The sequence below is a fragment of the Henckelia pumila genome, chromosome 4 (genome assembly GCF_033568475.1).
Source record: "Henckelia pumila isolate YLH828 chromosome 4, ASM3356847v2, whole genome shotgun sequence".
In the NCBI taxonomy this organism is placed as follows: domain Eukaryota; kingdom Viridiplantae; phylum Streptophyta; class Magnoliopsida; order Lamiales; family Gesneriaceae; genus Henckelia; species Henckelia pumila.
The window spans coordinates 196,737,338-196,876,580 of record NC_133123.1 but is presented as its reverse complement, the minus strand read 5'-3'; the positions used below and the strand labels follow the sequence as shown (position 1 = coordinate 196,876,580).

The following is a 139,243-nucleotide window of genomic DNA, read 5'->3' as shown; positions in this document are numbered from 1 at the left end:
CAACCAATAAGAGCAGTTACCATCTGGAAGATCCGTGCATTTTGTCAAACCCCTGGAGGGCAGATCAAATGTGCTGGCGAAGAACTTCTGATTGAAGGAGTAGACCTCTGTCTTGATCAAGCATTTGATAGTCCCATGCTCGATTTGAGCGGTTGCGAAGAACTCCTTCAAAACAGGCAAATCGCAGATGGCGCTGCATTCCAGAAATTTCTTCAGTCCAGAGGCTTCAAGCATGGTGAAGACCTCAGTTATTCCTGCGTTGTTTGCCTTAACAACGGAATCAAAGTTGATGGCGAGGCAAGTCTTCTGGATCGACATGATATCTGTAGATAAGAACTCGAGCAAAGAGTAAGCAAAAGCTTGAGAGTAATTTGATGGAGCGTTTAATACAATATGAAAGTTTTTAGCAAAGGTGAAAGATTGATATACGAGTGTAAAGAAGTATATATAGGAACCTATGGGCCATAGGGTGATGTCATGAAAAGTATTTTTGAAATTCAAAAAGTTTTGAAGAGCATAATCACGGCGCCCAATTAATGTCATTTGGTTCAAAGCACCAAGCTGCTAGTACGAAGCCTGTCAGAGACTAGTTAAAGGCGGATGATATGCCAATATTAATGGCAACGTAACAGCTAATCTATTAATGTCATATTGACAATCATTCCCCCTAAACACATGCATACTAACTTAAATCTACTAAGCCAAGAATATTTCGAAAATATGAAAACTTAGCGTCCGTAGAGGCTTTGTGAATATGTCTGCTGCTTGCTGATCGGTAGAGATGTATTCCAGCCTGATTTCCTTCTTTAAGACATGATCTCGGATAAAGTGATGCCTGACATCAATGTGCTTTGTCCGAGAGTGCATCACTGGATTGTGAGTGATGGCTATGGCACTTGTATTGTCACAGTAGATTGGAGCTTCACTCGACCGAATCCCATAATCATTAAGCTGCTGTTGAATCCAGAGTATTTGAGCACAACAGCTGCCAGCAGCAAGGTATTCTGCTTCGGCGGTCGAGGTAGCAATTGATGTCTGCTTCTTACTTGACCACGAAATTAGTCTATCTCCAAGGAATTGACATGTGCCACTTGTACTTTTGCGATCAATTCTACAACCTGCATAATCTGCATCTGAATAGCCAATACGATTAAGATTTGAATCTTTGGGATACCAAAGACCCACATTAGTAGTTCCTTTAATATATTTAAGTATTCGTTTGGTAGCAATGAAATGAGATTGCTTAGGTGCGGCTTGAAATCTAGCACATAAACAAACTGAATACATGATATCCGGTCGACTGGCAGTCAAATAGAGCAGTGAACCAATAAGGCCTCGATACATGGTTACCTCGACCGGAATTCCCCCTTCATCTTTATCAAGCTTAATTGATGTACTCATGGGGGTAGATACAGTTGAGCATTGTTCCATTCCAAACTTCTTTACCAATTCCTTGGCATACTTGGACTGATTGATGAATATTCCAGTTTCAAGTTGCTTTACTTGAAGTCCAAGAAAGAAGTTTAGCTCGCCCATCATGCTCATTTCAAACTTCTCCTTCATCAGTTTAGAGAACTTTGAGCACAACTTGGGGTTAGTTGACCCAAATATAATGTCATCAACATAAATTTGTACTAGTAACACATGATCACCTTTTACAAATTTAAACAGGGTCTTATCGACCGTTCCAATTTGGAAATCATGTTCCAGTAAAAATTTTAGCAAAGTGTCATACCAAGCACGCGGTGCTTGTTTTAATCCATAGAGAGCTTTGTCAAGTTTATAGATATATTGAGGATGAGTAGGATTGACAAAACCTGGTGGTTGTTCAACGTACACCTCTTCTTGAAGTAGACCATTGAGGAATGCAGACTTCACATCCATTTGATAAACTTTAAAATTCTTGAAGGCTGCATAAGCAAGAAAGATGCGGATTGCTTCTAGTCTTGCAACTGGCGCGAAGGATTCCTCAAAGTCTATGCCTTCTTCTTGTCTGAATCCTTGAGCAACAAGTCGAGCTTTGTTACGCACAACAGTGCCATGTTCATCGAGCTTGTTACGAAACACCCATCTAGTTCCAATCACATTTTGATTTTTCGGTCGAGGAACTAGATGCCAAACATTGTTGCGGGTGAATTGATTCAACTCTTCTTGCATAGCTTCAATCCAGCTGGCATCTGATAGAGCTTCATCTATTTTCTTGGGCTCTACCTGAGATATGAAAGCGGCATGCAAGAATTCATTAATCATTTGACCACGTGTTTTTCGAGGAGCAGAAGGGTCACCTATGACCAACCCAGGTGGATGATCTTTGTTCCACCTAAAATAATTCCCTAAAGGGTTGTCATCAATTGGTTGATGAACGTCCTCGTTTACTGGATCATCATTGGCTGGAGGATTGTTATCAACCGGTGGATCCACTTCTGGCCTTGTTTGATCACACCCGGTAGAGGGAACTGGATCATCCTTCTTTGGAGGATATAGATCACTGTCACTCTCTTCCTGTAGATTTGTGTTTTCCAGTCTGTGACTCAGATCATTTATGCTCCCTTGAGTTTGTTCTGTACATAGAGTAGATTCATCAAAAACAACATGAATGGTTTCCTCGACCGTTAGTGATCTTTGATTGAACACTCGATAAGCTCTGCTAACGGCTGAGTAACCAATAAAAGTTCCTTCGTCTGCTTTGGCATCGAAGGCTGTCAAATGGTTTTTGCCATTGTTGTGGATAAAGCATTTGCACCCAAAAATTTTGAAATAAGAAATATCAGGTTTTGTGCCATTCCAGATCTCATATGGAGTTTTGTTAAATCGTTTATTAATCATAGATCTGTTTTGAGTATAGCAAGCTGTGTTAACTGCTTCTGCCCAAAGTCTTTGAGAAACATTTGAATCAGCAATCATAGTTCTGGCTGCTTCTTTTAAAGTACGGTTCCTTCTTTCAGCCACCCCATTTTGCTGTGGGGATCTAGCAGCTGACAACTCATGCTTGATTCCCTGATCATCTAGATAAGTCATAAGAGTGGTGTTTAAAAATTCAGTCCCTCTATCACTCCTGATTCTATCTATCACAGTAGATTGTTCATTTTGCAAGCGTTTAAAAAGCTTAATCAGGTGAGGTGCAGTTTGATCTTTTGAAGAGAGAAAGATGACCCAAGTAAATCGAGAAAAGTCATCTATAACAACAAGAGCATATCTCATTCCCCCTATGCTTCTTACTGGTATAGGACCAAATAGGTCCATGTGAAGTAAGTCTAAACATTTGGAAGAAGACATACACCCTTTATTTTTAAAAGTTGCTCTCACCTGCTTTCCTAGTTGACAAGCAGGACAAACTTTGTCTTTTATAAAATCTCCTTCGGGCAGACCAGAAACCAAATCATGCTTCCTCAGGTTAAAAATGGACTTAAAATTTAGATGATTTAATCGCTTATGCCACAACCAATGTTTATCATGATGAGCAGTAAGACAAGTAGGTGAAGAAATATGTGAGCAAGACCAGTTTACCTTGTAGGTGTTTAGGTCTCGTACACCGGTCATAAGAGTCTCACCTTTGTCATTTTTTATGAGGCAAGTGTGTTTGTGAAACTCGACCGAATGATCATTGTCACATAGTTGACTAATACTTATCAAATTATAGCATAGTTTGTCAACAAGTAACACATCTTTAATAATGATGTTACCATGGATGATCTTACCCTTACCCACGGTTTTACCTTTGGAGTTGTCTCCAAAACTGATCTTTGGTCCTTTGCACAACACCACTTCTGTTAGAAGTTCTGGATTCCCTGTCATGTGTCGTGAGCAACCGCTATCTAAATACCAGGTAGTGTCCTTGATAGAAGTGGTTTTCTCGCCCGTTTGGACTTTTAGTACCTGCAAAGAGTGAAGAACTTTTGGTACCCATATCTAGTAGGGTCCAGGTCGGATTAGCCCTTTCGGGACCCACACCTGGAACACCCTTACAGGTTTGCCCGTGTGTGTGTCCAGAAATCTGTGCGGTCGATAGGCAGTAAATGTGTGTTCTTGTGAGGTTGCTGTGTGCTGCTTGCCTTTTTTATTTTCATCAGTTAGCCTGTACCTCTTTTGAACTGGCCTGCAATTAAAGTACTGGTAAGGCTTCTCCTTTGACCATCTTTTCTTAGAGTAGTTAGACTCATTCCATGGCCTTTTGAAATTAGATTGGTTTCCCTTTCTTCTTTCATTAGGTTTTGGTTTGATCCAAGTTCCTCTTTGATTAGAGGTCTGGGGATCCACATATCCCAGCCCTCTATGCTTAGAGCTTCGTTCGTTCGATACTTTCTGATTTTTGTCAAAGCTGCACTTATCGTGTTCATATATCGTGCTGGACCTGACAAATCTTATTTTGTTAAGATTGCCTTTGTCCAGGCTTGACTGAATACAGGATTCCATAGACTGTTCATTTGTTCCAAACCCTAGACCGGTTTTATCATGTACCGGTCTTTGGATTTCTTGAATCTTGTCAATGGTTACCGAAGATTTATTCCAAGCCTTAATGGTTTCAAGTAGTTTTTTATTCTCAATCAAGGTAGCTTGGAATACTCTTTTCAAGGTGTCGTTCTCAGTAGCCAGCAGACTTAGCTTGACCTTAAGACCATCAAGCTCTTTTTGCTGCATGCAGCTTGATTTGCTTGACTTATCTTTTAGGTCAGCTCTTTCTGCCTTTACTTCCTCGAACTCCTTGGATAATGCTTTGTATTCATTAGCCATTTCGTGTAAAGCAGTAACTAAATCACTGTGAGTAAATTCAGGTGAGCCAAAGTCAAATACCTCCTCAGCTTCTTCTTCGATGTCGGCCATAAGGCATTCCACTTTTTCATCATCGCTGTCATCTGAAGAGCTTCCGGTATTGGAGTTGTCAGAGTCAGACTCAGCCCACTTGTTTTTGCTTTCGTCTGCTACTAGAACCCTTTGGTCTCTTCTTTTTCTAAACGTCCTTTTATCCTCCTTACCCCTTCTTCTTTCGGAGAATTGCTTCTGATCATTGTTCTTAGGCTTGGTGCAGTCTGCAATGAAGTGGTCTGGCTTTCCACAGTTAAAACAAGTAGGACCATCGTTTGTATGGTCCGATTTATGATAATTTTTAAATTTAGAATTGTTTTTACGCATAAATTTACCAAATTTCTTGACAAAGAGTGTCATGGCTTCATTGCTGATTTGCTCAGCTGATCTCTTTGGAGCTTCCTCGACCGGTGGACATATCACGGTTGAGGTTAAGGCCTTGGTTGGTTGAGAAGTAGATGGTTCATCTTCTGTTCTCATGTTGAGCTCGAACTCATAGGCTTTGAGATCTGCAAAGAGATCATGCAGTTCAACCTTGCTCAAGTCTTTTGACTCTCTCATGGCCACTGTCTTGATCTCCCATTCTTTGGGCAGAGCTCTCATAACCTTCACAGCAATTTCACGGTTAGTATAAGTTTTACCTAAAGCAATAAGATCACAGATGATACTACTGAACCGTTCATCAAATTCAGCCATGGTTTCCCCTGGCTTCATTTTGGCGTTGTCATATTTTTGAATGGCCAGAGTGAGCTTGTTTTCCTTTGTCTGGTCATTCCCTTCACACAGCTGAGTGAGCTTCTCCCAAATCTCCTTTGCTGTGGAACATGACTTGATTTTGCTGAACATATTCTTGTCCAGTGTTTTGTATAGGATGTCCCGGGCCACATTGTCAAGATTGGCCTTCTTTTTGTCCTCAGTGGTCCACTCAGCTCTTGGTTTCTCAATCATTTGTCCTGCACCATCGGCTAGAGCTGGGTTGACCTTCATAATTTTGATAGGACCGTCTGTTATGACATATAGCATGTCATCATCATGTGCTGCAAGATGTGCCTGCATGCGAATTTTCCAATCATCATACTCTTCTTTAGAGAACATAGGAATTCTGTTGAAAGAAGTCATGATTTGAAAACTTCAGATCAGCAGTTGAGAAAGGAACCCGCTCTGATACCACTTGTTGGGATCGGTTCAGAGGGTAGAGGGGGGGTGAATACACTCTGAAACTTTTCTTCTTCTTCTTTAAAATGATCAAGTGAGGTTTAGTTCACTTAATCAGTTTTCTCAACTTCTAAAACGTTTTGAACAACTTAAATAGTGCGGAAATAGTTCAGAGGTTTTAGTGATGCAAAGTTTATAATGCAATGTATGAGCAGGATGTAAGATAAATGGCAGTAAATGCTAAAGCACGATTTTATGGAAGTTCGAAGGCTTAATCCTTCTACGTCTCCCCTTCTTCCACTTAGGAAGGAATTCACTAGAAGACTTTGGTTATTACAACGTCTTGTAATACACCCACTTCAGACTTAGGACTTATCCAATGCCTAATCCGAAACTCCTAGATTTACACAGATAAGATTCTCAGTTCTTATCAGACTGGTGGAAGCTTTCAGAGCAGCTTCAAGTCTCTTCAACACTGAGTATAGTTGAGTTGAGCTTCTCAGACTGCAGAGCGGTCGAGAGGCTTGAAAACCCTAGGATGATCCTTGACGATCAGATATGTGAACTGTAGGCGAGGGTTTATTTGAGCAGCAGATGAATGATCTTGTAAGTGTGCTCAGGTATATCAGATGAGGACTTCTGATATTAGTCAAGTGATTGAAATTTTTCTGAGTTGCTTGTCTCTCTTCGTTGTCTCGTATCACTTGTTGTTGTTCACGTTGTATCTCTTTTCTTTTTGAGCAATCTTCCCTTTATATAGGTCAATCATCAACGTCTTTATTTTGAACGTTCTGATGCTGCATTGAATGCACATTTAATGCTCATAAATGCATTGATGATTCTGCATGAGGATCGTACACTGCAGACAACTTCCAGGGTCCAAAACTGGAATAAACGGTCGAATGCTTTATCTGCAGTCATTCTGTGTTTTTGCCATTTTGGTACAACCTGTTGTCTTGATTTGCAGGAGTCAACAAATCTTCTGAAACGCCGGTTCTGCTTTTAATAAAAGATCCTGCAAAGAACATCTTGTCACAGGTACTTGTCTCGAGATATCTAGATAGGCAGTTGGCATTCTACCGGTAGAGATATTTGTCCTCTGCTGGTTTGAATAACCAGTCGATAAGCTTGTGACTTCAACCGGTCGAGAGATAAAGGCGGTTGACAAGCTTCCGGTAGATAGATTTATCCTCTGCTGGTTTTGATAGCCAGTCGATAGGCTTGTGACTTCAGCCGGTCGAGAGCAAAGGCGGTTGACAAGCTTCCGGTAGAAGTTGTAGTAGATTCCTGAAATACAATGGTTGGCAGCACATTCCTATACAATGAGTTGTTGTTTGTTATCACCAAAATATCGGATTCAACAACAGCCACTAAAATATAAGTGAATCCAAAAGATAATGGAAATGGACCCATAAAATCTATTTTCCAACTATCAAATATTTCAATAATAATGATTGGATTTAAAGGCATCATGTTTCATTTTGAAATTGAACCCATTTTCTGACAATTTTCACATGATTTGCAAAATGAATGCGTATCTTTGAATAAAAAAAGGCCAATAAAATCCACATTGAAAGATTTTTGCACCTGTTTTCTTTGACAAAAAATGACCTCCACATGCCTCAGAATGACACTACTTACCTCATTTTCGGGTATGCATCGTCGAAAAATTTGATCAGGACAATAATTGAATAAATAAGGATCATCCCAATAAAATATTTTTACCTCTTTCAAGAACTTATTTTTATATTGTGAACTCCAATGAGAAGGAATTTTATTTGTCACAAGAAAATTTACAATATTAGCAAACCAAGACATAGTAATAACATAAAATAGTTGATCATCCGGAAAATTTTCATGTATTGGTATTTCGTTTTGAGATGATTCAGAAATTATTCTTGATAAATGATCGACTACTAAATTTTATTTTTATTTTTTTATCTTTTATTACAAGATCAAATTCTTGTAACAACAAAATCCATCTTATTAATCTCGGCTTAGCATCTTGTTTATTTGATAAATATTTTATGGCAGAATGATCAGTATAAACAATAGTAGTAGAACCAATTAAATAGGATCGAAATTTATCTAATGCAAACACTACTGAAAGTAAATTTTTTTTCAGTTGTTGAATAATTGATTTGGGCACTATTTAAGGTTCTACTTGAATTGTAGATCACATAAGGTTTACCTTATTTTCTTTGTCCTAACACGGCTCCTACAACATAATCACTTGCATCACACATTAATTCAAATGGTAAAGACCAATCAAGAGGTTGTAAAATATGTGATGTAGTTAAAAGATTAATTATCTTTTTAAAAGCAGTTTCACATTCTTGAGTCCATTCAAATTGTGCATCTTTTGCTAAAAGATTTGTAATTGGTTTTGATATTATGCTAAAAATTTTTATAAATCTTCTATAAAATCCCGCATGACCCAAAAATGATCGAATTTCTTTTATCGTGTTTGATGATGGTAAATTAGCATTAACATCAACCTTAGCTCTATCAACTTCAATTTCTTTTTTCAGATATTACATGCCCTAAGACAATTCTAGATTTAACCATGTAGTGACATTTTTCCCATTTTAAAACAAGATTTTTTTTTTCACATCTTTTTAAAACTTCTTCCAAATTTTTAAGACAGTTTTCAAATGATTTTCCAAAAACAGTTATATCATCCATAAAAATTTCCATAAATTCTTCAATCATGTCACTAAAAATACTTCGCATGCATCTATGAAAAGTAGCCGGAGCATTACATAAACCAAATGACATTATTTTAAATGCAAAAGTTCCAAAAGGACAATTGAAAGTAGTTTTTTCTTGATCTTCTAATGATATTGGTATTTGATAATACCCCGAATACCCATCAAGAAAATAATAAAAAGGATTACCTGCCACTTTCTCTAAAATTTGATCTAAAAATGGTAACGGAAAGTGATCTTTTCTATTTGCATCATTTAATTTTCTATAATCAATGCACATACGCCAACTAAATGGTATGCTAGCTTGTAATAATTCTCCCTTTTCATTTTTTATAACAGTGATGCCTGATTTTTTTGGTACTACTTGTGTTGGACTTACCCATTTACTATCCGAGATTGGATAAATATTTCCGGCATTTAATAGTTTTAAAGCTTCATTTTTAACAACTTCTTTCATGTGTGGATATAATTTTCTTTGAGGTTGTTGATATGTTTTAGCATTTTCTTCCAAGTGAATTCTATGTGTGCAGATTAAAGGATATATACATTTTATATCTTGAAAAGTTCATCCAATTGCATTTTTGTGTTTTTTAAATAATATTATTAAATCTTCTTCTTGTTTTGGTAAGAGGGTAGAAGATATTACAATAGGATATGTTTGATTTTCACCAAGAAAAGCATATTTTAGTTCTATTGATAAATGTTTTAATTCAAGTTTTGGATGATCATCTTCTTTTACTTCTTCAAGTTCATTAATTTCTTCAAATAACTTTGATTCAAAAATATTTTCCGAATCAAAATTTTCCACTAAACAAACATCATATTGTTGATTTAAGTTTTCTTGTTGTATACTTTCTTCCACGATTGTTTCTATTGCATTATCATTTTCATCTTCATTAATACTTGGTTGTTTACTTAAATTGAACAAATTAAGTTCTAAAGTCATATTTCCAAACGAAAAATTCATTATTCCATTTTGAAAATTAATTAAAGCATTTTAAGTTTCTAGAAATGGACGTCCTAATATTACTGGAATTTCATTATGTACTTCTATTGGTTGTGTATCCAAGACAATAACATCCACAGGATATATGAATTTATCGACTTGAAATAACACATCTTCTACAATACTTTTAGGTATTTTGATTGACCTATCGGCTAGTAAAAGAGTAACAGATGTAGGTTTTAAATCGCCCAACTTAAGTTTTTCATAAACTGAATAAGGAAGTTTTTTTTCCCAATAAGACATGAAATTGTTGGACAACCAGGATCTTTATATTTCAAAGTAGAATTATTTTGAATGGTAGAACTTACTTGTTCAGTTAAGAATGCTTTTTTCTTTACATGCAATTGTCTTTTCACAGTACATAAATATTTTAAAAATTTTGCATAAGAAGGCACTTGTTTAATAGCATCTAATAATGGAATATTTATTTTTACTTGTTTAAAAACTTCATAAATATCAAAATCATTTTTTTTATTATTTACAAATGCATGAGAAAAAGGAAGAGGTTTATTTGGATCACTTATTATTTCAAATAATTTATCATTAAATTTTTTATTCTTAGGACTCAATGTATCATATTTGTCGAAAGTATCAGGATTTGAATCCTTAATCTTTGAGCTTAATTGATCTTTGTTTTCATCACTATATGGATCATTAACTATTTTACCAAGAGTAATAACAGATTTTACTTGATCAAATTTATCTTGATTTTGATTTTTAGGATTAGGCTGTGGCTGAGATGGAAATTTTCCTTTTTCATGAATATTAAGTGCAAATGAAAATTTTGCTAGAGTTTTTTTCAAATCATTCATAGATTGAATGTTTTTAATATTGATAAACTCTTGCTTTTGAATGTATGCATGAATTTCATCTTCAAAATGTTTTCTTGGAGGTGGGATATAAGGAGCATAACCTTGGTGATTTTGGTTATTTTGAAAATGTTGTTGTGAAGGTTGTGCATTATTATCGTTCCTCCAAATAAAATTAGGATGATTTCTCCAACCAAGATTATTTGTTTGTGAAAAAGGATCTAATGTTGGTTTTTTAAAATTGTTAACATAATTGGCTTGTTCATGGAGACATTCTCTAAATGAAGGCAAAGTTGGACAACTTTTTGTAAGATGATCATGTGTGTCACATATATGACAAACAGTTTCTTGAACACTTTTTAATTGATCACTCTTTTTCATCTCTAATGACTCGATTTTTCTTGCTAAAGATGCAAGTTTAGCTTGAATATCTACATCATCTTTAAGATGATAAATACCAACCCCATTTGTTGAATTATTGGTTTTACTTGGTGGTTCAATTGAGCTTATATTATCCCAATTTTGAACATTTTCTGCTAATGAATCCAAATATTCCATAGCTTCATTTGGATTTTTATCTTCAAAAGTTCCATTACACATGAATTCTATCATTTGCCTATCTTTAGATATTAAACCATCATAAAAGTGAGAAACTATCCTCCATATTTCAAAACCATGATGTGGGCATGTATTAAGTAACTCTTTATATCTATCCCAAATTGATAAAATGTTTCCCCTTGTTTTTGAGAAAAAGTTGTAATTTGTCTTTTAAAAGAGTTTGTTCTATGGGAAGGGAAAAACTTTTTAAGAAATTTTTGTAGCATTTCTTCCCATGATCTTATTGAACTTGATTTCAAATTTTGCAACCATGTTTTAGCTTTATCTTTTAAAGAAAAAGGGAAAAGCTTTAAGCGAACAATATCTATGCTACAATTTTGATCATTATAAGTGTTGTAAACCTCCTCAAATTCCCTTAAATGCAAATATGAATTTTCGGAATCTAAGCCATGAAAATTTGGTAAAAGTTGAATGATTTGAGGTTTAAAATTGAAATTAGATGCATCAGGAGGAAAAACTAAACAAGATGGTGTACTAGTTCTTATTGGATTCATATGGTGCCTAAGTGTTCTTGGTTGTTCATGTTCTTGATTATTATTATTATTATTATAATCTTGATTATTAGAATTATCCTCCATGTTTAAAATATTTTCAGATACTCGAACAATTCTACCACTTTTTTCACAACTCCAAACAATCATACAATAAAAACAACATAATATTTACATAAATAACATAATGAACAAAACTTAAACTTAAATTATACCTCCCCGGCAACGGCGCCAAAAACTTGCTACAACTTAAATTTTAATTCACCCAAGTGTAGGTTGTCTGCAAGTAATATACTCGTACGAGATCGATCCACAGAGAGGATGTTGTAAGTTTAAATTTAGCAATGATATATTATAGATGGAAATATTATTATAAAATTTCAAATACACAAATTATAAAATTGTCAAGACTTCAAAGGTTCATTGTTGGTTTATTTAAGATTTCTTAACAAAAATAAATAAAAGAAACTAAAATAAGAATAAACATAAAAGAACAATTAAATATTTAAACAATTATATCATAATATAGTTCCCAGTATATTAATATCAGATTAACCGATATTTAATACATGGAACCCATAATATATATATAGATGTATAAATATAAACATAAAAGAACAATTAAATATTTAAACAAGTATATCATATAATATAGTTCCCACTATATTAATATCAGATTAACCGATATTTAATACATGATACCCACAATATATATATATATATACCTATATAAAAGTGTGAATAAAAAGTCAAAGTTTTACAATTGTGAAATAACAACTTTGTCCTTTTATTTATACTATAAGCAAAATCATATAAAAATATATAGGGTTAAAAAAGTAAAAAAAACATTTTAGTTAGGACATAAATGTAAATCAATATTTATATTATATATAAAATTGATTATTTTGATAAGGTCAAAATTGACAAAGTGTGTCCATATTAGATAAGGATTCAGTTTTTAAAAAAATTAAAATATCAAAATACTTTATTTTCTATTTTCTTTATGATAAGGTCAAAATTCAAAGTGTGTGCATATTAGATAAAGATTCAGTTTTCAAAAAAATTGAAATACCAAAATATTTTATTTTCTATTTTCTTGTAGATAAAGTGAATATTTTTTCTACAAATATTTTTTAAAAAATTCCACAAAAATCTTAATTAAATACTAAAAGATTGAAACACCAGATATTTGATTTTTATTTGTTTGTAGACTGGATAAACATATTGTTTTAAAAAAATCTTATATATTTTAATTTGTGTAAGGACCTATTGAGATAAATAATTATATCATGAGTTCATATTTAAATATTAAAAAATATTAGATTTTTAAAATTATTAATATATATATGTTAATTAAATTACACACTCGTGTTGAAATAAATCAATTCAAGTAGACTCAAATTTTAATCTAAAATAATAAATAAAAAACACACCAACATAAAAACAACATTTTAGTTAAGGCATAAACGTAAATAAATATTTATATTATATGTAAAATTGATTATTATGATAAGGTCAAAATTGACAAAGTGTGTCCATATTAGATAAGGATTTAGTTTTTAAAAAAATTAAAATACCAAAATACTTTATTTTTTATTTTCTTTATGATAATGTCAAAATTCAAAGTGTGTGCATATTAGATAGAGATTCAGTTTTCAAAAAAATTGAAATACCAAAATACTTTATTTTTTATTTTCTTGTAGATAAAATGAATATATTTTTCCACAAATATTTTTAAAAAAATTCCACAAAAATATTAATTAAATACTAAAAGATTGAAACACCAGATATTTGATTTTTATTTGTTTGTAGACTGGATAAACATATATTTTTTAAAAATTTTATATATTTTAATTTTTGTAAGGACCTATTGAGATAAATAATTATATCATGAGTTCATATTTAAATATAAAAAAATATTATATTTTTAAAGTTATATATATATATATATGTTAATTAAATTACACAATCATGTTGAAAAAAAATCAATTCAAATAGACTCAAGTTTTAATCTAAAATAATAAATAAAAAACACACCAACACACACATATCATATATATATATATATATATATATATATATATATATATATATATATAAGTTGAAATTAAAAAAAAAGTTAACTAATTTTCCTCCTCATAAAAACTAAAACCATTAAAAAAAATTATGAGATAGTCTTGCAATTAATGAAAGAATATTAAATATACCAAAATAAATAAGAATATACTTTTACTCTCAAAATAAAAAAAATTGAAATAAAAGATGAAATGTAAACGTTTTAATTAATGACATTTAAAATTCAATCAAAAATTTCAGCAACGAAAATATTAAAAACAAAAGGAGATAATTAGATTCTGAAAAACAATAAATTAAAAAGAAAAGAGGATGTCCAACAATTACATCAATAATTAACGATATTGACATACAAGTAATAGAAGACGATAACGATAACAAAATGTAAATGATTGATGGAGAAAGACGTCATCACAAAAATTCTATTAAGATGATGTGTATATTGATTCTTTCATGGAGATAAAAAACGGATGGTAAATGGAAAAAAGAAAGTGAGAGAAAAAAATTCAAAATATGAAAGAAAAAAATAATTGCGCAATAATTTAAATTAAAGTTTAGAATGCATTATTTATATTACATTTGTTTTCCATAAATAAATAGTCACAAAATAAATAATCAACACATAAGGTAAGAAATTACAAAATAAATATTTAATTTAATTAACTTATCTCACTTATTAACAAATACAAAATAAATAATATTGCTTGAAAACATACATACATGAGTTAAAAAATAAGACAAATTCATGATAAAAAAAAACAGATTCATAATTGCTCAAGAATAATCAAGAAAATAATAAAAAAACTAGCTGTAATAATTGCATAGGTTTCAATATCAACATCGTGACAAGGTAAAACTACATTAAATACTATATTTATAAGCTTATTTGAGTTATCGATAATGTCTTATTCTAAACTGTTAATGTAGATATAAAATATTGATGACCATAAATGATGAAAATATTGAAACTCGGGGGTTACATTGTTCGAAAATATTGTAAATTTTTTTATTAGTTGCAATGTTAAATATTATATTGATTGCATAACTAAACATGTAATAGTTTTTCTTTCAAATAATATATATTATCAATTATTATAAAATATACTTTATTTAAAGAACGAAAACACTTCAATAAAAGGATGATAATGGACCGGGTCTAAACCTAGCCTTGTATTAAACCTGCTCCGGAGAGACAAGTTTAGACTCGCCCAAACGTGTTCACAAATAGGTCCGAGTGGGTCTTCGCGTTTGGCCAGACCCACCATAGAAATAACTATTAATAAAGATGATAAAAATATTGATTTTTTCATAGACAAAAAAAATAGTGCATGATAAATAGAAAAATAATCGTGAAATAGATAAAAAAAAATTCAACATATAGAGGAAAAAATATTTATTAATAATTTAAATTACGGTTTAGAATGCATTATTATTATTATTATTATTATTATTATTATTATTATTATTATTATTATTATTATTATTATTATTATTATTTGTTAGGATCGGTTCAGAGGGTAGAGGGGGGGGGGGGTGAATACACTCTGAAACTTATTTTCTTTCTTTTCAAAATGATCAAGTGAAGTTTAGTTCACTTAATCTGTTTTCTCAACTTCTAAAACGGTTTGAACAACTTAAATAGTTCGGAAATAGTTCAGAGGTTTTAGTGATGCAAAGGCAAGTTATAACACGATGTATGAGCAATATATAAGATAAATATGCAGTAAAGACTAAGACACGATTTATGGAAGTTCGAAGGCTTAATCCTTCTACGTCTCCCCTTCTTCCACTTAGGAAGGAATTCACTAGAAGACTTTGGTTATTACAACGTCTTGCAATACACCAACTTCAGACTTAGGACTTATCCAATGCCTAATCCGAAACTCCTAGATTTACACAGATAAGATTCTCAGTTCTTATCAGACTGGTGGAAGCTTTCAGAGTAGCTTCAAGTCTCTTCAATAATGAATACAGTCCGGTTGAGCTTCTCAAACTGCAGAGCGGTCGAGAGGCTTGGAAACCCTAGGATGATCCTTGAAGATCAGATATGTAAACTGTAGGCGAGGGTTTATTTGAGCAGCAAGTGAATGATCTTGTAAGTGTGCTCAAGTATTGCTTCAGTATATCAGATGAGGACTTCTGATAGTATTCAAGTGATTGAGTTGATTGAGATTTTTCGTGTTGCTTGTCTTTTTGTCACTTCTTGAGCAATCTTCCTTTTATATAGGTCAATCATCAACGTCTTTATTTTGAACGTTCTGATGCTGCATTGAATGCACATTTAATGCTTCATAAATGCATTGATGATTCTGCATGAAGATCGTACACTTCTTTAAATGCAGACAACTTCCAGGGTCCAAAACTGGTATAAACGGTCGAATGCTTTATCTGTAGCCATTCTGCGTTTTTGCCATTTTAGTGCAACCTGTTGTCTTGATGCGAGAGTCAACAGATCTTCTGATACGCCGGTTCTTCTTTTGATAAAAGATCTTGCAATGAACGTCTTGTCTCAAGTATTTGTCTTGAGATATCTTGATAAGCAGTTGGCATTCTACCGGTAGATAGATTTATCCTCTGCTGGTTTGAATAACCAGTCGATAGGCTTGTGACTGCAACCGGTCGAGAGACAAAGGCGGTTGACAAGCTTCCGGTAGATAACTTGAAGGGTTTAGACGGTTGCGGTAGGAGTTGTAGTAGATTCCTGAAATACAAAAGATTGGCAGCACATTCCTATAAAATGAGTTGTTGTTTGTTATCACCAAAATGTCGGATTCAACATTATTATTATTATTATTATTATTATTATTATTATTATTATTATTATTATTATTATTATTATTATTATTATTATTATTATTATTATTATTACTGCGTAAATCAGTACTCGTAAAACAAGTAACTAACACATAAATTAAAACATTAAGAAATAAATATTTTATTTAATTTGATTAACATATCTCTATTATTAGCAAATACATAATAAATCATATCAATTCAAATCATACATACATAAGAAAGAAAATAAAACAAATGCATGGTATTAAACATATCATACTTGCTCAATATTAATCAACCAAGTGATGGGAACTCGAGTTAATAATTGATTCTTTCACAGAGAAATAAAAAACATATGGTAAATGAAAAAAAAAAGTGAGAGAGAAAATTCAAAATATAAAAGGAAAAAATAATTGCGCAATAATTTAAATTAAGGTTTAGAATGCATTATCCATATTACATTTGTTTTTCATAAATCAATAGTCACAAAATAAATAATCAACATAAAAGATAAGAAATTACAAAATAAATATTTAATTTAATTAACTTATCTCACTTATTAACAAATATAGAATAAACAATATTGCTTGAAACCATACATACATGAGTTAGAAAATAGGACGAATTCAAGATATGAAACAAACTATAATTGCTCAAGATTAATCAAGAAAACAATAAAAAACACTAACTGTAATAATTGCATATGTTTCAATATCAACATTGTGACAAAATAAAACTACATTAAATACTATATTTATAAGCTTACATGAGTTATTGATAATGTCTTATTATAAACTGTTAATATAGATATAAAATATTAATGATCATAATGATAAAAATATAGAAACTCGGGGGGTTATATTGTTCAAAAATATTGCAAAATTTTTTATTAGTTGCAATGTTAAATATTATATTGATTCCATAACTAAACATGTAATAGTTTTTCTTTCAAATAGTATATATATTACCAATTATTAGAAATATATTTTATTTAAATAACGACAACACTTCAATAAAATGATGATAATGGACCGGATCTAAACTTAGCTTTGTATTAAACCCGCCCCGAAGAGACGAGTTTAGACTCGCCCAAAAGTGTTCACAAACAGATCCGGATGGGTCTTCGTGTTTGGTTAGACCCACCATATAAATTGCTATTAATAAAGATGATAAGATTAATATTGACTTTTTCATATAAAAAAAATAATGCATGATAAATGGGTAAAAAATCGTGAAAGAGATAAAAATTCAACATATAGAGGAAAAAATATTTATTAATAATTTAAATTAAGGTTTAGAATCCATTACATATTATTATTATTATTATTATTATTATTATTATTATTATTATTATTATTATTATTATTATTATTATTATTATTATTATATAAACATAAATCAATACTCGTAAAACAAGTAATTAACACATAAATTAGAACATTACAAAATGAATATTTTATTTAATTTGATTAACATATCTCACTTATTAGCAAATACATAATAAATCATATCGATTCTGAGCATACATAAATAAGAAAGAAAATAAAACAAATACATGGTACCAAACATGTCATATTTGCTCAATATTAATCAACGAAATGATGGAAACTCGAGTTAATAATTGCATAAAAATAAATATCAATATTGTGCCAAAATAAAACTATATTAAACATTATATCTTTAGGCTAACATGAGTTATTGATAATATATTATTTTAAACTGTTAATCTATATAGCTATAAAATAACGAATATATTATTTTAAACTGTTAATACATTATGAGTTTGATTCTCATTGATTACAAGGAGTGCAATGAAGATTTTTGAGTGCAATAATTATCCTTGATGGGTAAAACAATCGAACCATGACGCTTGGCTGCTGTGTGGTTTAAAAGATTTGAGTTGCACTATTACTGCCAGTTATAGTTTTTGGTAAAGCAGCAAGCGCTCGGTCCTGTATATTGTTATAAATTATTAATAAAGGATTTTTTATTTATATGACAACACCACTTCAATATATTACAAGATTTTAGAGATATTAAATAAAAAAATATTCATTTATTCTCAAAATGGATAAGACGGTTGAAATATAAGACGAAATGTTAACATTTTTAATTAAAAGCATTCAAAATTCGAGCAAAAATTTAGCAACAAAAATTATTGCAATTGTAGATTTCGAACAACTTAGCATGAAATTAAAAATAGAAAAATCATCCAATAACACATTGATTATTAACGATATTGACTTACAAGTAATAGAAGATAATAACACAAGATTGGAGGTTGGAGACAATGAAATTATTTATACTCTGGCAAAGAATTATTTCAGCATGATCCAATAAAAGAATCACAGAATAAAGATAGAGAAAACATCACAAGAGTTATTATCGAAGAATATGAGAAAATTATTTTTTTAAGAATAAATAATGGATGACAAAAAAAAAATGAAAGAAGAAAAAATGGTTATGTGAAAAAAGAAAAAACGCTGTAATTTAATTTAAAGTTTAGAATGAATTATCTGTATTATTATTATTTTTTCAAAATCAGTAGTGGTAAAATAATTTTTCAACACTATGTATTTTTTGTTATATTTTTTTCTTAATTTATTAATTAAATATTTCATGACATCAAATTATATATTTTTCTCAATGTCTAATTTATACAAAATTATAGTATTTGTTACAACTATTATTTGCAATAACGTCTATAAATTCAATTAGATTTGTAACATATAAAATCTTTAAACAAAGATTATTCACACTCATTTTATATCATATTACATTGAATTTATTATTTACTAAAATATCATGAAGATTATTAACTAATGCATGTTTATATCTTCTCATCTCAACTCATTTATTTAACAATATTCATCGATAATAAAAAGTGTTTGTGACGCTTAGAATTTTCATAATTTGAGTTTTATGCCTAAACCTTTTTTAATATTTTTAATTTTTAATTTTCCATGTTTAATTGCTTAAATCAGTTTTAAATTTTATATTATTTAATTATTTTAAATTTTCAGGGGCAATCGCTTTTAAATCTAATTTTTCCCGCGCTCTTGAGATAATTCTTTTGAATTTCTGCGAGAATTAGTATTTTAAATTTCGGGCTATCGAATTCGATCTTTTATTTATTTGGAAATCTTGGTGTGTTTGTTGTTGCGAATTAATTTAGAAATGCGAGTTATCTCTTTAGTTTAGCACTTTAAATTTTAATTGACATATTCACCTAGGGTTGCACTTTAAATTTTAATTGACATATTCACCTAGGGTTGGATATAACCCTAGCTTTTAAAATTACACACACAAACACCTTAACTCACGCACACCTCCTCACACACTCACACCAGCCGACTCCCCTGTTCCCTTAGCGTGGGATCGATCCCTTCGATTCTTCACCAGGAGTTTTGGAAGCATTATTTTTCCTCCACAAAATCATTCCTGAGCAAGCTAGAATGGTGGTTTGAGCTCGGGATCAGTGATTCTCTTCCGTTTTCTCCCTCGCCTCACTCACGCCTCAGCTCCATTTTTTGCTCGGGATTTTCGATTTCTTGTTTAATCTAGCTAGGCAAGATTGTGGATTCGTTTCTTGCATTCTATATATGTTTATTATGCGTAACTTTTGTTGCACTCTTTTTTTGAATGTATAGGAATTAAGTGTGCCCTGTTCTTCCCTTGTTTCCCCTCGGCTGGATATTTTTTTATGTGTAATTTTGCTTACTCTGAAAATTTTGATTCCAGTTAGTATATTTATGCCCTCATGAGTTAGATGCTTTAGTTTGAACCTTGAATGCCATTGTCTATATGTTGGTGTTCTCGAAAATCATTTTCAGAAATGTTGGCAGCATGTTCGATTTTCTGTTGTGGTTATTGATGGTGTTTGATTGGCGTGGCGAGGTAGGGGCTACCACGGGTGATATGTAGTTCACGTGGTAGCAATAGAATGAGTTGGATGCGTTTTGAGACTTGGGTAGAGGGTGTTCGAACTTTTGGCAGAAACTAAGCCCTGTTTCTTGGCCGCTGGTTCGATCTTTAGCATGAGTTGTGGTTGGTTTTGATGGGGTGATGGTGTAGGGGCTACCATGGGTGATACGTAGTTCACGTGTTAGCAATAGGGTGATTCGAATATGTCTTGAGATTGGGCTAGAGGCTGTTCGATTTTCTGGACAGCAACAAAAGGTTGATTTTGGTTGGCCGGAAACGGGCATTAGCGAGGGATAGGGCGTTTGTTTCAGGGTTCTGGATGAGCTTAAGGGTTGGAATCGACGCTAGGATAGTGGCTTGAGGATCGGAGGGGTAGTTTTGTAGGTTTTTGGTTGGTTTGAGGAAGGGTGTGGAGCAAGATTTTGTAGGCGAATGCTGCTGTCCAGCTCCCTTGCGAGTACCAAGTAGGGTAAGGGCTATTTACGGTGAAGGCTCGGGGCTGGTGGATACCTTATAGTGTTAGGAAATTGAGGCTTCGAGAGGAATTTGAATTGGTGGAGTTTTCCCTAAGCTTTAGGCCTTGAGTCTTAGGAAGAGCATAATTTTAAGGCAAAAGCTTGTTGTTCGGGTTTGAACATTTTAACTAGTGTTGGGTTTAAGTCAAGGGGTTAGGGAAAGTATTGTCTCAATTGGATTCCTCTCTTGGTCAAGCCCTTAGTGAGTCATAAGAGGGTATAGTGTACAGCTCCGTTCACCTAAGTTCTTTATTCATGGTTTAGATTTCCGCATTGGTACACCCCTGTATCGCCATTCCAGTTAATCACCATCGAGTCTCTTGCATGTAAATTGAGTAAACAGATTTCTTCTGAGTTCATTACTTACACATGTGCTTGCTAAGTCCTATATCCAATAAAGAAAGAAAAATTACTTTTCGAACGAGGTGAACTGATTGTGACTATAGAAATGACGTGTTTGTGTGGGGTTGGTAGACGTTCTGATCTACCTTACCAATGGACGTGTATGTGTGGGGTTAAGAGACGTCTTGCCCTACCTTACCAAATATAGAAGTGTAAGCGTGGGGTTGAGAGAAATCTTGGTCTCCCTTACCAATCACAGGGCAAGACGAGTTTAGAAGACATCCTGACTTCCTTGCGGCATAGTGCACTGTAGCCATGATCATGATCGAAACCACAGGGTCACAACTCAAGGATCTAAGTTCGCTATTTATATGTTTATTTTCAGAACCATGTTATGCAATTTATTAAGTTATTTGACTTAGCCTTGCACTTGTCATATTCCTGTACTCGCATCTTTTACATGTTCATTACTTTTAAGTTCAGGGGCACTATTGGTAATTTTATTACGCACTATTTTGAATCCTGTGTGTGCTTGTAGTTATATAGTACTCGTTATCCCCCCGATCTTGCTGGGTCTTTTAGACTCACCCCACTTCTTTCTTCCTTTCAGGTGAGGACGAGTATCAGTGGACTGAGGGGCACGATCCCATGGGTGAGGTTCCCGGGGGCGCAGGCCTGTGACCTTGGCTCCATTTATTTTCCGCTGTGTCCTTTCAGTCCTAGAGTCTGTAATAAATATACATTTCGTACTTTATCATTTACTTGGTAGCAGGATGTGTTTCCCTGCTTAGGAACATTTGGTTTGCTTTACTTTTCGGTTGGTTGCCCGGTGTGGCACCTTACTATCATGTTACTAGTTTTGATACTTGTTAAATGTTGGGAGTCGTTATTTAAGATATTTTGAAATGCTGTCTGTGTTGTTGGTTTGTTCCAAAAACAAACGGGTCATGCCGAAATTTTTAGAAAAAAATTTAATTATTTTGAAAATCCGAGTATTACTTTCTTCTATTTATTCGAGTACTAGAAGCTATTCGTTTCAGTTGGTATCAGAGCCTCGGTCTTGGTTGGGTCTGTGCCTACTACCGGTTGCCGAAACTCAAAGGGATCTCGCCTCAAAGTCTGTAAGATTTAATTACAATGAGTTTTATTTGTTTAAGATCATTTCCGCGTATCCTTCTAATTTTTGAGCTTGTAAAAGTTTAAAGAAAAATCTTTTTTTTTTTCTAAGGCTTGAAACTTGATTGTGGTGAAATTTGAGCGTGGTTGCCACTTTATGCCTCTGATTGGAGACGACGAGGCGGAGAAGCTCCAGCACTTCATTGTGGGGCTACGACCCACTATCCGACGAGATGTACTCATGGTGGAGCCAGCTGACTATGCTTCAGCGCTCAGATGAGCTTTGAGGTCTGAGCAGACATTGAGGGACATAAGTGCTGAGGCGCAGAGTAAGAGGCCACTCCCATCTCATGGCCCGCAGCAGCAGCATGGGAAGAGGCCATTCACTAGGCTGCAGCGTCAGCAGGGGCACTTTAGGCCCCAGGGACATCATGTTCAGTGATCCCGGGGTCAGCCAACACCCAGACCCGCTCCTCCCAAGACTGGGGAGAAGCCATTTTGCCCGAAGTGCAAACATGCACATTATGGGAGGTGTTTATTGTGAAAATTCCTCGCAAGCGTACGAGTGTCAAGTTTAATATAGTGAATAATTCAGATATCGATCCCACAGGGAGTAAAATGAAAATATTTAGTACTTTTAATTAGAATAGTCTAAACTTTGAGAATTTTGCAATAAAATAAATAATCAGATGATTTTAGATAGCACGCACACAACTTTCAGGAATAATCAATCAGAGAAAAATGGTCTAGAGGTATAGATTTCACCTGGTTTCAACAACAATCAATCCTAATTAATTAATATTCATGAATTCCAATCGATTAATAGCCAAGAACACTTATGTATATTATTTCCCTCTCCCAAGCAACAAATAATGTTTATCAACTACAAGTAAATTCCAATATCCTTATTAAAAATTTATCGCAGTGATCTATCACAAAACAATGTTCTTTTTAAAAGCTCTGTTAAAATCATACACTCTTCCGAGCTGTATAAATAATTAACAGTGTAGTTCTAATGTCCTATTAAAAATCCTCTCTCCCGAGCAATGATTTCAAATAAATATTACAAATCAATTATTGATCAGATAATTGAAAAGACAATCAATTCTAGAAAAAACAATTAATTTAGAAGAAACACAATTCAATAAAATCAAACATTCATGAAAGCGTCTACACCAGGTTCCATCCGACCTCTAGACTCTAAAAAATTAGTTCATAAAAAAATTCTGAATAAAACAATTCATATTCAAAAATCCAAACATATTCAGAATAAAATAAAAGTAATAAATCAAATCCGTCGTCGACGCCGTGTCCGGACTATCGAACTCCGTCTTTGTTCTTCAAGTTAAGCTCCAGAAAATCACAAAAGTTCACGATCTCAATCTCTGATATTCTAATGTGTGTGTGGCGGCTCTCTCCCCTTTCTCAAGTCTGACAAAAATCCTTTTATAGCGTGCACAAAAGCCCACAAAATCAAGCCCATAAAAATTTCCCGATATAATAAAATTTCCAAATCACAGCAGCGGGGCGGGCGCTCCAAGTGAAGGCGCGGTCGCGCCTTAATTTCGCAGATTCCAATTCTCCAATCTTCAACACTCTGCGCGTTAGCTCTTGAAGAAGCGCTAACAAGGAGCGCTAATCTTTCTTCAGGCCCATTAAAGAAAAGCCCATTAACTTTCTTTCTCCTTGTCTGATCGTTTCTTTTCCTTTTTCTTCTCTTCTCTTTATTTTCACTTATTCTTTTCTTTTTCCTTTCTCTTCTAAATTCTTCTTTTATTCTCTTTTCCAAATAAATTCAATAAATCACTGTAAACACAAAAACAACAAAATACCCACATAAATCTGCTCAAAACAAATATTTAACAATTAAAATCATATATAAATTAAGTGTATAAAATATACTTATCAAATACCCTCAAACATAGACTTTTGCTAGTCCCGAGCAAAACTATTCAAAACCAAATTACTTCAAAAACTACTACTACCCAACAACCAACAAAAATAGCCAAGAAATAATATGGAACAATGGCCTCATCAATGATTTCAAAAATATCAAATCCAATCATGTCACACCTACTAACACTTGAAAGTTTTAGCCAATCACAAAATAATAACCGCATAAACTCACAATCTCTGCAACTCATATTCAAAACACCATTCTCCAAGTTCAATTCAAACATTCATAGATCATGAGGACTTTTTCAAGAAGGCATAGGATCAAATAAAGGATATACAATCAAAAATACTCACAAATAGGTAAATGCAAAGAATAATAATGTGCGTGTTTCGATCAAAATTCATAATCATTAAAAGCATCAATCAACAGTCCATAGGCTAAATTCTCGCAACTCTTCTCCACTAGTATATTGGGCAACTGAGACTCGGTCAATAGGACTTATTCAGCTTATAATGTAAGGCCTGGCTCATGGCTACAAACGAAGGATAAGAATTCAAAAATAAGGAGTAATTTATAATTTTATCAAACTCTAATTACGACTCCTTTTTCATTCACAATTTCACACGTTTTCTCTTCAATTCACTTCATTAATTTTTTCTCAACTTCATCTTCTTTCACAACTCTTTTCAACTTTCATCATTTTTTTTCTACTATCTTTTTCATTTTTTTCTTTTCAATTCATCCACCACACCATTCCATTTTTCACAAATAAAACTAGGAGCATACAACATTTTAGCATTCAAATTACTCCCTTAAAGGTAGGAATTAGTGTTTAGGCTAATTAGGTAGTCAATGTAGGACCTTGAAAAAATGACGAATGGGGGTTTAATCACACGTTTACACGCATGCCATTCAATTTTCAATAAAGCTCAAACAAGGTACTAGGGATACATATAAAATAGGTAGCTTGAAAGGCTCAAACGAATTCAGAAAAATTGTCTAAATAATTCCTAATCTCAGTTTTGCCCGTATTTCGCCTCGAAGAGTGTCCGAACTAGTTCTCGACAAGTCTCAATCCACAATTAAATCACACAAATTCAATCATTGCAGAAAAGAATAATCATCAGCAGTTAACGATGATTTTCACAAAAATTTCAGATTTTCTCGTACCTCAATGTACTAATATACGTGTAGGCTCAAATAGGCAACTAAGGATAAATTGATTCAATAGAATTCAAGGCCCAAAAAATCCAAACAATGCCTCAATCATATCTATGTTTGTATGTTTCAAAAATCATATTCAAGTATTAATCACAGAGTATATAGAAAATTGTTCATTCAATTGGTTCCATTTTTTCAAAAATATTTGTCACATAGGCAGACAATCATGGATTTCAGTTATAGCACAAAACAAAAATTTTTCAGCCATGCATCCAATTCTTTCTCGACTTCTTTTCAACTCAACTCAACACTACTAAACTCAACAAAAATTTTATCTATGAAGCACACTATAAAACTCAACTAATCAACTAAATCACAAAATGATTAATCCCCCCAAACTTAATATAATCATTGTCCCTAATGATTAAAAACAATAAAAGAACAAGGACTCATACCTTCGACATCGAGCATCAGGACTCGACGTCATCATCATCATCTCCATGGAAAAAAGGTGCAGTATCAACAATATCATCAGAAGACCACTGCGGAGGAGGTGGATAAGGCACAACAGTGGGAGGATAATTCTGAGCGAGAGCGGCAGTGAAGTTATGCATGTATGTCATATGTGCTCGCATCATCTTCCACTGCTTCTTCATCTGAGTAAGCACGGACGTAGAATCATCACGAGTAGAATACTTAGTGGCCGGATGCGTCGGTAGTGACATAGGTCCTTCAAAATGGGAAGGTGCTGGCTCAAAGTGTGGTAGTGGCTCAGAGGGCTCCGGTGGTTTAGCTGCCTGTTCAGAAGTACTAGCTGCTTTCATCTTCTTATCTCGTTTCAAAGCACCAGTAATTTTTATAGGACCCCGTATCTGAAGAATCTGCTCAGTATCATCCCACACAACACCGGCACTCTGACAAAGCTCAGTAATCAAAGAAGAATGGGGTAAACTGATAGTCGAAGATCCCCTAGCAGAAGCAATGATAGACTCTTGAATTACCCTCCCAGCATTAACAGATTTTCCGGTCACAATGCAGTAGACAAGAGTGGCCTTAGCCTTTGTCACATTTTATTTATGCCAGATGGCAACATCCTGGCAGCTACAAACTCATGCCAGTTATTCGCTTCTCGTCGCAGAAAAATAGATGAAAATGTAAAAGGCTCGTGTCTTGCATTTTTCTTCCATTCCGCTCCCTCATGACATAAAGTCTGAAGTACTAGATCATCGGGAAATGGCACATTTTTGAATACCTGATACTCATCATCTTCAATGTTTGGCATGTCATAAAGATCATTAATTGTGCGACTGTCAAACGCGACCAATTTACCTCTAACTCTAACCTTGAAATTCACATCTTTTACCATTAGATTGGCGCAAAACTCGCAAACCAAAGATATAACGACCTCTGACGGACTCTTAACAAAAGTTTCCCATCCTCTTCTTCTTGCTTCAATTAGTGCAAGAGCATCAAGCTCTCTCTGACTCATTCCCCATTCTTTCTGCATTCCTTTCTCCGTCTAATCAACATAATTGGATTCGGCTGTAGCATTCCAAACCGATGGTGATCATATGGGGCAGCAGATGAAGTAGATAGTGCTCCCTTGCCCTTAGTTTTAGGCGGCATTGTAACTCAACAATTCAGAACAAATAAATAGCAATAGCCGATTGACTTAGCAAAGTCTCAAACACACGACACATCACATTCAAGCACAACCATTTTCCGGACAATTCATCAAACACTTGGCGTGCACTACTTCAATGCTATTCAATCACACATGCATTACCGTTCTCAATCCCACCAAAATCACAGAAATCAACTTCCTCAAATCACATAATGAGCATGGCTGAAATATAAGAGAGGATTTGAAATTTTTACCGATCAAATAAGAAATCTTCGTAGACCCTCCGCAAAGCTCCTGTTTCCGCGTGTGAACGAAGGAGAAACAATGATGAAATCTGAGATGTTCTACTTGTGATCAAGATAAAATCCCAAATATGTTAGTAATTTTGTGAACTTTAGGATTTTAGAGATGAAGTTGCTCGATTGAGTGTGAGAGATTTATAGAGTGAGGCGACGAGTTTGTGATGGGATTTGTAAAGCTTGGAAACAGATATAACACATGGTTTGGGACGCGCGATTGCGCTAAACGAAGCGCATATGGTTCTTTTGTTCGCGCCAAACAAATGCGCGATTGCGCTAAATAAGGCGCAGAAGGGAATCATTGTTTGCGCTAGTGAAGCGCGGATAGCATGCGCGATTGCGCTAGGAGTGAGCGCACTTGGGAAGCTCTTTGGCGCAAGAGTAGGCGCAGATGAGTGGCGCGATTGCGCTGGTTTGAGCGCAGATGGGGATTTGTTTGCGCTAGGATTGCATTAGTGATCCGAAGTGTGAGCGCGGGCGCTTAATAGGAGTGGCACGGGCATGCCTTTAGTTCTCTACTCAACCCAAAATTTCTCCCAGACAAAGGGCGGGCGCTCAATTGATGGGGCGGGCGCCCCTTATGCTCGAATTTGAGATTTTTTTTGAAGCCTGAAAATTTTGAAAATTAACAAGAATTAGGATTTAAAAAAAAACAAAAATTAACTAAAAAATGAAAATAAAAGTAATTAAAACTAAAATAAAAGAAAAAGCTTGGGTTGCCTCCCAAGTAGCGCTTGGTTTAAAGTCGTCAGCCTGACTTTCACCGGTGTTAGATCTTCTCTTTTTCCTTCACACGCCAAATAAATTCCACGATCCGCCGTTTAAGTTTTGCTCTCTTTTTCGTAGCCTTCATTGGTGGTAAATTTGACTTTTTCTTCTTTGACGATTCAACCGCAATATTAGCTCTTTGACAGCCCTCTAGCTTCACAACCGGCTCAATCAAGCACAGTTCTTTGAAGGGTGGATTAGGTGCTTTCGTAAATAGATTGAAAATTACGCGTTCGCATTCTACACCCATCGACAATTCACCCTTCTTCACTTCAATTCTTGCATCCGCAGTGGCCAAAAATGGTCTCCCAAAAATCAGTGGAGCACCATGATCTGCTTCAATATCCAAGATCACAAAATTCGCTGGAAAGATAAATTTATCCACCTTGACTAGAACATCTTCAACAATTCCTTGGGGATATGTAATGCTCCGATCCGCCAATTGCAATGAAATCTTAGTCGCTTTCATGTCTCCCAACTCCAAGGCCTTGTAAATAGACAACGACATTAAATTAATACTGGCCCCTAAATCACAAAGTGCATTATTATAATAAGAACCACCAATAGAACAAGGAATAGTAAAACTCCCTGGATCCTTAAGCTTTTGTGGCATCTTCTTTTGAAGCACCGCACTGCACTCTTCTGTTAAATTCACCATCTCGTTCTCTAGCAACCTCCTTTTCTTGGACATCATCTCCTTGATAAATTTTGCGTAGTTCGGCATTTGTTCCAAAGCTTCAGCAAAGGGGATGTTGATGTGAATTTTCTTGAAAATCTCCAAGAATTTGGAGAACTGCTCATCCAACACCTTCTTCTTGAACCTTTGCGGGTAGGGAAGTGGAGGCTTGTACATCGGTTTCGGCTCAGTTTTAAGCTCTTTCTCTTCGAGTTCCTTTTCTTTCTCGACATCAGCTGCATGTTCCTGGACTCCAACATCTTGTCCACTCCTCAACTCTATGGCCTTACACTGTTCTATGGGATTCACCTCAGTATTGCTAGGAAACTGGCCTCTGTTATTATCCTTCAGTGCATTCGTCAATTGCCCTATGCTAGTCTCCATGGATTGCAACACAGCACCCATGTTGACCATGTGCGTCTCCAAGCTGTCAAGGCGAGACTCAGTTCTTGCCATCCTCTTACCTGATTCCTGCACAAAAGTACTAACCACATCCTCCAAAGACAACTTACCATCACCCTTATTAGTATTGTTAACATATGAAAAATTTCATTATTCCTCAAACTAGGGTGATAAGCATTAGGAATAGGATTACCTCTGTAAGCTCCATAACCTCGGTAGCCATTAGGATTAATATAATTAACTTCCTCTGGGTTATGTGATCCTTCAACTCCAATGGAATCTGCAACAGTGATCTTATTCAAAGAAGCTACCTGTGTAGTCAGTGCAGATAATTGGGCCGTGATAGATGTGAGAGGATCTACTGCATACACTCCAGCAGGCTTCTTGACTCCTACACGCTCAGATGGCCATTGAAAACTGTTTATCGTCATCTGTTCCAGCATATCATAGGCTTGAGCGGGGTCCTTTGCAAAAATAGTTCCTCCAGAAGCAGAATCCACGTTCATCCTCGTAGGCGCATTCAGTCCGTTGTAAAACCACTCGATCTGTTCCCAATTCTGCAAAATTTTGGTTAGGACAATGTCTAAGTAGTTCTTTGTACCTTTCCCACGCCTCGTAAAGCTGTTCAGAATCCATCTGCCTGAAAGTGCTGATCTCAATCTTCAACTGGGTGGACTTGGCAGGTGGAAAATATTTAGCAAGAAATTTTTCTGCCATCCCCTCCCAAGTAGTGATGCTTCCAAGCGGCAGTAATTGCAACCAACTTCTGGCTTGATCCCTGAGAGAAAACGGAAACAAGAGTAAATGAATAATATCCTCAGGAACACCGTTAAATTTTACCGTATCAGTAATTTCTAAAAAGGTCCAGAGATGCAAGTGAGGATCAGCTGTGGCACTCCCATTAAATTGGTTCGATTGAACCATGTTGATCAAGGCCGGCTTTAGCTCAAAATTGTTGGCATTGATTGTTCTCGAGCTATTCCAGAGTAGTGAGCCTGGATCGTCGGCCTGAAGTGATCTCTGATAGGCACCAGGGGAGCTTGATTCACATTCTCTTCAGCCATGTTATTAATTTCTTCTTTTCTCGCTCTTCTCAAAGCACGTGCAGTTCGTTTGATCTCCGGATCAAAAAGTAGAGAATTCGCACTTTGAGATCGTCGCATAAACTGCAATTATAATTAAGAAGAATTTAATTAGTAACTTCAAAATAAAATAAAAAAACTCTAAATTAAAATCTAGACTAATTGGTAACAAGACTAAAAAAAATAATCAAAATTACTCCCCGGCAACGGCGCCGGTCTCATCAAAGATCCAAACACGTACTGAGGAAATACCACATCATCCGGGAGATCGTGGAAAGAGGAGACATCACTGTCGAGAGAGTGGCCTTTGCAGACAATATCGCTGATCCACTTACTAAGCCCTTGCTAGGACCATTATTTGACAAACATCGCGAAGCAATGGGACTGCGTAGTATGACTAGTTGGCTTTAGGGCAAGTGGGAGATTGAAAGAGTGGGTGCCCAGTGAGCCAACTTGTGGCTAAGAGCTTTTATGACTCTATGTATAAACAATCTTTTGTTTAATATAATTTACACTTTTATAATGGCATTTACTTTATCTTTTATCATATTATTATGTTGTGACATACTGTAAGATGTTTAGATGAAGACCTTGAATATACTATAGTGTATGTAAGATGTGGTGGCACATGGGGATGGCTATCATGAAACACATCTTATAGTCACTGTATATTCTAAACAGCTCCTAGTCGATTGAGCCGTCCGTTAATAAGGATAAGGATCACTCGAGATTGAGACTAGCATTTGCGATGCCGAGTACCACGTTTCATTGGTATGGAACATAGAGATGTTCAAAGCATGCAAATGGATATTCATACGATGAATGATCGAACTACCCTATCCGAACTTTCCAAGTGGTTATCACTTATCGAGTGGATAAAGTCCGCGGTTTTGGTTGTACACCATTAGTCCTTAATACTTGAAACATCATTGAGACTCTATATGCTAGTACTGTATTTGACTCGTTTACCGACTCTATTGGGGTCATCAGGTGTCGGGATTGGGTACAGTTACGACACATATAGGAGTCGATGCTTTGTTGTCAAGGATTCACCACATACTTTCTAGTGTGGATATCCTATGCAATCTGAGGAGATATTAGTGTGACGAATCTCTGGCCAGAGTACATGATGTGTTTTAAGAAATGGTTTCTTAGTAGCACATGCGATGTCACTATTTGATCTTCAAGATGCATTGCATAGTTATCGAATCTCGAACGACTCTCGATTTACCAATGGTTGTTGATTCGATCGGGATATATGGATGAAGTGACCGTACTGTATGCTAACCAAAATCTATTGGTTCTTGCAGGCACTATCAGTGATACCTAGGGAATCATGGGGCGATGTTGCTAGGCGCTCTTACCATGATTCGATGGGCAAGTCGGAAATTGTTGTTCCGAGTCATAAGGAGTTGTGAGCCCACGGCTAGCTGTATCCCTGAACCATTGAGGGTCACACAAGTAATGGATTTTTAATCCCCGTTGAGATAATTAAATTTAAAAAGTTAAATTTAGTGAATAAAGAAGTGGAACTTCTTATATCAGAGTAGAAGAGTAAGATTTCCTAAAATGACATAGGGATGGGCATTTTTGGAAATCACTGAATTCGGATTCAGAAAATTTATCTTGACTTTAAAAGATGCAGAAATGGTTTCTGTGCACTGGTGAAATTGGTTTATCAATCTGAGTCACGATGAATTTTATATTAATTTCTGAACATGCGGGCTTTGCTTGTCAGGCTTGAACTTATGACTAATGGGCCCTAAGCTGTTAGCAGCCCACATTATAAATAAGTTATTGCAGTACAGAAATTACACAACAGAGGTCATAATTTTCGAACACTAGGGTTTTGAGACCTAGAGTGGCCGCCCCCCTCTCTGTGTTTTCTCTCTGAAATCCAGTCTGTGAATTTCGAATTCGCTGTCTGGTTTAACGGATCAAATTCGTTAATTCTCTTCGTAGAAACTTCTGATAGATTTTCTAGTGCAATCTATCAGAGGGATTCGAATTCTGTTCGTGGACCTGATTGAAGAATTGTTCGTTCATCAGTTCCAGGGATATACAACAAGAGCAGAGTTATCTGTTGGTGTCCATAATCTTGTTTCGAGATTCAAGGTAAAAATTTAATTGTTATTTAATTTTTACACGCACAATTTAATCGTAAAGTTTTGATACCTATGATATGGAATCGTTCCATATAAAATTTTAAAACTTCCGCTGCACCGGGTATCAATTCTGATTGATCTGAACACCGTGTTCCAACACTATTACCAACTCTTTCAGTCCAATCCGCGGATAGAAAAGATGCAATAGACTTAATCACATGACATGAACGTGCGATCTGGGTGACGCAGGCCGCTTTAGTGGGTCCCAGCGTGCCCTACGGGAAAAACGCCCCGAAAGACCATCTCCGGGTTATACTTTGAGCGTCTCCGTCTCTTAGACCGAGATACTTGCTGTAGGTATAAAGAGGAGCTTCGTGTGAATAGGCTGAAGCTCCCGTAACTCTTAGCCGATCGAAAGTTATTTCCGTTTGAAACTGCAGCTCCTGTTCCTCTGATCCGCAATTCGAGAGACAAAACAATAAAAATTCAATCACTATTTGGTGCGATCATACCAGCACTAATGCACCGGATCCCATTAGAACTCCGAAGTTAAGCGTGTTTGGACGAGAGCAGTACTAGGATGGGTGACCCCCTGGGAAGTCCTCGTGTTTCACCCCTTTTTCATTAATTTCTTTTTTTTTTTTACTCGTACTTCTTGTTTTTCCGATTCCTCGCCGTCCTATTTTCGACTCTTTCAGTCTAATCCGCGGATAGAAAAGATGCAATAGACTTAATCACACGACGTGAACGTGCGATCTGGGTGACGCAGGACGCTTCAGTGGGTCCCAGCGCATCCTACGGGAAAAATGCCCCAAAAGACCATCTTCGGGTTGTAATTTGAGCGTCTCCGTCTCTTAGACCGAGATACTTGCTGTAGGTATCGAGAGGAGCTTCGTGTGAACAGGCTGAAGCTCCCGTAACTCTTAGCCGATCGAAAGTTATGTTCGTTTGAAACTGCAGCTCCTGTTCCTCCGATCCGCAATTCGAGAGACAAAACAATAAAAATTCATTCAATATTGGGTGCGATCATACCAGCACTAATGCACCGGATCCCATCAGAACTCCGAAGTTATGCGTGCTTGGGCAAGAGCAGTACTAGGATGGGTGATCCCCTGGGAAGTCCTCGTGTTGCACCCCTTTTTTAATTAGTTTTTTTTTCTTACTCGTACATCTTGTTCTTCCGATTCCTCTCCGTCCTATTTCCGACTCTTTCAGTCCAATCCACGGATAGAAAAGATGCAATAGACTGAATCACACGACGTGAACGTGCGATCTGGGTGACGCGGGCCACTTCAGTGGGTCCCAGCACGTCCTACAAGAAAAATGCCCCCAAAGACCATCTTCGGGTTTGAATTTGAGCTTCTCCGTATCTTAGACCGAGATACGCGCTGTAAGTATCGAGAAGAGCTTCGCGTGAGCAGGCTGAAGCTCCCGTAACTCTCAGCAGATCGAAAGTTATGTCCGTTTGAAACTGCAGCTCCTGTTCCTCCGATCCGCAATTCGAGAGACAAAAAAATAAAGAATTCATTCATTGTTGGGTGCGATCATACCAGTACTAATGCACCGTATCCCATCAGAACTCCGAAGTTAAGCGTGCTTGGGCGAGAGCAGTACTAGGATGGGTGACCCCCTGAGAAGTCCTCGTGTTGCACCCTTTTTTCATTAATTTCTTTTTTTCTTACTTGTACTTCTTATTTTTCCGATTCCTCGCCGTACTATTACCGATTTTTTTAGTCCAATCCGCGGATAGAAAAGATGCAATAGACTTAATCACACGACGTGAACGTGCGATCTGGGTGACGCAGGATGCTTCAGTGGGTCCCAGCGCGCCCTACGAGAAAAACGCCCCGAAAGACCATCTCCGGGTTGTAATTTGAGCGTCTCCGTCTATTAGAACGAGATACTTGCTGTAGGTATCAAGAGGAGGTTTGTGTGAACAGGCTGAAGCTCCCGTAACTTTTAGCCGATCGAAAGTTATGTCCGTTTAAAACTGCAGCTCCTGTTCCTCCGATCCGCAATTCGAGAGACAAAAAAATAAAGAATTCATTCACTGTTGGGTGCGATCATACCAGCACTAATGCACCGGATCCCATCAGAACTTCAAAGTTAAGCGTGCTTGTGCGAGAGCAGTATTAGGATGGGTGACCCCCTGGGAATTCCTCGTGTTGCACCCCTTTTTCATTAATTTCTTTTTTTCTTACTCGTACTTCTAATTCTTCCGATTCCTCTCCGTCCTATTTCGGACTCTTTCAGTCCAATCCGCGGATAGAAAAGATGCAATAGACTGAATCATACGATGTGAACGTGCGATCTGGGTGACGCGGGCCGCTTCGGTGGGTCCCAGCGCGACATACGGGAAAAATGCCCCGAAATACCATCTCAGTTTTGGAATTTGAGCGTCTCCGTCTATTTAACCTAGATACGCACTATAGGTATCGAGTGGAGCTTTGCGTGAGCAGGCTGAAGCTCCAGTAACTCTCAGCCGATCTAAAGTTATGTCCGTTTGAAACTGCAGCTCCTGTTCATCCGATCCGCAATTCGAGAGACAAAAAAATAAAGAATTCATTCACTATTGGGTGCGATCATACCAGAACTAATGCACCGGATCCTATCAGAACTCCGAAGTTATGCGTGCTTGGGCAAGAGCAGTACTAGGATGGGTGACCCCCTGAGAAGTCCTCGTGTTGCACCCCTTTTTTAATTAGTTTTTCTTTTCTTACTCGTACATCTTGTTCTTCCGATTCCTCTCCGTCCTATTTCCGACTCTTACAGTCCAATCCACGGATAGAAAAGATGCAATAGACTGAATCACACGACGTGAACGTGCGATCTGGGTGACGCGGGCCACTTCGGTGGGTCCCAGCACGTCCTACGAGAAAAATGCCCCCAAAGACCATCTTCGGTTTTGAATTTGAGCTTCTCCGTCTCTTAGACCGAGATACGCGCTGTAAGTATCGAGAAGAGCTTCGCGTGAGCAGGCTGAAGCTCCCGTAACTCTCAGCAGATCAAAAGTTATGTCCGTTTGAAACTGCAGCTCCTGTTCCTCCGATCCGCAATTCGAGAGACAAAAAAATAAAGAATTCATTCACTGTTGGGTGCGATCATACCAGTACTAATGCACCGGATCCCATCAGAACTCCGAAGTTAAGCGTGCTTGGGCGAGAGCAGTACTAGGATGGGTGACCCCCTGGGAAGTCCTCGTGTTGCACCCCTTTTTCATTAATTTCTTTTTTTTTTACTTGTACTTCTTATTTTTCCGATTCCTCGCCGTACTATTACCGACTTTTTTAGTCCAATCCGCGGATAGAAAAGATGCAATAGACTTAATCACACGACGTGAACGTGCGATCTGGGTGACGCAGGACGCTTCAGTGGGTCCCAGCGCGCCCTATGGGAAAAACGCCCCGAAAAACCATCTCCGGTTTGTAATTTGAGCGTCTCCGTCTCTTAGAACGAGATACTTGCTGTAGGTATCAAGAGGAGGTTCGTGTGAACAGGCTGAAGCTCCCGTAACTTTTAGCCGATCGAAAGTTATGTCCGTTTAAAACTGCAGCTCCTGTTCCTCCGATCCGCAATTCGAGAGACAAAAAAATAAAGAATTCATTCACTGTTGGGTGTGATCATACCAGCACTAATGCACCGGATCCCATCAGAACTTCGAAGTTAAGCGTGCTTGGGCGAGAGCAGTACTAGGATGGGTGACCCCCTGGGAAGTCCTCGTGTCGCACCCCTTTTTCATTAATTTCTTTTTTTCGTACTCGTACTTCTTGTTTTTCCGATTCCTTGCCGTCCTATTTCCGACTTTTTCAGTCCAATCCGCGGATAGAAAAGATGCAATAGACTTAATGACACGACGTGAACGTGCGATCTGGGTGACGCAGGAAGCTTCAGTGGGTTCCAGCGCGCCCAACGGGAAAAACACCCCGAAAGACCATCTCCGGGTTGTAATTTGAGCGTCTCCATCTCTTAGACCGAGATACTTGGTGTAGGTATCGAGAGGAGCTTCGTGTGAACAGGCTGAAGCTCCCGTAACTCTTAGCCGATCGAAAGTTATGTCCGTTTTGGAATTTGAGAGTCTCCGTCTCTTTAACCTAGATACGCACTATAGGTATCGAGTGGAGCTTCGCGTGAGCAGGCTGAAGCTTCAGTAACTCTCAGCCGATCGAAAGTTATGTCTGTTTGAAACTCTAGCTCCTGTTCCTCCGATCCGCAATTCGAGAGACAAAACAATAAAAATTCATTCACTGTTGGGTTCGATCATAACAGCACTTATGCACCGCATCCTATCAGAACTCCGAAGTTAAGCATGCTTGGCCGAGAGCAATACTAGGATGGGTGACCCCCTGGGAAGTCCTCGTGTTGCACCCCTTTTTCATTAATTTCTTATTTTCTTACTCGTACTTCTTATATTTCCGATTTCCCGCCGTCCTATTACCGACTCTTTCAGTCAAATCCGCGGATAGAAAAGATGCAATAGACTTAATCACACGACGTGAACGTGCGATCTGGGTGACGCAGGCCGCTTCAAGGGGTCCCAGCACGCCCTACGGGAAAAACGACCCGAAATACCATTTTCGGGTTGTAATTTGAGCGTCTCCGTCTCTTAGACCGAGATACTTGCTGTAGGTATAAAGAGGAGCTTCGTGTGAACAGGCTGAAGCACCCGTAACTCTTAGCCGATCGAAAGTTATGTCCGTTTGAAACTGCAGCTCCGGATCCTCCGATCCGCAATTCGAGAAACAAAAAAATAAAGAATTCATTCATTGTTGGGTGCGATCATACCAGCACTAATGCACCGGATCCCATCAGAACTCCGAAGTGAAGCGTGCTTGGGCGAGAGCAGTACTAGGATGGGTGACCCCCTGGGAAGTCCTTGTGTTGCACCCTTTTTCATTAATTTCTTTTTTTCTTACTCGTACTTCTTGTTTTTCCAATTCCTCGCCGTCCTATTACCGACTCTTTCAGTCCAATTCGCGGATAGAAAAGATGCAATAGACTTAATCACACTACGTGAACGTGCGATCTAGGTGACGCAGGCCGCTTAAGTGGGTCCCAGCATGCCCTACGGGAAAAACGCCCCGAAAGACCATATCCGGGTTGTAATTTGAGCGTCTCCGTCTCTTAGACCGAGATACTTGCTGTAGGTATCGAGAGGAGCTTCGTGTGAACAGGCTGAAGCTCCCGTAACTCTTAGCCGATCGAAAGTTATGTCCGTTTGAAACTGCAGCTCCTGTTCCTTCTATCCGCAATTCGAGAGACAAAACAATAAAAATTCATTCACTATTGGGTGCGATCATACCAGCACTAATGCACCGGATCCCATCAAAACTCCGAAGTTAAGCGTGCTTGGGCGAGAGCAGTACTAGGATGGGTGATCCCCTGGGAAGTCCTCGTGTTGCACCCCTTTTTCATTAATTTCTTTTTTTCTTACTCGTACTTCTTGTTTTTCCGATTTCTCGCCGTCCTATTTCCGACTCTTTCAGTCCAATCCGCGGATAGAAAAGATGCAATAGACTTAATCACACGAAGTGAACGTGCGATCTGGGTGACGCAGGACGCTTCAGTGGGTCCCAGTGCGTCCTACGGGAAAAACGCCCCGAAAGACCATCTTCGGGTTGTAATTTGAGCGTCTCCGTCTCTTTGACCGAGATACTTGCTGTAGGTATCGAAAGGAGCTTCGTGTGAACAGGCTGAAGCTCCCGTAACTCTTAGCCGATCGAAAGTTATGTCCGTTTGAAACTGCAAACTCCTGTTCCTCCGATCCGCAATTCAAGAGACAAAACAATAAAAATTCATTCACTATTGGGTGCGATCATACCAGCACTAATGCACCGGATCCCATCAGAACTCCGAAGTTAAGCGTGCTTGGGCGAAAAAAGTACTAGAATGGGTGACCCCCTGGGAAGTCCTCGTGTTGCACCCCTTTTTCATTAATTTCTTTTTTTCTTACTCGTACTTCTAATTCTTCCGATTCCTCTCCGTCCTATTTCCGACTCTTTCAGTCCAATCCGCGGATAGAAAATATGCAATAGACTGAATCATACGATGTGAACGTGCGATCTGGGTGACGCGGGCCGCTTCGGTGGGTCCCAGTGCAACATACGGGAAAAATGCCCCGAAAGACCATCTCCGTTTTGGAATTTGAGCGTCTCCGTCTCTTTAACCTAGATACACACTATAGGTATCGAGTGGAGCTTCGCGTGAGCAGGCTGAAGCTCCAGTAACTCTCAGCCGATCGAAGTTTTGTCCGTTTGAAACTGCAGCTCCTGTTCCTCCGATCCGCAATTCGAGAGACAAAAAAATAAAGAATTCATTCACTATTGGGTGCGATCATACCAGCACTAAAGATCCGGATCCCATCAGAACTTCAAAGTTATGCGTGCTTGGGCAAGAGCAGTACAAGGATGGGTGACCCCCTGGGAAGTCCTCGTGTTGCACCTCTTTTTTAATTCGTTTCTTTTTTTCTTACTCGTACATCTTGTTCTTCCGATTCCTCTCCGTCCTATTTTCGACTCTTTCAGTCCAATCCATGGATTGAAAAGATGCAATAGACTGAATCACACGACGTGAACGTGCGATCTGGGTGACGCGGGCCACTTCGGTGGGTCCTAGCACGTCCTACGAGAAAAAGGCCTTCAAAGACCATCTTCGGGTTTGAATTTGAGCTTCTCCGTCTCTTAAACCGAGATACGCGCTGTAGGTATCGAGAAGAGCTTCGCGTGAGCAGGCTGAAGCTCCCGTAACTCTCAGCAGATCGAAAGTTATGTCCGTTTGAAACTGCAGCTCCTGTTCCTCCGATCCGAAATTCAAGAGACAAAAAAATAAAGAATTCATTCACTATTGGGTGCGATCATACCAGCACTAATGCACCGGATCCTATCAGAACTCCGAAGTTATGCGTGCTTGGGCAAGAGCAGTACTAGGATGGGTGATCCCCTGGGAAGTCCTCGTGTTGCACCCCTTTTTCATTAATTTATTTTTTTCTTACTCGTACTTCTTGTTTTTCCGATTTCTCGCCGTCCTATTTCCGACTCTTTCAGTCCAATCCGCGGATAGAAAAGATGCAATAGACTTAATCACACGACGTGAACGTGCGATTTGGGTGACGCAGGACGCTTCAGTGGGTCCCAGTGCGTCCTACGGGAAAAACGCCCCGAAAGACCATCTTCGGGTTGTAATTTGAGCGTCTCCATCTCTTTGACCGAGATACTTGCTGTAGGTATCGAGAGGAGCTACGTGTGAACAGGCTGAAGCTCCCGTAACTCTTAGCCGATCGAAAGTTATGTCCGTTTGAAACTGCAAACTCCTGTTCCTCCGATCCGCAATTCAAGAGACAAAACAATAAAAATTCATTCACTATTGGGTGCGATCATACCAGCACTAATGCACCGGATCCCATCAGAACTCCGAAGTTAAGCGTGCTTGGGCGAAAACAGTACTAGGATGGGTGACTCCCTGGGAAGTCCTCGTGTTGCACCCCTTTTTCATTAATTTCTTTTTTTCTTACTCGTACTTCTAATTCTTCCGATTCCTCTCCGTCCTATTTCCGACTCTTTCAGTACAATCCGCGGATAGAAAATATGCAATAGATTGAATCATACGATGTGAACGTGCGATCTGGGTGACGCGGGCCGCTTCGGTGGGTCCCAGTGCAACATACGGGAAAAATGCCCCGAAAGACCATCTCCGTTTTGGAATTTGAGCGTCTCCGTCTCTTTAACCTAGATACACACTAAAGGTATCGAGTGGAGCTTCGCGTGAGCAGGCTGAAGCTCCAGTAACTCTCAGCCGATCGAAAGTTTTGTCCGTTTGAAACTGCAGCTCCTGTTCCTCCGATCCGCAATTTGAGAGACAAAAAAATAAAGAATTCATTCACTATTGGGTGCGATCATACCAGCACTAATGCACCGGATCCCATCAGAACTCCGAAGTTATGCGTGCTTGGGCAAGAGCAGTACAAGGATGGGTGACCCCCTGAGAAGTCCTCGTGTTGCACCTCTTTTTTAATTAGTTTCTTTTTTTCTTACTCGTACATCTTGTTCTTCCGATTCCTCTCCATCCTATTTTCGACTCTTTCAGTCCAATCCATGGATTGAAAAGATGCAATAGACTGAATCACACGACGTGAACGTGCGATCTGGGTGACGCGGGCCACTTCGGTGGGTCCTAGCACGTCCTACGAGAAAAATGCCTTCAAAGACCATCTTCGGGTTTGAATTTGAGCTTTTCCGTCTCTTAAACCGAGATACGCGCTGTAGGTATCGAGAAGAGCTTCGCGTGAGCAGGCTGAAGCTCCCGTAACTCTCAGCAGATTGAAAGTTATGTCCGTTTGAAACTGCAGCTCCTGTTCCTCCGATCCGCAATTCGAGAGACAAAAAAATAAAGAATTCATTCACTGTTGGGAGCGATCATACGAGTACTAATGCACCGGATCCCATCAGAACTCCGAAGTTAAGCGTGCTTGGGCGAGAGCAGTACTAGGATGGGTGACCTCCTTGGAAGTCCTCTTGTTGCACCCCTTTTTCATTAATTTCTTTTTTTCTTACTCGTACTTCTTATTTTTCCGATTCCTCGCCGTCCTATTACCGACTTTTTCAGTCCAAGCCGCGGATAGAAAAGATGCAATTGACTTAATCACACGACGTGAACGTGCGATCTGGGTGACACAGGCCGCTTCAGTGGGTCCCAGCGCGCCCTACGGGAAAAACGCCCCGAAAGACCATCTTCGGGTTGTAATTTGAGCGTCCCCGTGTCTTAGACCGAGATACTTGGTGTAGGTATCGAGAGGAGCTTCGTGTGAACAGGCTGAAGCTCCCGTAACTCTTAGCCGATCGAAAGTTTTGTCCGTTTGAAACTGCAGCTCCTGTTCCTCCGATACGCAATTCGAGAGACAAAACAATAAAAATTCATGGACTGTTGGGTGCGATCATAACAGCACTAATTCACCGCATCCCATCAGGACTCCGAAATTAAGCGTGCTTGAGCGAGAGCAGTACTAGGATGGGTGACCCCCTGGGAAGTCCTCGTGTTGCACCCCTTTTTTATTAATTTCTTTTTTTCTTACTCGTACTTCTTATTTTTCTGATTCCCCGCCGTCCTATTACCGACTCTTTCAGTCCAATCCGCGGATAGAAAAGATGCAATAGACTTAATCACACGACGTGAACGTGCGATCTGGGTGACGCAGGCCGCTTCAGTGGATCCCAGCATGCCCTACGGGAAAAAGCCCCGAAAGACCATCTCCGGGTTGTAATTTGAGCGTCTCCGTCTCTTAGACCCAGATACTTGCTGTAGGTATAAAGAGGAGCTTCGTGTGAACAGGTTGAAGCTCCCGTAACTCTTAGCCGATCGAAAGTTATGTCCATTTGAAATTGCAGCTCCGGATCCTCCGATCCGCAATTCGAGAGACAAAAAAATAAAGAATTCATTCACAGTTGGGTGCGATCATACCAGCACTAATTCACCGGATCCCATCAGAACTCCGAAGTTAAGCGTGCTTGGGCGAGAGCAGTACTAGGATCGGTGACCCCCTGGGAAGTCCTTGTATTGCACCCCTTTTTCATTAATTTCTTTTTTTCTTACTCGTACTTCTTGTTTTTCCGATTCCTCGCCGTCCTATTACCGACTCTTTCAGTCCAATCTGCGGATAGAAAAGATGCAATAGACTTAATCACACGACGTGAACGTGCGATCTGGGTGACGCAGGCCGCTTCATAGGGCCCAGCACGCCCTACGGGAAAAATGCCCCGAAAGACCCTATCCGGGTTGTAATTTGAGCGTCTCCATCTCTTAGACCGAGATACTTGCTGTAGGTATCGAGAGGAGCTTCGTGTGAACAGGCTGAAGCTCCCGTAACTCTTAGCCGATCGAAAGTTATGTCCGTTTGAAACTGCAGCTCCTGTTCCTCCGATCCGCAATTCGAGAGACAAAACAATAAAAATTCATTCACTATTGGGTGCGATCATACCAGCACTAATGCACCGGATCTCATCAGAACTTCGAATTTAAGCGTGCTCGGGCGAGAGCAGTACTAGGATAGGTGACCCCCTGGGAAGTCCTCGTGTTGCACCCCTTTTTCATTAATTTCTTTTTTTTATACTCGTACTTCTTGTTTTTCCGATTCCTCTCCGTCCTATTTCCGACTCTTTCAGTCCAATCCGTGGATAGAAAAGATGCAATAGACTTAATCACACGACGTGAACGTGCGATCTGGGTGACCCAGGATGCTTCAGTGGGTCCCAGCGCGTCCTACGGGAAAAACGCCCCGAAAGACCATCTTCGGGTTGTAATTTGAGCGTCTCCATCTCTTAGACCGAGATACTTGCTGTAGGTATCGAGAGGAGCTTCGTGTGAACAGGCTGAAGCTCCCGTAACTCTTAGCCGATCGAAAGTTATGTTCGTTTGAAACTGCAGCTCCTGTTCCTCCGATCCGCAATTTGAGAGACAAAACAATAAAAATTCATTTCCTATTGGGTGCGATCATACCAGCACTAATGCACAGGATCCCATCAGAACTCCGAAGTTAAGCGTGCTTGGGCGAGAGCAGTACTCGGGTTGTAATTTGAGCGTCTCCGTCTCTTAGACCGAGATACTTGTTGTTGGTATCGAGAGGAGCTTCGTGTGAACAGGCTGAAGCTCCCGTAACTCTTAGCCGATCGAAAGTTATGTCCGTTTGAAACTGCAGCTCCTGTTCCTCCGATCCGCAATTCGAGAGACAAAACAATAAAAATTCATTCACTATTGGGTGCGATCATACCAGCACTAATGCATCGGATCCCATCAAAACTCCGAAGTTAAGCGTGCGTGGGCGAGAGCAGTACCCCTGGGAAGTCCTCGTGTTGCACCCCTTTTTCATTAATTTCTTTTTTTCTTACTCGTACTTCTAATTCTTCCGATTCCTCTCCGTCCTATTTCCGACTCTTTCAGTCCAATCCGCGGATAGAAAAGATGCAATAAACTGAATCATACGATGTGAACGTGCGATCTGGGTGACGCGGGCCGCTTCAGTGGGTCCCAGCGCGACATACGGGAAAAATGCCCCGAAAGACCATCTCCGTTTTGGAATTTGAGCGTCTCCGTCTCTTTAACCTAGATACGCACTATAGGTATCGAGTGGAGCTTCGCGTGAGCAGGCTGAAGCTCCAGTAACTCTCAGCCGATCGAAAGTTATGTCCGTTTGAAACTGCAGCTCCTGTTCCTCCGATCCGCAATTCGAGAGACAAAAAAATAAAGAATTCATTCACTATTGGGTGCGTTATACCAGCACTAATGCACCGGATCCTATCAGAACTCCGAAGTTATGCGTGCTTGGGCAAGAACAGTACTAGGATGGGTGACCCCCTGGGAAGTCCTCGTGTTGCACCCCTTTTTTAATTAGTTTCTTTTTTTCTTACTCGTACATCTTGTTCTTCCGATTCCTCTCCGTCCTATTTCCGACTCTTTCAGTCCAATCCACGGATAGAAAAGATGCAATAGGCTGAATCACACAACGTGAACGTGCGATCTGGGTGACGCGGGCCACTTCGGTGGGTCCCAGCACATCCTACGAGAAAAATGCCCCCAAAGACCATATTCGGGTTTGAATTTGAGCTTCTCCGTCTCTTTGACCGAGATACGCGCTGTAGGTATCGAAAAGAGCTTCGCGTGAGCAGGCTGAAGCTCCCGTAACTCTCAGCAGATCGAAAGTTATGTCCGTTTGAAACTGCAGCTCCTGTTCCTCCGATCCGCAATTCGAGAGACAAAAAAATAAAGAATTCATTCACTGTTGGGTGCGATCATACCAGTACTAATGCACCGGATCCCATCAGAACTCCGAAGTTAAGCGTGCTTGGGCGAGAGCAGTATTAGGATGGGTGACCTCCTGGGAAGTCCTCGTGTTGCACCCCTTTTTCATTAATTTCTTTTTTTCTTACTCGTACTTCTTATTTTTCCGATTCCTCGCCGTCCTATTACCGACTTTTTCAGTACAATCCGCGGATAGAAAAGATGCAATAGACTTAATCACACGACGTGAACGTGCGATCTGGGTGACACAGGCCGCTTCAGTGGGTCCTAGCGCGCCCTACGGGAAAAACGCCCCGAAAGACCATCTCCGGGTTGTAATTTGAGCGTCCCCGTCTCATTGACAGAGATGCTTGCTGTAGGTATCAAGAGGAGCTTCGTGTGAACAGGCTGAAGCTCCCGTAACTTTTAGCCGATCAAAAGTTATGTCCGTTTGAAACTGCAGCTCCTGTTCCTCCGATCCGCAATTCGAGAGACAAAAAAATAAAGAATTCATTCACTGTTGGGTGCGATCATACCAGCACTAATGCACTGGATCCCATCAGAACTCAGAAGTTAAGCGTGCTTGGGCGAGAGCAGTACTAGGATGGGTGACCCCCTGGTAAGTCCTCGTGTTGCACCCATTTTTCATTAATTTCTTTTTTTCTTACTCGTACTTCTTGTTTTTCCGATTCCTCGCCGTCCTATTTCCGACTTTTTCAGTCCAATCCGCGGATAGAAAAGATGCAATAGACTTAATCACACGACGTGAACGTGCGATCTGGGTGACGCAGGATGCTTCAGTGGGTCCCAGCGCGCCCTACGGGAAAAACGCCCCGAAAGACCATCTCCGGGTTGTAATTTGAGCGTCTCCGTCTCTTAGACCAAGATACTTGGTGTAGGTATCGAGAGGAGCTTCGTGTGAACAGGCTGATGCTCCCGTAACTCTTAGCCGATCGAAATTATGTCCGTTTGAAACTGCAGCTCCTGTTCCTCCGATCCGCAATTCGAGAGACAAAAAAATAAAAATTCATTCACTGTTGGGTTCGATCATAACAGCACTAATGCACCGCATCCCATCAAAACTCCGAAATTAAGCGTGCTTGGGCGAGAGCAGTACTAGGATGGGTGACCCCCTAGGAAGTTCTCGTGTTGCACCCCTTTTTCATTAATTTCTTTTTTTCTTACTCGTACTTCTTATTTTTCCGATTCCTCGCCGTCCTATTTCCGACTCTTTCAGTCCAATCCGTGGATAGAAAAGATGCAATAGACTTAATCACACGACGTGAACATGCGATCTGGGTGACGCAGGACGCTTCAGTGGGTCCCAGCGCGTCCTACGGCAAAAATGCCCCGAAAGACCATCTTCGGGTTGTAATTTGAGCGTCTCCGTCTCTTAGACCGAGATACTTGTTGTAGGTATCGAGAGGAGCTTCGTGTGAACAGGCTGAAGCTCCCGTAACTCTTAGCCAATCGAAAGTTATGTCCGTTTGAAACTGCAGCTCCTGTTCCTCCGATCCGCAATTCGAGAGACAAAACAATAAAAATTCATTCACTATTGGGTGCGATCATACCAGCACTAATGCATCGGATCCCATCAGAACTCCGAAGTTAAGTGTGCTTGGGCGAGAGCAGTACTAGGATGGGTGACCCTCTGAGAAGTCCTCGTGTTGCACCCCTTTTTCATTAATTTCTTTTTTTCTTACTCGTACTTCTAATTCTTCCGATTCCTCTTCGTCCTATTTTCGACTCTTTTAGTCCAATCCGCGGATAGAAAAGATGCAATAGACTGAATCATATGATGTGAACGTGCGATCTGGGTGACGTGGGCTGCTTCGGTGGGTCCCAGCGCGACATACGGGAAAAATGCCCCGAAATACCATCTCCGTTTTGGAATTTGAGCATCTCCGTCTCTTTAACCTAGATACGCACTATAGGTATCGAGTGGAGCTTTGCGTGAGCAGGCTGAAGCTTCAGTAACTCTCAGCCGATCGAAAGTTATGTCCGTTTGAAACTGCAGCTCCTGTTCCTCCGATCCGCAATTCGAGAGACAAAAAAATAAAGAATTCATTCACTATTGGGTGCGATCATACCAGCACTAATGCAGCGGATCCCATCAGAACTCCGAATTTATGCGTGCTTGGGCAAGAGCAGTACTAGGATGGGTGACCCCCTGGGAAGTCCTCGTGTTGCACCCCTTTTTTAATTAGTTTCTTTTTTTCTTACTCGTACATCTTGTTCTTCCGATTCCTCTCCGTCCTATTTCCGACTCTTTCAGTCCAATCCACGGATAGAAAAGATGCAATAGACTGAATCACACGACGTGAACGTGCGATCTGGGTGACGCGGGCCACTTCAGTGGATCCCAGCACGTCCTACAAGAAAAATGCCCCCAAAGACCATCTTCGGGTTTGAATTTGAGCTTCTCCGTATCTTAGACCGAGATACGCGCTGTAGGTATCGAGAAGAGCTTCGCATGAGCAGGCTGAAGCTCCCGTAACTCTCAGCAGATCGAAATTTATGTCCGTTTGAAACTGCAGCTCCTGTTCCTCCGATCCGCAATTCGAGAGACAAAAAAATAAAGAATTCATTCACTGTTGGGTGCTATCATACCAGTACTAATGCACCGAATCCCATCAAAACACCGAAGTTATCGTGCTTGGGCGAGAGCAGTACTAGGATGGGTGACCCCCTGGGAAGTCCTCGTGTTGCACCCCTTTTTCATTAATTTCTTTTTTTCTTACTCGTACTTCTTGTTTTTCCGATTCCTCGCCGTCGTATTTCCGACTCTTTCAGTCCAATCCGCGGATAGAAAAGATGCAATAGACTTAATCACACGACGTGAACGTGCGATCTGGGTGACGCAGGATGCTTCAGTGGGTCCCAGCGCGCCCTACGTGAAAAACTCCCCGAAAGACTATCTCCGGGTTGTAATTTGAGCGTCTCCGTCTCATAGACCGAGATACTTGCTGTAGGTATCGAGAGGAGCTTCGTGTAAACAGGCTGAAGCTCCCGTAACTCTTAGCCGATCGAAAGTTATGTCCGTTTGAAACTGCAGCTCCTGTTCCTCCGATCCGCAATTCGAGAGACAAAACAATAAAAATTCATTCACTATTGGGTGCGATCATACCAGCACTAATGCACCGGATCCCATCTTAACTCCGAAGTTAAGCGTGCTTGGGTGAGAGCAGTACTAGGATGGGTGACCCCCTGGGAAGTCCTCGTGTTGCACCCCTTTTTCATTAATTTCTTTTTTTCTTACTCGTACTTCTAATTCTTCCGATTCCTCTCCATCCTATTTTCGACTCTTTCAGTCCAATCCGCGGATAGAAAAGATGCAATAGACTGAATTATACGATGTGAACGTGCGATCTGGGTGACGTGGGCCGCTTCGGTGGGTCCCAGCGTGACATACGGGAAAAATGCCCCAAAAGACCATCTCCGTTTTGGAATTTGAGCGTCTCCATCTCTTTAACCTAGATACGCACTATAGGTATCGAGTGGAGCTTTGCGTGAGCAGGCTGAAGCTCCAGTAACTCTCAGCCGATCGAAAGTTATGTCAGTTTGGAACTGCAGCTCCTGTTCCTTCGATCCGCAATTCGAGAGACAAAAAATAAATAATTCATTCAATATTGGGTGCGTTCATACCAGCACTAATGCACCGTATCCCATCAGAACTCCGAAGTTATGCGTGCTTGGGCAACAGCAGTACTAGGATAGGTGACCCCTTGAGAAGTCCTCGTGTTGCACCCCTTTTTTAATTAATTTCTTTTTTTCTTACTCGTACATCTTGTTCTTCCGATTCCTCTCCGTCCTATTTCCGACTCTTTCAGTCCAATCCACGGATAGAAAAGATGCAATAGACTGAATCACACGACGTGAACGTGCGATCTGAGTGACGCGGGCCACTTTGGTGGGTCCCAGCGCATCCTATGGGAAAAATGCCCCCAAAGACCATCTTCGGGTTTGAATTTGAGCTTTTCCGTCTCTTAGACCGAGATACGCACTGTAGGTATCGAGAAGAGCTGCGCGTGAGCAGGTTGAAGCTCCCGTAACTCTCAGCAGATCAAAAGTTATGTCCGTTGGAAAATGCAGCTCCTGTTCCTCCGATCCGCAATTCGAGAGACAAAAAAATAAAGAATTCATTCACTGTTGGGTGCGATCATACCAGTACTAATGCACCGGATCGCATCAGAACTCCAAAGTTAAGCGTGCTTGGGAGAGAGCAGTACGAGGATGGGTGACCCCCTGGGAAGTTCTCGTGTTGCACCCCTTTTTCATTAATTTCTTTTTTTCTTACTCGTACTTCTTATTTTTCCGATTACTCGCCGTCCTATTACTGACTCTTTCAGTCCAATACGCGGATAGAAAAGATGCAATAGACTTATTCACACGACGTGAACGTGCGATCTGGGTGACGCAGGCCGCTTCAGTGGGTCCCAGTGCGCCCTACGGGAAAAACGCCCCGAAAGACCATCTCCGGGTTGTAATTTGAGCTTCTCCGTCTCTTAGACCGAGATACTTGCAGTAGGTATCAAGAGGAGTTTCGTGTGAACAGGCTGAAGCTCCCGTAACTCTTAGCCGATCGAAAGTTATGTCCGTTTGAAACTGCAGCTCCTGTTCCTCCGATCCGCAATTCGAGAGACAAAAAAATAAAGAATTCATTCACTGTTGTGTGCGATCATACCAGCACTAATGCACCGGATCCCATCAGAACTCCGAAGCTAAGCGTGCTTGGGCGAGAGCAGTACTAGGATGGGTGACCCCCTTGGAAGTCCTCGTGTTGCACCCCTTTTTCATTAATTTATTTTTTTCTTACTCGTACTTCTTATTTTTCCGATTCCTCGTCGTCCTATTTCCGAATCTTTCAGTCCAATCCACGGATAGAAAAGATGCAATAGACTTAATCACACGACGTGAACGTGCGATCTGGGTGATGCAGGATGCTTCAGTGAGTCCCAGCGTGCCCTACGGAAAAACGCCCCGAAAGACCATCTTCGGGTTGTAATTTGAGCATCTCCGTCTCTTAGACCGAGATACTTGCTGTAGGTATCTAGAGGAGCTTCGTGTGAACAGGCTGAAGCTCCCGTAACTCTTAGCCGATCGAAAGTTATGTCCGTTTGAAACTGCAGCTCCTGTTCCTCCGATCCGCAATTCGAGAGACAAAACAATAAAAATTCATTCACTATTGGATGCGATCTTACCAGCACTAATGCACCGGATCCCATTTGAACTCCGAAGTTAAGAGTGCTTGGTCGAGAGCAGTACTAGGATGGGTGACCCCCTGGGAAGTCCTCGTGTTGCACCCCTTTTTTATTAATTTCTTTTTTTCTTACTCGTACTTCTAATTCTTTCGATTCCTCTCCGTCCTATTTCCGACTCTTTCAGTCCAATCCGCGGATAGAAAAGATACAATAGACTGAATCATACGATGTGAACGTGCGATCTGGGTGACGCGGGCCGCTTTGGTGGGTCCCAGCACGACATGCGGGAAAAATGCCCCAAAAGACAATCTCCGTTTTGGAATTTGAGCGTCTCCGTCTCTTTAACCTAGATACGCACTATGAAAGAGTGGGTGCCCGGTGAGCCAACTTGTGGCTATGGGCTTTTATGACTCTATGTATAAACAATCTTTTGTTTAATATAATTTACACTTTTATAATGGCATTTACTTTATCTTTTATCATATTATTATGTTGTGACATACTATAAGATGTTTAGATGAAGACCTTGAATATACTATAGTGTATGTAAGATTTGGTGGCACATGGGGATGGCTATCATGAAACACATCTTATAGTCACTGTATATTCTTAACAGTTCCTAGTCGATTGAGCCGTCCGTTAATAAGGATAAGGATCGCTCGAGATTGAGACTAACATTTACGATGCCGAGTACCACGTTTCATTGGTATGGAACATAGAGATGTTCAAAGCATGCAAATGGATATTCATACGATGAATGATCGAACTACCCTATCCGGACTTTCCAAGTGGTTATCACTTATCGAGTGGATAAAGTCCGCGGTTTTGGGGTTACACCATTAGTCCTTACTACTTGAAACATCATTGAGACTCTATATGCTAGTACTGTACTTTGACTCGTTTACCGACTCTATTGGGGTCATCAGGTATCGGGATTGGGTACAGTTACGACACATATAGGAGTCAATGCTTTGTTGTCAAGGATTCACCACATACTTGCTAGTGTGGATATCATATGCAATCTGAGGAGATATTAGTGTGAGGAATCTCTGGCCAGAGTACATGATGTGTTTTTAAGAAATGGTTTCTTAGTAGCACATGCGATGTCACTATTTGATCTTCAAGATGCATTGCATAGTTATCGAATCTCGAACGACTCTCGATTTACCAATGGTTGTTGATTCGATCGGGATATATGGATGAAGGGACCGTATTGTACGCTAACCAAAATCTATTGGTTCTTGCAGGCACTATCAGTGATACCTAGGAAATCATGGGGCGATGTTGCTAGGCGCTCTTACCATGATTCGATGGGCAAGTCGGAAATTGTTGTTTCGAGTCACAAGGAGTTGTGAGCCCACGGCTAGCTGTATCCCTGAACCATTGAGGGTCACACAAGTAATGGATTTCTAATTCCCGTTGAAATAGTTAAATTTAAAGAGTTAAATTTAATGAACAAAGAAGTAGGACTTCTTATATCAGAGTAGAAGAGTAAGATTTCCTAAAATGACATAGGGATGGACATTTTTGGAAATCACTAAATTCGGATTCAGAAAATTTATCTTGACTTTAAAAGATGCAGAAATGGTTTCTGTGCACATTGGTGAAATTGGTTTATCAATCTGAGTCACGATGAATTTTATATTAATTTCTGAATATGCAGGCTTTGCTTGTCAGGCATTAACTTATGACTAATGGGCCCTAAGCTGTTATCAGCCCATATTATAAATAAGTTATTGCAGTGCAGAAATTAGACACAAGTCTCATAATTTTCGAACACTAGGGTTTTGAGACCTAGAGTGGCCGCCCCCCTCTCTGTGTTTTTCTCTCTGAAATCCAGTCTGTGAATTTCGAATTTGCAGTCTGGTTTAACGGATCAAATTCGTTAATTCTCTTCGTAGAAACTTCTGATAGATTTTCTAGTGCAATCTATCAGAGGGATTCGAATTCTGTTCGTGGACCTGATTGAAGAATTGTTCGTCCATCAGTTCCTGGGATATACAACAAGAGCAGAGTTATCTGTTGGTGTCCATAATCTCGTTTCGAGATTCAAGGTAAAAATTTAATTGTTATTTAATTTTTACACGCACAATTTAATCGTAAAGTTTTGATACCCATGATATGGAATCGTTCCATATAAAATTTTAAAACTTCCGCTGCACCGGGTATCAATTCTGATTGATCTGAACACCGTTTTCCAACATTGGTATCAGAGCCAGGTTGCTCAGATCAAGCGATTAAATTAATCGATTGTAAAAAATTTTTAAGCCTTGGTTTTTTGAAACAAAAGGATTTTAAAAATTTAAAATTAATGGGCAAACCCGGGGCAGCGAACGTCGCTGCCCAAGGGCAGCAATTGGATCGCTGCCCAGGGCAGCGACGAGCTGCTCGGACCGAGCCCCTTTTGGGGCGCGGGCTGCCCGGGATCGTCCCGGGCGGCCCGGGAAAATTAATTTTTATTTTTAATTAAAATTTTAATATGTTAAAATTCTATTTTTGGTCCGATCGAAAATTGTTTTTGATTGGTCCACGAGGCGTCGAATCGAATTGTTCGAGTCCGAAAATTTTAAAATTGATTTTTGGATAAATTTGAATTTTTGGAAAATTTATAGATTTTATCCGTTAAATCAGATTTTATGAAATTGATTATTTTTGGTACAATTGATGATAAGATATGATCTTATGAAAATATTGAGTAAAATATGATTTTATGTATAAAATTGGATTTTATATGTAAAATATGATTTTATTTGATAAAAAGGTAAAATATGATTTTGTATGTAAAATAAGATTTTATATATGGAATATGATTTTATCCTTTTTAATTTAATTGCCATTGCATGTTATCCAATAAATTAATTTTGAATTAAATATTATTGGATAAGGATGATCGATTGCCATGACCAATATTATAGGTGTATGTTAGGTTGTTTACATTTGACTTTATTATTCATTGTTGGGTTTTATTAATGGGCCTGGTTTATGGCCCAAATTTGATTTTATCATTTGAAATAAAAGTGGGCCTGGTTTATGGCCCGTTCCCACCCCTACAATGTATTCCTTTATTTGTCATAGTAATTTATTGTAAATTCACTAGAAATAGTGGGAGTTTTTGAAGATGGAGGTGGGACCAGCAAGCAATGATAAAGACTGAAGAAATGTAAATTGGAAGCACAATGTAATAGGATTGCATTGCATACTTGCATATCACCTAGGATTAGACTTAGACTCGTGATTGGCAACCACGGGTCGATTAGTAATGGAATCGATCATCCTAAAATATAATATATGATATTATCGTTGTATGCATGTTTAGACTAAATTGTATGAATCCCGCAAGCATACAAATTTTAAATGATGAGACAAATTTTCAAAAATTAAAAATCCCTCATTTTAAATATGATTTAAAATTTATATCAAGATTAATAAAAGGGAATTTAAATATTGTTTAAATTTTCCTACCTTCCATCAACGATCAATGTATGAGATGCTACCCACGGATATGGTCCGGCTCATATTATTGGGGGGGCCCGTTCGTCGGAAAGCTGTACATTGGATCGACAAATGTTGTAAGTTGGGTGGAACTCCCATGGGATCGGCTCATATTATTGGGGGATCCACATGGTGACCGTCCATCACAACTTAATATTGATGGGTCATCTTGACATGTCACAATAAACGGCGTCATATTATTGGGCCCTTATTGGACATGAGGTAAATACATGGGGGTTACTTTGGAAGTAATTGGGCTCTACCTTTTGAAAATTATGGTTGGCTGATATTATTCGGGACTATGCTTTGTCAATCGGACTCCATGTTCCCACTAAATAAAATGTTTCTCGTTTTCACTAGAGGGTAGTGAAATCGTCAAAATAGTGGGAGTGTGATTCATAAAATAAAATTCGCCATATTTTATGTCTTAGTAAATTATTAAACAAATCATCGATTATTGTCTGTTTCATCTCAGTATTTCATTACAATGAATTCGTAATCCACATGTTTCAATTCTCGAACAAAAAAAACTTTTTGGAGCAATCAATACAGGATGGTTCCATAAGTTAAGATTGTCCTGAGTTCGGAAAAGATTTTCTAAGTGTTAGAAAAGGCTTCTCCGAAAATAGCCTCGGCTGATGTAACTGCCGAAAGGTTGGCCGAACTAGAGAAATGGTTGGACCATGATCTCAAGGCCAAATGTTACATGCAAAATTCGACAAGTCTAAACAAGTTTGCCATTACTGCAAGAAACCCGGTCATTGGAAACGTAAATGCAAGGAATACCTCGAGCAGTTGAGAACTGCAAAGGGTATGTTTTACATTGAAATAAATGTTTTACTTAATACTACTTCTTGGGTATTGGATACCAGATATAGATCTCATATTTGCAATGAGTTGCAAATGATGACAAGAAGTCGTAAGCTAAGGATGGGTGAGACCCAGCTAAGGCTCGGGAATGGTTCTAGAGTCGAAGCCAAAGCTATAGGAGACATTTATTTAATTTTGCAAAACAATTTTAAGTTATTTTTTAGAGATGTTTTGTATGTTCCGGATTTGGTCAAAAACATTATTTCTATTTCTATGCTTGATAGAGATGGTTATTCTTGCAATTTTGTGAATGGGATTTGCAATATTTACAAGAATGAATGTTTGATTGGAAATGGACAACTTGAAAACAATCTATATAACTTAAAATGAAAAGACGTTTCAATGAATTATGTCGATAAACCGGTAACAACAAATAAAAAGAAAAACGATAGTCAAAACCCGGTAAATCTTTGGCATGCTAGGATAGGTCATATTTCCTCAAGGAGGATGAACAAGCTAGTGGGAGAGGGCATGTTTGATATGTCTGATATTAACTCTCTACCTACTTGTGAATCCTGCCTGAAAGGAAAAATGACTAAATCTCCATTCAAGGGGAAACTTGAGCGTAGTAAAAATCTGTTGGATTTGATCCATACAGATGTTTGTGGTCCATTTAGAATTGGTACTCAATTTGGCCACACCTACTTCATTACCTTTACTGATGATTATTCAAGGTATGGGTATTTATATTTAATGAAATATAAGTCTGAAGCATTTGAAAAGTTCAAAGAATTCAAGGATGAAGTAGAAAACAAACTAGGTAAGAGGATTAAAGCACTTCGATCGGATCGAGGTGGAGAATACTTGAGTACCGAGTTTTTGAGCTATCTAAAAGAGAATGGGATTCTCTCTCAGTGGACTCCTCCTATGACACCTCAGCTTAATGGTGTTTCGGAGCGTCGCAATCGAACTTTGTTGGACATGATTCGATCTATGATGAGCTTCACTGAGCTCCCATCTTCGTTTTGGGGCTATGCTCTTGAAACGGCGGTATTGTTGTTGAACAACGTTCACACTAAAGCAGTGAACAAAACACCATACGAGTTATGGAATGGCAAAGCTCCTAAGTATTCGTACTTGAAGATTTGGGGATGTCCTGCTTACGTGAAGCAGACAGTGGGAGATAAGTTGGATAGTCGATCCACCTTATGTTATTTTTTAGGGTATCCGAAGAATTCAATCGGATATTATTTCTATCATCCTACTGAAACAAAAGTGTTTGTTTCAAGGAATGCCACCTTCTTGGAGAAGGAGTTCTTATTGGATAAGAAAGGCAAGATGATGGAACTCGAAGAAATTCGAGAAGAACCCGAGATACAAAATAATGATCCTACACCTCAGGAACCATTGATTGACACGCCTATTACTAGAATATCCGAGAGGACGTCTAGGCCTCCTATTAGATATGGTTTTCTTCTTGAAGGGGATCAAAGTGAACCCGACATTGGATGTGATCCAAGAAACTTCAAGGAAGCAATTTCTGATGCAGATTCGAATTTATGGCTTGAAGCTATGCAGTCGGAAATAGATTCGATGCATACAAACCAAGTTTGGACTTTAGTAGATCCTCCCGATGGAATTGTTCCAATAGGGTGTAAATGGATCAATAAGAGAAAACTTGGGCCTGATGAAAAGGTACTGACCTACAAGGCACGATTGGTGGCAAAAGGTTATACTCAAAGACAAGGAGTTGACTATGATGAAACTTTTTCACCAGTCGCAATGTTCAAGTCCATAAGAATTCTTATTGCTATAGCAGCATGGTATGACTATGAGATATGGCAAATGGATGTGAAGACTGCATTTCTTAATGGAAACATTAAGGAATAAATCTATATGATGCAGCCCGAGGGATTCACATCCATGGGAAGCGAGCATAAGGTATGCAAGCTTCAGAGATCGATCTATGGTCTCAAACAAGCATCAAGAAGTTGGAACCAGAAATTTGATGAAACAATAAAGGATTTTGGTTTCATCAAGAACCCGGAGGAACCGTGCGTGTACAAGAAAGTAGTTAAGGATGCTGTGACATTCTTAGTACTTTATGTTGATGACATCTTACTCATTGGGAATGATGTAGGGATGTTGCAGTCAACAAAGATATGGTTATCAGGTAGATTCTCGATGAAGGATTTGGGTGAGGCGTCCTATATTCTAGGGATACAGATCTATAGAGATAGATCTAAGAGAATGATAGGACTTACTCAAGCTACCTACATCGACACTATATTGAAAAGGTTTTCAATGGATGAGTCCAAGAGAGGACATCTACCTATGTGTCATGGAGTCTCTCTATCCAAGTCTATGTGTCCCAAGACTGATGAAGAGATAGAGAAAATGACACATGTACCATATGCGTCAGCCATAGGTAGTATCATGTATGGGATGATATCTACCAGACCGGATGTAGCATTTGCTCTGAGTGTCACGAGCAGATATCAAGCCAATCCCGGTCAAATGCATTGGAAAGCCGTGAAGGACATTCTTAAGTACTTACGAAGGACTAAGAATATGTTCATGGTATATGGAGGAAGAGAACTGAAATTGGAAGGCTACACCGACTCTAGCTTCCAAAGTGACGTGGATGACTCGAAGTCAACCTCTGGATTTGTGTTCATGCTCAATGGCGGTGCTGTCTCTTGGAAGAGTTCCAAGCAGGACACCACAGCGGATTCCACCACTGAGGCAGAATACATTGCGACATCAGCTGCTGCTAAAGAGGCCGTTTGGATGAGGAATTTCGTCCAAGAGTTGGGAGTTATTCCTGAAGCTGTTGGTCCAGTCCCGGTGTACTGTGACAACACGGGTGCCGTTGCTCAGGCAAAGGAACCAAGGTCTCATCAAAGATCCAAACACGTACTGAGGAAATACCACATCATCCGGGAGATCGTGGAAAGAGGAGACATCACTGTCGAGAGAGTGGCCTCTGCAGACAATATCGCTGATCCACTTACTAAGCCCTTGCCATGACCATTATTTGACAAACATCGCGAAGCAATGGGACTACGTAGTATGACTAGTTGGCTTTAGGGAAAGTGGGAGATTGAAAGAGTGGGTGCCCGGTGAGCCAACTTGTGGCTAAGGGATTTTATGACTCTATGTATAAACAATCTTTTGTTTAATATAATTTACACTTTTATAATGGCATTTACTTTATCTTTTATCATATTATTATGTTGTGACATACTATAAGATGTTTAGATGAAGACCTTGAATATACTATAGTTTATGTAAGATGTGGTGGCACATGGGGATGGCTATCATGAAACACATCTTATAGTCACTGTATATTCTAAACAGTTCCTAGTCGATTGAGCCGTCCGTTAATAAGGATAAGGATCGCTCGAGATTGAGACTAGCATTTGCGATGCCGAGTACCATGTTTAATTGGTATGGAACATAGAGATGTTCAAAGCATGCAAATGGATATTCATACGATGAATGATCGAACTACCCTATCCGGACTTTCCAAGTGGTTATCACTTATCGAGTGGATAAAGTCCGCGGTTTTGGTTGTACACCATTAGTCCTTACTACTTGAAACATCATTGAGACTCTATATGCTAGTACTGTACTTTGACTCATTTACCGACTCTATTGGGGTCATCAGGTGTCGGGATTGGGTACAGTTACGACACATATAGGAGTCGATGCTTTGTTGTCAAGGATTCACCACATACTTGCTAGTGTGGATATCCTATGCAATCTGAGGAGATATTAGTGTGAGGAATCTCTGGCCAGAGTACATGATGTGTTTTTAAGAAATGGTTTCTTAGTAGCACATGCGATGTCACTATTTGATCTTCAAGATGCATTGCATAGTTATCGAATCTCGAACGACTCTCGATTTACCAATGGTTGTTGATTCGATCGGGATATATGGATGAAGGAACCGTACTGTACGCTAACCAAAATCTATTGGTTCTTGCAGGCACTATCAGTGATACCTAGGGAATCATGGGGCGATGTTGCTAGGCGCTCTTACCATGATTCGATGGGCAAGTCGGAAATTGTTGTTCCGAGTCACAAGGAGTTGTGAGCCCACGGCTAGCTGTATCCCTGAACCATTGAGGGTCACACAAGTAATGGATTTCTAATTCCCGTTGAGATAGTTAAATTTAAAGAGTTAAATTTAATGAACAAAGAAGTAGGACTTCTTATATCAGAGTAGAAGAGTAAGATTTCCTAAAATGACATAGGGATGGGCATTTTTGGAAATCACTAAATTCGGATTCAGAAAATTTATCTTGACTTTAAAAGATGCAGAAATGGTTTCTGTGCACATTGGTGAAATTGGTTTATCAATCTGAGTCACGATGAATTTTATATTAATTTCTAAATATGCAGGCTTTGCTTGTCAGGCTTTAACTTATGACTAATGGGCCCTAAGCTGTTATCAGCCCATATTATAAATAAGTTATTGCAGTGCAGAAATTAGACACAAGTCTCATAATTTTCGAACACTAGGGTTTTGAGACCTAGAGTGGCCGCCCCCTCTCTGTGTTTTTCTCTCTGAAATCCAGTCTGTGAATTTCGAATTTGCAGTCTGGTTTAACGGATCAAATTCGTTAATTCTCTTCGTAGAAACTTCTGATAGATTTTCTAGTGCAATCTATCAGAGTGATTCGAATTCTGTTCGTGGACCTAATTGAAGAATTGTTCGTCCATCAGTTCCTGGGATATACAACAAGAGCAGAGTTATCTGTTGGTGTCCATAATCTCGTTTCGAGATTCAAGGTAAAAATTTAATTGTTATTTAATTTTTACACGCACAATTTAATCGTAAAGTTTTGATACCCATGATATGGAATCGTTCCATATAAAATTTTAAAACTTCCGCTGCACCGAGTATCAATTCTGATTGATCTGAATACCGTTTTCCAACACACTATAGGTATCGAGTGGAGCTTCGCGTGAGCAAGCTGAAGCTCCAGTAACTCTCAGCCGATCGAAAGTTATGTCCGTTTGAAACTGCAGCTCCTGTTCCTCCGATCCGCAATTCGAAAGAAAAAAATAAAGAATTCATTCACTGATGGCTGCGATCATACCAGCACTAATGCACCGGATCCCATCAGAACTCCGAAGTTATGCGTGCTATGGCAAGAGCAGTACTAGGATGGGTGACCCCCTGGAAAGTCCTCGTGTTGCACCCCTTTTTTAATTAGTTTCTTTTTTTCTTACTCGTACATCTTGTTCTTCCGATTCCTCTCTGTCCTATTTCCGACTCTTTCTGTCCAATCCACGGATAGAAAAGATGCAATAGACTAAATCACATGACGTGAACGTGCGATCTGGGTGACGCGGGCCACTTCGGTGGGTCCCAGCGCATCCTACGGGAAAAATGCCCCCAAAGACCATCTCTGGGTTTGAATTTGAGCTTCTCCGTCTCTTAGACCGAGATACGCGCTGTAGGTATCGAGAAGAGCTTCGCGTGAGCAGGCTGAAGCTCCCGTAACTCTCAGCAGGTCGAAAGTTATGTCCGTTTGAAACTGCAGCTCCTGTTCCTCCGATCCGCAATTCGAGAGACAAAAAAATAAAGAATTCATTCACTGTTGGGTGTGATCATACCAGTACTAATGCACCGGATCCCATCAGAACTCCGAAGTTAAGCGTGCTTGGGTGAGAGCAGTACTACGATGGCTGACCCCCTGGGAAGTCCTCGTGTTGCACTCCTTTTTCATTAATTTCTTTTTTTCTTACTCGTACTTCTTATTTTTCCGATTCCCCGCCGTCCTATTACCGACTCTTTCAGTCCAATCCGCGGATAGAAAAGATGCAATAGACTTAATCACATGACGTGAACGTTCGATCTGGGTTACGTAGGCCGCTTCAGTGGGTCCCAGCGCGTCCTACGGGAAAAACGCCCCGAAAGACCATCTTTGGGTTGTAATTTGAGCGTCTCCATCTCTTAGACCGAGATACTTGCTGTAGGTATCAAGAGGAGCTTCGTGTGAATAGGCTGAAGCTCCCGTAACTCTTAGCCGATCGAAAGTTATGTCCGTTTGAAACTGCAGATCCTGTTCCTCCGATCCGCAATTCGAGAGACAAAAAATAAAGAATTCATATCTATGTTGGGTGCGATTATACCAGCACTAATGCACAGGATCCCATCAGAACTCCGAAGTTAAGCGTGCTTGGGCGAGAGCAGTACTAGTATGGGTGACCCCCTGGGAAGTCCTCGTGTTGCACCTCTTTTTCATTAATTTCTTTTTTTCTTACTCGTACTTCTTGTTTTTCCGATTCTTCCCCGTCCTATTACCGACTCTTTCAGTCCAATCCGCGGATAGAAAAGATGCAATAGACTTAATCACACGATGTGAACGTGCGATCTGGGTGACGCAGGCCGCTTCAGTGGGTCCCAGCGCGCCCTACGGGAAAAACGCCCGAAAGACCATCTCCGGGTTGTAATTTGAGCGTCTCCATCTCTTAGACCGAGATACTTGCTGTAGGTATCAAGAGGAGCTTCGTGTGAACAGGCTGAAGCTCCGTAACTCTTAGCCGATCGAAAGTTATGTCCGTTTGAAACTGCAGTTCCTGTTCCTCCGATCCGCAATTCTAGAGACAAAAAAATAAAGAATTTATTCACTATTGGGTGCGATCATACCAGCACTAATGCACCGGATCCCATCAGAACTCCGAAGTTAAGCGTGCTTGTGCGAGAGCAGTACTCGGATGGGTGACCCCCTGGGAAGTCCTCGTGTTGCACCCCTTTTTCATTAATTTCTTTTTTTCTTACTCGTACTTCTTGTTTTTCCGATTCCTCGCCATCCTATTACCGACTCTTTCAGTCCAATCCGCGGATAGAAAAGATGTAATATTCTTAATCACACGACGTGAACGTGGGATCTGGGTGACGCAGGCCGCTTCAGCGAGTCCCAGCGCGCCCTACGGGAAAAACGCCCCCAAAGACCGTCTCCGAGTTATAATTTGAGCGTCTCCGTCTCTTAGACCGAGATACTTGTTGTAGGTATCGAGAGGAGCTTCGTGTGAACAGGCTGAAACTCCCGTAACTCTTAACCGATCGAAAGTTATGTCCGTTTGAAACTGCAGCTCCTGTTCCTCCGATCCGCAATTCGAGAGACAAAACAATAAAAATTCATTCACTATTGGGTGCGAACATACCAGCACTAATGCACCGGATCCCATCAGAACTCCGAAGTTAAGCGTGCTTGGGCGAGAGCAGTACTAGAATGGGTGACCCCCTGGGAAGTCCTCGTGTTGCACCCCTTTTTCATTAATTTCTTTTTTTCTTACTCGTACTTCTTGTTTTTCCGATTCCTCGCCGTCCTATTTCCGACTATTTCAGTCCAATCCGCGGATATAAAAGATGCAATAGACTGAATCATACGATGTGAACGTGCGATCTGGGTGACACGGGCCACTTTGGTGGGTCCCAGTGCGACATACGGGAAAAATGCCCCAAAATACCATCTCCGTTTTGGAATTTGAGCGTCTCCGTCTCTTTAACCTAGATACGCACTATAGGTATCGAGTGGACCTTCGCGTGAGCAGGCTGAAGCTCCAGTAACTCTCAGCCGATCGAAAGTTATGTCCGTTTGAAACTGCAGCTCCTGTTCCTCCGATCCGCAATTCGAAAGACAAAAAAATAAAGAATTCATTCACTATTGGGTGCGATCATACCAGCACTAATGCACCGGATCCCATCAGAACTCCGAAGTTATGCGTGCTTGGGCAAGAGCAGTACTAGGATGGGTGACCCCCTGGAAAGTTCTCGTGTTGCACCCCTTTTTTAATTAGTTTCTTTTTTTCTTACTCGTACATCTTGTTCTTCCGATTCCTCTCCATCCTATTTCCGACTCTTTCAGTCCAATTCACGGATATAAAAGATGCAATAGACTTAATCACACGACGTGAATGTGCGATCTGGGTGACGCGGGCCACTTCGGTGGGTCCCAGCGCGTCCTACGGGAAAAAAGCCCCCAAAGACCATCTCCGGGTTTGAATTTGAGCTTCTCCGTCTCTTAGACCGAGATACTTACTGTAAGTATCAAGAGAAGCTTCGTGTGAACAGGCTGAGGCTCCGTAACTCTTAGCCGATCGAAAGTTATGTCCGTTTGAAACTGCAGCTCCTGTTCCTCCGATCCGCAATTCGAGAGACAAAAAATAAAGAATTCATTCACTGTTGGGTGCGATCATACCAGCACTAATGCACCAGATCCCATCAGAACTCCGAAATTAAGAGTTCTTGGGTAAGAGCAGTACTAGGATGGGTGACCCCCTGGGAAGTCCTCGTGTTGCACCTTTTTTTTCATTAATTTCTTTTTTTTCTTACTCGTACTTCTTGTTCTTTCGATTCCTCGCCGTCCTATTTCCGACTCTTGCAGGCCAATCCGCGGATAGAAAAGATGCAATAAACTTAATCATTTGATGTGAACGTGCGATCTGGGTGACGCAGGCCGCTTCGGTGGGTCCCAGCGCGACATACGGGAAAAATTCCCCGAAAGACCATCTTCGTTTTGGAATTTTAGAGTCTCCATCTCTTTAGCCGAGATACGCACTATAGGTATCGAGTGGAGCTTCGCGTGAGCAGGCTGAAGCTCCAGTAACTCTCAGCCGATCGAAAGTTATGTCCGTTCGAAACTGCAGCTCCTGTTCCTCCGATCCGCAATTCGAGAGACAAAAAAATAAAGAATTCATTCACTGTTCGGTGCGATCATACCAGCACTAATGCACCGGATCCCATCAGAACTCCAAAGTTATGCGTGCTTGGGCAAGAGCAGTACTAGGATGGGTGACCCCCTGGGAAGTCCTCGTGTTGCACCCTTTTTTTTATTAGTTTCTTTTTTTCTTACTCGTACATCTTGTTCTTTCGATTCCTCTCCGTCCTATTTCCGACTCTTTCAGTCCAATCCGCGGATAGAAAAGATGCAATAGACAGAATCACAGGACGTGAACGTCCGATCTGTGTGACTCGGGCCACTTCGGTGGGTCCCAGCACGCCCTACGTGAAAAATGCCCCCAAAGACAATCCCCGGGTTTGAATTTGAGCTTCTCCGTCTCTTAGACCAACATACGCGTTGTAGGTATCGAGAAGAGCTTCGTGTGAGCAAGCTGAAGCTCCCGTAACTCTCAGCAGATCGAAAGTTATGTCCGTTTGAAACTGCAGCTCCTTTTCCTCCTATCCGCAATTTGAGAGACAAAACAATAAAATATTCATTCATTGTTGGGTGCGATCATACCAGCACTAATGCACCGGATCCCATCAGAACTCCGAAGTTATGGTGCTTGGGCGATAGCAGTACTTGGATGGGTGACCCCCTGGGATGTCCTCGTGTTGCATCCCTTTTTCATTAATTTCTTTTTTTCTTACTCGTACTTCTAATTCTTTCGATTCCTCTCCGTCCTATTTCCGACTCTTTCAATCCAATCCGCGGATAGAAAAGATGAAATAGACTGAATCATACGATGTGAACGTGAGATCTGGGTGACGCGGGCCACTTCGGTGGGTTCCAGCGCGACATACGGGAAAAATGCCCCGAAAGACCATCTCCATATTGGAATTTGAGCGTCTCCGTCTCTTTAACCTAGATACGCACTATAGGTATCGAGTGGAGCTTCGCGTGAGCAGGCTGAAGCTCCAGTAACTCTCAGCTGATCGAAAGTTATGTCCGTTTGAAACTGCAGCTCCTATTCCTCCGATCCGCAATTCGAGAGACAAAAAAATAAAGAATTCATTCACTATTGGGTGCGATCATACCAGCACTAATGCACCGGATTCCATCAAAACTCCGAAGTTATGCGTGCTTGGGCAAGAGCAGTACTAGGATGGGTGACCCCCTCGGAAGTCCTAGTGTTGCACCCCTTTTTTAATTAGTTTCTTTTTTTCTTACTCGTACATCTTGTTCTTCCGATTCCTCTCCGTCCTATTTCCGACTCTTTCAGTCCAATCCACGTATAGAAAAGATGCAATAGACTGAATCACATGACGTGAACGTGCGATCTGGGTCACGCGGGCCACTTCGGTGGGTCCCAGCGCGCCCTACGAGAAAAATGCCCCCAAAGACCATCTCCGGGTTTGAATTTGAGCTTATCCGTCTCTTAGACCGAGATACGCGCTGTAGGTATCGAGAAGAGCTTCACGTGAGCAGGCTGAAGCTCCCGTAACTCTCAGCAGATCGAAAGTTATGTCCGTTTGAAACTGCAGCTCCTGTTCCTTCGATCCGCAATTCGAGAGACAAAAAAATAAAGAATTCATTCACTATTGGGTGCGATCATACCAGTACTAATGCACTGGATCCCATCAGAACTCCGAAGTTAAGCGTGCTTGTGCGAGAGCAGTACTTGGATAGGTGACCCCCTGGGAAGTCCTCGTGTTGCACCCCTTTTTCATTAATTTCTTTTTTTTTTACTCGTACTTCTTGTTTTTCCGATTCCTCGCCGTCCTATTACCGACTCTTTCAGTCCAATCCGCGGATAGAAAAGATGCAATAGACTTAATCACACGACGTGAACGTGCGATCTGGGTGATGCAGGTCACTTCAGCGGGTCCCAGCGTGCCCTACGGGAAAAACGCCCCAAAAGACCGTCTCCGGGTTGTAATTTGAGCGTCTCCGTCTCTTAGACGGAGATACTTGCTGTAGGTATCGAGAGGAGCTTCGTGTGAACAGGCTGAAACTCCCGTAACTCTTAGTCGATCGAAAGTTATGTCCGTTTGAAGCTGCAGCTCTTGTTCCTCCGATCCGCAATTCGAGAGATAAAACAATAAAAATTCATTCACTATTGGGTGCGATCATACCAGCACTAATGCACCGGATCCCATCAGAACTCCGAAGTTAAGCGTGTTTGGGCGAGAGCAGTACTAGAATGGGTGACCCCCTGGGAAGTCCTCGTGTTGCACCCCTTTTTCATTAATTTCTTTTTTTCTTACTCGTACTTCTCGTTTTTCCGATTCCTCTCCGTCCTATTTCCGACTATTTCAGTCCAATCTGCGGATAGAAAAGATGCAATAGACTTAATAACACGACGTGAACGTGCGATCTGGGTGACGCAGGATGCTTCAGTGGGTCCCAGCGCGCCCTACGGGAAAAATTCCCCGAAAGACCATCTTTGGGTTGTAATTTGAGCGTCTCCGTCTCTTAGACCGAGATACTTGCTGTAGGTATCGAGAGGAGCTTCGTGTGAACAGGCTGAAGCTCCCGTAACTCTTAGCCGATCGAAAGTTATGTCCGTTTGAAACTGCAGCTCCTGTTCCTCCGATCCGCAATTCGAGAGACAAAACAATAAAAATTCATTCACTATTGGGTGCGATCATACTAGCGCTAATGCACCGGATCCCATCAGAACTCCGAAGTTAAGCGTGCTTGGGCGAGAGCAGTACTAGGATGGGTGTCCCCTGGGAAGTCCTCGTGTTGCACCCCTTTTTCATTAATTTCTTTTTTACTTACTCGTACTTCTAATTCTTCCGATTGCTCTCTGTCCTATTTCCGACTCTTTCAGTCCAATCCGCGGATATAAAAGATGCAATAGACTGAATCATACGATGTGAACGTGCGATCTGGGTGACACGGGCCACTTTGGTGGGTCCCAGTGCGACAAACGAGAAAAATGCCCCAAAATACCATCTCCGTTTTGGAATTTGAGCGTCTCCGTCTCTTTAACCTAGATACGCACTATAGGTATCGAGTGGAGCTTCGCGTGAGCAGGCTGAAGCTCCAGTAACTCTCAGCCGATCGAAAGTTATGTCCGTTTGAAACTGCAGCTCCTGTTCCTCCGATCCGCAATTCGAAAGACAAAAAAATAAAGAATTCATTCACTATTGGGTGCGATCATACCAGCACTAATGCACCGGATCCCATCAGAACTCCGAAGTTATGCGTGCTTGGGCAAGAGCAGTACTAGGATGGGTGACCCCCTGGAAAGTCCTCGTGTTGCACCCCTTTTTTAATTAGTTTCTTTTTTTCTTACTCGTACATCTTGTTCTTCCGATTCCTCTCCATCCTATTTCCGACTCTTTCAGTCCAATTCACGGATAGAAAAGATGCAATAGACTTAATCACACGACGTGAATGTGCGATCTGGGTGACGCGAGCCACTTTGGTGGGTCCCAGCGCGTCCTACGGGAAAAATGCCCCCAAAGACCATCTCCGGGTTTGAATTTGAGCTTCTCCGTCTCTTAGGCCGAGATACTTACTGTAGGTATCAAGAGGAGCTTCGTGTGAACAGGCTGAAGCTCCGTAACTCTTAGCCGATCGAAAGTTATGTCCGTTTGAAACTGCAGCTCCTGTTCCTCCGATCCGCAATTCGAGAGACAAAAAAATAAAGAATTCATTCACTGTTGGGTGCGATCATACCAGCACTAATGCACCAGATCCCATCAGAACTCCGAAATTAAGAGTTCTTGGGTAAGAGCAGTACTAGGATGGGTGACCCCCTGGGAAGTCCTCGTGTTGCACCTTTTTTTCATTAATTTCTTTTTTTCTTACTCGTACTTCTTGTTCTTTCGATTCCTCGCCGTCCTATTTCCGACTCTTGCAGGCCAATCCGCGGATAGAAAAGATGCAATAAACTTAATCATATGATGTGAACGTGCGATCTGGGTGACGCAGGCCGCTTCGGTGGGTCCCAGCGCGACATACGGGAAAAATTCCCCGAAAGACCATCTTCATTTTGGAATTTTAGCGTCTCCATCTCTTTAGCCGAGATACGCACTATAGGTATCGAGTGGAGCTTCGCGTGAGCAGGCTGAAGCTCCAGTAACTCTCAGCCGATCGAAAGTTATGTCCGTTCGAAACTGCAGCTCCTGTTCCTCCGATCCGCAATTCGAGAGACAAAAAAATAAAGAATTCATTCACTGTTGGGTGCGATCATACCAGCACTAATGCACCGGATCCCATCAGAACTCGTAAGTTATGCGTGCTTGGGCAAGAGCAGTACTAGGATGGGTGACCCCCTGGGAAGTCCTCGTGTTGCACCCTTTTTTTTATTAGTTTCTTTTTTTCTTACTCGTACATCTTGTTCTTTCGATTCCTCTCCGTCCTATTTCCGACTCTTTTAGTACAATCCGCGGATATAAAAGATGCAATAGACAGAATCACAGGACGTGAACGTCCGATCTGTGTGACTCGGGCCACTTCGGTGGGTCCCAGCACGCCCTACGTGAAAAATGCCCCCAAAGACAATCACCGGGTTTGAATTTGAGCTTCTCCGTCTCTTAGACCGACATACGCGTTGTAGGTATCGAGAAGAGCTTCGCGTGAGCAAGCTGAAGCTCCCGTAACTCTCAGCAGATCGAAAGTTATGTCCGTTTGAAACTACAGCTCCTTTTCCTCCTATCCGCAATTTGAGAGACAAAACAATAAAATATTCATTCATTGTTGGGTGCGATCATACCAGCACTAATGCACCGGATCCCATCAGAACTCCGAAGTTATGGTGCTTGGGCGATAGCAGTACTTGGATGGGTGACCCCCTGGGATGTCCTCGTGTTGCATCCCTTTTTCATTAATTTCTTTTTTTCTTACTCGTACTTCTAATTCTTCCGATTCCTCTCCGTCCTATTTCCGACTCTTTCAATCCAATCCGCGGATAGAAAAGATGCAATAGACTGAATCATACGATGTGAACGTGAGATCTGGGTGACGCGGGCCACTTCGGTGGGTTCCAGCGTGACATACGGGAAAAATGCCCCGAAAGACCATCTCCATATTGGAATTTGAGCGTCTCCGTCTCTTTAACCTAGATACGCACTATAGGTATCGAGTGAAGCTTCGCGTGAGCAGGCTGAAGCTCCAGTAACTCTCAGCCGATCGAAAGTTATGTCCGTTTGAAACTGCAGCTCCTGTTCCTCCGATCCGCAATTCGAGAGACAAAAAAATAAAGAATTCATTCACTATTGGGTGCGATCATACCAGCACTAATGCACCGGATTCCATCAAAACTCCGAAGTTATGCGTGCTTGGGCAAGAGCAGTACTAGGATGGGTGACCCCCTGGGAAGTCCTAGTGTTGCACCCCTTTTTTAATTAGTTTCTTTTTTTCTTACTCGTACATCTTGTTCTTCCGATTCCTCTCCGTCCTATTTCCGACTCTTTCAGTCCAATCCACGTATAGAAAAGATGCAATAGACTGAATCACATGACGTGAACGTGCGATCTGGGTGACGCGGGCCACTTCGGTGGGTCCCAGCGCGCCCTACGAGAAAAATACCCCCAAAGACCATCTCCGGGTTTGAATTTGAGCTTATCCGTCTCTTAGACTGAGATACGCGCTGTAGGTATCGAGAAGAGCTTCACGTGAGCAGGCTGAAGCTCCCGTAACTCTCAGCAGATCGAAAGTTATGTCCGTTTGAAACTGCAGCTCCTGTTCCTTCGATCCGCAATTCGAGAGACAAAAAAATAAAGAATTCATTCACTATTGGGTGCGATCATACCAGTACTAATGCACTGGATCCCATCAAAACTCCGAAGTTAAGTGTGCTTGTGCGAGAGCAGTACTTGGATGGGTGACCCCCTGGGAAGTCCTCGTGTTGCACCCCTTTTTCATTAATTTCTTTTTTTCTTACTCGTACTTCTAATTCTTCCGATTGCTCTCTGTCCTATTTCCGACTCTTTCAGTCCAATCCGCGGATAGAAAAGATGCAATAAACTGAATCATACGATGTGAACGTGCGATCTGAGTGACGCGGGCCGCTTTGGTGGGTCCCAGCGCGACATACGGGAAAAATGCCCCAAAATACCATCTCCGTTTGGGAATTTGAGCGTCTCTGTCTCTTTAACCTAGATACGCACTATAGGTATCGAGTGGAGCTTCGCGTGAGCAGGCTGAAGCTCCAGTAACTCTCAGCCGATAGAAAGTTTATCCGTTTGAAACTGCAGCTCCTGTTCCTCCGATCCGCAATTCGAGAGACAAAAGAATAAAGAATTCATTCACTGTTGGGTGCGATCATACCAGTACTAATGCACCGGATCCCATCAGAACTCCGAAATTAAGCGTGCTTGGATGAGAGCAGTACTAGGATGGGTGACCCCCTGGGAATTCCTCGTGTTGCACCTTTTTTTTCATTAATTTCTTTTTTTTCTTACTCGTACTTCTTGTTCTTTCGATTCTTCGTCGTCCTATTTCCGACTCTTTCAGGCCAATCCGCGGATAGAAAAGATGCAATAAACTTAATCATATGATGTGAACGTGCGATCTGGGTGACGCGGGCCGCTTCGGTGGGTCCCAGCGCGACATACGGGAAAAATTTCCCGAAAGAGCATCTCCGTTTTGGAATTTTAGCGTCTCCATCTCTTTAACCGAGATACGCACTATAGGTATCGAGTGGAGCTTCGCGTGAGCAGGCTGAAGCTCCAGTAACTCTCAGCCGATCGAAAGTTATGTCCGTTCGAAACTGTAGCTCCTGTTCCTCCGATCCGCAATTCGAGAAACAAAAAAATAAAGAATTCATTCACTGTTGGCTCCGATCATACCAGCACTAATGCACCGGATCCCATCAGAACTCCAAAGTTATGCGTGCATGGGCAAGAGCAGTACTAGGATGGGTGACCCCCTGGGAAGTCCTCGTGTTGCACCCTTTTTTTTATTAGTTTTTTTTTTCTTACTCATACATCTTGTTCTTCCGATTCCTCTCCGTCCTATTTCTGACTCTTTCAGTCCAATCCGAGGATAGAAAAGATGCAATAGACTGAATCACAGGACGTGAACGTCCGATCTGTGTGACTCGGGCCACTTCGATGGGTCCCAGCACGCCCTACGTGAAAAATGCCCCCAAAGACAATCTCCGGGTTTGAATTTGAGCTTCTCCGTCTCTTAGACCGACATAAGCGTTGTAGGTATCGAGAAGAGCTTCGCGTGAGCAAGCTGAAGCTCCCGTAACTCTCAGCAGATCAAAAGTTATGTCCGTTTGAAACTGCAGCTCCTTTTCCTCCGATCCGCAATTTGAGAGACAAAACAATAAAATATTCATTCATTGTTGGGTGCGATCATACCAGCACTAAGGCACCGGATCCCATCAGAACTCCGAAGTTATGGTGCTTGGGCGATAGCAGTACTTGGATGGGTGACCCCCTGGGAAGTCCTCGTGTTGCATCCCTTTTTCATTAATTTCTTTTTTTTTTACTCGTATTTCTAATTCTTTCGATTCCTCTCCGTCTTATTTCCGACTCTTTCAGTCCAATCCGCGGATAGAAAAGATGCAATAGACTGAATCAAACGATGTGAACGTGAGATCTGGGTGACGCGAGCCACTTCGGTGGGTCCCAGCGCGACATATGGGAAAAATGCCCTGAAAGACCATCTTCGTTTTGGAATTTGAGCGTCTCCGTCTCTTTAACCTAGATACGCACTATAGGTATCGAGTGGAGCTTCGCGTGAGCAGGCTGAAGCTCCAGTAACTCTCAGCCGATCGAAAGTTATGTCCGTTTGAAACTGCAGCTCCTGTTCCTCCGATCCGCAATTTGAGAGACAAAAAAATAAAAAATTCATTCACTATTGGGTGCGATCATACCAGCACTAATGCACCGGATTCCATCAAAACTTCAAAGTTATGCGTGCTTGGGCAAGAGCAGTACTAGGATGGGTGACCCCTTGGGAAGTCCTAGTGTTGCACCCCTTTTTTAATTAGTTTATTTTTTTCTTACTCGTACATCTTGTTCTTCCGATTCCTCTCCGTCCTATTTCCAACTCTTTCAGTCCAATCCACGGATAGAAAAGATGCAATAGACTGAATCACACGACGTGAACGTGCGATCTGGGTGACGCGGGCCACTTCAATGGGTCCCAGCGCGCCCTACGGGAAAAATGCCCCCAAAAACCATCTCCGGGTTTGAATTTGAGCTTCTCCGTCTCTTAAACCGAGATACGTGCTGTAGGTATCGAGAAGAGTTTCGCGTGAGTAGGCTGAAGCTCCCATAACTCTCAGTAGATCGAAAGTTATGTCCGTTTGAAACTGCAGCTCCTGTTCCTCCGATCCGCAATTCGAGAGACAAAAAAATAAAGAATTCATTCATTGTTGGGTGCGATCATGCCAGTACAAATGCACTGGATCCCATCAGAACTCCGAAGTTAAGCATGCTTGGGCGAGAGCAGTACTAAGATGGGTAACCCCTGGGAAGTCCTCGTGTTGCACCCTTTTTTTCATTAATTTCTTTTTTTCTTACTCGTACTTTTTGTTCTTTCGATTCCTCGCCGTCCTATTTTCGACTCTTGCAGTCCAATCCGCGGATAGAAAAGATGCAATAAACTTAATCATACGATGTGAACGTACGATCTGGGTGACGCAGGCCGCTTCGGTGGGTCCCAGCGCGACATACGAGAAAAATGCCCCGAAAGACCATCTCCGTTTTGGAATTTGAGCGTCTCCATCTCTTTAACCGAGATACGCAATATAGGTATCGAGTGGAGCTTCGCGTGAGCAGGCTGAAGCTCCAGTAACTCTCAGCCGATCGAAAGTTATGTCCGTTTGAAACTCCAGCTCCGGTTCCTCCGATCCGCAATTCGAGAGACAAAAAAATAAAGAATTCATTCACTGTTGGGTGCGATCATACCAGCACTAATACACCGAATCCCATCAAAACTCCAAAGTTATGCGTGCTTGGGCAAGAGCAGTAATAGGATGGGTGACCGCCTGGGAATTCCTCGTGTTGCACCCTTTTTTTTATTAGTTTTTTTTTCTTACTCGTACATCTTGTTCTTCCGATTCCTCTCCGTCCTATTTCCTACACTTTCAGTCCAATCCGCGGATAGAAAAGATGCAATAGACTGAATCACAGGACGTGAACGTGCGATCTGGGTGACGCGGGCAACTTCAGTGGGTCCCAGCACGCCCTACGAGAAAAATGCCCCCAAAGACAATCTTCGGGTTTGAATTTAAGCTTCTCCGTCTCTTAGACCGACATACACGTTGTAGGTATCGAGAAGAGCTTCGCGTGAGCAAGCTGAATCTCCCGTAACTCTCAGCAGATCGAAAGTTATGTCCGTTTGAAACTGCAGCTCCTTTTCCTCCGATCCGCAATTCGAGAGACAAAACAATAAAATATTCATTCAGTGTTGGGTGCGATCATACTAGCACTAATGCACCGGATCCCATCAGATCTCCGAAGTTAAGCGTGCTTGGACGAGAGCAGTTCTAGAATGTGTGACCCCCTGGGAAGTCCTCTTGTTGCACCCCTTTTTCATTAATTTCTTTTTTCTTACTCGTACTTCTAATTCTTTCGATTCCTCTCCGTCCTATTTCCGACTCTTTCAGTCCAATCCGCGGATAGAAAAGATGCAATAGGCTGAATCATACGATGTGAACGTGCGATCTGGTTGACGCGAGCCGCTTCGGTGGGTCCCATCGCAACATACGGGAAAATTCCCCGAAAGACCATCTTCGTTTTGGAATTTGAGCGTCTCCGTCTCTTTAACCTAGATACGCACTATAGGTATCGAGTGGAGCTTCGCGTGAGCAGGCTGAAGCTCCAGTAACTCTCAGCCGATCGAAAGTTATGTCCGTTTGAAACTGCAGCACTTGTTCCTCCGATCCGCAATTCGAGAGACAAAAAAATAAAGAATTCATTCACTATTGGGTGCGATCATACCAGCACTAATGCACCGGATCCCATCAGAACTCCGAAGTTATGCGTGCTTGTGCAAGAGCAGTACTAGGAAGGGTGACCCCCTGGGAAGTCCTCGTGTTGCACCCGTTTTTTAATTAGTTTCTTTTGTTCTTACTCGTACATCTTGTTCTTCCGATTCCTCTCCGTCCTATTTCCGACTCTTTCAGTCCAATCCACGGATATAAAAGATGCAATAGACTGAATCACACGACGTGAACATGCGATCTGGGTGACGCGGGCCATTTCGGTGGGTCACAGCGCGCCCTACGGGAAAAATGCCCCCTAAGACTATCTCCGGGTTTGAATTTGAGCTTCTCCTTCTCTTAGACCGAGATACGTGCTGTAGGTATCGAGAAGAGCTTCGCGTGAGCAGGCTGAAGCTCCCGTAACTCTCAGCAGATCGAAAGTTATGTCTGTTTGAAACTGCAGCTCCTGTTCCTCCGATCCGCAATTCGAGAGACAAAAAAAATAAAGAATTCATTCATTGTTGGGTGCGATCATACCAGTACTAATGCACCGGATCCCATCAGAACTCCGAAGTTAAGCGTGCTTGGGCGAGATCAGTACTAGGATAGGTGACCCCCTGAGAAGTCCTCGTGTTGCACCCCTTTTTTCATTAATTTCTTTTTTTCTTACTCGTACTTCTTGTTCTTTCGATTCCTCGCCGTCCTATTTCCGACTCTTGCAGTCCAATCCGCGGATAGAAAAGATGCAATAAACTTAATCATACGATGTGAACGTGCGATCTGGGTGACGCGGGCCGCTTCGATGGGTCCCAGCGCGACATACGGGAAAAATGCCCCAGAAGACCATCTCCATTTTGGAATTTGAGCGTCTCCGTCTTTTTAACCGAGATATGCACTATAGGTATCGAGTGGAGCTTCGCGTGAGCAGGCTGAAGCTCCAGTAACTCTCAGCCGATCGAAAGTTATGTCCGTTTGAAACTGCAGCTCCTGTTCCTCCGATCCGCAATTCAAGAGACAAAAAAATAAAGAATTCATTCACTGTTGGGTGCGATCATACCAGCACTTATGCACCGGATCCCATCAGAACTCCAAAGTTATGCGTGCTTGGCAAAAGCAGTACTAGGATGGGAGACCCCCTGGGAAGTCCTCGTGTTGCACCCTTTTTTTTATTAGTTTCTTTTTTTCTTACTCGTATATCTTGTTCTTCCGATTCCTCTCCGTCCTATTTCCGACTCTTTCAGTCCAATCCGCGGATAGAAAAGATGCAATAGACTGAATCACAGGACGTGAACGTCCGATCTGGGTGACTCGGGCCACTTCGGTGGGTCCCAGCATGCCCTACGGGAAAAATGCCCCCAAAGACAATCTCCGGGTTTGAATTTGAGCTTTTTCGTCTCTTAGACCGACATACGCGTTGTAGGTATCGAGAAGAGCTTCGCGTGAGCAAGCTGAAGCTCTCGTAACTCTCAGCAGATTGAAAGTTATGTCCGTTTGAAACTGCAGCTCCTTTTCCTTCGATCCGCAATTCGAGAAACAAAACAATAAAATATTCATTCATTGTTGGGTGCAATCATACTAGCACTAATGCACCGGATTCCATCAGAACTCCGAAGTTAAGCGTGCTTGGACGAGAGCAGTACAAGGATGGGTGACCCCCTGGGAAGTCCTTGTGTTTCATCCCTTTTTCATTAATTTTTTTTTCTTACTCGTACTTCTTGTTCTTTTGATTCCCCGCCGTCCTATTTCCGACTCTTGCAGTCCAATCCGCAGATAGAAAAGATGCAATAAACTTAATCATACGATGTGAACGTGCGATCAGGGTGACGCGGGCCGCTTCGGTGGGTCCCAGCACGACATACGGGAAAAATTCCCCGAAAGACCATCTCCGTTTTGGAATTTTAGCGTCTCCGTCTCTTTAACCGAGATACGCAATATAGGTATCGAGTGGAGCTTCGCGTGAGTAGGCTGAAGCTCCAGTAACTCTCAGCCGATCAAAAGTTATGTTCGTTTGAAACTACAGCTCCTGTTCCTCCGATACGCAATTCGATAGACAAAAAAATAAAGAATTCATTCACTGTTGGGTGCGATCATACCAGCACTAATGCACCGAATCCCATCAGAACTCAAAAGTTATGCGTGCTTGGGCAAGAGCAGTACTAGGATGAGTGACCCCCCTGGGAAGTCCTCGTGTTGCACCCTTTTTTTTTATTATTTTCTTTTTTTCTTGCTCGTACATCTTGTTCTTCCGATTCCTCTCCGTCCTATTTCCGACTCTTTCAGTCCAATCCGCGGATAGAAAAGATGCAATAGACTGAATCACAGGACATGAACGTGCAATCTGGGTGACGCGGGCCACTTCGGTGGGTCCCAGCACGCCCTACGGGAAAAATGCCCCCAAAGACAATCTCCGGGTTTGAATTTGAGCTTCTCCGTCTCTTAGACCGACATACGCGTTGTAGGTATCGAGAAGAGCTTCGCGTGAGCAAGCTGAAGCTCCCGTAACTCTCAGCAGATCGAAAGTTATGTCCATTTGAAACTGCAGCTCCTTTTCCTCCAATCCGCAATTCGAGAGACAAAAAAATAAAGAATTCATTCACTGTTGGGTGCGATCAGACCAGCACTAATGCACCGGATCCCATCAGAACTCCGAAGTTAAGCGTGCTTGGGCGAGAGGAGTACTACGATGGCTGACCCCCTGGGAAGTCCTCGTGTTGCACCCCTTTTTCATTAATTTCTTTTTTTCTTACTCATACTTCTAATTCTTTTGATTCCTCTCCGTCCTATTTCCGACTCTTTCAGTCCAATCCGCGGATAGAAAAGATGCAATAGACTGAATCATATGATGTGAAGCTCCGAAAGACCATCTTCATTTTGGAATTTGAGCGTCTCCATCTCTTTAACCTAGATACGCACTATAGCTATCGAGTGGAGCTCCGCGTGAGCAGGCTGAGGCTCCAGTAACTCTCAGCCGATCGAAAGTTATGTCCGTTTGAAACTGCAGCTCCTGTTCCTTCGATCCGCAATTCGAGAGACAAAAAAATAAAGAATTCATTTACTATTGGGTGCGATCATACCAGCACTAATGCACCGGATCCCATCAGAACTCCAAAGTTATGCGTGCTTGGGCAAGATCAGTACTAGGATGGGGACCCCCTGGGAAGTCCTCGTGTTGCACCCCTTTTTTAATTTGTTTCTTTTTTTCTTACTCGTACATCTTGTTCTTCCGATTCCTCTTCGTCCTATTTCCGACTCTTTCAGTCCAATCCACGGATAGAAAAGATGCAATAGACTGAATCACACGACGTGAACGTGCGATCTGGGTGACGCGGGCCACTTCAGTGGGTCCCAGCGCGCCCTACGGGAAAAATGCCCCCAAAGACTATCTCCGGGTCTGAATTTGAGCTTCTCCGTCTCTTAGACCGAGATACGTGCTGTAGGTATCGAGAAGAGCTTCGCGTGAGTAGGCTGAAGCTCCCATAACTCTTAGCAGATCGAAAGTTATGTCCGTTTGAAACTGCAGCTCCTGTTCCTCCGATCCGCAATTCGAGAGACAAAAAAATAAAGAATTCATTCATTTTTGGGTGCGATCATACCAGTACTAATGCACCGGATTCCATCAGAACTCCGAAGTTAAGCGTGCTTGGGCGAGAGCAGTACTAGGATGGGTGATCCCCTGGGAAGTCCTCGTGTTGCACCCCTTTTTCATTAATTTCTTTTTTTCTTACTCGTACTTCTTGTTTTTCCGATTCCTCGCCGTCCTATTTCCGACTCTTTCAGTCCAATCCGCGGATAGAAAAGATGCCATAGACTTAATCACACGACGTGAACGTGCGATCTGGGTGACGCAGGACGCTTCAGTGGGTCCCAGCGCGCCCTACGGGAAAAACACCCCGAAATACCATCTCCGGGTTGTAATTTGAGCGTCTCCGTCTCTTAGACCGAGATACTTGCTGTAGGTATCGAGAGGAGTTATGTGTGAACAGGCTGAAGCTCCCGTAACTCTTAGCCGATCGAAAGTTAAGTCCGTTTGAAACTGTAGCTCCTGTTCCTCCGATCCGCAATTCGAGAGACAAAATAATAAAAATTCATTCATTATTGGGTGCGATCATGCCAGCACTAATGCACCGGATCCCATCAGAACTCCGAAGTTAAGCGTGCTTGGGCGAGAGCAGTACTAGGATGGGTGACCCCCTGGGAAATCTTCCTCGCAAGCGTACGAGTGTCAAGTTTTAATATAGTGAATAATTCAGATATCGATCCCACAGGGAGTAAAATGAAAATATTTAGTACTTGTAATTAGAATAGTCTAAACTTTATCTAGAAAATCAAACTTTGAGAATTTTGCAATAAAATAAATAATCAGATGATTTTAGATAGCACGCACACAACTTTTAGGAATAATCAATCAGAAAAAAATGGTCTAGAGGTATAGATTTCACCTGGTTTCAACAACAATCAATCCTAATTAATTAATATTTATGAATTCCAATCGATTAATAGCCAAGAACACTTACGTATATTATTTCCCTCTCCCGAGCAACAAATAATGTTTATCAACTACAAGTAAATTCCAATATCCCTATTAAGAATTTATCGCAGTGATCTATCACAAAACAATGTTCTTTTTAAAAGCTCTGTTAAAATCATACACTCTCCCGAGCTGTATAAATAATTAACAGTGTAGTTCTAATGTCCTATTAAAAATCCTCTCTCCCGAGCAATAATTTTAAATAAATATTACAAATCAATTATTGATCAGATAATTGAAAAGACAATCAATTCTAGAAAAAAACAATTAATTTAGAAGAAACTCAATTCAATAAAATCAAACATTCATGAAAGCGTCTACACCAGGTTCCATCCGACCTCTAGACTTTAAAAAATTAGTTCATAATAAAATTTTGAATAAAACAATTCATATTCAAAAATCCAAACATATTCAGAATAAAATAAAAGTAAGAAATCAAATCCGTCGTCGACGTCGTGTCCGGACTATCGAACTCCGTCTTTGTTCTTCAAGTTAAGCTCCAGAAAATCACAAAAGTTCACGATCTCAATCTCTGATATTCTAATGTGTGTGTGGCGGCTCTCTCCCCTTTCTCAAGTCTGACAAAAATCCTTTTATAGCGTGCACAAAAGCCCACAAAATCAAGCCCATAAAAATTTCCCAATATAATAAAATTTCCAAATCACAGCAGCGGGGCGGGCGCTCCAAGTGAAGGCGCGGTCGCGCCTTAATTTCGCAGATTCCAATTCTCCAATCTTCAACACTCTGCGCGTTAGCTCTTGAAGAAGCGCTAACAAGGAGCGCTAATCTTTCTTCAGGCCCATTAAAAAAAAGCCCATTAACTTTCTTTCTCCTTGTCTGATCGTTTCTTTTCCTTTTTCTTCTCTTCTCTTTATTTTCACTTATTCTTTTCTTTTTCCTTTCTCTTCTAAATTCTTCTTTTATTCTCTTTTCCAAAATTCAATAAATCACTGTAAACACAAAAACAACAAAATACCCACATAAATCTGCTCGAAAAAAATATTTAACAATTAAAATCATATATAAATTAAGTGTATAAAATACACTTATCAGTGTTTGGCAGGCGCTGGAGTTTGTTATCGGTGCAAGAAGCCGGGGCACGTGGTCACAGATTGTCCATGGCGTGAGACTCCGACTCAGGGGAGAGTGTTTGTGATGCAGGCCGAGGAGGGCGACCCTGATACCACGCTCGTCACAGGTAATATTTAGAGCATTTAATTAAGGATGATTTAACTGATTTCTAGTTGCACTGTTTGATTAGAGCTTTCGTTTTTGGAATGAGAATTGTTTTAGGTTGCATGCTTTGGGTTAATTGGTCGTGTAGAGATGAATAATTTTGTTTATGGGAATTGTTGTCTTAGAATGAACCTAAGAATGACTTGCCTTATTTGTTTTCAATCTTTCTGTGGTTGTAATCACCTTTATTGCAGGTAGAATTTTAGTATCCGGTGTGGCCACTAGAGCCTTGTTAGACTCAGGGGCTACCCATTCTTTCATATCAGAGACTTTTACCCGCAAGTGGAGCATTGAATGCGAGGATCTGATTGGTGGATTCACAGTGACCATCCCATCAGGGGAAGAACTGTCTACTAGGAGAATGGTGAGGAATCTTGAACTCCTGTTGCAAGGGCAACCAGCAGTTGCAGACTTGATAGTATTGCCCATGCCTGAGTTCGGCTTGATTCTTGGGATGGATTGGATGTCGAAGAATGCAGTGGTGATCGACTTTCAGCTGAGGCCAGTATTGGTCAGACCAGAGGGAGTAGAGCCATTTCAGTTTGAGGCTACTAGGGGTTCGAGGAAGACACAAATCATATCTTTTATGCAAGCCAAATGGTTGGTGCATGACGGATGTGAGGTGTTCTTAGCCAGTATATCTTTGACAGAGTTGCCTCCACGTCCAGATATCTCAGATATGGACATTGTCAGGGATTTTGAGGACGTTTTTCCAGACGATGTTGTAGGCATTCCGCCTGATAGAGAAGTGGAGTTCTCTATCGACTTAGTACCCGGTACTGTGCCAATTTCTAAGGCACCGTACAGATTGGCTCCTGCGGAAATGAGGGAGTTAAAAGAGCAGATTCAAGAGTTGCTTGATAAGGGTTTCATACGCCCTAGTTTCTCTCCTTGGGGTGCACCGGTCCTTTTCGTGAAGAAGAAAGACGGAAGCTTAAGGTTGTGCATAGACTATCGGGAGTTGAATGGAGTGACGGTGAAGAACAAGTACCCACTACCCAGGATTGAGGGCCTCTTTGACCAGTTGCAAGGGGCCTCTGTGTTTTCGAAGATTGAACTACGATCCGGTTATCATCAGCTGAGGGTGAAAGAATCGGATGTGTTTAAGACAGCTTTTAGGACTCGTTACGGTCACTACGAGTTCCTTGTGATGCCGTTCGGGTTGACGAACGTGCCAGCGGTCTTCATGGATCTTATGAACCGCGTATTCCAGCCGTTCTTGGACCAATTTGTCATCGTCTTCATTGACGATATCCTTATATATTCCAAGGATAGAGAGGAGCATTCGCAACATTTGAGAACTATTCTAGAGGTACTCCGGGAACGGAAGCTGTTTGCTAAGTTCGACAAATGCGAGTTTTGTTTGAAGAGAGTAGCATTCTTGGGCTATGTCATTTCCGAGAGAGGTGTTGAGGTAGACCCCTCCAAAGTTCAAGCAGTGAAGGAGTGGTCAGTACCTAGAAATGCATCAGAGATTCACAGTTTTCTCGGATTGGCTGGTTATTACAGGAAGTTTATCAAGGGCTTTTCATCCATTGCAGTGCCCTTGACAGCATTAACCAAGAAGAATGCTAGGATTGTATGGAGTTCCGAGTGTCAAAGGAGCTTTGATGTATTGAAGGAAGCTCTTACGACAGCGCCAATATTGACTATGCCATCAAGGCAAGGTGATTTCGTGGTTTACACTGATGCTTACAAGTTGGGATTGGGAGCAGTTCTTATGCAGCGTACATAGGGTTATTGCTTATGCTTCTAGGCAGTTGAAGGAGCATGAGAAGAATTATCCTACACATGACCTGGAGTTAGCGGCAGTAGTGTTCGCTCTCAAGATTTGGAGACACTATCTCTATGGAGAGAAATGTAAGATATTCACCGACCATAAGAGCCTCAAGTACTTCTTCACCTAGAAGGAGTTGAATATGAGGCAACGAAGATGGCTAAAGTTGGTGAGGGACTACGATTGTGAGATCAGTTACCACCCGGGTAAGGCTAACGTGGTCGTAGACGCGCTGAGCCGGAAGACGACAGTGATTGCTTCCATGTCAGTGGCTAGACAGTTGCAAGATGAGATTCAGAGGTTCAGACTGGAGTTCTATGCTGAGGGTATGGCTCCTACACTGTCAGCCTTGTCAGTACAGACCACATTGTTTGACCATATCAGGGTTGCTCAAGCAGATGATGAGCAGCTGAGAAAGTGGAGACAGAGAGCTGAGGAGAAAGACAGTGGTTTGTATTCTATATTAGATGGGATTGTGAAGTTCAGAGATCGATTTTGGGTTCCCGTAGGTGACTCTCTGCGAACTACTATCACGGCAGAGGCGCACACATCACCGTACTCTATCCACCCAGGAAGTACGAAGATGTATCGGGATCTTCAGCGGTTGTATTGGTGGCCGGCCATGAAGAGTGACATTGCCCGATTTGTGTTAGAATGCCTGACATGCCAGCAGGTCAAGGCGGAGCATCAGAGGCCTGCAGGATTGCTTAAGCCACTCCCTATTCCGGAGTGGAAATGGGAGAACATTTCTATGGACTTCGTTGTTGGTTTGCCGAGGACAATGAGGAATTCGAACACTATTTGGGTTATATTAGACCAACTCACAAAGTCGACACACTTCTTGCCAGTGAGGACGACCTTCACGATGACACAGTATGCAGAGTTGTATATCCGGGAGATAGTCAGACTACATGGTATCCCTGTTTCCATAGTATCTGATAGAGACCCACAGTTTACTTCAACTTTTTGGAAGAGTCTTCACGCAGCTTTGGGGACGAAGCTTTTATATAGCACTGCCTTTCACCCGCAGATGGATGGACAGTCCGAGAGGGTGATTCAGATTCTAGAGGATCTTTTGAGAGCTTGTGCCATTGACTTTCAAGACAGTTAGGAGTCGAGACTGCCATTGGTGGAATTTTCTTATAACAACAGCTTTCAAGCCACCATTGGTATGGCGCCTTACGAGGCACTTTATGGAAGACTTTGTAGATCTCCGATGTTGTGGACCGAGATTGGGGAGAAATCGGAGTTGGGACCAGAGATTGTTCAACAGACTGCTGCAGTTGTAGCCAAGATCCGTGACAGGATGAGGACTGCACAGAGCCGATAGAAGAGTTATGCTGATCATCGAAGGAGAGACTTGGAGTTCTCGGTGGGTGATCATGTGTTCATCCGTGTAGCGCCGCTTAAGGGAGTTATGAGGTTTGGGAAGAAAGGAAAATTGGCATCGAGGTTCATAGGACCCTTCGAGATATTGGATAGGGTAGGGGCATTGGCTTATAGGGTGGCCTTGCCGCCTAAACTTGATGGGGTCCATAATATCTTCCATGTGTCGATGCTGAGGAAGTACATCTCGAACCCATCCCATGTGCTCAGTTCGGAACCACTTCAGATATCTCCTCACATGACCTATGAGGAGAGGCCCATCCGGATTTTGGATAGATAGAAGAGAAGACTCCGTAACAAGTCGATTCCAATGAACAAGGTGAGATGGCAGAACCATTCGGATGAAGAGGCCACTTGGGAAGCGGAAGCAGATATCAGAGATCGCTATCCGGAACTATTTGATGAGTCTCGAATTTCGAGGACGAAATTCTGTATTAGGGAGGGAGGAACTGCGATGCCTAGAATTTTCATAATTTGAGTTTTATGCCTAAATCTGTTTTAATATTTTTAATTTTTAATTTTCCATGTTTAATTGCTTAAATCAGTTTTAAATTTTATATTATTTAATTATTTTAAATTTTCAGTGGCAGTCGCTTTTAAATCTAATTTTTCCCACGCTCTTGAGATAATTCTTTTGAATTTCTGCGAGAATTAGTATTTTAAATTTCGGGCTATCGAATTCGATCTTTTATTTATTTGGAAATCTTGGTGTGTTTGTTGGTGCGAATTAATTTAGAAATGCGAGTTATCTCTTTAGTTCAGCACTTTAAATTTTAATTGACATATTCACCTAGGGTTGGATATAACTCTAGCTTTTAAAATTACACACACACAAACACCTTAACTCACGCACACCTCCTCACACACTCACACCAGCCGACTCCCCTGTTCCCTTAGCGTGAGATCGATCCCTTCGATTCTTCACCAGGAGTTTTGCAAGCATTATTTTTCCTCCAAAAAAAATTCCTGAGCAAGCTAGAATCGTGGTTTGAGCTCGGGACTAGTGATTCTCTTCCGTTTTCCCCCTTGACTCACTCAAGCCTCAGCTCTTTTTTCTTCTCAGGATTTTCTATTTCTTGTTTAGTCTAGCTATGCAAGATTGTGGATTTGTTTCTTGCATTCTATATATGTTTATTATGCGTTACTTTTGTTGCACTCTTTTTTTGAATGTATAGTAATTAAGCGTGCCCTGTTCTTCCCTTGTTTCCCCTCGGCTGGATATTTTTTTTTATGTGTAATTTTTCTTACTTTGAAAATTTTGATTCTAGTTAGTATATTGATGCCCTCATGAGTTAGATGCTTTAGTTTGAACCTTGAATGCCATTGTCTATATGTTGGTGTTCTCGAAAATCATTTTCAGAAATGTTGGCAACATGTTCGATTTTCTGTTGTGGTTATTGATGGTGTTTGATTGGTGTGGCGAGGTAGGGGCTAACACGGGTGATATGTAGTGCACGTGGTAGCAATAGAATGAGTTGGATGCATTTTGAGACTTGGGTAGAGTCTGTTCGAACTTTTGGCAGAAACTAAGCCCTGTTTCTTGGCTGCTGGTTCGATCTTTAGCATGAGTTGTGGTTGGTTTCGATGGGGTGATGGTGTAGGGGCTACCACGGGTGATACGTAGTTCACGTGGTAGCAATAGGATGATTCGAATGTTTCTTGAGATTGGGCTAGAGGCTGTTCGATTTTCTGGACAACAACAAAAAGTTGATTTTGGTTGGCCGAAAATGGGCATTAGCGAGGGATAGGGCGTTTTTTCAGGGTTTTGGATGAGCTTAAGGGTTGGCATCGACGCTAGGATAGTGGCTTGAGGATCGGAGGGTATTTTTGTAGGTTTTTGGTTGGTTTGAGGAAGGGTGTGGAGCAAGATTTTGTAGGCCAATGCTGCTGTCCAGCTCCCTTGCGAGTACCCAGCAGGGTAAGGGCTGTTTACGGCGAAGGATCGGGGCTGGCGGATACCTTATAGTGTTAGGAAATTGAGGCTTCGAGTGGAATTTGAATTGGTGGAGTTTTCCCTAAGCTTTAGGCCTTGAGTCTTAGGAAGAGCAGAATTTTAAGGCAAAAGCTTGCTGTTCGGGTTTGAACATTTTAACTAGTGTTGGGTTTAAGTCAAGGGGTTAGGGAAAGTATTGTCTCAATTGGATTACTCTCTTGGTCAAGCCCTTAGTGAGTCATAAGAGGGTAGAGTGTACAGCTCCGTTCACTTAAGTTCTTTATTCATGGTTTAGATTTCCGCATTGGTACACCCCTGTATCGCCATTCCAGTCAATCACCATCGAGTCTCTTGCATGTACATTGTGTAAACAGATTTCTTTTAAGTTCATTACTTTCACATGTGCTTGCTAAGTCCTATATCCAATAAAGAAAGACAAATTACTTTTCGAACGAGGTGAACTGATTGTGACTATAGAACTGACGTGTATGTGTGGGGTTGGGAGACGTTCTGACCTACCTTACCAATGGACGTGTATGTGTGGGGTTAAGAGTCGTCTTGGCCTACCTAACCAAATATAGACGTGTAAGCGTGGGGTTGAGAGAAATCTTGGCCTCCCTTACCAATCATAGGGCAAGACGAGTTTAGGAGACATCCTGACTTCCTTGCGGCATAGTGCACTGCAGCCATGATCATGATCGAAACCACAGGGTCACAACTCAAGGATCTAAGTTTGCTATTTATATGTTTATTTTCAGAACCATGTTATGCAATTTATTGAGTTATTTGACTTAGCCTTGCACTTGTCATATTCCTGTACTCGCATCTTTTACATGTTCATTACTTTTAAGTTCAGGGAAACTAACAGTTATTTTATTACGCACTATTTTGAATCCTGTGTGTGCTTGTAGTTATATAGTACTCGTTATCCCCCCCTCCCATGATCTTGCTGGGTCTTTTAGACTCACCCCACTTCTTTCTTCCTTTCAAGTGAGGACGAGTATCAGTGGACTGAGGGGCAGGATCCCATGGGTGAGGTTCCCGGGGGCGCAGGCCTGTGACCGTGGCTCCATTTATTTTCCGTTGTGTCCTTTCAGTCCTAGAGTCTGTAATAAATATACATTTCGTACTTTCTCGTTTACTTGGTAGCAGGATGTGTTTCCCTGCTTAGGAACATTTGGTTCGCTTTAATTTTCGGTTGGTTGCCCGGTGTGACACCTTACTATCATGTTACTAGTTTTGATACTTGTTGAATGTTGGGAGTCGTTATTTAAGATATTTTGAAATGTTGTATGTGTTGTTGGTTTGTTCTAAAAACAGACGGGTCATGCCGAAATTTTTAGAAAAAAATTTAATTATTTTGAAAATCCGAGTATTACTTTCTTCTATTTATTCGAGTACTAGTAGCTAGTCGTTTCAGTGTTCCCACGTGCAACGCACGTGACTTTTACTAGTATATATAAATGCATAAATATAAATTGACATAAAATTAAATGTTAGATCAAATCACAATATTTTATTTAGAATAACCGGCAGAGCCACGCTATTATCTAAATAAAATATATGACTTTTTTATATTAGATGCAAGAAAGTAAATGTTAGTTGCGGAAAAAGTAAATGTTAGTTGCGGAAAGTAAATGTTAGTTGCGAAAAGTAAATGTTAGTTGCGAAAAAGTAAATGTTAGTTCAAATCATAATATATTATTTAGAACAACCGGCAGAGCCACGCTATTGTCTAAATAATATATATGACTTTATTATAAATTGATACGTATATTTATAGTATATAATTATTGTAGTATTTATTGTATCATATTAGACAACAAATCAAGGTAACCACATTTAAGGTACCAAGTATTTGATGTAAATAGATAACAATAAATCATCCAAATTATACCTACAAATAAAGATCAATTAGTAAAACAAAATAAAAATAGAAAAGGAAAGAATATATAAAATATAAACAATCTTACTTGACCAACAATGAAACATTTTCACCTTGACATAAAAGGATTTAGCTTGCCATGAACATAAGATTCAAGAGTAAGCATAAAAGAAATTTCATACTTAAACTTGGAGAAATATGCACACTCAAACTCTTATTCTTACACTCACAATATTTATTTTACAAGTGAGGAATTTCTCTACACTTTTGCACACTTCAAAACTTATACAACACATCTATTTATAGGCTAAATGAGAGTAAGAGTCCAAGACTCATTAAATGAGAAATAGTAAAGTTGGTGGTTGCTTGTCTCTTTGAATGTCAATACCATGGCCCAACTTTAATTGGCATGTTTGATGCCTTATAACACCGATTCAGCCTTTGTACGCAACATAGAACATGTAGGAAATTTTGTGTAGACGTGTCTGGACATATGATTCACCTTTTTTTTGGATAAAAGGTGAATTATTTATGATATTTTTACTCCAAGCCGGTCATAGTAAAAGTAAATTTGTCTCCATTTTGATATTTGATCATTTTGATCATCTTAATGAGGTTTTTGGAATTTCTTGTCTTCTACAAAGTTGAAGATGCCTCTTTTGTGATTCTAAAAGATTTGAGATTACTCCAATATGACCTCTGTATCTTGAGTAATTTTATTTTTTTACCAAACCTGCACAAACCGTAAAATAAACATTTTTAGTAAAATATTTAAATATAAACATATAATAATAAAATAATACAACTTCATAATTTTAATGAAACTTTAATTTTTAAAACACAACTTTTAACATATAAATAATTACAAATTTTAAGTTTCATCAGTTTGAAGCTATACCTAAGAGAGTAAAAAATCTCCAGCCTACCTGAGTTCGATGAAACTAGTGATCCTCAAGATCATATTGACAAGTTCTACGCGAAAGATTTGTATGACATCACAGATGCTGCTTACTGCAAGATATTCATAACAACGTTATTAGAGCGAGCACTCAAATGGTTCAATAAGCTACTGTCCGGATCCATCTCCAACCTGGAGCAGCTCATCCAGTGCTTCATCCAACAATTCTCGATTAACAAGAAATACCCGAAAACGACAGCATACCTATTCACAATCATTCAGAAAGAAAGAGAAAGCTTGAGAGAATATGTTCGACGGTTTACTCACGTAGTTCACGAAGTCCTATGCGTGAACCACAATTTGTTGTCTGGAATAATGCAACAAAACTTGTGCCATAGAAGGTTCAAGGAATCAATAGCAGAAAAATCCCCAAACACCTTGGAAGAGCTATTGCATAGAGCCAAAAAATACATACTCATGTAGGAAGCTGATGAGTTGCGCTTCTCAGAAAAAAGAAAGCGAGAAGAAAAATACGACAAAATATAATGCAAGACTTTGAGTCATGTCAATCTAAAGAAACTCTGCACGTAGATGGCAAACACATGAAAGCTAAAATAAATTTCATGCTGCTACTTTATTTGCTCTGCAGATCAAAATTTTTTATTTATTTCTACTTTATTTTAAGTTTAATAATAAGCTTACGTTTATATTTTTATTTTTTTTATTCAATTTAGGCAGAAACACAGCTCCATCAACGAATGCTTAACTCATCCGTCACGACCCATGCAATCAATAAGGCTACTCATCCATTAGAGGTTGGTCAGCCCTGAAGGACTACCTAAGCCACGATGCTATAAGAGGTCAATACAAAAAAAAAATAAAGTCCCGGGATTACTCATCACCTAACAGAGTGGGTTCAGGACTTCCCCATAAGAAAAAATCTTGGGAATATGATCCATTCCTAAGTATTCCATGTTAAGCACTACGTTATTTCTCCTAAAACGCAACAAAGAGTCATAGCGATTATAAACAATTCAAAAAAAATCATAGCGACTATAAAATTTTTTCAGAAAGAGTCATATTGACTATAAACAATTCAAAAAAGTCATAGCGACTATAAAATTTTTTTCAGAAGAAGTCATAGTGACTATAAAATATTTTTTAGAAAGAGTCATATCGACAATAAACAATTCAAAAATTCATAGCGACTATAAAAAAAATTTCAGAAAAAATCATAACGACTATAAAAAAATTTTCAGGAAAAGTCATAGCGACTATAAGTTTTTTTTCAGAAGAATTCATATCGACTATAAAAAATTTAACAAGTCATAGTGAATGTAAAAAAAATTCATCAATTCATGATAACCATAAAAAATTCACCAAGTCCTAAAGACTATACAGAATCATAGCCCCAAGGGGTTACATCCAATGCACCAACCTAAGAGGCTACATGAAATATGCTAACGCAAAGGTTTTCATCGAGATTACTATTCCAAAGGATTGAAAAAAATGCATTCCCTCAAGTGATTGCATAGAAGAAAAAAATTTCAAGGGCGTTAGAACAAATCTCCGTCGAAAATATTATAAGTGACGGTCCTAACGCATCTTCCCTCTTACAAGTGTTAGTAAAAATAATCGTTCGGAAGTATTGTCGTGGTCTAAACCGACCAGAGGGGTTGGGATCCTCCGCCCCCTAAACAACCCATCGCGCGGTCGGTCTTATTACAAGACATCCGAATCACCAAACACAATAATACATGAACATCATTCGGTTACGCCTTCATTGTCGCCACTCCAGCAAGCACCATCTCCGACTCATCGCCATCGTTGGCTTCAAATAAGACGCTGTCGTTCTTCACCAATGGCTTCAAAAAAGCCATCACCACCTAGAAAAAATACCATGGGAATAGCACTTGCGCTCCAACTCTCGCCTATGGGAAAAATTCAAATACCGATGTAATATCGTCGTGGTCAAACTTTTAAAAATAGTGAAAAACATTCATTATATTCACTAGCATATTTAGGGTCCGTTGGATCAACAAACATGTTAGTATTGAAATCCTAAAATCATGTGACGGACAGACTCAGAATTCAGATAATGAAAATTCGCATATCAACAAATAAATATATTATAATAAATGATAACAACAAGCACTTTCTCACAATAATTAATTGTTATATTCCATAACATGTATATATGTGTGTATATACACATATGTATGTATATGTATCTATCTCTATCATAGAACTGGATCATCACCGCCAACATCGTCGATTGCCTTCGTCGTCACCACACCACCACCGACGACCACTATCTCCGGCGAGATATCATCGGCCGGCCATCGCACAATCCCCCCCACCTTCGACAGTGCAACTTCTCCGATCGGCCACCTCCCTTTTTGATCTGCACCACCGTCGTGCTCCTCCCTCCTCAACCCGCAACACTGCCTCAACCTCCATCTTTGACCTGTGCAACCGCCACCCTAGCCCCATCGAGTCCAGATTTGGATAGCTTGGAAGCTAATCCATGGCTGGAAATTGACGGGAGCCCCTCGCCAAATCACCACCCCACCACCACGCCCTCGCACCATCCGATCCACCTTTTCTGAGTCACCCTCCCCCTTCGAGTTCAGATCTGGATGCTTTCGAGCTCATGAAAATAGATCTATGGCTGCAACTCGAAGAGAAGACTCGCTGGGACAATAAGCCACCATCGTCGAACCTCGCCCACCACCTCTCCCGTACGCCTCCGCAAACTCATCCACCGATTGGGAAGAAAGATGAAGACCCATGGCGAGAGATGGGAAGATAGACAAATACACACAAAATATACATACACACAAGTTTCCATGCACGTTGGAATGTGTGGGAAGGAGAGAGAAAAATTTTGCTATAGTAACAAAATTAAAATCCACGAAAGAGACAAAAATTGGTACCTGTCAAGTAAATAAATTGGACGATATTTCCTCTTTTTATTTTTGGAAGGCGATCAAGTGAATGATGAAATAAAAAATTGAGAAACAATTTTGAGTTGGTAGTTGTGATGAAAACATTATGGTGTTGAATTTATAATGGTACTAGAAGCCAGAATTTTACTGCGATTCTACGATCATTATTCAGACATGACTCTGATTCCTACTATCTTCAATATAGTTAGGACTTTGATTCCTACTATCTCCAATTTAATTTCACCACATTGCTACTGAAATTATTACATAACATTTTTGGGGATTGATAGTGTGTGTGGAAAAAGAGGGGGGGGGGGGGGGGGGGTTGAATACACACTCTAATAATTTTATGATTTAACGCGATAAGGTAAGAAAATGTTAGTTTACTTAACCGATTTTTCTCAACTTCTTAGATAAATAAGAACTACTAAATAGTGCAGAAAACGGCTCTCACTAAACTAGGTGACAATAGTTAAAATATGATGTGATGCAGTAATGTAGATGTGCACATAATTGTTTATGGATGTTCGAAGATCAATCTCCCATGTCACCCCTTCTTCCTCAAGGGAAGGATACACTAGAAGACTTTGACTATTACAATGTCTTGTAATACACCCGATCCAAGTTAGGACTTATCACTGCCTAAAATGAAACTACTATATTACATTGATAAGATTCCTAAGTTCTTATCAAAATTCTTCGGTAGATGATGAAAAATGGCTAAGATTCTAAAAGCTTAGAATCTCAAATCCTTGGAATGTAGTAAGTGTTCTTCAAACAATAGCTTGGATTGAGTAACCCTTGGAAGGATCTCTTAGAAGATCAGATGTGCTTCTGTTTGAGCAAAGGGTTGAATGAGCAGTAAAGTGTTGAGAAAAATTTTGAGTGCTCAGATGGTTTGATAATATGATGGTTGTTTATGCTCTATCACTTTTATTTGTATGACTCGAGTATTTATATCTCAATCTTCAACGTCTCTATCCCTTTGTGTCAACGGTAAGAAACATCTTTTCAGACAGATATACACCAGAAAATATTTCTCTTTTTGTGGAGTAAAGTCTGTTCATCTTCAAAATATTTGTACTTGAGGTTTTCAATCTGTCTTCATAATAAATGCTATTAATGGCCTTTGGAGCTTTGTCAAAAGACTCTTTAAATGCTTTGTCCTTTCGCATTTAAGTTGTCTTGTCAAGGATCCGTTACTAAGAATTTTGTCTTTATGAAGTCGGTATATATCCTTGAGACTTGTATTACGGTTTACATTCATTCCTATAACTAAGATCGGTTGATGTTTGAGGACCAGCTGATATACATTATGGAGTCGACTAATATCTGGAAATCAGTTGATATCCAAGAGTTCTGCTGATATCTGTAAGTCAGTTGATATCTTCCAGTCGGTTGACATGTTTAGATTGGTTGACATATTTCGGTAGAAGTTTTTCCTGTTTTTACATATGAATGGCGGCCATACTATTACAATGATATATTTTTTTGTTATCACCAAAAGTCAGGATTCAAAAATTTCCCCCTTTTTGGTGATGACAAAAGCTATTCCCCGAAAATCATAACAAATAACACATGGTAATGAATTCATTGCGAAAATGAATTGCATTGATACATAGTTATTAAATGTAATCATTAATAAAATGCAATAAAATCCTATTACACCCACTGTGCTGAGATAAAATAAAAATTTTACCTTTTGTACCAACTATTGCTTCTTCTGCTGCCATTTTTGCTGTGGAATGTCACGCTTCTGTCATTCAATATAAACTGATTTTATAGGCTCTTCCCCTTTTTTGACATCACCACGAGTAAGATGAGAAATGATCTCTCCAAGTTGAGAACCTACAGTGGCTTGGAATGAGTCAATGCGGGAGTAAATATGAGCAGTCAGGTCAGCTTGAAGAACCGAAATATTCGCAGTGGTATGATCATTTGTGTGACGCACAGTTTGGGTCACTTTATTTGCAATTGTTTTTCAGAGCACACATATTTCGTTCTTTATAGTTCTTCAATTCAGTGACATACTTGGTGAGTTTAAATGATAAACCGTTCAATCGAGACATGATAGCAGAGTGAGAGTCGACAATAGCGGCATCTTGTCCGTGAATGCAATTGTTAAGACTCTTCATAGTAATACGAAGATTTTCAATGATATTTTCCAGATCACATTCGGGAGACTCCATGTACACTAGAGACGTTGACGTAGGCTTGGTTGCCATACTGACGTTGTCAGTGCTGGATACAGGATTGGTGATTGCTTGAACAACAATTGTGGTTTTGACAGTAGATAGGATGGTAGGATCATCATAGGTTTCTGCCAAAATTTTCATGTATTTTGATGGAGGTTCAACTGTTCTGGTGATTTGGTCCGTATTGATTGTATGGTTTGTGGGAAGAGTCTCTTCAAAGATGGTTTCTGGAGATGATTTAGCTGACGTTGTCTCAGTAAGAGATGATGCGTCCTGAGCTACTTCGAAGTCAGAAAACGACTGAAAAACTTCTGAAACAGAAGTAAGTGGAATTTCAGGTAATGGATCATCAGTAGCAACTGTGTCCATAGCTGTTGTCTGGGATCGAAAGTTCCAGGATGAAGTGTTGTCGGTGGTTCTTCTGATGTAGTTGCAAATCCTGTGGAGAATGTGGAATAGTACAATGAATATTCATCTTGTGCTACTAGAAACTCTTTTTCTACGGCCGTGAATATGGGTTCATGTTCATCAGATTCATTGTGAGATTCCATGGTGAGTAGCATGGACTTAGTTTCTTCAAGATACATTTTATTATACTAGACAGACGGTTGAGGTATGTAATGTTTCAACCGATATTCATTCAAAAATGTACCAGTGACATCAAATGATTGTTTGAGATGCAAAATGACTTCACAATCGTCTTTGGTGGTCTTGCTCATTGGATTGAAATTTCGTTCTCATTGAAAAAGAACATATCAGGCTAGGCTATCGCGAAGTTGAACATCAACATGTTTGAATCTGCCGAGAGCTGTTTCAAGATGAGAAGTAGCAGTAAGAACAAAAATCTTGTCCTCCAATCTGGCTAAGTATTCCAACTTTTTCTCGTGAAAAATTTGAGAATATGAGATTTGTTTTCGGTAGGTGAACCACTCATCAAATTCTCATAGCCGGAATCGTACTGATTTGAGAATGCCAGAAAGAATTAGCAATGCTTCAACTTTAGCAACGGAGGGCATCTTGGATGGAGGTAGAAGAACTCCTTTGCCTTTGTCTAGAAGATTGATTATGGTTTTGTTACCCATATTTTGAGCATATGACTCAGTAATTGTAATCCATTTGGATGGATAGGAAAGAGAGACTAAGGATGAACTGATTTGTTGATCAGTGCAGATAGTCACTACTTCAGAAGTTGGGGTAGATTTCGTAATCAACGATGGTGAAATGGGTGCAATTGTAACTACAGTGCTGTCAATCGGGGTAGGTACCAATCGTAAATTAAGGCAATATTACCTGAGCAATGGATGATATCGACAGCTCACTTAATGATATAGGTACATCAGCTGATGAAGAGATTATCGGTGTTGATGGTGCTGAGACTTCTATAGACGAAGCTGTGATCTGCGAGGTTGGAGTTTTTTTATTGGTCTTCGGTTGAGGTACTTTAGGGACCTATTTATTCTTTGGATAAGGGGAAGGACTACAGAGACTTGAACGAGGGGAGAATTATCGATAGCATCCTCGGCTTAATCGAAGTCAAGATTAACAATGTGTCTGCTAGTTTTGGAATGATTCTTTTGAAGGTGAGGTATACCAGCAATAGCTATCTATTGTTCAGCTCCAATTTCCTGCTTAATGACTCGCAGATGATCGGTTATGACTTTGTTCTTTTGTATAAGCACAGGGATAGTAACTGCATTGAGCCATTTTGAGACATGCAGTAGCTCAAACTCTGAGGAGTCAACATCAAGTAGTTCGAGTAATATGTGGTAGATTTTCAAAGCGAATTCTTCAGATTGGCCTTTACCTCGAATCATCTCACAGAGTGTGGAATATAAAATAGATGACCAGTTAAAGTTCAACTGGGAGGCAATAGATGCCATATACTGAAGCTTTTAAAGAGTAATTTTTTCATAAGAGCCTGCTTTGGCGAGTAACTATTTGGCCACTATGTTAGCTAACAGACTATAGGCTCGCTTTACACTTTGCTTGAGCCCATTGATTTTAATGGGTGCACCATCCAAAGTGAACTGGGCCGCCCAATGAGTAGCATTACCATCAGGTAGATCTGAGCATTTTGTCAAACCCTTGGTGAACAACTCAAATGTTTCACTGAAGAATGACTGATTGAACTCAATGCCATGGTCATGGATGATGCAAGTGATTCTTCCATGATTGATTTGCATGGAGGCAAAGAATTCCTTGACAAAATTGTAGTTGATGGTGGAACAAGAGCCAAGAAATTTTTGATGTCCTGAAGCTTCAAGCATACGAAATATCTTCGATATTTCTTGATTTTTGATGGAATAGATCTCATCGAAGTTAATACCCAAGCAAGTCTTTTGGATTGAAATCTTTGTGCTGTCTGAACTTAAGAAACACTTAAGATAGCACGATTAGGTGTTGCAAATAAGACGAAGAAGAGAGCCCAAGACAATTATCACAAATTATAATCAGAAAAATCTGGGTATTCTCATATATATATATATATATATATATATATATATATATATGTTTGTGTTAGGTAAATAAGATATCCTGAAAAGGTAAATAAATTTTGAATTTTGAAATTTGAATTCGAATTTGAATTTCAAAAAGAACGAGATGGCGTTTGGGATAAGTCATCAGATCTCATAATGATGAGTTGCAACTTTTTACCAGTAGTTGAAGAGCGGTTGAGGTGCAACTCTGCTGACTCTTTATCTTCCTGATTGTTCCTATAAATACATGACCAAGAATAGTTAGGATATTCAATCAATCGCATAAAACCAAAATATTTATCAAAATGTCTAGTTGAGAAGGAGATTTTCTGGGTGAGTTCAATGCTGTATTGACTCAATCTCGAAAGAGAAATTTTGAAGAGCGGGTTACTGAAAAGGTTTTTGTAGAGTGGGAGGCTGTGGAACGGTTGCGTCATCATTTTTCTGTTGATGTACCACTGACCTATATTGTTGATGTTTGTCGCTTTACGGCTTTAAAGCGTCAGTATAAGGATTTTCTGTGGACAACTCGTATCAGGGACATTTTCAGCGCTAAAGGAACCCTTTTACTGTTGCTCTACACAGAATGTCATGAGTTGAAACGAATCTGGGAAGATGATATAGGTTTTTCACGATCTCCTACTGTAGAGCTTGCTACTTTTATCCAATCATGGCGAGATGCAGTGAACAAGGAGATACAAAGGACTGAACTAGCTTTTGATGCCTTGTTGTAAAAGATAATGTTTAAGTTTTCCTATAACAATGGTGTCAGTTCTCTTTAAGTAAATGACTTTCTATGGAAAGTGACTACTCTTTTTACTTTTGCTACTGATCGGTTTATGCTTGAATGTTCATAAATCTCAGTAGTTAATGTGAAATATGAATCTAGAAATTTCTAGCAGTCTATTTATTTAGAGCGCATGGTTAAAGATCAAAAAATCCTTATAAAAGATGTTGACGTGATATCCGATATTTGGTTTTTAGTGACCTTTCATTTTCTCTCTAAAAATATAAATAATAAATTATGCACACATTTCCATAGAATATCAGCAAATAGTGATGCGACAGGAGGCATGGCACTTATAAGATAACATATTAGTATTAAACTCGTAGGTCTCAACTAATGTACAGTATTAAATGTATATCAGTTACTGATTTTACTCGACGATGACCCTTGAGTTCTCAGGCTCCGTTATCTTCCTTCTTATCTGCTTATAAATATCACATGAAGGTTAGTGTAAAATAGGATTAGATATATCAGATAGTAATCAGATGGAGGCTCAAATCTTTGAATTTCAAAAGAAATATTATCAAGATCAAGTACTTGCACGGGTGATGAAAGTGTATGATCAGGTGCAAGCACTTGGTTACCATAAGTCATCTGATCCTCCTTCATTTTCAGTTGAGGAAGCCTTAAATTATTATGCTAGAGCTCGTCGGTTTTGGCGAATGCTGCGAACTCAATCCAATCGATATGTACTCAAGCCATCGGGTTGTCTTCTTTTGAGGCTATATGTTGAGAAGATGAGCTTGGAATATATGTATTTCTTTGATGATCGAAATGATGCAACCAGTCCGTTTAATGTGCGAATTGGATGCTTGAGTGGGGTGATTTTGTAGACAGAAAAATAGAGAAGACAACTATTTTGTGGCTCCGAGATTTAAACATGTCAGTTGTAGGCAATATTATTAGACATGAGTTAGAAAGCTGCATTTAGTTTAAATTTTAATGTAATATTCAGAATGTACTATTCAAAAGTAACTTATGCAGCTTTGTATTAAATGAATGAAAAATGAATACCAAAAAAATAAACTTATCAGGTTGTCTGTATTGAGATTTTTTAGATAAGTTAGCATTGATTCGGTATGTAGGAGACGGTTGGCCGAAATGACCTTTCACCTTCTTCGTCTTTCACCAATAAATAAACCATCGAGCAACAAAAAAAATTAGTTCAAGAAAAATGACAAAATAAAATATTAATTTGAATGAATTGTCTGAAGTTCAGGAGTACGAGATTCATAAGAGTAGATATAGAGACAGGGCAATAGAAAAAGGAATGCGAATATGGTTTTTCTTGGAAGCTATTCGCTGTAACACTCCTCTGAGTTCCGCTATTACGTAACATCATTATGCTGAAGGATTGCATCGATGCAAACGTCTTTTGCAAACTTAGAACACTCGTAATGTGCTAAATCCTGCTGCAGTTAGACTTTTGATTCTCCTTGCAGAGAGAGATGAAATGCAGAACATTTACTTTGAGGATGATTTCTGCAATGGTCAAGGCTCGCTGACTCTGTGGATGATTGAATGGAGTCATGAAATGATGAGAAGAATAGCTGCAGCTCATGTAGAATATTGTCAGTCTTAAAAAAATATGTATGCATCTATGTAAGCGTGTATGTGTTCAACGTATTGAACGTGAAATGTTCCCCCTAAATTTGTGCTTACTTTAACTTAAATCTATTAACCCAAGTATGTTGCGAAAATAAGAATACTTAGCGTCCAGTAATGGTTTAGTGAAGATGTCGGCTGCCTGCTGATCAGTAGATATATAGATCATTTGAATCTCTTTCTTCAGCACATGTTCTCTTATGAAATGATGTCGTACATCGATGTGTTTTGTTCTTGAATGCATTATAGGATTCTGAGTGATTGTAATAGCGCTTGTGTTATCACAAAATATGGGACCCTCATTTGATTCCATAGTCTCGAAGCTGTTGTTGTATCCATAATATTTGTGCACAACAGCTGCAAGCTGCTAAGTACTCAGCTTTGACAGTTGAGATAGCAATAGATGTTTGATTCTTGCTAAACCATGAAATTATTCTATCTTCCAGAAATTGACAAGATCCTCTAGTGCTTTTTCGATCAATTTTGCATCCTGCATAATCTGCATCTGAATAACCAACTAAATTAAATTCTGAGTCTTTGGAGTACCAAAGACTCACGTTAGGAGTACCCTTAAGATATTTAAGTATTCGTTTAGCAGCTATATAGTGTGATTGTTTGGGTGCTGCTTGAAATCTAGCACATAAACATACTTCAAACATAATATCAGGTCTACTTGCAGTTAGATATAATAGTGAACCGATAAGTCCTCGATACATCGTTACCTCTATCGGTGCTCTTGCTTCATCTTTGTTAATTTTTATGGAGGCACTCATAGGAGTAGATATTTTTGAACAATTTTCCATGCCAAACTTCTTAATATCTTTGGCATATTTGGCTTGATTGATGAAGATGTCATTCTCAAGTTGTTTTACTTGTAATCCAAAAAAGAAATTCAACTCGCCCATCATGCTCATTTCAAATTGTTCCTGCATAAGCTTAGCCTAGGATTATTTGAACCAAATATAATGTCATCCACATAAATTTGAACAAGAAAAATGTGATCTCCTTTGGTGAATTTGAAAAGAGTCTTATCGACCGTTACAATAACAAAGTCATGATTTAGCAAAAAACTGTGATAATGTATCATACCAAGCTCTTGGTGACTATTTCAAACCGTAAAGTTCTTTGTCAAGTTTAAAAACATGATTAGGAGTTAATGGATTGACAAAACCTGGTGGTTGTTCAACATAGACTTCTTCCTGGAGTAATCCATTAAGAAAAGCTGATTTCACATCCATTTGATAAACTTTGAAGTTCTTGTAGGCAGCGTATGCTAGAAATATTCGGATGGCTTCAAGTCTTGCTACTGGAGCAAATGATTCATCGAAATGAATACCTTCTTCTTGTCTAAATCCTTGAGAAACCAGTCTAGCTTTTTTTCTTATCACCGTACCATGCTCATCCAATTTATTGCGAAATACCCATCTGGTACCTATGATATTCTGATTATTCGGTTGAGGAACTAGATTCCAAACTTTGTTTCTGGTAAAGTGATTTAGTTCCTCCTGCATTGCTTCAATCTAGCTAGCATCTTGTAAAGCTTCATCAACTTGCTTAGGTTCTAGCTGTGATATGAATGATAAATGCAGTAACTCATTAATAATTTGATTTCTAGTACGTAATGGAGCGATATGATTACCGATGACCAGCCCAGGTGGATGATATTTGCTCCACCGGAGACATGGTCCAAGGGGATTTGTATCCTGATTTCTTGGGGTATCATCTTCAAGTCTGACTGTGTTGCCAGGTGTGATAGTTTCTTCTTCAATTCTTGGTTCTTCATGATTTCGACCAATTTGGTCTTTGGTTGGCTGAGTAGTAAGGGACTCTGGTTCAATCCTCCTGATGGGAGGCTCATCACTATCACTTTCATCATTTAGAACGGTCGTTTCTAGCCTATTTGCTACATCTTTAATATTTATTTGAGATTGATCTCTACATACAGTAGTTTCATCAAAAATAACATGAATGGTTTCCTCTACTGTCATTTACTTATTATTGAATACTCTATAAGCTCGACTGACTAAGGAATAACCAATGAATATGCCTTCATCTGCCTTTGCATCGAAAGCTATCAAGTGATATTTGTCATTGTCATGGATAAAGCACTTGCATCCAAATATTTTGAAATATGAAACATCAGGTTTTGTGCCATTCCATATCTCATAAGGTGTTTTGTTGTGTTTCTTGTTAATCATAGATATGTTTTGAGTATAACATGTTGTGTTAATTGCCTCTGCTCAAAGTCTTTGAGAGACGTTAGAATCAGCAATCATAGTTCTAGCTTTTTCCTTGAGAGTGCGATTCCTTTTCTCAGCAATACCATTTTGTTGTGGGATCCGAGCAGCTGATAACTCATGCTTGATTCCATGGTCATCTAGATAGGATCCGAAGATTTTGTTTAAAAATTCAGTGCCTCTATTACTCCTGATCCAATCCATCACAGTACATTTCTCATTTTGCAAACGTTTTAAAATCTTGATCAAGTGAGTAGTTGTTTGATCTTTAGAGGACAAAAAGATTACCTAGGTAAATCGATAGTAATCGTCCACAATAACTAAAGTATATCTCATTCCCCCTAAGCTTCTGACCGGTATAGGACCGAATAGATCCATGTGCAATAATTCTAAGCATTTGGAAGAAGACATACACTCTTTTGTTTTAAAAGTAGCTCTTACTTGTTTGTCTTACTGACAGGCTGAACACACTTTATTCCATTTAAAATCCCCTTTGGGCAAGCCAAGAACCCGTTCATGTTTGCTCAAATGTTTAATGGACTTAAAATTTAAATGATTCAAACGCTTATGCCATAACCAGTGCTTATCATTTTGAGCAACAAAACATGTAGGAAACGATGGTTGATCACATTGCCAATTTATCCTATATGTGTTTTGTTCTCTTAATCTGGTTAGCATAATTTCACCTTTACTAGATTCGATTGTGCATGAGTGTTTGTGGAATTCAACAATATGTACATTATCATACAATTGACTGATGCTAATCAGATTATAACATAGATTATCGACAAGTAACACATCATTGATAATAATGTTACCATGAGTAATCTTACCCTTACCTACAGTCTTACCCTTTGAATTATCATCGAAAATTATTTTTGGTCCTTTGTAGTATATGTTCTCAAATAATAAGTCTTTGTTTCCAGTCATGTGCCTGGAGCATACACTGTTGAGATACCAGGTTGTCTTTTCTACTATTTTTTTTTTCTCTCAACGGATTTTACTGATAGTACCTGCAAAAAGAGAATATGACTATGATACCCTTATCTATTTGGGTCCGAACTGGATTAGTCTTTTTGGGACCCATATCTAAATTACCCTGACGGGTTCACCCGTGTGCACATCCAAAAAGTGAATCGGTCGAGGGGTTTGATGTGTGCTTATGTGTGGTCTAGATACTACTGTGTGTTGTTTAAACTTTTGATCTTTGTTGTTCAGTCTGTACCGCTTTTGAACATGATTCAATTGAAGTACCGGTTCTGTTTCACCTAAAAATTCCTGTACTTAGATTGACTTGGTTCAAACTTTGACTTTTTAAACTTAGATTGGTTTCCTTTTCTTTGTTCATTCAGTCTAGGTTTGACCCACGTTTCTCCTTTCCTTGGATTCTGAGGTTCCACTGTTGCGCCTAAATTCAAATCTACTAAACGGCATGCATTAAATTAAATAAATGTTAGGATTATTATTTTTAAGTTTAATTGATTTAAATTCTTTATTTGAATTATGTGCTAATAAAATATTTTTATTATTTATTCAATGATTTTATTTTACTAACTATTTAATTAATGTTTTTAGTTGTTTAAGTTTATTTGTATAAATGATTTTATTGTGTAATTTATTTGTTTTAAAGATTTTAAAGGTTTAAGCTTGCCTATTTAAATGATTTTAATTTTAATTGTTTAGTTTATTCTTTTAAATGATTTTTAACTGTTTAGCTTATTTGTTTAAATATTTTTGAGTGTCCAACTTGTTTATTTTAAATCATTTAAGTTTAGCGGTTAGTTATTTTAAATCATTTTAAATGTATAGCTTATTTATTTAAATTATTTTTAATTGTAAAGGTTTTTATTTCCGCTTGTGAATTTATTTAAATCATTTTTAAACGTTAGTTTAATTTGTTTAAAATTATTTTTAATCGCTCTGCTTGTTATTTAAATATTTTAATCGTTTTCGGGACATCAGAATATTTAAAGAGTTTATTTCTTGATTTTTCAAGCTTATGTTTTATTTAGTGCAATTAAATTAATATTCCTAAGTTGCTAAGTTTGTGTAGCACTTTTTAAAAGTGTGTAACACTTTTTATCTTAACACTCACACACTGACAATTATATACATACACCTGTGCTTACACACACCTACACACTTAAACTAAATACACAACCCTAGCCCCTAAAAAATCACACTCAAATCTCACCCAAATCCCACGCTCCTTCTCTTCCCCTTCTTCAAAGCCGACGACTTCTTCTTTCTCAAGCTTTCCCAACCGCTTTCGTCGACCACCACCACGTCGGAACTTGCCCTGAAGTTTCCTCAAACAGATGGCCGTCCCCTTCAGCTCATTCTAGCTCCATCACGTCGGCCATAGCTCACTCGAGCACTTGTTTCCATATCCATTTCTTGAGCATTTCGAAAATAGGAAATATTATGGTTTTATTTTGGCCCCAAGTAGATTATTATGTCATGTGATTGTCTTTTATGTGTGTATTTCAAATTTTCTGGATTTTAGGGAGTATATTTCGAAATTTTCAGAATTATATTAGCCATGTTCATGCCTATGTTGATCTATTATGATGTTTATTGATGGAAATGAGTTGAGTTAAAGGTTTTGATTGATGTCTCCATTGATGCCCTTAAATTCAAAATTTTCAGAATTGTTGAACATGTGCATTTCGATTATCTGTTTTGTTGCTTGGATGGTGGGTTGGGGGCTACCATGGGTGAGAATTTAGCTCACATGGTAGTGCTTAGGATGTTGTGAAGTTAGCTAGCAAGTTGGAGAAGAGGGGCTGCTCGGTCTTGGGTGGTTGAAGGAATCGGTTTTGAGGTGTTGCGCAAGGGCTGATTTTTGAGCTAAGCTAGGCTTGTAAGGGGGTCGATTTTAGGGGTTGGAGTGAGTCTAAGTATTGGTCATGGTCCTAGTTTATTGGTTTGGAACTTGGGAGTTAAATGGCTAATTTTTCGGAAAGGTAATGAGCTAGGACTTGAGCAGAATTTTGTGATGTGTTGAGCTGTTCGGAAACCAATTTTTAAAACAGGGTTAAACTCGGGTTTTGGTCAAGGGCTCAGGTATGGAATTAGGCCAAGATGTTAGGAAAATGTCGGTTCAAGCAGGAATTAATTCGGTTAAGTTTTGGTTGAGTTCTAGGCATTTGATTGGATAGGTGGAGAATTTTGGATTTAATGAGGGGCTGTCCGAAAATAAATTTTTATAAAATGATTGGATAGGAATAATACCCCGAGTATGACTTCTTTATTTATTTCTAAGTGTGTGGGAGTCGTGGTTTCTAGCGGAACTCTTTTTGAATAAGAACTGGGTGAGTTGTAAGCTTTACGGGTGTACCGCTCAAATTGTCCTAAGCGCAAGTTTATGGTTTAGGTCCCTATCCTTGGTTTGCTCCCTACATCACCATCCCGGTCATCCATATTTGAGTCTTTTGCATAATTATCGAGTAAATATTTACAAGTACATTACATCTACATATTCATGCTAAGTTTCTAATTCAAGGCAAGAAAGTATGAAAGAAAATATTTTACGAACGAAGTGAGATGATTGTGATTATATTTATTATGGGTTTGGACGAGTTGTGAGACGTTCTGACTTCCCTTACCAAATTTATGGGTTTGGACAAGTTGGGAGAAATCCTAATTTCCCTTACCAAGTATGGGTTTGGACGAGTTGGGAGAAATCTTGATTTTCCTTATCAAGTATGGGTTTGGACGAGTTGGGAGAAATCCTGGCTTCCCTTACCAAGTATGGGCAAGACGAGTTGGGGGTTATCCTGACTTCCTTGTGGCATAGTGCACTGCAGCCATGATCATGATCGAAAGTACAGAGTCACAATTCAAGGATATAAGTTCACAGTTACAGTTCAAAATTTATATTACTATGGTTCAGTGAAGTTTATTCAGTTTCAGTTATGCCTGAGGTTCAGATTAAGTTTAAGAAAGTTCCAAGTTTAAAAGTATGATTTATGTGTGAGTTCATTGCATGCAGCAAGTCTCATTCTATTTTATGAAAGAGTGGGTGCCCGGTGAGCCAACTTGTGGCTAAGGGCTTTGATGACTCTATGTATAAACAATCTTTTGTTTAATATAATTTACACTTTTATAATGGCAATGACTTTATCTTTCTTCATATTGTTATATTGTGATATACTATTATTTTTTTGATAAAGACCTTGAATATACTATAGTGTCTGTAAGATGTGGTAGTACATGGGGATGACTATCATGAAACACATCTTATAGTCACTGTATATTCTAAACAGTTCCTAGTCGATTGAGCCGTCCGTAAATAAGGATAAGGATCGCTCGAGATTGAGACTAGCATTTGCGATGCCGAGTACCACGTTTCATTGGTATGGAACATAGAGATGTTCAAAGCATGCAAATGGATATTCATACGATGAATGATCGAACTACCCTATCCGGACTTTCCAAGTGGTTATCACTTATCGAGTGGATAAAGTCCGCGGTTTTGGTTGTACACCATTAGTCCTTACTACTTGAAACATCATTAAGACTCTATATGCTAGTACTGTGCATTGACTTGTTTACCGACTCTATTGGGGTCATCAGGTGTCGGGATTGGGTACAGTTACGACACATATAGGATTCGATGCTTTGTTGTCAAGGATTCACCACATACTTGCGAGTGTGGATATCCTATGCAATCTGAGGAGATATTAGTGTGACGAATCTCTGGCCAGAGTACATGATGTGTTTTAAGAAATGGTTTCTTAGTAACACATGCGATGTCACTATTTGATCTTCAAGATGCATTGCATAGTTATCGAATCTCGAACGACTCTCGATTTACCAATGGTTGTTGATTCGATCGGGATATGTGGATGAAGGGACCGTACTGTACGCTAACCAAAATCTATTGGTTCTTGCAGGCACTATCAGTGATACCTAGGGAATCATGGGATGATGTTGCTAGGCGCTTTTACCATGATTCGATGGGCAAGTCGGAAATTGTTGTTCCGAGTCACAAGGAGTTGTGAGCCCATGGCTAGCTGTATCCCTGAACCATTGAGGGTCACACAAGTAATGGATTTTTAATCCCCGTTGAGATAGTTAAATTTAAAGAGTTAATTTAATGAACAAAGAAGTAGGACTTCCTATATCAGAGCAGAAGAGTAAGATTTCCTAAAATGACATAGGGATGGGCATTTTTGGAAACCTCTGAATTCGGATTTAGAAAAATTTATCTTGACTTTAAAAGGTGCAGAAATGGTTTCTGTGCACATTGGTGAAATTGGTTTATCAATCTGAGTCACGATGAATTTTATATTAATTTCTGAACATGCGGGCTTTGCTTGTCAGGCTTGAACTTATGACTAATGGGCCCTAAGCTGTCAGCAGCCCACATTATAAATAAGTTATTGCAGTACAGAAATTACACAACAGAGGCTCACAATTTTCGAAAAACCCTAGCTGTGTTTTTAAAAGTGGCCGCCCCCTTTCTCCCCTCTCTGCTCTGAAAAATCCAGCCTGTGAATTTTGAATTTGCAGTCTGGTTTAACGGATCAAATTCATTAATTCTCTTCGTAGAAACTTCTGATAGATTTTCTAGTGCAATCTATCAGAGGGATTAAATTTCCGTTCTTGGACCTGATTGAAGAATTGTTCGTCCATCAGTTCCTGGGATATACAACAAGAGCAGAATAATCTGTTGGTGTCCATAATCTCGTTTCGAGATTGGAGGTAAAAATTTAATTGTGATTTAATTTTTACACGCACAATTTAATCGTAAAGTTTTGATACCCATTATGGAATCGTTCCATATAAAATTTTTAAACTTCCGCTGCACCGGGTATCAATTCTGATTGATCTGAACACCGTTATCCAACATTTTATCATTCAACTTGTCTGAGTAAGTTCAAAAGTATTACAAGTACTGTATTTTAAGTATTTTCGCATGTATTTTAAACCCTTGTTACTTCACCATATTCTTGTTGGGCCCCTAGGCTCACTACATCTATTTGGTGCAGGTTAAGTTATCTTTGAGATCAAGGGGCAAGAATATCGAGTGGACTGTGATGCGGGCACGACACATCCCTCCGACCTATGCTAGTATTCCGCAAAAAAAGTTCACTTTAATGCTTTATAGTCTTTCATTCTTTTTGTTGATTGGATTAATGAAAATGTAAGGATTTATCAATTGTATTTGGGCATGTAATTATCAAATTATATGATTTATTGACTATTTGGAATGTCGAATCTTTTTCTCCGGTTCTCGTTCATTTCTCGGTCTAGTTTATTTAGTATTTTTGGTTGTATTTTTAGTTGCTGTCTGTGACAGGCGGGTTTAAATATAAATAGATAGGTCATGTTGAAAATTTTCTTAAAATCCGCGTTTTATTTAATTATTATTTAAAGTAGAGTTAGGGTCGTTTCATCCACATATCCCAGCCCTCTGTGCTTAGCCTTGTTCTCATAATGTATTGACTATTCTTCATTGATATTAGGCTCATTGTGTTCATATATCGTACTAGATCGAACAAATCTTATGAAATTAGGATTGTTCTTACTAGGATACGAATGAGTAATTTCCTCAGTAAGAGTGCAATCATTTGAACCATATCCTAGTCCGGTTTTGTCACCTGCATGTTTCTGGTTCTCATGTATCTTACCTAACGAGGTAAAAGCATTATTCCAAGAGTTGATTGTTTTAAGAAACTTTTAATTTTCATACAAAGTGGCTTGGAATACTCGTCTCATGTTGGCCGCTTAATTCGGTGTCTACTAGCAAGTACACTAGGTCAAGTAATAGTAAAGTGGACAGAGAGTCCAAGTATCGATCCCACAGGGACTGTTGTCAATTCTCAAGATTTGATTATTTTACTTAATCTAGACAAAATAATAGAAAGGAGTATGAATTGAATAAAATAAGAATTTAAAATAATAAATAATAATTAACTTAACTAGAAACTAGAACTCAATAATAATTCTAGTTAAAATAAGCCAACTAAGACACACGTAGGTACCGAACATATCATGTAAAATGTAGCCGATTCAGAACTTAGATTTAAATATTAAATTACGATGAATTCTCCTAACTTATTTAAAGGTCTATTTTTAGAACAATTAAACCTATTCAAATATTAACGGATTACTTTTCATAATTCTAACCAAATTCAAATGCATTAGGAATTATGAGAATTCAGTTTGCACCTAAAACCGCACGATGAAATCGAATACAATTTCTAGTCAATTTTAACTCGTGTCAATTATTAGAGTGATTGAAATCAATTCCTTCTCTGTCGACTTGGAATCGATTAACATGCAAGCAAACAATTGGTCAGATCATTCACAAGACAAATATAAATCTAATAATCAATAATATAAAACCAAATATGGAAAATCCCAAACAAACATCTAAGTTTTCTACATAAATTTGTTCGGCCCAATCACGTCGTCTTGGTTGAATAAAATCTATTCATTAATTGGAAACAATAATTCAAAAATAAAAAAAAAGAAGAAAAGAAGAAAAAACTCTGTAAAAGATGGAGCAGATCTCCAATCTCCAAGCCTCCACCTAAACGCCTCTCTCTCTGGTGTCGTGCGATCTCCCCCTCTCAATCTGATCTCAACTCTCCTATTTATATGTCTTTGAAAGCCCACAAAATCAAGCCCGGAAAGTAAGACTTTAATTGCCAAAAGTTCTGATTTTCTGATCTGCGCGATGCCTCTCTCTAGCGGCAAAAAGTTGCGCTCGAGTGAGCAAACTGTTGTTTTATTTTTTCAAAATCTCCCAGGCTCGCTCGAGCAATAACAAATCTCGCTCGAGCGAGAAAGTTTCTGTCCAGCGCGTAGCGTTTTTGAAAAATTCATATATGGAGATCTAGCCATCGGATCAAGCTGAAATTTGGACAGCAACTTCAAAACATCTTGACGTATATTGAACGATGGAGATTGGATTTGGATCTCTATAAAATAAAAAAAATATTTTTGTATCATGGCTGCTCAGTAATTCATTCTTCAAAAATCCATTTTCCTACAAAATTAACCCGAAGAGTGAAATGCACATATATGAAATAAATTATAAATAAAACATATAAAAACACACATTAAAACATACGAATGCATGCAAAATAGACATAAAAATAACTTAAAGAATGCACACAAAATGCACTTATCACATGTCATAATTCTCAACTGCTAGCTGGTTTAGCTTAGTCTTTAGACTATCAAGTTCCTTTCGTTGTAAAAAGCTAAATTCTCTTGACTTATCAATGAGACTTGATTTTTCTGCTTTCACTTCCTCGAATGATACAAAAAGATTCTGATACTCATTGACCATGTCATTAAGTGCTTGAACAAGGTCCTCACGTGTAAATTCTGATGAGTTAAAATCAAATACCTCAGTATCATCATTTCCTATTTGAGAATTGGCCATTAGACACTGGACTTGCTCCTCCTCACTTTCTTTGGACAAGCTGTCATCCGATGACTCAGATTCAGTTCCTGCCCACTTGCTTTTTCCTTCGTCAACAACTAGAACTCTTTGTTCTTTCTTTTTTTTTTGAATGTTCTTCTTCTTTCTTTTCATTTATCCTTCTCATAATGCTGTTTCTTTTCGTCGTTCTTAGGTTTGGTGCAATCTGCAATGAAGTGGCCTTTCTTGCCACAGTTAAAGCACAAAGGACCATCGTCTATATGGTCTTGTTTGTAGTAAGGTTTATTAAACTTTGTTTGATTCTTACGCATAAACTTACCAAATTTCTTAATGAAGAGAGACATTGCTTCATTGCTTATTTGCTCAGCTGTCTTCTTTGCTGATGCTTCCTCAGTCATTTGAGGTACGACAGTTTAGGTCAATGCTTTAGTAGGATTAAAAGCAGATGGTTCTTGTTCAGTTTCGATTCTGAGTTCAAACTCGTAGTCTTGAGATCAGGAAACAAATCATGAAGATCTACTTTGCTAAGGTCTTTTGATTCTTTCATAGCTATAGTTTTGACATCCCATTCTATGGGCAGTGCACTCATAACCTTCAAAGCAATTTCACGATTAGTATAAATTTTACCTATAGAGATAAATTCACAAATAATGTTACTAAATCTTTCATCAAACTCAGCCATGGTTTCTCCTGGCTTCATCTTGGCATTATCAAACTTCCGAATGGATATTGTGAGTTTGTTTTCTTTGGTTTGGTCATTTCCCTCGCACAGTTGAGTGATTTCTCCCAGATTTCTTTGGCAGTTGAACAAGTCTTGATCTTGCTGAACATATTTTTGTCCAAAGTTTTGTACAGAATATCTTTGGCTACGTTTTCAAGATTTTCTTTCTTCTTGTCCTCGGTGCTCCATTCTTCTCTAGGTTTTTCAACCATCTGTGGTTCACCTCTTGAAATGGCTATAGCTGTATTAACTTTGAGAATCTTCATTGGGCCATCAGTGATAACGTACCACATATCATCATCTTGTGTAGAAAGGTGTGTGACATCTTAAATCGGTGAGATAAAAATATACTGGAAAACGTACCAGGTCAAGTAATAATAAAGTGGACAGAGAGTCCAAGTATTGATCTCACAGGGACTGCAGTCAATTCTTAAGAATTAATTATTTTATTTAATCTAGACAAAAATAATAAAGAAGGATGAAACGAATTAAATAAAAATTTAATTACTAAAAATAATAAAAATTAAAATAATTGAAATATAAATATAATTAAATTGAGACAACCAAGACACACGCAGGTACCGAACAAATCATGTAACATGTAGCCGATTCAGGACTCAGATTTAATCTTAGATTACGGGAATTCTCCTAACTTGTTCAAAGGTCTATTTCTATAACAATCATACCTACTCAAATATTTACGGATTAATCTTTCGTAATTCTAATCAAATTTGAATGCATTAAATATTTGTGAAAATTCAGTTTTCACCTAAACCGCACACTGAAACCGAATTCTATTTCTAGTCGGTTTTACAATATGTTGATTATAAAAGTGATCGAATTCAATACCTCCTCTGTCGACTTGGAATCGATTAACATGCAAGAAAATAGTTGATCAGACTATCAGTTGATCAGACTATCCACAAGACAAATATAAATCTGACAATCAATAAAATAAAATCAACTCTGAAATATCTCAAAAAAAACATCCAAGTTTTCTACATAAATTTGTTCAGCTCAATCACGCCGTCTTGGTTGAAAACAAACTACTCAAAAATTGAAATTATAATTCAATAAATAAAAATAAAGAAGAAAAGAAGAAGAAAAAGTGTATAAATCTTCTCCCAAGATTTGAAGCCGCCTCCCTTGTGTTGTCTGCCTTCGGAACCCTTAATCTGATGAATAGATTCGTATTTATATGCACAAGGGTCTTCAAAAGATAGTATCCTTCCCGAGCAAGAGTTTCCAAAAATATAAATTATGTACGCTCAGCTCACTCGAGCGAGCAACTTTCTGCTGGAAGGAATTTTGGCCCGTCTCGCTCGCTCGAGCGAGCTCAATTTTCTACTGCGCGCAACGATGTTGAAAATTAATATCTTCAGTTCTAGTTGTAGGATCGACCTGAAATTTGGACAGAAGCTTGAAAACATCTTAAAATTCTTTTTGAACGGTGGAGATCGGATTTTGATCTCTCTAAAATAAAATATGTTTTTTGAATCATAGCTGCTCCGTAATTCATTCTTCATAAATCCATTTTCCTATAAAATTAACCCAAAGAGTGAAATGCACATATAAGCAATAAATCAAATAAAAAAACGCATAAAACAATTTGAAACCATACAAATGCATGCAAAATAGACACAAAATAATGCATACAAAATGCACTTTTTTGAATCATAGCTGCACACTGAAATCGAATTCTATTTCTAGTCGGTTTTAAAATATGTTGATTATCAAAGTGATCGAAATCAATACCTCCTCTATCGAATTGAAATTGATTAACATGCAAGAAAACAGCTGATCAGACTATCCACAAGACTAATATAAATCTGACAATCAATAAAATAAAATCAACTCTGAAAAATCTCAAACAAACATCCAAGTTTTCTACATAAATTTGTTCGGCCAAATCACGCCGTCTTGGTTGCAAACAAACTACTCAATAATTGAAATTATAATTTAATAAATAAAAATAAAGAAGAACAGAAGAAGAAAAAGTGTAGAAATCTTCTCTCAAGCTTTGAAGTCGCCTCCCTTGTGTTGTCTGCGTTCGGAACCCTTAATCTGATGAATAGATTCGTATTTATATGTCCAAGGGTCTTCAAAAGATAGTATCCTTCCCGAGCAAGAGTTTCCAAAAATATAAATTCTGTACGCTCAGCTTGCGCGAGAGAGCACAAGTCTCGCTCGAGCGAGCAACTTTCTGCTCGAAGGAATTTTGGCCCGTCTCGCTCGCTCGCTCGAGCGAGCTCAATTTTCTGTTGCGCGCAATGTTTTTGAAAAATTCATATCTTGAGTTCTAGCCATAGGATCGACCTGAAATTTGCACAGCAGCTTCAAAACATCTTGACTTAATTTTGAAAGGTGGAGATCGGATTTCGATCTATCTAAAATAAAATATGTTTTTTGAATCATAGCTGCTCCGTAATTCATTCTCCATAAATCCATTTTCCTATAAAATTAACCCGAAGAGTGAAATGCACATATAAGCAATAAATCACATAAAAACACGCACAAAACAATATGAGACCATACAAATGCATGCAAAATAGACACAAAATAATGCATACAAAATGCACTTATCAACACCCCTATACTTAAATCTTGCTCGCCCTCGAGCAAGAAATGCAAAAACAATATGCAAACACAAACATAATTAAGGACGATTCATGGAAAATACAGCCTCCGATAAGTTCCAACACAAACAAAACAAAATCACAAAAAATTGCTCTTGATTTTCCATAATACACCATCAGTTTAATGTGAACGTGTGTGTGTGCCATGTTATTCCAACTACATGCAACTTCAAAATAATCCGTTCTACGACTGCTTAGCGACCTATGACAAATCAATGCAAGTGTCACAATCAAGTGTTCCTTCCTCCCAATAATCTCTAAAAAAAATACAACTCTCTTGAGATAAATTACGCACCTCCGGATTTTACACCCGGTTGTTCTTAGAGCACCAATAATTACCCGCAAACTTAGCTATAACTATGATAGGATTCGGATTTCAATCCCATCGTATATAGCCCGGATGGAGAATTAACCCCATTTAATTCGCAAACTTAGTCTTGGACGTGGTAATTAGAATTTCAATTCCTCATCCATGACCCGGATGAAGTAGATTTTTTTCAAAGAATTTTTGTTTCAATTTTTTTTTAAATTTTTGTGCGCCCAAGATCATAAGTGTAATGCCAGAAAATCAATAGAACTCAAAGAACAAAATCAAGATCAACAAACACCTATTGTCGTGTAATGGTCAGACAAATACAAACATCATCCAATATATCGCTATATTTCACCGGTCTAACATGCGTGCTCAAAAATATTCACTACACAACCTAAGGTTTCTCATGTCCAATCTAGAGCAAAACGTTTCCCAAAAATCAAATTTTTTCATCAACTTAATCATCATCGGCTCCCAATTATCATCCTACTCAACACAAATGCAAACAACAAAAACAAACTATATGGAAACAAACACGAAACACGACAGATGCAACACAAACACAACAAAAAAATAAAAACATAAAAACTAGATTACCACACCCCCATACTTTTCCAAAGCATTGCCCTCAATGTTTCAGAAACAATGAACAGAATGCACAAACAAAGAACAAATGCAAGACGAACAACAAAAACAGAATGAAACTGAAAACTGAAACTCCCCTGGTTAATTCGCTGGCATTTCCATCGTTTTCTTCCTCTTCATACTCTAGCAGCGACATCTTTTGAGGTGACAGTAGCAGACTGGGTGAATCGGTATTCATGGCAAACTGGCATGGGAAAGAAAAAAAATCAAATATTAACAAAAATCAAAAATTAAACTAAAGAGAAAAGGAAAGAAAACTGGGTTGCCAACCAGTCAACGCTAAGTTTATAGTCTACAACCCGACTATGCAGAAGCAACCATCAAAGAGCGGTTGCCGCCCATAGTAAGAATCATACAACTCTACGTATGGGTTTTGATTTCCTTCGCCCTCAAGCTTGGCATGATATATGCAGTTTAAGCTTGTTGGTCCAGCAATACTCGGCATGAATTTTTTTTTTTGGAAGGAGACTCCGAATCTTGGCTGAAGCTCATAGAGGATGCAATATTGTGGAGTTGGTGTCAATGGCAAGAACGTATCTTCTAATGGTGTACATGTAAAGACCATTGACGAGGTCAAATCTTTTGCCTTGTATGTTTCTTCCTCCTCCACTATCACTTTTGGCTCCTCGTCACATGACGATTCTTCAAAAAATAGTTCTTCTTGCTCTGGCTCAAATACTTCATTTTCTTGACAGATTTCAGAAAATGGTTCTATAAAAAACGCAATCTGTTCATCCAAAAGACTAAAATATTTGATGCGGCTTTCTAAGAACTGATTTATATATGTATGCCTTTTCACAATATTCTCCAACTGAGTCACATGATCCTCAAAATACCCTACACACTCTTCTTGACACTCCGATGGTTGGTTCGCAAAATTTTTGGAATTGAATTCTGAAGAATATTTGTGACTCCAACCTTGCAATGAAGGATCACAATGCCAATGGTAGTCGAAATCAGTCATATCATTTAACAAGTGCATAACATTGTATTCATCACTTCTGAATAAGCGACTACCAGTGGCCAAAGCTCCATAATCCACCCAATATCTTGTTAGCTCATCCAAACCACCATAAAAAATTTGAACTAGAGTGTAGTTTAAAAAATCATGGCATCGAAATTTGTTCACCAAATCATTGAATCTTCCCCCAGCATCATAGAAAGGCTCCGAGTATTGTTGGCCAAACCTTGTGAACACCTGTCGATGATCCATCTCCAAATACCTCACAAGTAAGAAACATAAAAATTAATAATAAATAATAAATAACTAACAATAATAAAATATCTAGTCTCAAGCAAATAATCTATCCTAATATTAACTAAACGGTCCCCGGCAACGGCGCCAAAAACTTGACAGCGTAAATTGATGTGATAAAAATATACTGGCAAGCGTACCAGGTCAAGTAATAATAAAGTGGACAGAGATTTCAAGTATCGATCTCATAGGGACTGTAGTCAATTCTCAAGAATTAATTATTTTACTTAATTTATACAAAAATAATAAAGAAGGATGAAACGAATTAAATAAAAATTTAATTACTAAAAATAATAAAAATTAAAATAACTGAAATATAAATATAATTAAATTGATACAACCAAGACACACGCAGGTACCGAACAAATCATGTAACATATAGTCGATTCAGGACTCAGATTTAAAATTAGATTACGGGAATTCTCCTAACTTGTTCAAAGGTCTATTTTTATAATAATCAAACCTACTCAAATATTGATAGATTAATATTTTGTAATTCTAATCAAATTTGAATGCATTAAATATTTGTGAAAATTCAGTTTTCACCTAAACTGCACACTGAAACCGAATTCTATTTCTAGTCGGTTTTGCAATATGTTGATTATCAAAGTGATCGAAATCAATACCTCTTCTGTCGACTTGGAATTTATTAACCTGCAAGAAAATTATTGATCAAACTATCCACAAGACAAATATAAATCTGACAATCAATAAAATAAAATCAACTTTGAAAAATCTCAAACAAACATCCAAGTTTTCTACATAAATTTGTTCGGCCAAATCACGCCGTCTTGGTTGAAAACAAACTACTCAAAAATTGAAATTATAATTCAATAAATAAAAATAAAGAAGAAAAGAAGAAGAAAAAGTGTATAAATCTTCTCTCAAGCTTTGAATCTGCCTCCCTTGTGTTGTCTGCGTTCGGAACCCTTAATATGATGAATAGATTCGTATTTATATGCCAAAGGGTCTTCAAAAGATAGTATCCTTCCCGAGCAAGAGTTTCCAAAAATATAAATTCTGTATGCTCAGCTTGCTCGAGCGAGCGAGCAACTTTCTGCTCGAAGGAATTTTGGCCCGTCTCGCTCGCTCGAGCGAGCACCAGATGCTCACTCGATTTTCTACTGCGCGCAATGTTTTTGAAAGATTCATATCTTGAGTTCTAGCCATAGGATCGACATGAAATTTGGACAGCAGCTTCAAAACATCTTGATCTTAATTTTGAACAATGGAGATCGGATTTCGATCTATCTAAAATAAAATATGTTTTTTGAATCATAGCTGCTCCGTAATTATTTCTTCATAAATCCATTTTCCTATAAAATTAACCCAGAGAGTGAAATGCACATATAAGAAATAAATAACATAAAAACACACATAAAACAATATGAGACCATACGAATGCATGCAAAATAATGCATACAAAATGCACTTATCAGTGTGCATGCATACGTATTTTCCAATCATCATAATCTTCTTTAGAAAATATAGAAATTTTGTGTAGAGAAGTCATGATGAGTAAATATCACCAGCTGAGAAAGAACCCTCTCTGATACCACTTTTTGGGGATCGGTAGTGTGTGTAGAGGGGGGGGGGATTGAATACACACTATAATAATTTTATGATTTAGCGCGATAAGGTTAAGAAAATGTTAGTTTACTTAACCGATTTTTCTCAACTTCCTAGATAAATAAGAGCTACTAAAATAGTGCGAAAAACGGCTCTCACTAAACTAGGTGACAATAGTGAAAATATGATATGATGTAGTAATGTAGATGTGCAGAGAATTATTTATGGATTTTTGGAGATCAATCTCCTACATCACCCCTTATTCCTCATGGGAAGGATACATTTGAAGATTTTGGCTATTACAACGTCTTGTAATACACCCGATCCAAGTTAGGAATTATCACTGCCTAAATGGAACTCCTAGATTTACACTGATAAGATTCCTAAGTTCTTATCAAACTTCTTTGGTAGATGATGTTAAATGGATAAGCTTCTAAAAGCTTAGAATCTCAAATCCTTGGAATGTAGTAAGTGTTCTTCAAACAATAGCTTTGATTTGAGTAACCCTTGGAAGGATCTCTTAGAAGATCAGATGTGCTTCTGTTTGAGTGAAGGGTTGAATGAGCAATAGAGTGTTGAGAACAATTTTGAGTGCTCGGATGGTTTGATAATATGATGGCCGTGTATGCTCTATCTCTTTTCTTTGTATGGCTCGAGTATTTATATCTCAATCTTCAACATCTCAATCCCTTTGTGTCAACGGTAAGAAACATCTTTTCAGACAGATGTACACCAGACAATATTTCTCTTTTTGTGGAGTGAAATCTGTTCATCTTCAAAATATTTGTACTTGAGGTTTCTTTAATGTCCATTCAATATGTCATCATAATAAATGCTATTAATGTCCTTTGGAGCTTTGTCAGACGGCTCCTTAAATGCTTTGTCCTTTCGCATTTAAGTTGTCTTGTCAAGGATCCATTACTAAGCATTTGTGTCTTTATGAAGTCGATAGATGTGAGACCTCGATTCTAAACCACTAATCTCGGATTAAACAACAATTAAGCGAACAAGAATCCAAGAGTAAAACAAGTCAAAGTTTTTTTTTTTTTTTTTTTTAAAAAACGCCCGCGCCCGCGCGAGGAACCAAGCTCGCGCGCGCGCGGGCAAACGATCCCGAGGCCCATCGGAGGCCTCGCGCGCGCGCGAGGAACGCCTCGCCCGCGCGCGGAAGGCCTGGGCAGAAAATGCTCAGGCTGCAGAAAAAGAAAAGGGATTCCGCGCTTGGTCCGACATGCCTTCAAATACAAATGCAATAACAGGGTGTAGGGAAACATGTCATAACAAGTCATGCTTTCAGAAGGCCTAAAAACAACCAGAAGTCTAAATCGATAAAGCAACAACATACTTCGATTTCAGATTACAATCCGAATACAAACTAATTCGAATAACAAAACATATCAAGTTCGAGTTCTAACATGCTTCAATCTTAAACTAGATAAACATTCTAATTCGACTTCTAAACCGAGTCTCACTTCTACTACTTGCCCTCGAAGCTAACCATGCCTCTTCTGACTTGTTCCTGCCCCACCTGTTGCCAAGTACACATACAAAACAAAGAAACAGCCGGATAACCGGTGAGAATGATAATCCCAGTAAAAGCAACATATCAAGTAATGAATACACAACATGCTATCAAACCACATATTCAAGTCGAAGTTAATGATATGCATGTCTTTAAAACCAGGATATCGATTCTGATAAACACGGGAGTATTGCTCTGCTTTTGGGATCCCGAGGATGAGATCACGTAACGACTCACCGACTCTCCCAATCGAGGTGGTGCCACGTATCCCACTCCTCTAGACTTTGAGCAACCATAATGAGTATGCTAGCACTAGGCGAAATACTACAACCTAGGCCACTCAATCATAGTTCCCAAACGTCTAACAAAAAGGGCGGTTCTGCCCGCTGAAATCAAAGTAGGCTCAAGATGAATGCATAACAGAAACATAAACATAAGCCATATAACAAAACTCAATCAATCAACAATTACAAGTTCCACGTGCTAGAACAAGTATCAATGCAATATGTGATTTAAAAAGGGAAACTCGAGAACCAACAGTCCCGAGTATGCTATCCCGCTACGATGACTGCTTTTACCTTTCAATGCAGTAGTTCCAACTCCAGAAAAGCTACAACAAAAGATTTTATCAACAACTATACAATCTAAACAACAACTACGGATCAAGGTAAATCTCATTACCGATCTTCGTCCAACTCTGAAACGATCAATCAGCTGCTAACTCAGGGCTTGACAACTCCAAACGAATCTGTTCAGATACAAGAGATTGATCAACAACAAAGACTAACTTACAAGCCAAGTTCAACAACTCAAAAACGGTTCGAAACCCTCAAAACTCAAACCGACGGCATAACGTCTATAAACTGAACAAACCGGCAACGCAGACAGCAGTTCAATACTGATATCAACTCAATTCAATGCTAAAACCACAACAACAAGACAAACCCAACAAATCTCAAAACCCACATTTTCGAATAATACTTCCAAAAATCATAACAATTCCGAACGTCGCTCTAATTCAAAACCGACAGATAATAAACGATCAGAACTCTGTAGAGAACAACATACTCGAATCTAGAACGATTCTAACAACATCCAAAAACTAGAATGTATCCGATCGTAGAAGAACTTACAATATAACAGAGCTCTCACTGCAGTGATCGATAATCTGCCTTCAGAATTAATTTCTAACAGACGGATCGACCGGAAACCGAGATTGGAAGAGATTGGAAACGTTTTCCCCAAGCTTCAATGGAGTTCACGGTTGAGAGGAAGAGGAGGAGCTCCTTTGAGAGTCAAAATAAGTGTAGATAATATATAAAATTCCATATTTGCATTTTAGTCCCTGAAATTTCCAAAATTTGCAAAAAGGACCCTGATCAAAATCAAACCGGCTCGAGAACTCTGTAATCTCCGATTAACTCAAATAAACTCATTTAAGATAAAAACGGGGCGTTACAATTCTCCCCCACTAAGAAGAGATTTCGTCCTCAAAATCAACGAGAACCACAACTCATAAGATAGAATAAAGAACTAAAGACAGTAAGAAGAACTCACGTCATCCGAACAACTCTGGAAAACGTTGTCTCACGTCAGATTCTGTCTCCCAAGTCGCTTCCTCGACTCCGTGACGGCTCCACTGCACTTTCACTAACGAAATCAACTTGGTCCTGAGTTGCTTTTCTTTCCGATCAAGGATCTGAATCGGTCGCTCAAAATAGCTCAGAGTCTCGTCTAACTCGGCTTTGTCAGGCTGAAGGATATGAGAAGGATCTGGATGATACTTTCGCAGCATAGAGACGTGAAAAACGTCGTGAATACAGATAAAGACGGAGGAAGTGCAAGTCTGTAGGCAAGATCGCCTATCTTCTCGAGAATCTCGTACGGACCGATGAATCTCGGAGATAACTTTCCTCTCTTACCGAATCTGACGGTGCCTCTGAATGGAGAAATCTTAAGGAATACACGGTCTCCCTGCTCAAAACTCAGAGGTCGACGTCTGACATTCGCATACTTTGCCTGTCTATCTTGAGCTGTCTTCATTCTGGTCTGAATGATCTTAACCTGCTCTGCCATATCTCTAAGAATCTCCGGCCCCAATTCTGGTGACTCGGACAATTCATCCCAAAACAACGGAGATCGGCACTTTCTACCATACAAAGCCTCAAAAGGCGCCATACCGATACTCGCTTGGAAGCTGTTGTTGTAAAAAAACTCGACAAGAGGCAAAGAATCCTGCCAACTAGTGCCAAAGTCTAGCACTACCGCTCGCAGCATATCCTCCAACGTCTGGATAGTCCGCTCTGACTGTCCATCTGTCTGAGGATGATAAGCTGTACTCTGATGCAATCGAGTACCAAGTTCCCCCTGAAGACTGTGCCAGAAGTGAGAAGTGAATCTAGGATCTCTGTCTGAAACGATCGACTTCGGCACACCATGCAATCTCACAACATTGCTAACATACAACTCAGCCATCTGATCATGACGATACGTCATCCTGTACGGAATAAAACACACAGACTTCGTCAATCGGTCGATCACTACCCAAATAGCATCGCATCCTCGAACGGATCGTGGTAGCTTCGTGACAAAATCCATAGAAATGTGATCCCATTTCCATTCAGGAACAGATAGGCTGTGCAAAAGACCACCTGGTCGCTTCCGCTCTGCTTTCACTTGCTGACAATTCAAACACCGAGATACAAATCTCGCAACATCGTCCTTCATTCTCTTCCACCAGAACTGACTCTTCAGATCGTTGTACATTTTACGACCTCCAGGATGAACGCTAAACCAACTGCAATGAGCCTCTCGGAGAATACGCTGTCTCAACTCCGAAATATCAGGCACAACAATACGGTTATTCACAAACAAAACGTCATCTCTAACCTGGAATTCTGACTGATGCCCAGTTCTGACTTTCTCTACTGAAACCTGAATGCTCGGCTCAGACTTCTGTGCTTCTCTGATTGCAACAAACAACTCCGGCTCGGCTTGAATAGCAAACACTCTGATAGTCTCCCTATCTGTTTCAAACTCTAAACCAGAAGTGCAACAATCATCGACCAACTGAGAAACACCGATAGTTGCAAGAGATAACGAACAAAGCTTTCGGCTCAAGGCATCTGCAACTGCATTCGACTTCCCTGGATAATACTTGATCTCACAGTCGAAATCCTTCAACAGATCTAACCATCTTCTCTGTCTCATATTCAGCTCTGCCTGTGAAAACAAGTACTTAAGACTCTTATGATCAGAAAAGATCTCGAAAGACTCACCATAAAGATAGTGACGCCAGATCTTCAATGCAAATACAATTGCTGCAAGTTCAAGATCATGAACAGGATAACGAGTCTCGTGCGGTTTCAGTTGCCTTGATGCATACGCTATCACATGCTTATGCTGCATAAGAACACAACCCAAGCCTCGGTTAGAAGCATCACAATAGACTGTGAACCCTCCAGTACCCTTCGGAATAGAAAGAATTGGAGCACTGGTCAGTCTCCTCTTCAGATCAACAAAGATAGCCTCACAATCTGAAGTCCAGACAAAAAGCGCATTCTTCTGAGTCAGCTGGGTAATAGGCTTGGCAATAGACGAGAAACCCTCGATGAAACGACGGTAATAACCAGCTAAACCCATGAAGCTTCGGATCTCAGGTACTGATGTCGGCCTAGGCCAATTCATAACCGCTTCGATTTTGCTGGGATCGACAGAAATCCCATCTTCAGAAATAATATGACCGAGAAAGACAACTCGATCTAACCAGAATTCGCATTTCGATAGCTTGGCAAACAACTGCTCAACTCGTAAAATCTGCAAGACGATTCTCAAGTGCTCTGCATGGTCAGTACGGTTCTTCGAGTAGATAAGAATATCATCGATGAAAATAATGACGAACTCATCTAAATAACGCTGGAAGATACGGTTCATCAAACCCATAAAAACAGCTGGAGCGTTAGTCAAACCGAACGGCATGACTATAAACTCAAAGTGACCATACCTCGTTCTGAATGCGGTCTTAGGAACATCTTCCTCTCGCACTCTCAGCTGATGGTAGCCTGACCTCAGATCAATCTTAGAGTAGACAGAAGAACCCTGCAGTTTATCAAAAAAGTCATCTATTCGGGGTAAAGGATATCTGTTCTTAACTGTAGCCTGATTCAATTGGCGGTAGTCGATACAGAGCCGCATAGAACCATCCTTCTTCCGAACGAATAGAACAGGAGCACCCCAAGGCGATACACTAGGTCTGATGTATCCCTTGGAAATCAAATCCTCAAGCTGCTCCTTCAACTCTCTCAATTCAACAAGTGCCATACGATAAGGAGCTTTTGAAATAGGTTGAGTACCTGGCACTAAGTCAATGCTGAATTCAACCTCTCGAATGGGTGGCAATCCAGGAACATCTTCCGGAAACACATCAGCAAAATCTCTAACCACTGGTAAGTCAACCAAAGCTGGGTTAGATTTCAGTACATCAACCGCATAAACCAAAAATCCTTCTGCACCTCTCTGTAACAAACGAGTCATAGATAACACTGAAATCAAAGGAATTCTAGATCGAGAACCCTTACCAAAGAATTTCCACTCGTCTGCCATTTCAGGTCTGAACCTGACAACTTTCAGAAAACAATCAACTGTTGCCCTGTACTTGGTCAAAGCATCTATACCGACAATACAATCAAAATCTGACAACCCAAGCACAATACAGTCGAATTCTAACCAATTCCCCTCGAAACAAAATTCACAGTTCCTGACTAGTCGGACAGAAACAATTCCTCCACCCAAAGGTGAAGTAACAGCTACTACTGTAGGCAACAATTCAGTTGGCAAAGCATGCAATAACACATATTTCTCAGAGATAAAGGAATGGGAAGCACCTGTATCTATCAAGACATGAGCAGAATGACCGAAAATCGAACAGTTACCTGCTATGACATCGTCAGGTGCTGCCTGAGCCTGATCCTCTGTTAATGCAAAGACTCGTGCTTGCTGTCTCGGAGGCTGATTTGCACTAGAGCTACCTCCCTGTCTGTTCTGCTGTTGCTGGGGTTGGAAAGAGTGCACTGCAGACGACTGCCTCTCCGGCTGAGCTGCAGGTCTAGACGAACTCCCACTCTGAGCTCTATCTCTATTACGTTGAGGGCACACTTTAGAGAAGTGTCCCGGTTGCTGACATGTGTTACAATTGCCGAAGACTCCCACACACTGATCCGGTGAGTGTCTTCCTCCACACTTGCTGCAGTACAAGGATGATGACCCAGAACTCGATCCCGAACCGAATTGCTTCGAACCACTGGAACTGGACGAACTGTTCCCCTGTCTCTTGAACTGTTTACCTCTTGCCTTGTACTGATCCTTTCTGTTTCCCCCACTGTTTCCACCTTCATACCTCTGCTGCTGGTTCTGATGTTGAGGTGGCTGATTCTGGTACTGAGATGGTTGGTTCTGATACTGCCTCTGCTGCTGAGGTGCCCCCTGATTACCTCTTTGCCTCCACAAGCCTGCTTCTGCTCCCTTTGCGTAATTCATGGCATCCGCAAAGTTGCTAGGCCTGTTGGTGTTAACCAACGTGAAGACATCGGGGTTCAACCCGTTGATGAACTGATCTGCCTTAGCTTCTTCATCTCCGGCAATTAGCGGTGCAAAACGCAACAGACTATCAAACTTAGCCACGTACTCTTCAATGTTCAGATTCCCTTGCCTCAGATTTGCAAACTCTGCTCCCTTATCCTTACGATACGAGATAGGGAAAAACCGCTTATAAAACTCAGATTTAAAAAGAGTCCAAGTAACCTCTGTACCTCTACTCTCAAATGCTTTCTTTGTCATGATCCACCAGCTCTTAGCACCACCACGCAGCTGATGAATTACTAACCTGATTCGGCGGTCATCTGTGTAGTCAATGGAATCAAACAACTGATCCATATCATCCAACCAACTCTCACAGTCAACTGGATTTTCTGAACCCATCAACAATGGCGGATTGAACGACTGAAACCTCTTCAGCAAGGTTTCCATAGGAGTCGCTGAAGCATCCAACTGATCAACCTCAGTGCTAGCTTGCTCAGTCGCAGGGATAACTGGTGGTGTGTTTCTGTTTATCACTCGACGAGGACCCATCTGATAATCAAAGGTTAGGACACGAGATATCTCATTCGCTACCATCAGTGCCCTTACAACCGCTTGGAATACCGAATACCAGTCGAGAACAGAAACAGTTATATCTCAAGTAGATCATGCTTTATTAATTTAAATCACACAACCATGTAATTCAAATAATGCTCAACAATAAAGCATGCTCGCATGGAATTAAGTACATAATTAAATAATTCAAACACATGCGAGGAGTCATTGCACACAGACTCGATCTACCCCGCTCACTCTAGTTCGACCAAGAATCTTAAGGCTCTGATACCACTTAATGTGAGACCTCGATTCTAAACCACTAATCTCGGATTAAACAACTATTAAGCGAACAAGAATCCAAGAGTAAAACAAGTCAAAGTTTTTTTTTTTTTATTTTTAAAAACGCCCGCGCCCGAGCCCGCGCGCGCGCGAGGAACCAAGCTCGCGCGCGCGCGGGCAAACGATCCCGAGGCCCAACGGAGGCCTCGCGCGCGCGCGAGGAATGCCTCGCCCGCGCGCGGAAGGCCTGGGCAGAAAATGCTCAGGCTGCAGAAAAAGAAAAGGGATTCCGCGCTTGGTCCGACATGCCTTCAAATACAAATGCAATAACAGGGTGTAGGGAAACATGTCATAACAAGTCATGCTTTCAGAAGGCCTAAAAACAACCAGAAGTCTAAATCGATAAAGCAACAACATACTTCGATTTCAGATTACAATCCGAATACAAACTAATTCGAATAACAAAACATATCAAGTTCGAGTTCTAACATGCTTCAATCTTAAACTAGATAAACATGCTAATTCGACTTCTAAACCGAGTCTCACTTCTACTACTTGCCCTCGAAGCTAACCATGCCTCTTCTGACTTGTTCCTGCCCCACCTGTTGCCAAGTACACATACAAAACAAAGAAACAGCCGGATAACCGGTGAGAATGATAATCCCAGTAAAAGCAACATATCAAGTAATGAATACACAACATGCTATCAAACCACATATTCAAGTCGAAGTTAATGATATGCATGTCTTTAAAACCAGGATATCGATTCTGATAAACACGGGAGTATTGCTCTGCTTTTGGGATCCCGAGGATGAGATCACGTAACGACTCACCGACTCTCCCAATCGAGGTGGTGCCACGTATCCCACTCCTCTAGACTTTGAGCAACCATAATGAGTATGCTAGCAATAGGCGAAATACTACAACCTAGGCCACTCAATCATAGTTCCCAAACGTCTAACAAAAAGGGCGGTTCTGCCCGCTGAAATCAAAGTAGGCTCAAGATGAATGCATAACAGAAACATAAACATAAGCCACATAACAAAACTCAATCAATCAACAATTACAAGTTCCACGTGCTAGAACAAGTATCAATGCAATATGTGATTTAAAAAGGGAAACTCGAGAACCAACAGTCCCGAGTATGCTATCCCGCTACGATGACTGCTTTTACCTTTCAATGCAGTAGTTCCAACTCCAGAAAAGCTACAACAAAAGATTGTATCAACAACTATACAATCTAAACAACAACTATGGATCAAGGTAAATCTCATTACCGATCTTCGTCCAACTCTGAAACGATCAATCAGCTGCTAACTCAGGGCTTGACAACTCCAAACGAATCTGTTCAGATACAAGAGATTGATCAACAACAAAGACCAACTTACAAGCCAAGTTCAACAACTCAAAAACGGTTCGAAACCCTCAAAACTCAAACCGACGGCATAACGGCTATAAACTGAACAAACCGGCAACGCAGACAGCAGTTCAATACTGATATCAACTCAATTCAATGCTAAAACCACAACAACAAGACAAACCCAACAAATCTCAAAACCCACATTTTCGAATAATACTTCCAAAAATCATAACAATTCCGAACGTCGCTCTAATTCAAAACCGACAGATAATAAACGATCAGAACTCTGTAGAGAACAACATACTCGAATCTAGAACGATTCTAACAACATCCAAAAACTAGAATGTATCCGATCGTAGAAGAACTTACAATATAACAGAGCTCTCACTGCAGTGATCGATAATCTGCCTTCAGAATTAATTTCTAACGGACGGATCGACCGGAAACCAAGATTGGAAGAGCTTGGAAATGTTTTCCCCAAGCTTCAATGGAGTTCACGGTTGAGAGGAAGAGGAGGAGCTCCTTTGAGAGTCAAAATAAGTATAGATAATATATAAAATTCCATATTTGCATTTTAGTCCCTGAAATTTCCAAAATTTGCAAAAAGGACCCTGATCAAAATCAAACCGGCTCGAGAACTCTGTAATCTCCGATTAACTCAAATAAACTCATTTAAGATAAAAACGGGGCGTTACAATAGATATCCTTGAGACTTGTATTCCAGTTAACATTAATTCTAATAACTAAGATCGGTTGAAGTCTGAGGACCAGGTGATATACATTATGGAGTCGGCTGATATCTGGGAATCAGTTGATATCCAAGAGTTAAGCTGATATCTGTAAGTCAATTGATATCTTCCAGTCGGTTGACATGTTTAGATTGGTTGAAATCTTACGGTAGACGTTTTTCCTGTTTCTACATATGAATGGCGGCCATACTATAACTATGATATATTGTTTTGTTATCACCAAAAGTCAGGATTCAACAAACATTATTTCAAAATTTCCTATTCTAAGTCATCTCAAAGCATGCGACACGCCCGAGAGTGGGGGGCTTATGATGGGTTACGACCCAATTTTACTATCTCTTGTAATCATACTCCTTCTACATGTCTACTGACAGACTACTCTGGAAACTCCTACTCTCGACCATTTCTACTCAACAAGACATGCCCGAGAGTGGGGGGCTTATGATGGGTTATGATCCAATTTGACTTTCTCTTTTGCCCAAGCCCAGTGACTCAATCTATTTGGGTCCCATAATATTTAGTTATTTATTTGGATACTTTATTAAGATCCATAAATTCCTAAAAGCCCATAAGAGACTCAAGCCCATGAATCTCTTCGATTATCTATAAAATAGCTCAAGTCCTCTCATTGTTAAGGTACGCACTCTATAGTCACATGCTCTAGTTCTCTAAAACTTTTATTGGTCAAATACTGACTTGAGCGTTGGAGTGTTTTTGCCGGGCAACCCCGACGCCACTCATTTTACTTTGTGATGCAGGTAACGGCCCACGAAGTTCTTTCTCCGAAACTGCTCGTGTAGTAACCCGTATCCAAAATTGACGATTAATGAGTAATTAATCATGTAATCATGTTTAGATTAAGTAAAACATGATTAAGGAAATTCCAAATGGGTTAAAGGAGCCCAGAAATGGATTCAGGACACTCGAAAATAGCCGGGAAGGTCCCAAGGATCCGGAGGGTTCGAAAGCTCCAAACCAAGTCAAGAGGCTCCGAACTGGATCGGAACATCCGAACTCAGGATCGGAGGCTCCGTCGGTAAGATCGGACGTTCCGATCGGGACCAGGGCACACGTCATCGCTTACGTCAGCAAGACGGCATCATGGCTGACGTAATATTGGGCGATCGGACGCTCTGAAGATGGGATCGGAGGTTCCGATCGTGTTCGGACGTTCCGAACCAGGTTCGGAGGCTCCGAACTCCGTCTATAAATAGGGGGCCGAGATTTCATTTTCAAGTGCACCTTTCCCTCTCTTCTCTCTGATTCCTAAGCCTTCTAACTCAGATCTAGGGAGTTTTGGGCATCCTATTGAGAATCCGGAAGTGGCATAGCGATCCCGACGTCGAGGCGAAGATGTGCCTAAGTTTTGAGGCAATTGTCATCAGCGGGCTGACGATGGACATAGGTATAGATATGGTCTCCTTAAATTATTTAGGAGTATGCAATAGCTTAGTTAAGGCTTTTAGAGCTTAATTATTGATGCATGGGTATTTGCATTGTAGAGCTGATATAGGCTTGGAACCTAGAGCGGGACTGCTAGGAACTGCCTATAGTAAGGTACGTAAGTACAGACTGAGATAGCCAGCGGGTTTTGCATGCTTATATGTTGCATTTGTGTGTCATATTATTATGAAACATGTGCATATCATATTGTGCCTGTACATCTTGTGAGATGATCCATGTAGGGCCGCTCAGCCCTGTCTGGACGGGTGATGTCTAGTACCCAGTGACTGACGGGTCATGGGTAGTTAGCATCTCGGGACACATTCCACGTCCTATAGGATTGAGCAGTGTCGATAGGGTTTGCTCCCCGGGTCGTACCACTCATGTCCTAGGCGCCATTACTGAGCAGTTATATACAGTTATCCCAGATATGGATACCTTATCATTTGCATGCATCATATTTGTATGTTTTACCCAGTGCTTTCGTATTGAGCTTAGAGCTCCCTTCCAGTCTTTTCTGTGTATTTGGACACCCCATTCGACGGGGCAGGTGTAGGTGCAGGATTGAGCACCAGGAGCTTGGAGTAGCCAGTGACCAGTGAAGACAGCAGGATTAGCTGTAGGTTTTGCCTTTAGGTTATTTATTCGATTTGGTTGTATTAATCGAATTGGTTTAACCGGTTGTATTCTGCCGGTCTATTTTTATTTAAGTCTTCTGCAGCGATTTATTTAATGCATGTTTAATTATGCTCTTAACTATGATTAGGTAGCGGATCCGGGTAGGGTCGCTACCTTTATTGGTATCAGAGCATATGCATGCAAGAGAATTGTACATAACTTGAAATAATTGATACACGTTTTATTTATCCAGCAATTCGTGAATGATTGCAAGTGATGTTGCTAGGATTGGCATTGTTTTAGTTGATTAATGTTCAACTATTGCAGCTCATGGGATTTGAGTGGGCCAACTGTGACTGTTTGACTTGTGGTTAGTCTAGGCGTTTTCCTAGGATTGACCCAGTTAGTCGGTGGACTAAGTTAGTGCCAGCGATGAGTGGACTCATCTAGAGGCATTAGGGATATTTTTCGGTTTAGAACATTTGGGCTTTGTTCTAGGTTGTTTCCTTAGAACAGGCTGTCTGACCTTCATTAGGTTGAGACTTGTGATGATGGGTTTTCATCGGGATACCAGATCCAGTATATGCCGAGAGTTGTGGACTATGACCATGACTAAGACGTGATGAAGCGCGACCCTATTCCAGTATTACTCTGAGAGTCCTTGTACTTCAGAAGATACCTGGGAGCCTTGTGCTTCAGGAGATGGCGGTGGGAAGGCTACTCAGTCTAGGGATTTGGTGACAGTCACGACGAGGTATGACCTTGGATTAGATATCAGGTTTGATATCGATGGTTCGATATCGTCTGGTGTGCCAGAGATATAGTTTGAGTATTCTGCTGTAGGAACCAGTCATGGAGGGATTTTCTTGACGAGTGTGTACCTTGAGTAGATAGGTATTAACCTTTGGGTTACTACTAGATGTGTGGGTCTAGTAGGTGGACGGATTTCTACCAACAATGACTAGGGGTTGTCATCAGAGTTGTGGTTAGAATTTTCTTGTGATAGGAATTATCCAAGATACTGGATGGGATGCTGTTTTAAGACTTCAACTCGAATACGAGGACTACTCCATGATGATTGACTTCATCTGTGATAGATTATGTCAGATGCTAAAGATTGTACAGAGCTATCTGAGATATGAGGGAAGCATGGCCTATGACCGTGAAACCTTGGTGGTTTTCCAGGTGGGTTATTGAGGTAAGCTACCTTAGTCTTGAAGTGTTGCACAATCTTAACAAGAGATATGATCAGGAGAGTGTTCGAAGATTGTGGAAATCTTTGGGATTCTTTAGTTATTCTTCTTGGACTTGACGAGCCGTGGTGTTCATTCTGAATAAACGAGGTAAGGATAGTGAGTCCAGTGGTTGCGCTAAGTACTGTCTAATATTTTCAGAGGTTGAGCATAGGATTTTCCATGGTATGGAAATGGGCTTAGTTCATCTTGATGTTTTCCTTGGGCGAACAAGACAACGATTAGTAGTGCTAAGGTGGCACGGGATCTATGCTAGTGACTACTAGTGGTTATTGGCTAACTCTGTCAGAGTTAGGATGATTAAGTTCAGAATACGAAGCAGCGGTTAGTAGTGCTGAAAAGGCGCAGGACTTGTGCCAAGTAAACTACTTATGTACTGTGATCTGACACCGTTTGGAAATGGTTCTTTGTGGCAGGTAAGTCATAGTTATTGACCGAGCCATGTAGGTTGGATGATCAGTGGTTGTTTGATCTGATAAGTGCAAGCTTAAGTAGATCGACGAATTCGATTGGTTGAGCCAATCAGGGTTGATCAGGACGTAGCAATTAAGAAATACTTGGGATAGTATTTTGTCGAGTAATGCTTATGAGATGAGTACTGAATACCATCTCAAAGAAATCGGAGATTTGAGTTATTTAGTCTCAATGATCGCAAGAGATGAATCTTCTGAGATTGTTGTAATCGGAAACGATTGCAAGTGGACTTGTATGATCAAGTTAGGTACTAACTTGACAGTGGAGACAAGCAAAGGAGTTGGTAGTTTCCAGTATAGTGCATTCTTGTTAAGAAGGAAGCTGATATTGATCCAATCAATTTCTTAGTGATAGCAATAGGTCAGTAAAGGATCATGTTGTTGTTTCATGTAAGAGTTTTCCATTGAACAACAATAGTGAAGATTGTTGACCGGACATTTTGGTTAAGTGAGGGCATCTATGTGTACCGTTGTGGTTGGGTCCGACGAGTAGTTGGAAATGCTAATGGACATTAGCAAGGAAACATCAGTTGTCTGATCTGTGTGACATTAGCTAGGATCTGATTCTCGAGATCCAGCAGGTTGTGTCACTAATCTTCCAGTGAGTGATGTGCGATATATGACTGAGATGTTCAAGGATCGACTTAGTAGCCAACGAGGTTTGCCTTTGGGGTTGAAGATTTCGCAAGATCGCGACGGATCGAGTCAGTGAGTCACATCTATGCAGACTGTTTGTCAAAGATATTGCGTTGTAGCAATAAACGACAATCAGAGACGCATTGTGCGACAAGTTACTTCGAGCACAAGTATTTCCCAAGATTGACTAGGGAATCGACGAATAGATCGTTCAGTGCTGAGACTGATGCGTTCGGAAAGGGAGCGATTTGACTATTGAGAATCCGTTGGGATTTAGTTCCAGGATCAGTATGTTCAACCTTGGAAGGTTGGTATGAGCTGATGGTATTATCAGAGACTCTGAGTTGAGTTATACCAGGTGCAATGACTGTCGAGTTTCGAGACAGAATAGGAAGCATTTCCATATGTCTGTGCACTGTGGAATGTCCCAGTTGAGCATATTGGTGGGAGCTTGCCTTAGTCTTGATGAGCGTACAGTGATTGCGAGTATGTATAACTATCAGAAGGATGTCCAACGATTGGGATTCATGGGTGAATAACCTATGGATGAGGTGATGTAGATCATTAGAGGTGTAATAACTTCTATTGCAATGTATGCATGACTTCGTAGGCCAATGGCTAGGAGATGACGTAGCGTCATGAATTGCAAGTGATGATAGTTATCATCAGGGCACAGTGTTGAGATTATACTAAGAAACGTGGACAGCAGAATGTACTAGACATGATGGTTTAAGTTCCCAGTATTCCTTGGGAAGCCGGTTGTGCTTCAGGGAGAGTGGGGAGGGTAACCAGTCTAGGGAACATTGTGAGCAGTTACGTTGAAGTATAGACTTGAGTCCACTGAATTATCTTAAAGCGAGATTCATGTTAGAATGTGTCAGCACAATGTTGGGATTAGTGTTTTTCTGACTAGAGGTGTTGAGCACCGAGAGCTTTTGGAACCATTAGGTGGCTAATTTGATTAGTGATTCGACGATTGTCGTAAGTCAATCAGGTTATGACTTGTTCTTCGTCAGTATAAGATTTCCTTTGAGACGATAATCTCATTCAGGTGGGTTTTGGTATCTTTCGTGACCAGAGAGATCGGGGTCAGTTTGGAAGACGTATCAATGTTGTGATATGCGAGTGCTAGAGGAGTTCGATTGTCGACCAGTAGCGCAGTAATTTTCAGCTGGGAAAATGTTAATGCGGTTTAGCATTAATGAAGCTTGCAGAGAATTCGACGGGAGTCTGAGTGTGTCGATGGATATTTCGACCGGACACTCAAGCAAGGGTTTCTTGTACGTTCTCGAGGTTTTACCCTAGATTTCGAGGACGAAATCTTTTAAGGGGGGGAGAATGTAGTAACCCGTATCCAGAATTGACGATTAATGAGTAATTAATCATGTAATCATGTTTATATTAAGTAAAACATGATTAAGAAAATTCCAAATGGGTTAACGGAGTCCATAAATGGATTCAGGACACTCGAAAATAGCCGGGAAGGTCCCAAGGATCCGGAGGGTTCGGAAGCTCCGAACCAAGTCAGGAGGCTCCGAACTGGATCGAAACATCCGAACTCAGGATCGGAGGCTCCGAAGTGGATCGGAGGCTCCGTCGGTAAGATCGTACGTTCTGATCGGGACCAGGGCACACGTCATCGCTTACGTTAGCAAGGTGACGTCATGGCTGACGTAATATTGGGCGATCGGACACTCCGAAGATGGGATCGGAGGTTCTGATCGTGTTCGGAGGCTCCGAACTCCGTCTATAAATAGGGGGCCGAGATTTCATTTTCAAGTGCACCTTTCCCTCTCTTCTCTCTGATTCCTAAGCCTTCTAACTCAGATCTAGGGAGTTTTGGGCATCCTATTGGGAATCCGGAAGTGGCATAGCGATCCCAACGTCGAGGCGAAGATGTGCCTAAGTTTTGAGGCAATTGTCATCAGCGGGCTGACGACGGACGCAGGTATAGCTATGGTCTCCTTAAATTATTTAGGAGTATGCAATAGCTTAGTTAATACTTTTAGAGCTTAATTATTGATGCATGTGTATTTGCATTGTAGAGCTGATATAGGCTTGGAACCTAGAGCGGGACTGCTAGGAATTGTCTGTAGTAAGGTACGTAAGTACAGACTGAGATAGCCAGCGGGTTTTGCATGCTTATATGTTGCATTTGTGTGTCATATTATTATGCAACATGTGCATATCATATTGTGCCTGTACATCTTGTGAGATGAGCCATGTAGGGTCGCTCAGCCCTGTCTGGACGGGTGATGTCTAGTGCCAAGTGACTGACGGGTCATGGGTAGTTAGCATTTGGGGACACAGTCCACGTCCTATAGGATTGAGCAGTGTCGACAGGGTTTGCTCCCCGGGTCGTACCACTCATGTCCTAGGTGCCATTACTGAGCAGTTATATACAGTTATCCCAGATATGGATACCCTATCATTTGCATGCATCATATTTGTATGTTTTACCCAGTGCTTTCGTATTGAGCTTAGAGCTCACGTCCAGTCTTTTCTGTGTATTTGGACACCCCATTCGACGGGGCAGGTGTAGGTGCAGGATTGAGCACCAGGAGCTTGGAGTAGCCAGTGACCAGTGAAGACAGCAGGATTAGCTGTAGGTTTTGCCTTTAGGTTATTTATTCGATTTGGTTGTATTAATCGAATTGGTTTAACCGGTTTTATTATGCCGGTCTTTTTTTATTTAAGTCTTTCGCAGTGATTTATTTAATGCATGTTTAATTATGCTCTTAACTCTGATTAGGTAGCGGATCCGGGTAGGGTCGCTACAGCTCGAGTACTAATCCGTCCACCCGGATCTCCATAAATTATCCAGATTTTCTTCAATCGGGTAATATCAATTTTTTGCTACATCAATATTGGAGTGTGAATAAATAAATAAATAACGCACACACACACAGTATATATATGTTTTTTGTATAACAATAAAAGTTTTTAAAAAAATCGAGTACCAAGGAGATCCGCCACTAGCTACTAGCGTAATCAAATTTTAAGTTAATAAAAATCTACTTTTTTTTGTCATTTTACACATTATTTTAAAATATAATTTAAAGTCCAGAAAATATTTTTAGTTTTACTAATTTTCTAGATCTTTTTCAATACAAAAATAATGATTGAAAATAAAATTTTAGAAATGTAGGCTTTGATTTATGGGAGATTTTCACGCTTAAATTAAGTACAATAAGCCTATTGAATTAAGAACAATGGATTTGGGGACCTCGGGTTGCTAATTTTATCTTAGGACAAATTAATAATTAAACAATATTGGATCTAACTTGAGTCAATAAAATTAAGGCATGAATTTTTTTTTAAAGTACACGGACTCCGTGCACAGGTCCGTGCATTAACTTGTAGCAAAAAATCTGAAAATGCAAGGTACACGGACCCCGTACCCCCCTCCGTGTCTAGGTCCGTGATGTGGTGATAATTTATTATGGTTATTTGGGTTAAATTGATATGATTAGGAGGATTTTCATTGCTTTAATTCATTTTATAGTTCCTAATTATTGTTTTTCGTTGGATTTAGGAGAAGAAGGAGAATGAGCAAAAGGTAGATGAATTTGAGAGAAAAAGATGGAAAATCTATTGCGCGAGAATGAATTACGGAGCAGAAATGATAAAAAAATCATTTTTAATTTTAGAGAGATCTTTTTTCCATTCAAAATGAATTTCAAGATGTTTTGAAGCTGCTGTCCAAATTTCAGCTCAATCCGACGGCTAGATCTTGAGATATAAAATTTTCAAAAATGTTGCGCGCTGGAAAAAAGTGAGCTCGCTCGATCCGTAAAACTTTACCGATCAATTGGCCGTATGAAGAATGAAAACAGAAGGATGTCAAAAGTATGCTCGCTCGATCGGTCAATCTTTACCGATCGAGCGAGATATCAGGCGCAGGAAAAAAATAAAATTTTGGGATTTTAAAACTATTATTTTGCGGGAATTATTTCGTGGGCTTTCAAGGCCATTTAAATAGGATCTTGAGACGCAAAAGAGGGGATTATCATCAGATCGAAGAGAAGAAGATTGGAGACGGCTGAAGGCTGAAGAACACGCTTAGGCTAAGTTTTATCTTTCTTTTTCTTAGATTTTATTCTTCTAGGTTTTAGTACTTGGTTGAGGAAGACAATCCCCTGAGTTATTTTATTTGTGAGATTCAGTTTTTCTATTGTTTAATTCCAAATTGCGTATCAAGAGTTGTTTTGGATTGATTGCCATGCTTTTATGTGAGATTTTAGGATTGATCACCTTATGATTTTGCTATACAATCTATTGCTAAATTAGAATTCAAATTCGTAATTGTTTGAATCATCTAATTTGTGAAGCAACTGCGTTTAATGTTTTCCGCTGGTGAATTTGTTAAATCGTAGGAATAACAATTGACTAGGCTAAATACATCTGCCGGTGCATGTGTTGTCTAGATTCATCAGTTTCACTCATATGAATGCTACCTTAGATTTAAATCTAGATCGCTGGTATTTGGGTGGTAAGGGTTAATCTAGAACGCTGGTGTCTAATTAACAAAGATTAAGGTGGAACAGGAATTAGATTTTCAATGGTGAATATTCAATGAGAATTAATTATTTTTAGAGAATCGATGATCGAGTGAATGATTTTAAGGGTGTAGTCGACCGATACCAAGACTTGTTTTTAATTGATTTCTCTAGTTTATTTTAATCTTGCACGTTAATTGATTTAAATTCCAAATCCCCTTTTATTTATTTCCAGTATTTTTAAGAACACAAATAAATTTTACTTTTCTCGTGGGAACAATCTCTACTCTCGCTACTACATGTTTATTTAGTTAATTTGAGTTGGGTTAATTTGGGCGCGATACGACTAAATGCTACCAAATTTTGGCACCGTTTCCGGGGAAGACGTTTAATTTATTTGTGTTTTTGTTTTTATTATTATTTTTTTTCTTTCACCATTTTTTTTTCTGTTTTTGCAAGAATTTTTGTGGTGTAATACTTTGAGATGTAAAATCGACAAGTATTCACAAGTTTTATCCAGCAACACGGAGAGCCTTTCTATGCATCATGGGAGAGATTCAAGGATTTAGAGACCAACTTCCGGTTTCATGATTTTTCTAACTGTTCTCCCCTTACATTTTTTTCTTGATGGTTTGCATGCAGTGACAAGAAGATGGGTAATTGAAGGAGCTTTCGCAGCCGGTAGTTCATTATTTTGCCGAGATGATGATAGTTTGATGCATCTGTTGGATGATATGGCAGAATTTGACTATTATCGGTATTGGAATCTTACACACCTAGATTTTACAGACCAACCATTCGAGCTTCAAAAGGAGGAGGTAAATTTTTCTAAATTGGTCTTACATCCGTTAGAGGATATTATGAGCAAGCTTGTGGCATCAACTGAGGAAGCTATAGAAGATCTAAAAAATTCTAGATGTCACCTTGTGGAGCACATAGAGAATATCAAGAGATCAATCGTCCATGAGCACCAAGAACAGGAAGTGAATCAAAATACTCAAGCAGTGACCAACCCAATTTGGTTCGATGATGATGACTTAGAGAACCAGGATTGGGAGTGCGAATCAAATCATGCTGAAGATTTAGAGGCGTTTGAGTCTTCTCTTCTTATTGAACCGCAGTCGAAAGATGTTATGGAAGAAATAGGGTATGATGGAAATATTTTGCCACTCGAGTTTGAGGATGACGGAATTCTAACGTCTATCGATTTGAGCTCATCGACAGTATTATCATACACACATCCCCAAAATCTTTATTTTTCACCAGTACCAGTTTCAAAAGATGTTGGCTTCCGAGAGCCCACCGAGACATTCTCTTCCCATGTTTACCAGCCGCTATGGAGTGTTGTTGAGGTGACGAGCTTAAAATGTTTATATATAGCCAAGCTTGAGGGCACATGGAACAAAGACCCATTTTTGGTGTCAAATGACTCTTATTTTGGGTGTCAGCCGCTCTTTGAGAAGTTCTTCTGAGGGTCAAGTTGAAGACTGAAAATCAAGCGCTTTTTGGGAGGCAACCCAAGGGGGGTATTCTCTTTCATTTCTTTTATTTTATTTTTTTTATTATTTGTTTTTATTTATTTTTGCGTATTTACTTATATTGGGGACAATGTAAGATTTTAAGTATGGGGGAGAGGACTTAGCCAGTCATTGAGAGGATGTAGCCGATTTTTGAGAGAGAGAAAAAAAAAATTGTGAGCTCATAGTAAGTAGGATGATGATTGATTAGCCTATGATAAAGAAGTAGTTAAAATTGTTTTTGGTGAGAATATTTTACTCTTGATTGGGCATGAAAACCATAGGTTAAGTAGTGAATATTTTTAAGCACATGTTTGACCAGTGAAGTGTAGCGATGTATTAGATACTGTGAATGTCTGTTGGACCATAGCACGACAATAAGTGTTTGTGAAACTTGATAGTGTTTCTTGAATTCTGATGGTTTTTATGGCATTGCATTACGATATTGAGCGCACCTGTTAAATTGTTTTTATGAAATTTTTTTTGAAAATCAATAACAATTCCATCCAGGCTTGGAAAGTGTTTGAAATTCTATTCAATTTTCCATGCTAAGTTTGCGGGTTCAATGGGATTGTAGCTCCATACAGGCTATAGACGAGGGAATTGAAATTTGAATCATGTCTTAGTTATAGCTAAGTTTGCGGGTAATTATTGAGGCTTAAGAAAAACCGGGTGCAAAATCCGAAGGTGCATAATTATATCTCAAGAGAGTCATGTTTTTGTTTAGGGATTGTTGGGAGGAAGGAACTTGGTTGTGATACTTACACTGAATTGTCTTAGGTCAACGAACAGTCTTGAAACTATTTCTTTTGAAGTTGCATGTAGCTGGAATAACATGGCACACACGCACGTTCATTCTTGACTGATGGTGTATTGTGGAAAATCGAGAGTATTCGTAATTTTGTTTTGTATGTGGGAACTTCTTTGAGGCTTTGATTTTCATGATTCATCTTTTCTTATATTTTTGTGTTGCACGAGGACGAGCAAAGTTTAAGTATGGGGGAGTTTGATGTGGTGATAATTTATTATGGTTATTTGGGTTAATTTGATATGATTAGGAGAATTTGCATTGCTTTAATTCATTTTATAGTTCCTAATTATTTTTTTTAGTTGGATTTAGGAGAAGAAGGAGAATGAGCAAAAGGTAGATGAATTTGAGAGGAAAAGATGGAAAATCTATTGCGCGAGAATGAATTACGGAGCAGCAATGATAAAAAAAAATCATTTTTAATTTTAGAGAGATCATAATTTGATCTCTACAATTCAAAATGAAGTTCAAGATGTTTTAAAGCTGTTGTCCAATATTCAGCTCAATCCGACGGCTAGATCTTGAGATATGAAATTTTCAAAAACGTTGCGCGCTGGAAAAAAGTGAGCTCGCTCGATCCGTAAAACTTTACCGATCAATTGGCCGTATGAAGAATGAAAACATAAGGATGTCAAAAGTATTCTCGCTCGATCGGTAAAGATCGATCGGTCAATCTTTACTGATCGAGCGAGATATCGGGCGCAGGAAAAAAATAAAATTTTGGGATTTTAAAACTCTTATTTTGCGGGCTTTATTTCGTGGGCTTTCAAGGCCATTTAAATACGATCTTGAGATGCAAAAGAGGGGATTATCATCAAATCGAAGAGAAGAAGATTGGAGACGGCTGAAGGCTGAAGAACACGCTTAGGCCAAGTTTTATCTTTCTTGTTCTTAGATTTTATTCTTCTAGGTTTTAGTACTTGGTTGAGGAAGACAAACCCTTGTGTTATTTTATTTGTGAGATTCAGTTTTTCTATTGTTTAATTCCAAATTGCGTATCAAGAGTTGTTTTGGATTGATTGACATGCTTGTATATGAGATTTTAGGATTGATCACCTTAGGATTTTGCAATACAATCTATTGCTAAATTAGAATTCAATTCCATAATTGTTTGAATCATCTAATTTGTGAAGCAACTGCGTTTAATGTTTTCCTCTGGTGAATTTGTTAAATCGTAGGAACAATAATTGACTAGGCTAAATACATCCGCTTGTGCATGTGTTGTCTAGATTCATCAGCTTCACTCATATGAATGCTATCTAGAACGCTGGTGTCTAAATAACTAAGATTAATGTGGAACATGAATTAGATTTTCAATGGTGAATATTCAATGAGAATTAATTATTTTTTATAGAATCGATGATCGAGTGAATGATTTCAAGGGTGTAGTCGACCGAAACCAAGACTTGTTTTTAATTGATTTCTCTAGTTTAATTTAATCTTGCATGTTAATTGATTTAAATTCCAAATCCCCTTTTATTTATTTCCAGTATTTTTAAGAACACAAATAAATTTTACTTTTCTCTTGGGAACGATCCGTACTCTCGCTACTACATGTTTATTTAGTTAATATGAGTTGGGTTAATTTGGGCGCGATACGACTAAGCGCTACCAGTCCATGCCCAAGTTTTCAAAATTTCCAACTCTTTGCCTCGACTACAGATCACACGGACCCCTGCACGGAGGTTAGCACGGGGTCCATTCCTTCATTAACTAGGACACATTCTAAATCAGTAGGGTACACAGACCCATGCACAGGGCATGCACGGGGTCCGTGACTGCTGTCAAAAATCAGAATTGTAAATCTTTCAAGTCTGAAAACATGGAATACAAATCTTGATCACACTATAAACTTGTATACATGCATTCAAAAACTGATTTAGTCATCTATAATACATAAAATCTCAAGCATATACAAGTATACAACGAGTAGAAAACATATACATAGTTCTTTGTCTTCTAACATGTTTATCCAAGTCTCAAAGTCTAAACAATAAGCCATCTACTTAACCCGAGTCACCACATGCTAAGACTCAATCTCAATCTATCCATGTTGAGTCTGACCAGCTCCTACCCCACCTATTTTCATGCACACATACAAAACATAACAATAGCCGGATAACTCTAATAATAGCCGGATAACTCTGGTGAGAAATATAATTCCCAGTATAAACAACATAACATGCATTATAATTAACATGAATGCAATGAATATTTCAAGGAATAGGCTATCAAAAACTGATTTAGTCATCTATAATACATAAAATCTCAAGAATATACAAGTATACAATGAGTAGAAAACATATACATAGTTCTTTGTCTTCTAACATGTTTATCCAAGTCTCAAAGTCTAAACAATAAGCCATCTACTTAACCCGAGTCACCACATGCTAAGACTCAATCTCAATCTATCCATGTTGAGTCTGACCAGCTCCTATCCCACCTATTTCCATGCACACATACAAAACATAATAATAGCCGGATAACTCTGGTGAGAAATATAATTCCCAGTATAAACAACATAACATGCATTATAATTAACATGAATGCAATGCATGTTTCAAGGAATAGGCTATCAAATCTGATAACAATAAATCGGAGTTCTTGGGATCCCGGGGAATAAAATCTTAACCAAACCACCGACACTCCCAATTGAGGTGGCGTCAAGTATCTCAATCCCCTGAATTTGTTGCAACTATAGTGAGTCATCTAGCTCTGGAAGTAAATCTACATTCCGTGCCACTCAACTATAGCCCTCCAAACATCATGTCGCAATCTAGCCCATTCGACCCTGTATGCATTTCAGGTTAGAGTTCAAGATGAATGCAACATAATCTTGATGTATTTAATAATACAAATCTGTAAAACATATTGAACAAAAATCACATAATCAGTCAAAGCACCAATGAGAATCTATATCACATAAAGGCATATAATCAAGCAAAAGCAAATAAGTAAGTGATTTCAAAAGGGAATACTCGAGAATCATATCTATCTCGAGCGTCCTATCCCATATGGATTTTATTTTGATTTATAACTTTCAATCTCGATTCTGAAAGTGCTTCAAATCTAAAAATATATCAAGAACACTTATCAAATTCTGCTCAACTTCTCAACTCAACATCAAGTGAACAATGGCTTCAAACCTTCTTCAATCTTTCTCGATTCGAAGACTGAAATCTCGAGCTCGGTAAACTTCAATAAATAGCTGAAATGAAGTGATAATAAGCTACAAAATCAGCTAGCAACTCCATCAAGGCATGGCTAATTCAATGAACTCAAAATTATATCAATTCCAAAACCGGCGGCGTAACAAATACAAACTGACAACCGAAACAATATCGAATGCAATAAAACAATCATCAACAATATATATTCATCCTCCCATCAGCATATACCCGATCAAAAAAGAATCTCAAAATTGAAATTGTTTGAATATTGATTCTAAAATTCATAAGAAATTCGAAAAACGGTCTTTTTCCGATCCGTCTTCGATAACATAATCTTAGCTAGCTCATGAGCATATAAAACTAAGAATAATAAAATTCCATCTTCAAATTTAAAATCAAGCATGATAAAATTGAATGAAACTTGTACCAAAACGTATCTCTCGACGATGTGATCGCATATATATATATTTATCTCGAAATTCTGACGGTCGGATCGCGAGAAATTGGAGCTTTAAAGGAACAAAAATGGCGTACAAGTGAATTTCTGAAGCTTCTCCTTCCTTTCTGATGTTTGCACGTATAAAAGATGAATAAGCAAGCGGAAATTAGATATATTCAATTATATTTGCAGTTTAATTCCTGAACTTTTGAATAATTACAAATCAATCCCCAGACAAGCGATTTAATTCAATTTCAATCCTAATTAATTTAAGAATATTATAATTTAATTCTAAACTCTAAATATTCCTAAATTAAAGATTCTTGGATTAAAATTAAATTATCCCAGGCCTTACATTTCTCCCCCTCTAAGACATGAGTTCGTCCTCGAAATCACATGCAATCTGTATATGCAATCTGTATACACATAAGATAATAAAATACCAGAAAACATAATAAGAACTCACATTAGTGAAATAACTCTGGGAATCTTTGTCTCATGTATGATTCAGTCTTCCAAGTAGATTCTTCAATGCCATGTCGACTCCACTGAACTTTGACCAACTGAATAGTCTTGTTTCTGAGTTGTTTTTCTTTACGATCAAGAATCTGTATAGGTTGCTCAAAATAACTAAGAGTCTCGTCAAGTTCAGCTTCATTAGGTTGAAGAATATGAGAAGCATCAGGCTGATACTTTTGGAGCATTGAGACATG

The 139,243-nt window shown here is 39.5% G+C and overlaps 2 protein-coding genes, 61 non-coding genes and 7 pseudogenes across 63 annotated transcripts; 69 read left to right on the top strand and 1 right to left on the bottom strand.

The window, feature by feature from the left end:
- The first annotated feature begins 11,151 nt into the window (after positions 1–11,151).
- Positions 11,152–11,261, top strand: LOC140870179 (small nucleolar RNA R71). The gene has a single exon (XR_012147152.1). It is a non-coding gene; the product is annotated as a small nucleolar RNA R71 (small nucleolar RNA).
- A 21,586-nt stretch (positions 11,262–32,847) lies between these two features.
- On the top strand, positions 32,848–32,966 carry LOC140868070 (5S ribosomal RNA). Its single transcript, XR_012145505.1, has one exon. It is a non-coding gene; the product is annotated as a 5S ribosomal RNA (ribosomal RNA).
- A 401-nt stretch (positions 32,967–33,367) lies between these two features.
- Positions 33,368–33,486, top strand: LOC140870484 (5S ribosomal RNA). The gene has a single exon (XR_012147443.1). It is a non-coding gene; the product is annotated as a 5S ribosomal RNA (ribosomal RNA).
- Positions 33,487–33,885: 399 nt separating this feature from the next.
- Positions 33,886–34,004, top strand: LOC140870327 (5S ribosomal RNA). Its single transcript, XR_012147293.1, has one exon. It is a non-coding gene; the product is annotated as a 5S ribosomal RNA (ribosomal RNA).
- A 400-nt stretch (positions 34,005–34,404) lies between these two features.
- On the top strand, positions 34,405–34,523 carry LOC140868229 (5S ribosomal RNA). The gene has a single exon (XR_012145656.1). It is a non-coding gene; the product is annotated as a 5S ribosomal RNA (ribosomal RNA).
- A 400-nt stretch (positions 34,524–34,923) lies between these two features.
- LOC140868496 (5S ribosomal RNA) lies at positions 34,924–35,042 on the top strand. The gene has a single exon (XR_012145911.1). It is a non-coding gene; the product is annotated as a 5S ribosomal RNA (ribosomal RNA).
- A 400-nt stretch (positions 35,043–35,442) lies between these two features.
- On the top strand, positions 35,443–35,561 carry LOC140868605 (5S ribosomal RNA). Its single transcript, XR_012146014.1, has one exon. It is a non-coding gene; the product is annotated as a 5S ribosomal RNA (ribosomal RNA).
- Positions 35,562–35,961: 400 nt separating this feature from the next.
- Positions 35,962–36,080, top strand: LOC140867866 (5S ribosomal RNA). Its single transcript, XR_012145306.1, has one exon. It is a non-coding gene; the product is annotated as a 5S ribosomal RNA (ribosomal RNA).
- Positions 36,081–36,598: 518 nt separating this feature from the next.
- On the top strand, positions 36,599–36,717 carry LOC140869722 (5S ribosomal RNA; annotated as a pseudogene).
- A 400-nt stretch (positions 36,718–37,117) lies between these two features.
- Positions 37,118–37,236, top strand: LOC140867889 (5S ribosomal RNA). Its single transcript, XR_012145329.1, has one exon. It is a non-coding gene; the product is annotated as a 5S ribosomal RNA (ribosomal RNA).
- A 398-nt stretch (positions 37,237–37,634) lies between these two features.
- On the top strand, positions 37,635–37,753 carry LOC140869758 (5S ribosomal RNA). The gene has a single exon (XR_012146806.1). It is a non-coding gene; the product is annotated as a 5S ribosomal RNA (ribosomal RNA).
- Positions 37,754–38,153: 400 nt separating this feature from the next.
- On the top strand, positions 38,154–38,272 carry LOC140868646 (5S ribosomal RNA). The gene has a single exon (XR_012146053.1). It is a non-coding gene; the product is annotated as a 5S ribosomal RNA (ribosomal RNA).
- Positions 38,273–38,671: 399 nt separating this feature from the next.
- On the top strand, positions 38,672–38,790 carry LOC140869324 (5S ribosomal RNA). The gene has a single exon (XR_012146703.1). It is a non-coding gene; the product is annotated as a 5S ribosomal RNA (ribosomal RNA).
- Positions 38,791–39,191: 401 nt separating this feature from the next.
- On the top strand, positions 39,192–39,310 carry LOC140868254 (5S ribosomal RNA). Its single transcript, XR_012145680.1, has one exon. It is a non-coding gene; the product is annotated as a 5S ribosomal RNA (ribosomal RNA).
- A 400-nt stretch (positions 39,311–39,710) lies between these two features.
- Positions 39,711–39,829, top strand: LOC140869831 (5S ribosomal RNA). The gene has a single exon (XR_012146824.1). It is a non-coding gene; the product is annotated as a 5S ribosomal RNA (ribosomal RNA).
- Positions 39,830–40,229: 400 nt separating this feature from the next.
- LOC140868098 (5S ribosomal RNA) lies at positions 40,230–40,348 on the top strand. Its single transcript, XR_012145532.1, has one exon. It is a non-coding gene; the product is annotated as a 5S ribosomal RNA (ribosomal RNA).
- Positions 40,349–40,749: 401 nt separating this feature from the next.
- On the top strand, positions 40,750–40,868 carry LOC140868516 (5S ribosomal RNA). Its single transcript, XR_012145930.1, has one exon. It is a non-coding gene; the product is annotated as a 5S ribosomal RNA (ribosomal RNA).
- Positions 40,869–41,267: 399 nt separating this feature from the next.
- LOC140869004 (5S ribosomal RNA) lies at positions 41,268–41,386 on the top strand. The gene has a single exon (XR_012146398.1). It is a non-coding gene; the product is annotated as a 5S ribosomal RNA (ribosomal RNA).
- Positions 41,387–41,785: 399 nt separating this feature from the next.
- Positions 41,786–41,904, top strand: LOC140870403 (5S ribosomal RNA). The gene has a single exon (XR_012147367.1). It is a non-coding gene; the product is annotated as a 5S ribosomal RNA (ribosomal RNA).
- A 398-nt stretch (positions 41,905–42,302) lies between these two features.
- Positions 42,303–42,421, top strand: LOC140868216 (5S ribosomal RNA). Its single transcript, XR_012145643.1, has one exon. It is a non-coding gene; the product is annotated as a 5S ribosomal RNA (ribosomal RNA).
- Positions 42,422–43,091: 670 nt separating this feature from the next.
- LOC140869760 (5S ribosomal RNA) lies at positions 43,092–43,196 on the top strand (annotated as a pseudogene).
- Positions 43,197–43,596: 400 nt separating this feature from the next.
- Positions 43,597–43,714, top strand: LOC140869126 (5S ribosomal RNA). The gene has a single exon (XR_012146516.1). It is a non-coding gene; the product is annotated as a 5S ribosomal RNA (ribosomal RNA).
- Positions 43,715–44,115: 401 nt separating this feature from the next.
- LOC140867923 (5S ribosomal RNA) lies at positions 44,116–44,234 on the top strand. Its single transcript, XR_012145363.1, has one exon. It is a non-coding gene; the product is annotated as a 5S ribosomal RNA (ribosomal RNA).
- A 400-nt stretch (positions 44,235–44,634) lies between these two features.
- Positions 44,635–44,753, top strand: LOC140868044 (5S ribosomal RNA). The gene has a single exon (XR_012145479.1). It is a non-coding gene; the product is annotated as a 5S ribosomal RNA (ribosomal RNA).
- A 398-nt stretch (positions 44,754–45,151) lies between these two features.
- LOC140869549 (5S ribosomal RNA) lies at positions 45,152–45,270 on the top strand (annotated as a pseudogene).
- A 399-nt stretch (positions 45,271–45,669) lies between these two features.
- LOC140868922 (5S ribosomal RNA) lies at positions 45,670–45,788 on the top strand. The gene has a single exon (XR_012146319.1). It is a non-coding gene; the product is annotated as a 5S ribosomal RNA (ribosomal RNA).
- Positions 45,789–46,188: 400 nt separating this feature from the next.
- On the top strand, positions 46,189–46,307 carry LOC140868596 (5S ribosomal RNA). The gene has a single exon (XR_012146005.1). It is a non-coding gene; the product is annotated as a 5S ribosomal RNA (ribosomal RNA).
- A 401-nt stretch (positions 46,308–46,708) lies between these two features.
- On the top strand, positions 46,709–46,826 carry LOC140869651 (5S ribosomal RNA; annotated as a pseudogene).
- Positions 46,827–47,225: 399 nt separating this feature from the next.
- Positions 47,226–47,344, top strand: LOC140870408 (5S ribosomal RNA). Its single transcript, XR_012147371.1, has one exon. It is a non-coding gene; the product is annotated as a 5S ribosomal RNA (ribosomal RNA).
- A 399-nt stretch (positions 47,345–47,743) lies between these two features.
- LOC140869530 (5S ribosomal RNA) lies at positions 47,744–47,862 on the top strand (annotated as a pseudogene).
- A 401-nt stretch (positions 47,863–48,263) lies between these two features.
- LOC140868554 (5S ribosomal RNA) lies at positions 48,264–48,382 on the top strand. The gene has a single exon (XR_012145966.1). It is a non-coding gene; the product is annotated as a 5S ribosomal RNA (ribosomal RNA).
- A 400-nt stretch (positions 48,383–48,782) lies between these two features.
- LOC140868540 (5S ribosomal RNA) lies at positions 48,783–48,901 on the top strand. The gene has a single exon (XR_012145953.1). It is a non-coding gene; the product is annotated as a 5S ribosomal RNA (ribosomal RNA).
- Positions 48,902–49,299: 398 nt separating this feature from the next.
- Positions 49,300–49,418, top strand: LOC140870360 (5S ribosomal RNA). Its single transcript, XR_012147324.1, has one exon. It is a non-coding gene; the product is annotated as a 5S ribosomal RNA (ribosomal RNA).
- A 9,291-nt stretch (positions 49,419–58,709) lies between these two features.
- LOC140868971 (5S ribosomal RNA) lies at positions 58,710–58,828 on the top strand. The gene has a single exon (XR_012146366.1). It is a non-coding gene; the product is annotated as a 5S ribosomal RNA (ribosomal RNA).
- Positions 58,829–59,229: 401 nt separating this feature from the next.
- LOC140867870 (5S ribosomal RNA) lies at positions 59,230–59,348 on the top strand. The gene has a single exon (XR_012145310.1). It is a non-coding gene; the product is annotated as a 5S ribosomal RNA (ribosomal RNA).
- Positions 59,349–59,748: 400 nt separating this feature from the next.
- LOC140870409 (5S ribosomal RNA) lies at positions 59,749–59,867 on the top strand. Its single transcript, XR_012147372.1, has one exon. It is a non-coding gene; the product is annotated as a 5S ribosomal RNA (ribosomal RNA).
- Positions 59,868–60,265: 398 nt separating this feature from the next.
- LOC140869085 (5S ribosomal RNA) lies at positions 60,266–60,384 on the top strand. Its single transcript, XR_012146477.1, has one exon. It is a non-coding gene; the product is annotated as a 5S ribosomal RNA (ribosomal RNA).
- A 399-nt stretch (positions 60,385–60,783) lies between these two features.
- LOC140868145 (5S ribosomal RNA) lies at positions 60,784–60,902 on the top strand. Its single transcript, XR_012145576.1, has one exon. It is a non-coding gene; the product is annotated as a 5S ribosomal RNA (ribosomal RNA).
- A 400-nt stretch (positions 60,903–61,302) lies between these two features.
- Positions 61,303–61,421, top strand: LOC140870511 (5S ribosomal RNA). The gene has a single exon (XR_012147469.1). It is a non-coding gene; the product is annotated as a 5S ribosomal RNA (ribosomal RNA).
- Positions 61,422–61,820: 399 nt separating this feature from the next.
- On the top strand, positions 61,821–61,939 carry LOC140868849 (5S ribosomal RNA). The gene has a single exon (XR_012146249.1). It is a non-coding gene; the product is annotated as a 5S ribosomal RNA (ribosomal RNA).
- Positions 61,940–62,341: 402 nt separating this feature from the next.
- Positions 62,342–62,460, top strand: LOC140868323 (5S ribosomal RNA). The gene has a single exon (XR_012145747.1). It is a non-coding gene; the product is annotated as a 5S ribosomal RNA (ribosomal RNA).
- Positions 62,461–62,861: 401 nt separating this feature from the next.
- On the top strand, positions 62,862–62,979 carry LOC140869226 (5S ribosomal RNA). The gene has a single exon (XR_012146611.1). It is a non-coding gene; the product is annotated as a 5S ribosomal RNA (ribosomal RNA).
- A 400-nt stretch (positions 62,980–63,379) lies between these two features.
- LOC140868218 (5S ribosomal RNA) lies at positions 63,380–63,498 on the top strand. Its single transcript, XR_012145645.1, has one exon. It is a non-coding gene; the product is annotated as a 5S ribosomal RNA (ribosomal RNA).
- Positions 63,499–63,899: 401 nt separating this feature from the next.
- On the top strand, positions 63,900–64,018 carry LOC140868086 (5S ribosomal RNA). The gene has a single exon (XR_012145520.1). It is a non-coding gene; the product is annotated as a 5S ribosomal RNA (ribosomal RNA).
- A 399-nt stretch (positions 64,019–64,417) lies between these two features.
- LOC140867958 (5S ribosomal RNA) lies at positions 64,418–64,536 on the top strand. Its single transcript, XR_012145396.1, has one exon. It is a non-coding gene; the product is annotated as a 5S ribosomal RNA (ribosomal RNA).
- Positions 64,537–64,935: 399 nt separating this feature from the next.
- On the top strand, positions 64,936–65,053 carry LOC140870475 (5S ribosomal RNA). The gene has a single exon (XR_012147434.1). It is a non-coding gene; the product is annotated as a 5S ribosomal RNA (ribosomal RNA).
- A 400-nt stretch (positions 65,054–65,453) lies between these two features.
- Positions 65,454–65,572, top strand: LOC140867908 (5S ribosomal RNA). The gene has a single exon (XR_012145348.1). It is a non-coding gene; the product is annotated as a 5S ribosomal RNA (ribosomal RNA).
- A 400-nt stretch (positions 65,573–65,972) lies between these two features.
- LOC140868848 (5S ribosomal RNA) lies at positions 65,973–66,091 on the top strand. The gene has a single exon (XR_012146248.1). It is a non-coding gene; the product is annotated as a 5S ribosomal RNA (ribosomal RNA).
- A 400-nt stretch (positions 66,092–66,491) lies between these two features.
- Positions 66,492–66,610, top strand: LOC140868697 (5S ribosomal RNA). The gene has a single exon (XR_012146102.1). It is a non-coding gene; the product is annotated as a 5S ribosomal RNA (ribosomal RNA).
- Positions 66,611–67,011: 401 nt separating this feature from the next.
- LOC140869224 (5S ribosomal RNA) lies at positions 67,012–67,129 on the top strand. Its single transcript, XR_012146609.1, has one exon. It is a non-coding gene; the product is annotated as a 5S ribosomal RNA (ribosomal RNA).
- Positions 67,130–67,529: 400 nt separating this feature from the next.
- On the top strand, positions 67,530–67,648 carry LOC140867864 (5S ribosomal RNA). The gene has a single exon (XR_012145304.1). It is a non-coding gene; the product is annotated as a 5S ribosomal RNA (ribosomal RNA).
- Positions 67,649–68,049: 401 nt separating this feature from the next.
- LOC140868437 (5S ribosomal RNA) lies at positions 68,050–68,168 on the top strand. Its single transcript, XR_012145855.1, has one exon. It is a non-coding gene; the product is annotated as a 5S ribosomal RNA (ribosomal RNA).
- A 399-nt stretch (positions 68,169–68,567) lies between these two features.
- LOC140868126 (5S ribosomal RNA) lies at positions 68,568–68,686 on the top strand. The gene has a single exon (XR_012145558.1). It is a non-coding gene; the product is annotated as a 5S ribosomal RNA (ribosomal RNA).
- A 402-nt stretch (positions 68,687–69,088) lies between these two features.
- On the top strand, positions 69,089–69,207 carry LOC140869057 (5S ribosomal RNA). Its single transcript, XR_012146450.1, has one exon. It is a non-coding gene; the product is annotated as a 5S ribosomal RNA (ribosomal RNA).
- Positions 69,208–69,607: 400 nt separating this feature from the next.
- LOC140868888 (5S ribosomal RNA) lies at positions 69,608–69,725 on the top strand. Its single transcript, XR_012146287.1, has one exon. It is a non-coding gene; the product is annotated as a 5S ribosomal RNA (ribosomal RNA).
- Positions 69,726–70,125: 400 nt separating this feature from the next.
- LOC140868714 (5S ribosomal RNA) lies at positions 70,126–70,244 on the top strand. Its single transcript, XR_012146118.1, has one exon. It is a non-coding gene; the product is annotated as a 5S ribosomal RNA (ribosomal RNA).
- Positions 70,245–70,645: 401 nt separating this feature from the next.
- Positions 70,646–70,763, top strand: LOC140868828 (5S ribosomal RNA). Its single transcript, XR_012146229.1, has one exon. It is a non-coding gene; the product is annotated as a 5S ribosomal RNA (ribosomal RNA).
- Positions 70,764–71,164: 401 nt separating this feature from the next.
- On the top strand, positions 71,165–71,283 carry LOC140869430 (5S ribosomal RNA; annotated as a pseudogene).
- A 399-nt stretch (positions 71,284–71,682) lies between these two features.
- Positions 71,683–71,801, top strand: LOC140869160 (5S ribosomal RNA). The gene has a single exon (XR_012146548.1). It is a non-coding gene; the product is annotated as a 5S ribosomal RNA (ribosomal RNA).
- Positions 71,802–72,199: 398 nt separating this feature from the next.
- Positions 72,200–72,318, top strand: LOC140868699 (5S ribosomal RNA). The gene has a single exon (XR_012146104.1). It is a non-coding gene; the product is annotated as a 5S ribosomal RNA (ribosomal RNA).
- Positions 72,319–72,720: 402 nt separating this feature from the next.
- LOC140869248 (5S ribosomal RNA) lies at positions 72,721–72,839 on the top strand. The gene has a single exon (XR_012146632.1). It is a non-coding gene; the product is annotated as a 5S ribosomal RNA (ribosomal RNA).
- A 401-nt stretch (positions 72,840–73,240) lies between these two features.
- Positions 73,241–73,358, top strand: LOC140869386 (5S ribosomal RNA). Its single transcript, XR_012146766.1, has one exon. It is a non-coding gene; the product is annotated as a 5S ribosomal RNA (ribosomal RNA).
- A 401-nt stretch (positions 73,359–73,759) lies between these two features.
- On the top strand, positions 73,760–73,878 carry LOC140868854 (5S ribosomal RNA). The gene has a single exon (XR_012146254.1). It is a non-coding gene; the product is annotated as a 5S ribosomal RNA (ribosomal RNA).
- Positions 73,879–74,276: 398 nt separating this feature from the next.
- On the top strand, positions 74,277–74,396 carry LOC140869628 (5S ribosomal RNA; annotated as a pseudogene).
- A 402-nt stretch (positions 74,397–74,798) lies between these two features.
- LOC140870125 (5S ribosomal RNA) lies at positions 74,799–74,917 on the top strand. Its single transcript, XR_012147103.1, has one exon. It is a non-coding gene; the product is annotated as a 5S ribosomal RNA (ribosomal RNA).
- Positions 74,918–75,257: 340 nt separating this feature from the next.
- Positions 75,258–75,375, top strand: LOC140868792 (5S ribosomal RNA). The gene has a single exon (XR_012146193.1). It is a non-coding gene; the product is annotated as a 5S ribosomal RNA (ribosomal RNA).
- A 401-nt stretch (positions 75,376–75,776) lies between these two features.
- LOC140869431 (5S ribosomal RNA) lies at positions 75,777–75,895 on the top strand. The gene has a single exon (XR_012146776.1). It is a non-coding gene; the product is annotated as a 5S ribosomal RNA (ribosomal RNA).
- A 399-nt stretch (positions 75,896–76,294) lies between these two features.
- Positions 76,295–76,411, top strand: LOC140869341 (5S ribosomal RNA). The gene has a single exon (XR_012146720.1). It is a non-coding gene; the product is annotated as a 5S ribosomal RNA (ribosomal RNA).
- Positions 76,412–77,880: 1,469 nt separating this feature from the next.
- On the top strand, positions 77,881–79,696 carry LOC140862553 (uncharacterized). Its single transcript, XM_073265580.1, has 3 exons — positions 77,881–77,923; positions 78,156–78,730; positions 79,175–79,696. The coding sequence occupies exons 1-3, from the start codon at positions 77,881–77,883 to the stop codon at positions 79,694–79,696; spliced, it is 1,140 nt and encodes a 379-aa protein (XP_073121681.1).
- Positions 79,697–96,955: 17,259 nt separating this feature from the next.
- Positions 96,956–97,363, bottom strand: LOC140862552 (uncharacterized mitochondrial protein AtMg00820-like). Its single transcript, XM_073265578.1, has one exon. The coding sequence runs from the start codon at positions 97,361–97,363 to the stop codon at positions 96,956–96,958; it is 408 nt and encodes a 135-aa protein (XP_073121679.1).
- Between the last annotated feature and the right edge of the window lie 41,880 nt (positions 97,364–139,243).

Coding starts and splice junctions, on each gene's coding strand:
- LOC140862553 (XM_073265580.1), top strand. CDS start 77,881: ATGCAGGCCGAGGAGGGCGACCCTGATACCACGCTCGTCACAG. Junction 77,924..78,155: donor TGATACCACGCTCGTCACAG/GTAATATTTAGA, acceptor CCTTTATTGCAG/GTAGAATTTTAGTATCCGGT. Junction 78,731..79,174: donor TGGAGTTCTCTATCGACTTA/GTACCCGGTACT, acceptor CGCGTATTCCAG/CCGTTCTTGGACCAATTTGT.
- LOC140862552 (XM_073265578.1), bottom strand. CDS start 97,363: ATGCAGGAGGAACTAAATCACTTTACCAGAAACAAAGTTTGGAATCTA.